Genomic DNA, 144,179 nt, shown 5'->3' with positions numbered 1-144,179 from the left:
CAAAATAGGTTATATTGTAAGCAAACAGCATTTCAAGAAAGGGCTAAACCAATTGTGGTTTTATATAATCCAACTCAGTACTTTTGCCTGGAAACCAAGGGTCAATAAAGAGGTGCGATATCCTCCATATTCTCCAAATCATCGCATACTTGATAATGGTACAGGACCTAACTCTGTATTGTATCTCATCTTCCGAGCAACAGGGAACTTCCAATAGGTTAGTAATATATGGAGGAGTCCAATGATGCTCTAACTACTTATGGTAACCTAACTGCAGATGTCTCTAAAACAACATTGTATCACAGCTCCTGAAGTGCTAAAGGAGATTTAGGGCCTCATGCAGTAAGCGACGATTATGTGAAATCGGCAAGCTTATCGATTAGTCATGTTATTGGCGTTTTTCCCTCTCCGTATGCAGTAAGTGCCGAATACATTCAAAATCAACCAGAAAACAAATCCGCCCACTCTCACGATGATGAGCCGATCACACACAGGTGTATCGGCGTGCGTGGCGGGGTGCTGTTAGGTTGCACAATCACAAATCTTGCTGAATCAGGCGAAACAGGCATGTTTTTGATTGCGCGCCATATTTAAAGGCAACGTGTACTGCTAATCATTCTCTGTGTTGTTGGGAGTGAGAGAGAGAGAGACGCACAGAGCTGGACGATTGAACATTTGCATATTGACTGAGAGACTTGTTGTGTATTGGGTGAGCTTTGTCCTTTGTTGTTTTGTTTACATCTTTGTCTTGTTTTATATGTGGAAGTGGGTCGTGTGATTGCCTGTACATTTCTTGTCTGTTTTTTGTGAGTGCTGGAAGTATGCCCGCAAAGCGTGGGAAGAGTGATGCTGGTGGGAGTGGGAGTGCTACTCGTGCGAGTACGCGTCGGAGTGAACGTTCTGTTCAGGGGAGTGATGTTGCTGGTGCACCGAGTGGTGTTGCTGGGAGTGGGAGTGCTGTTGTTGGGAGTGGGAGTGATGGTGCTGCGAGTGGTGTTGCTGGGAGTGGGAGTGCTGTTGCTGTGAGTGGGAGTGCTGTTGTTGGGAGTGGGAGTGCTGTTGCTGTGAGTGGGAGTGCTGGTGCTGTGAGTGGGAGTGCTGGTGCTGGGAGTGCTGGTGCTAGGAGTGTGAGTGCTGGTGCTAGGAGTGTGAGTGCTGGTGCTAGGAGTGGGAGTGCTGGTGCTAGGAGTGGGAGTGCTGGTGCTGGGAGTGCTGCTGGTGGCGCAGTTGCTGATGGGGTGTCTGGTGGTGGCGTGCTTGCTGGTGGCCAGCTTTTGGAGGCTCTTCCATTGGAAGAAGGAGAGTCCAGTCAGCACCAGCCAAGCTCTGACCCTAAACCTGCTCGGAAAAAACGTGTGGAGAAGCCACGTAATCCTCGCTTCAATGACCAGGAAAATAGGGCTCTTGTCACTGGCATTCTGGAGCACTATGACAGTCTCTATGGACATTTAGTAGGTAAGTGTAACTTTACATTTATTATTCAAATACATGTGATCCTAGGTCATCTGAGTTTTGTTCATATGCAAATATGGGTACACAATATCTTTCTATGTTCATTAGTGTGGAAACACAGCTTTTTATCATGCCTTACAAGGACAAATAAACACAGCCGGTCAATTTGCCAGAACTGCATACAATATGAATGCAACCTTGCTTACATGTATAGGTTTAGTAGTGAATGCTCATGTGCTGCACATATTACACATAAAACAGCATGTTTGATATCTCTTGGAACAGCTAGCAGTGTAGGAAACTGGTGCTTATATTATTATTCATTTACCTCATATCTTTTATATGTTTTTCAAGGGCGGACAAGTGCAGCAAGCAAAAAAGAAATGTGGGACACAATAGTCATTGGTGTCAATGCCTGTGGGAATAGTGTCAGGGACAAGTATCATTGTCGGAAAAGATTTGATGATATTAGGTCCAAATTGAAAAAGAAAATACAAGACCAACGCGTGCATGCTACTGGCACTGGAGGTGGGCCCACACCACAACGTCTCATATTGACTCCATTGGAGGAGCTGCTTCGGCCAAAATTACTTACCGTCGTCGTGGAAGGCTTGGCTGGTGACCGTGACATTGGAATTTATCCGTCACAATTTCCAGCAGGTGATAAATATTACTGTACTAGGCGTGTCGTTGCTTACAGTTATTTTGCATATTTACACTGCTTTTTATACTGTCTTCACAATATAAGCATACCTGCATCTATATATGTATATGTCTGATTCTGTATATATATATCTCAAAATAGACATATATGTAGTAGTCCTACTAAAAGCAGTAACTAATATAGCACGTGCCATTGCGTGCTCATTTACATGTGAATTCCCAAAATGCATAGCTGCAGTGGAAGCAATTGATGGTGGGCGAAGATGGGGAACAACAGGGTAGTACACATGTGTAACACATGTTCATGAGAAATTATTAGTAGCTACAGGTACAGAACAGAAATATGTATCATATTATTGTGTATTTTATTGATTTTACTCCGACAAACATGACATTACTGCCTATTTTAAGCATGCATCAAAGAAATTGCATGTAACGGCCTACAAACATCACTGGCACTAACACATCTATAGTTGCTTATGAAAAGGTCCATTTTTGCTTTATGTCATATACAGACAGCATAATGAGGCACACGTATCATATGTTATGTCATTGTTTTCATAACTTTAACACTGCAGATGACTACTTAGCTCATCTACCATTGTGTTAAAGCAGCTGCAATTAATATCTCATCACAGCATACACTTCAACAGAGGGGGTGGGGTTCAGCACACACACTAATTACAGCCTCATTTCACGGTCAACTTAGTTCACACCATTTGCACCTGTTTCAAGTCATTGAAAGGTGTGGCTGATTAGGCTTTTTGGGGAAGGGAATACCTTTCTTACAACCTGAATAGCACAACTGAAGTTAATCACACTCATTTGAAAGCTTAACTCTAGCTACTAAATGCCCCAACAACTCATTACTTATCAAAGCGTACGTCACACATTAGTTCACTCATATCTATAGTTGAACTACTATGAAAGACACATTATCACACACTGCATGTGTTGTCTTGTTGAGTCACAGCCACATTCAGGTGTGCCACATCTTCGATTAATGTACCACACATATCCTCTACCAAAAACAACACTTTTTGCAATATGACCACCTTCATGATAACCATTGTGAATGGTCATCTCATGATAGTTATGTACATTATGATACTGATATCACTACACAACATATGATTTTTATGTACTCATTTAATCTATTTATCCTCACGCATTACTGCAGAAACATAGTATGTTGTATGTTAGGGAACTCAAAAATTCTAAGTACACAGGCATGTACAGTGTTATTACAACTATTTATGTTCACTTTCACACACATTTTCGGTTAAGGAACTGATGTTGTTAGTTAATCATAAATACAGAACATACAATAAGTGTTTGTTCAATATTTACACATGTAAATGTAAAACTTATGTTATTGTTATATATAGTTGCCCCTGGAGGACATGTGTCACCTGAGATGGAACAAGTGTCTTCACCTGGGTCAGCCAGCTCAACACTACTAGAAGGTGAGTGTATCATTTGCTGGCCATATAATATGTGCTCTTCTATATGTTATGTTGTCATGTGCATTATTTGTTTTGCACATCTTCTTTAAATAGGATTACTTAGTGTCAGTGAAAATTAAGTGTAAGGCAACATGTATTGTGTTAGTGATGTTAATTATCATGTAGGACTTCTGAGTTTAGAGCAACTTTTCATTCATTCATATTTCATACTGAGTCCAAACATTATTCGTAAGTCAAGGTAGTTTTTAATGAGGTTATAAAACGTATGCTAACATGTTAGGTGTTACTTAGGACACAGTACAATTACATAGTAACACAGCATACATTAACATGCCATTTAATAATGTGTACATTTCTTTTTAGAACATCATGGTGATGAGGATGATGAGTATGATGAGGATGACGCCACAGAAGAGACTGAAATACAATCATGTGACCATGAAGAGGTGCCAATAGAAACTGTTGTACCGCCAAATCGTCCATCAACTTCCACATACGATGCAATTGTAGCTTCAGAGGGAAAAATAGTGGACGCAGAAAATCGTCGCCATTCAGACATGATGACAGTGCTGGAAAGGATGATTGGACTGCAGGAAGAAACAGTATCACAATTGGCACATCTCCACAGAGTCTTCATTGAAGTGCCTAAACAGTTGCAAAAAATCAACACCTCATTCGAAGCATTAGTTGTTCAGCAAACACAAGCTAATTACTGGAGAATGACTAATGTACCACAATTCAACACCTCCCAGCCAGGATCTGTTCATGCAGGTCAGTTTTCACCACATTCATCTGATATTCATTCACCAGGCCCAAATGTTACCGGTCAAGTAGCAGACATTGCTGTGCAGGTTCCTGATGACATCCTACCGCTGCCATCTGTACAAATTCAGCAGCAGACACCTACAAAGGAGGCGACAAAAACAAAACAAGACACACATGAAACAGACCAACCATCACTTGTGCAGTGTCTACCAACTTGCTCACATGTGTCACTGGGCACAAGCCCTGTCCGTGAACAGTCACTACCCAAAAGCCCTGTAGGTGAGTCGCTGCCCAAAAGCCCTGTAGGTGAATCGCTGCCCAAAAGCCCTGTAGGTGAATCGCTGCCCAAAAGCCCTGTAGGTGAATCACTGCCCACAAGCCCTGTAGGTGAGTCACTGGCCACAAGCCCTGTAGGTGAGTCACTGGCCACAAGCCCCGTAGGTGAACAGTCACTGGCCACAAGCCCTGCCCGTGAAGTGCCAGAGGCCACTCAAAGTGGCTCTGTTGTGCCTAAAGTTGGTGGCAAAAGAAAAAGGAAAATTCAAGAGACAACAAGCAGGCCTGTTACTCGCTCGCAAAAGGAACAAAAAAAATAAATGTTATAATTCAGAAAATATGTCTTTGGCCTTGTTTTGTTGACTTCAGATTATCTAATTACTATTGTATGTATGCTGAAGACTGTGTTGTTTCCAAACTTTCAACTATGTTCTTGTACACGTGAAGTTTTGGAAATGTTAACACTCATAATTAATTGTGTTATAAATATTTATGTTGTAATCGTCTGTTCAGTAATGGTCCACCAGGAGCCAGTTGCTAAGTTTAGAGAAGCTGCCATTGACTTTGCAGCAAAACATTGCATTTGGGTGTGTTAATTGATGTAAGAATTGCATATGCATATTAGTCACATGCAATTATTAAAACACCTAAGTAAGTGCAAACATCTTTCTTGTACGTGTACAGCAGGATTATGTGTAAATTATTACTTACCTTTGCCTTGCTTGGCCATTGTAATTTTGTCCTTTAATCAGTTGTGTGTTCGTTTCTATAACATCTCAGAATGTATAATAATATATATACACACACACACACACACACACACACACACTGAGTGAGTGTGAGTGTGAGTGTGTGAGTGTGTGTATATATATATATATATATGTATATATGTATATATATATGTGTATATATATGTGTATATATATGTGTATATATATGTGTATATATATGTATATATATATGTGTATATATATGTGTATATATATGTGTATATATATGTGTATATATATGTGTATATATATGTGTATATATGTGTGTATATATGTGTGTATATATGTGTGTATATATGTGTGTATATATATATATATATATATATATATATATATATATATATATATATATATATATAGTACTATATAAACTGGTATACACAAACTAATACACTTCATGCTTCCTTGTGAAAACACTATTTTAATAATACAGGTCTAATGTTTGAGAAATATCCTAAGTATGAGACTCTAACAGTATTGTGCTTAAACAAATGTTTATTACTTCATTCAATCATGTTTCTCACCATTTAAATAGGTTTCATACAAGGTATACTTAATGCCATCAATGTTGTGTGTACTCCTGCAATATAAAAAAAAAAAAAATATTATATATAAATATATATATATTTTTATAAGAGATATATTTATATATATATATATATATATATATATATATATATATATATATACACACGTATTTAAACTCATGCAGACAGGGAGTTAACCAGACTTTCACATACACACAGAAATGTAAGCGGGGAAAAAACATTTCTTTTTGCAGGTGTGTTTTTACTGATATGCCTGGCTAAGAAATATTTTCACACACTGGTCTTTGTTAGTTTTCAAAAAAACACTATGTGAACGCATTCACAGTCTAGGGATGTTTTTCACAAACGAGATAAAAGAAGGAGAAATGTTTCTCCCACAGTCCCATATCACGAACCACAACTGTTAACCCAATTAGACAAACAAATCCAATTGGCGTTTGAAATAAGGAGTCAAAGTAGTTACTTTTGTTGACCTTGACAAGGAAAAACAGGAGTTTGTTAGCCATTCAGCACATTCATTTTGATGAGCAAATAACACAGACCTGCACACAGCTTTTGTGCTACTCAGACATGGCTGATGAATTCGTTAACAATATTAATCCCCTTTTAGGGTATAAGTACATGATCTGTGAAGCCATCTTGAACAGTCGCGGACAGAAAGCAAGCACACGCCAAATCGATGATTTCATTCGAGCAAAATATCCTTATTACCAAGACCGTAAGCATGCACGGAATTTTAATTCCTCAATAAGATTCACTTTATCAAGTAATGACTTTTTTGAACGTGACCAGGATAAGCTACAACACACCTATGGTTTCTGGAAGATTGCCCCGGAAAAACAATTTATCCTGAAAGACGGCACTTATATTGTCGTGAAAGGCATATTTATTCCTAATGGCAATAGCAATGTATCCGCTACTACTGATCCGTTTGAATCGATACGTGCTGCAATATCTGCAGCCTCCATTCCTGAAACCCACATTGTACAAGAACAAAAGTACTATGATTATGTACCAAGCCTTTCAGCTGAAATTGCATTGGAATGGGAACCGGAAGAAATGAACCTACCTCCCGACCAATTATTTGAAGAAAGCAGTGGCGATTCCTATGAGCGCATCCTGGAGGAGATATGTGCCATACTGGATTCAGCGGTTGGGTTAAGCGTGGATGAAAATGGCTTGCATTTCTGGAGCGACCAGTTGCAGCCAGGCGAAGAGTTAATTCTAGAAGAATGGTAAATATAACAATCGTTATGCGTTGACTCTGCGTTTAAATTTTTTTTTTTTTTGTAACCACCATTTTCACTTTCAATGCGTGGATACAGCGTAACATTGCAGACTGCATAACATGTAGCGATCACAAACAAATTGTTTCCTAATACAATATAGTAGGACCTGAAAGAGTAGTACACATTGCTGACGGAATAAATATACGTACTTTCCTATCCCTTTAAACATATTAGCAACATTTTACCATTACTCTAACACATACCTGTTTTGTTATCATGCAACATCTACAACATTGAAAACCGGGTCCACCACGTATGACGTGGGACCCTTGTCATGGGCCAAGGCGTCCTTAAAAAGGATTAGTGATGTAAGTCCCGCCCCCAAGCGACGTGCGCGCCTCAAAGCCTATTGGCTGTCATGTTTTGTTATAGTAACGGTAACTGCAGTGTGTGATGCGTGCGGCTCAGTGTTTGTAGGCGTACCCTGGGCGTTAGCCGAATGTTAATTGAGTGGGAGGAGTGTTAGCGTGCGTTTCACGCTGGCTTAACATGACGTCACACGTATTGCATTTGCGCATTGTGTTATCGGCCGTGCTTTCTGTTCAAACACGTCTGTTTAAAAAGAATACAGATGTACTCGTTTAGAACGAATGTAGTTTCGTCTTCATTGTATTTGAAATAAAGATGTTATGTTTACTGGTATTTTCAACATGTATTGAACGCACAACGTACGCTTTGTTTTGCGCATGCGCTAACAGTTAGTGGAGCCAAGCGTGAAGTGCGTGCGCACACAAAGATGTGCGCGCACATCTTTCAGTATACAGGCAACGTTCACTTCTTATACATAGTTATGCCTGCTACAAATTTAAAGAAACATTACATACTGATGAACAGTTTTACTTCTAACATATAAGTGAGTGACGTGTGTATCTACACAATCATATAGAGCTGCGTAACGCGTTGTCACGGATGCATATCTAGTAAGGTGCCATCTTTGACCATCATGTGTTTGCTGTATTTCAGAGATGTCGGGGAAGATACAATCGGATCAATGTATGATTTCAGAAGAGTCTACCTTTATATGAGATGATTGTGAGGAGGAGCCACCGACTACTATACTACATATGGAACTAATTTTATATTGCTTGCAGCGCTTATTAACAAACAATTAAAAATGTGATACCCTTATGCCTATATTGCATAAGCACTTAATTAACATAATGATGTTGCAAAAGAGTGCCTCATGAATTTTTATTGAGTGTTCTTTAATGACTACTAACATTTTATGACATGGTGTGTTTTATATATAACAACCATTCCCACTCTGCTAACACATTTGTGTATTCTAATATGTAATGGAACGTATGACTGTCGAAACTATGTAACAATAATAATAATAATATGAGCATGTTCATGTATAGGGCTGCTAGTTGTACGCAGCGATTTACAGACACATGTTTCAGCCTGAGGTCCCTGGCCCGTGGAACGTACAAATGTTTTTTTGCCGCATGAGGCACAGGGAGATAAAGTGACTTGGCCAAGGTCACAAGGAGCCCACACCGGGAATTGAACCAGACTCCCCTGCTTCAAACTATCAGTGCCAGTGTGTGTCTTTACTCAGTGAGCCACTCCTTCTCCCAATGTAAAGGACACTTACAACCAAGTAGCCATTTATTTTTAAAATCTCTTGTTACATGGGTATGTAGATAAAATGGTTTGGGACTGTAGCAAATAATGTTAGTGGCCAGATGTTATGGTCCCCTCCAATGCATGATGTTCTGAATATGACATCACCATCATGTTATGAAGTACGTTTCTGTGTATATTTCATTAACCTAACTAACTATAGTTTACTGTGTTTATTAATCGTTTAGAAATACATAGTATAGTCAATATGATGATATAAGCTACCATAATAAAGCTGGTGTTATCATTTGTCGGTGTTATACATGGATCCTACACCAATTGATAGAGACACAAACAGTTGTCTTAAAAAGTGTGTCTATGCTAGTGATGAATGTGCTCCCGTAAGTAAACAAATAAGTACAGTTATCCCCTTTTCTCCAACCACCTCTATATTACATTAATGGAAATTATAAGGAAACCTACATAAAATGTGATGAAATGTGAGTAATCATTTTGTAATACAATGCACATGAAAGCTCAAGAGTAGCTAAATGCATATACATGATACAGAAAGTACATATATGTAACATTTGTGTTTAAACCAATATGTTGGGTTTTTAGTTCCAATAATTATAGGAAGATTGAGGTAGCCACATCTTATGAGAGATGTCAGCAAATATACATACCATGATCAGTCATACTGGAGATATACCTATAATGCAAAGGAACAATATATAAATTGCAAACATTGACATGCCATCTTCAGTACCGTAAACAACACAGCAAAGTGTGTATTTGGTGTTAAATGTACAACACCATGTATATTTCATGACATTCAAAATGTAAATCAGCCTGGTGTACACATCATATGGATGTACATGTTACACTGCACCAATAACATTGTATGTAAGCATACTAGAAGCATGAATGATTATGGGCATAATATGTGTTTTGTCTTAGCATAAGGAATAACACAATGCTAAAATATTATTGCTTTGTTACCCAAGTTGTATTCACATACACACAACTAAAGTACAATTGAAGAGGGATTATATAACCTGTGCAACAATAACATACCGGTGCCACATCCCTTTGTGCACACAGCAGAGAAAAGAAAGGTGTGCAACCCATATTCATCTGTGTCCTAACAGAAGGTTATATAAAGAAACATTATTGTTAATATAACATAATTAAACTATAAAAGTAGTACTAGGAACATATGAGTTTGTACTTACAAGAAAAAAATGAATTGATGAGATTCTGTCGTGTCTGGCCACCACTGGCTGTTTGTTCATTTTCAGCAGCTACATGGGTGGGATGCTCGTCTACCAAAGCCTCAGCTAGGTCTGACTGTACATTGTGCCTGAGTGCAACATTGTGCAAAATGCAACAGGCAAGGATAATATCAGACACTTTTTGAGGCTTGTATAGAAGAGCCCCACCAGTTCTGTCCAGACACCTAAACCTGGTCTTGAGTAGGCCAAATGTCCTCTCTATAACAGATCTTGTAGATATATGGGCTGCATTGTACCTCTCCTCTGCTTCAGTTTGAGGGTTTAGCACCGGAGTCAAGAGCCACGGCCTAATTCCGTATCCTGAGTCACCTATAATGAATGGAGCACACATAAGCTGACATTAGTGATCAAATTGTACAATGCCAACATTCCTAAATCAACATGTGTTTTGTGTTAGAACATGTAAATATGTACTCACCCAGCAGCCAACCAGGTTCAAAATGTCCCTCTTCGAACGCATGGAAGACTGAAGAGTTCCTCAGGATAGAGGAATCGTGACTGGAACCAGGGAACTTGGGTACCACATGCATTATCCTCATCGTGGCATCACATACCACCTGTACATTGAGTGAATGGTAGTGCTTCCGATTGCGGTACACATGCTCACTCTGACTAGGTGCAATCAAAGCAACATGTGTGCAATCGATTGCACCCAGCACACATGGTATCCCTGCTATATTATAAAAGCCAGTCCTGACTTCCAGCCACTCTGTCGCCTCTGTAGGAAAATGAATATAATTCCTAGCGCGTCTATTGAGTGCATAGAGAAACTGGGTCAAGGCCCGCGAGAATGTAGATTGCGAGACCCCGCCCACTATGCCCACAGTTGTCTGGTATGACGCGGAAGCAAGATAATGTAATGAGCACAGCATTTTAACAAGCCCAGGGACTGCACGACCTCTGGCTGTGAAAAAATCTAAATCTCCCCTTATCTCCTCATAAAGAGATAAGATTGCTGCTGAACTCAAACGATAGCGACTTACAATCTCCTCCTCACTCATCCCATCTAACAGGGTTCTCTCCCTGTACAGACGCGGACGAGGCACAAGTTGTCTCCTCTGTCTTCTCCTCTGATCTCCTGTCCCTCTACCTGTCCCTCGGCTGTCCCTCTCCCTGTCCCTGTCGTATCCGCGTCACTGTCACTGTCCCTCGGTGTGTCCCTCCCTTGCCCTATATGATTGTCTTCATCATCAAGCATGTCATAGAAAAGAATGTTCCTCCGTCTCCTAAACATTCGCAACATTTTGAAATGAGTAGCTGTGAATGAGCAGGTAATGTGCGTCCTTTAAATAGGTATGTGATGATGTCAGGTGACATAGTAAAATGCAAGGTGTTACATTAACATAATAAAGTACTTCTGTGGCAAGCTGTGTGCACTTGTTGTTCTAAGTATTTGTTGTGTGTATTCTGCAGGGAATGATGATATTTGGCAATGATGTGACGTGAAGCTTTGTACAAAGATTGCTTGCAAATAAATAGTTGCATGTGCAATGCATGTAACACTTGTGAACGCAAGAGTCAGTCATGTAATGAGACAAAAAGGCTGAGATTGACGTGGGAAAAGTTTTGTGTAACATGTGTAATTATCCATGTTATTGTGACATGTTGGCAACAATGAATAGTCGTGTGCATATGCATGCATTTGTGTAAGGAGGATAGTTGGTATAGAATGAGTTTACAAGGTGTCCCAATGATGAATTACTGTACATGTGTGTATAAGTTAGGTTGAAGTGCTTGTAATGCAACGGTTACAATGTAAACATGCAATGTGATTGAGCGTCCAATAAGTGACGTCATGAAAATAGGGAGGACCCAAAAGTATATGTAAACATGAGAAGACAGATGTACATGAACGTTTAAAGATGCGTGTCACATTACAAGCATTGTGTAATGTAAAGGAAGATGAATATACTGTGTATGTGTGACATGTGTGACATGTGTAACATCATGTAAATAATTGTCGCTGAGTTGAGTAAAATGTGTGATATGATGTGAGGTTCTCCTTTAAGAGTGTAGTATAGTATTTTCCCTTGCCACATCATCACATGATGAGTAATGTGACCCGCAAATGCTGCAAACATGTAAAAGTCGAATGTTATGCAAATAAGACACATCAGCTGTGACACAATGCAGGGAATGCCCCCACACTGTAATGCAAATCCCCCTTGTATTGTGAGCAATGAAACGTAAACAGTACTATACTGTTATACGTCCCCGCTCCATTGACTTCCATTGATGTACAGAAGTTTTTTTTTTTCTAAGTGCCGTTCCGGCAGCCTTAGCGATCGTTCTCCCGTCCAAAATGCCAACTTTAGTTGGCGGGAGAAATCGGCCATAACATCTCAATTTCGTAGTGCCGATCAGCCCCGATAAGCTGTTTTTTTTTGTTGAATCCAGCCGATTTAAAAAAGTGGCGATCAGTGTCGAAAACAGGCTTATCGGCAGGCGACTGGCCATAACCAAATTATCGGCTCCGAAACCTGGCGATATGAAGCACTTATCGGCGCTTACTGAATCTCAAACCCAATTTTGGCTATAACATGGCCATATTTCCCTTATCAACGCTTACTGCATGAGGCCCTTAACCTCTTTAAAATATTGCATGTGTTCCCTTGTCTGAAACGAAAGAAGCAGTAAGCCCATTGCAGTGAGCCCAATAGAAATAGTGCTTTTAATGCACTGTAATAATGGATTTTTTTCTTTTGAATAATAAGTTTATGACTCTGAAAAGTTTTTTTCATTGACATAACATTCCAGGACGAACGCAGGTACTGATCTCTCATCTCTGTTAGGAATTCCCACCTAGAAAAAAAAAAGACCCCATGCACAACCACACCTTTAAAGCTGCAGTTCAAGCAATATCCTGCATGGGTGGTTTTTTTTAATAAATCAGTTCTGTAGTAAGAAAAAATACTTTTAGCATTTTCTGTTTAAAAAAAAAACAAATTTGAAAGACCAATTTTCTTGTATTGTATTTTAACAAGCATGCCTGGTCCTATAGCAACCATTTACATTCCCCATATTTAAAGATGTCGCCAAACTTTGCCGATCAATAGACGGAGAAGGAATTGACCGGCAGCTATGCAGTTCTTTAGGTAATTAGAGATTGCCCACATGAAACTATTGGAAAAAAAACTAAAAAAAAAAAAAAACCGGGAGCTTGAACTGCATCTTTAAGTTATATCTATACGTGGCATTGTGTATGATGAACAAAAGACAAAGATACCCAATGTGCTACATCCAATGTGACAAAATACAGTTAAGTAGCAGGTTTTTCCATGTTCCTGTGCAGTACAGGTCTACTGTGGCCATTCTCAGACCACTGCAGAGGTACATGAACATTTCCACAGGTAGTGTTAGGACCCAGGGCCGTCTTAACGTATGGGAACGCTGGGCAGCTGCCCGGGGGCCCCACAGCATAGGGGGGCCCCACGCGCCCGGCCCATGTGTGCCCACCAATGCTCTCCCCCCGCCCGGCACCCCGGCTGGCTCTTAGCCAGGTGTCCGGTATTTGGTTCCCCTGTCCGGTAAAATATGAGAGATAATACCGCTCATGGGATAGAGCAGGGCTGCTGCTGCTAGGGGGCTGGGCAGCTTCTGATTGGTTGCTGCTGTGTAATTCAGCCAATCAGGAGGTGGCAGGAGCCTGGGGGGTGGGGCCAAACAGCAGAGGAAAAGCATGGGGCAGAGAGGTGAGGCTGTGTGTGTGTCTCAGTGTCCTGTCTGTGTGTGTGTCTCAGTGTCCTGCGTGTGTGTGTGTCTCAGTGTCCTGTCTGTGTGTGTGTCTCAGTGTCCTGTCTGTGTGTGTGTCTCAGTGTCCTGTCTGTGTGTGTGTGTCTCAGTGTCCTGTCTGTGTGTGTGTCTCAGTGTCCTGCCTGTGTGTGTGTCTCAGTGTCCTGCCTGTGTGTGTGTCTCAGTGTCCTGTCTGTGTGTGTGTCTCAGTGTCCTGCCTGTGTGTGTCTCAGTGTGTGTGTATCTCAGTGTGTGTCTGTCTATCTGTGTCCTGTCTGTATATGTGTCTGTCTGTGTGTGTCTGTCTGTCTATCTGTGTCCTGTGTGTGTGTCTCAGTGTGTGTGTCTCAGTGTGTGTGTGTGTCTCAGTGTAGAGGAACGTGGTGTATGTGGTGCTCAGAATTGAACCGGTAGCTTCATGCACATAATTGTAGATAAGACCATAAGCTTGGTGGTCTGACGATAAGGAGTGCCCCCTCAGTATTGTAATAACAACTAAAGGGTTGAGTGACAAGTGGAGTCAGTTGGGACAACCACCGTGCTGTACACATAGATTACCCTTAGGAGTTAAATGAAAAGGAGCTAAGTCCATTGAGCAGCAGGATTTTATAAGGCACTTTGGCACTTTACCTGCTCATCCAGGGGGCACTCTCCGAATCAGTAGCGTGCAATCCATCGATGAGAAGTCCAGGAGAGTAGATGGTGTGGATGGAGCACAGCTTCAGACGCCCTGCAATGTGAGGCAGGGAAAAACAAAACCAGGCCACTCCGTGTAGTATCAAAAAAGAAATGTATTAAGCCAGAAAACACATACAGGGACAAAAATAGGACAAGTGGAACGCACCTACGCGTTTCGTACAATAGTACTTTATCAATGTGAAGCAAGAGTGCAATAATAATCCATTTATACCCACCTTAGGCACTTCTAGTCCAATGGGCTGCGGCGTCATCCGTCGACAGCTGCAAGCAGTTGCGGCTGAGTGACGCACACTCCCAAGGAACAGAGTGCATCAGGTAGTACGCTGGGACTGCCACGTGACCTCCGTCGTGCCAAAAGGGTGACGTCATCAGCGTGCGGCACGTAGGCCAGACGCGCTGACGCAACGTCCATCTCAATTGGTTGCGATACGTCACGTGATCTCTGTAGTTTTTTTCACAATATACAACTTTATTAGTGACACATAAAATATCAACATAGAATATAAAAACGCCAAAGGAGGCATTACTAAACAATTCCATAAATCGGATCTAGGCAAGAAATTTGTTAAGTTAATAAATCATAGATTCCCAGTATAGGTATATATATCTATGTAAAGGAACATAGTATATATTCATATATACATACAATATGCAGTACATTATCAGGATTTATAATGAATCAAGATATTAAGGATTCATAATGAATCAAGATATAATCAGTATAATATAACCATACCTGGGACAAAAACAGAACCTTGCTAGTTCATGGAAGCTTGCAGAATAGATGTAAATATGATCATATAGTATAATGATCAAAACAATTCATAGAAATGGAAAACTTGAAGTACTATATGCATATATAATTAGTATTACATCTATGATAGGAGACATATGTTACCCGATATTAGATTCTATATCTTGATATAAGAAATGAACACAGATTGGGATTGCATAAATAACTCAATAATAAAAAAAGTCCCTATTCTAACTTTGAACAATAAGGATCTTCCTGTGACCAATTTATTTAAAATGATAATTAGTTGATCAATAATAATATTATTATTAGTTTAATTAGTTGATCAATAAGAGTATTTGATGATAACAGTAATCATAAAAAATGGCTTAGATCCCATTCTGTGTTCATCCCCAGGGGTATTCTGGTTTTTAAGGTAAAAATCCAATAGGATTCACGTCTATCTAGATATTTGATCCTGTCACCGCCTCTTGGAAGGACAGGTATTTGTTCAATTCCTTGAAATGAAAAAGAATTAACATTGCCTAGTGAACAATTATGAAAATGATTGGATACCGGGTGGTTCTGATCACCCATTCGTATGAGACGTAAATGCTCTAGAATTCTGATTTTCAAAGCTCTGGTTGTTCTCCCGACATATTGTCGGCCACATCCACACTGTAGAAGGTAAATAACAAATGTGGAGCTGCAGTTCAAAAAGGATTTAATGTTATAACTTAGACCAGAGTTAAATGAACAAAATTGTTTGCTTTTTTTCATTTTTGGGCATACTTTGCAACGTGTGCAAGTGTATGTACCCAAAGGTAAATTGAGTGCTGCTTTTTTTCCTTCATTAAATTCAAAGAGACTAGGAGAAAGGCTATTGGACAAAGTTTTTGCTCGTTTGTATACAACATTTGGACCCGAGATAATATATGGTTTCAATATTGGATCCAGGGTCAGCACATTCCAGTGTTTTTTTAGGATATTTTTAATTATTGGTGCTTGTTTACTGTATGGGGTAATGAATGAGGGGCTAATGTTATCCCTATTTGGTCTTTGTTCTTTCCTCAGTAATAAACTTCTGTCTAGATTTGACACTTCCTTGAGTGATCTGTCCAGATCTGCTTCTTTGTAACCCCGTTTAAGAAACCTAGAATATAGGTCCTTCACCTGAATGTTATAGTCAGACACTAGGAATTGCTCGAGTGAATCTGACTATAACATTCAGGTGAAGGACCTATATTCTAGGTTTCTTAAACGGGGTTACAAAGAAGCAGATCTGGACAGATCACTCAAGGAAGTGTCAAATCTAGACAGAAGTTTATTACTGAGGAAAGAACAAAGACCAAATAGGGATAACATTAGCCCCTCATTCATTACCCCATACAGTAAACAAGCACCAATAATTAAAAATATCCTAAAAAAACACTGGAATGTGCTGACCCTGGATCCAATATTGAAACCATATATTATCTCGGGTCCAAATGTTGTATACAAACGAGCAAAAACTTTGTCCAATAGCCTTTCTCCTAGTCTCTTTGAATTTAATGAAGGAAAAAAAGCAGCACTCAATTTACCTTTGGGTACATACACTTGCACACGTTGCAAAGTATGCCCAAAAATGAAAAAAAGCAAACAATTTTGTTCATTTAACTCTGGTCTAAGTTATAACATTAAATCCTTTTTGAACTGCAACTCCACATTTGTTATTTACCTCCTGCAGTGTGGATGTGGCCGACAATATGTCGGGAGAACAACCAGAGCTTTGAAAATCAGAATTCTAGAGCATTTACGTCTCATACGAATGGGTGATCAGAACCACCCGGTATCCAATCATTTTCATAATTGTTCACTAGGCAATGTTAATTCTTTTTCATTTCAAGGAATTGAACAAATACCTGTCCTTCCAAGAGGCGGTGACAGGATCAAATATCTAGATAGACGTGAATCCTATTGGATTTTTACCTTAAAAACCAGAATACCCCTGGGGATGAACACAGAATGGGATCTAAGCCATTTTTTATGATTACTGTTATCATCAAATACTCTTATTGATCAACTAATTAAACTAATAATAATATTATTATTGATCAACTAATTATCATTTTAAATAAATTGGTCACAGGAAGATCCTTATTGTTCAAAGTTAGAATAGGGACTTTTTTTATTATTGAGTTATTTATGCAATCCCAATCTGTGTTCATTTCTTATATCAAGATATAGAATCTAATATCGGGTAACATATGTCTCCTATCATAGATGTAATACTAATTATATATGCATATAGTACTTCAAGTTTTCCATTTCTATGAATTGTTTTGATCATTATACTATATGATCATATTTACATCTATTCTGCAAGCTTCCATGAACTAGCAAGGTTCTGTTTTTGTCCCAGGTATGGTTATATTATACTGATTATATCTTGATTCATTATGAATCCTTAATATCTTGATTCATTATAAATCCTGATAATGTACTGCATATTGTATGTATATATGAATATATACTATGTTCCTTTACATAGATATATATACCTATACTGGGAATCTATGATTTATTAACTTAACAAATTTCTTGCCTAGATCCGATTTATGGAATTGTTTAGTAATGCCTCCTTTGGCGTTTTTATATTCTATGTTGATATTTTATGTGTCACTAATAAAGTTGTATATTGTGAAAAAAACTACAGAGATCACGTGACGTATCGCAACCAATTGAGATGGACGTTGCGTCAGCGCGTCTGGCCTACGTGCCGCACGCTGATGACGTCACCCTTTTGGCACGACGGAGGTCACGTGGCAGTCCCAGCGTACTACCTGATGCACTCTGTTCCTTGGGAGTGTGCGTCACTCAGCCGCAACTGCTTGCAGCTGTCGACGGATGACGCCGCAGCCCATTGGACTAGAAGTGCCTAAGGTGGGTATAAATGGATTATTATTGCACTCTTGCTTCACCTTGATAAAGTACTATTGTACGAAACGCGTAGGTGCGTTCCACTTGTCCTATTTTTGTCCCTGTATGTGTTTTCTGGCTTAATACATTTCTTTTTTGATACTACACGGAGTGGCCTGGTTTTGTTTTTCCCTGCCTCACATTGCAGGGCGTCTGAAGCTGTGCTCCATCCACACCATCTACTCTCCTGTGTCTCAGTGTATCCTGTCTGTACAGTATATGTATGTGTCTTGTCTATGTGTGTGTGTGTGTGTGTGTGTGTGTGTGTGTGTGTGTGTGTGTGTGTGTGTGTGTGTGTGTGTGTGTGTGTGTGTGTGTGTGTGTGTCTCAGTGTGTCTGTCTTTCTGTGTCCTGTGTCCTGCCTGTATATGAGTGAGTGAGTGTGACAGACAGTACATACAGTACTGGCAACTTAGTTTAATTGCTCACTCACCCTTACTTTTATTTTACTATACTAACAGTCTTCCCATTTTCAAGATCTATTAAAAATAACCATCATTGTAAATTCTCAGAAAGGCTCCATAACTCAGCTCTCATCACAGCAGCATTGCAATCTCTGCAGCACTCTTCTTACTTACAAATCATCCCCAAGAAGGCTGAGCAGGTTACTTATTCAATGGCATGATTCAATATGCAATTTAAAGCTGGATTTTGACGTCTAAATTTGAAAGCTACTGTACTGATAATGACGGGGGGGGTGAGAGGATGAAGGGATGGGGGGTAACAGAGGATGAAGGGACGGGGTGAGAGGATGAAGGGATGGGGGGTAACAGAGGATGAAGGGAGGGGGTGAGAGGATGAAGGGAGGGGGATGAGAGAGGATAAGGGGGGGTGAGAGGACAAGGGGGGAGAGAGGATGAGGAGGGGGTGCAACAATCTTGGAATTTGTGGGAGGAGCAGTAAGATCAGTATTGCTCGCCATGTACAGTATGACTGCAGGTCAGTTATTTATAAATGATCTGACCATTACGTCATTTGTTCTAAATTTCACGCCAAGCATGCACCAATTTGCACTATTTCATATTCTATTTCCTAAAACAATCCTCGGAAGGGCGCTCCCTCCCAAGACTCCTCCCCAGATTTTTTACGAAATAGAATATAAATTGGTGCATATTGGTGAATACTTGGAGTGAAATTTAGAACAAATAACATGTCAGGTTATTTATAAATAACATTCTTCCCCACCAACGATTCTCGAGCACATCGCACCCTTCACCATTGTGTCCAGTATTTTTGGACAAGCCACCTGGCAACCCTACTTGCTCTTCCCCCCACCCGGCACCACGGCTCCGCTCGCTCTCCCCCCGCCCGGCACCCTGGCTCCGCTCGCTCTCCCCCCGCCCGGCTCCGCTCGCTCTCCGCCCGCCTGGCACCCCGGCTCCGCTCGCTCTCCCCCAGCCCGGCACCCCGGCTCCGCTCGCTCTCCCCCAGCCCGGCTCCGCTCGCTCTCCCCCAGCCCGGCACCCCGGCTCCGCTCGCTCTCCCCCAGCCCGGCACCCCGGCTCCGCTCGCTCTCCCCCCGCCCGGCACCCCGGCTCCGCTCGCTCTCCCCCAGCCCGGCACCCCGGCTCCGCTCGCTCTCCCCCCGCCCGGCTCCGCTCGCTCTCCGCCCGCCTGGCACCCGCTCGCGTCGCATCCGCTCGCAGCCTAGCAGTGCAGCACTTCCGGTGCCTGCTGCTGCTAGTGAGCGCGTGGGAGGCTGGGAGCGACAGTGTAGGCCGGGCCCTGTGCACTGCTTTGCCCGGGGGCCCCTAATGTTGTTAAGATGGCCCTGTTAGGACCTGCATACTGGCCATGCTGTGAAGTGGCTACAGGCTTATAACACTTTGGCCAAAGGGTTTAACTAAATGACCCTTATTCATGAGAATACTAACATTGAAGTATTTAACTATGTATTTTGTCACATTTGATGTAGCATTTGGTATCTTTGCCTTTTGTTGTATACATTTGGCCACGCTCAATAGCACTCCTTTTGACACAAATATAAATAATGTGGTGGGTTCTCGTGTTAGAGTTTGCTGGGATTGTGTGTTTATTAATTGTGTATGATGAAGTCTGAATATATTAACCCCTTAGCCATGGCTAGCTGGCCAGTAACGGCAACAAAGGAATTCATATATCCCTTCCAGGAGGCTAACTACTCCCTTTGCATATCAAAGATACATCACCCCCCAGGGTGCCTACAAGTAGGGTTGCCAGGTGTCCAGTATTGAACTGTATTTGGACACTGTCCAGTAAAAAATGAGAGGTAATACTGGGAATGTATGTAACCAGTATTACCTCTTAGGACATAGTGATCTCACCGGCTTGGGGAGCTGTGGGATTTGCATGAGCTGTGAGAGAACAGGGCTGTTGCTAGGGGGCAGGGCAGCTTCTTCCATCCTGATTGGCTACTGCTCGGTAATGCAACCAATCAGGAGGAGGTGTCAGGACCCTGAAGGTGGGCCTAAGGATAAGAGGAAACAGCATGGAGCGAGGAGAGAGAGGTGTGTGTGTGTCTTGAGCGTGTGTGTGTCTTGAGTCTGCCACACCTTTCACCATTGTATCCAGTATTTTTGGAGATGTCACCTGGCAACCCTACTAACCATCCTCCCTGGGGCACCTACTCCCTCCCAGACACACTGAACATCTCCCTATATGTATTTTTTGCAGACCTAAAATAACAGCATGCCATCCATGTAAAAATGTAATAAACATTTGCTTCCTCGTTAAATGAAGATTTATCTATGATAGTGGTGCTTATTACTGCCGACTTTAACAGTAGTTATAACTCCACCTGTCATACATGAGCTTCACTACAGGCAGCAATTATCAAATGTCTATTTTATTTTTATCTCAACCTGCATTAATTGGAAGCTTTTTTGCATTTGTGTTTTCTTGAAATTCAATTCCTGACGTTTTGCAGAGCTATTAAGGGCTAAAGGTTTCTCAGAAATCACACATTTCCACAATCAATTCTCTGATTCACCAATTCATCGCAGCTCATCACAATTCCTAAGTGATTGGACTTGGTGAAAATAAAGTCTGTCCTGTTTTAGGTGACATCACATTATTTTTTCTGATTTAATTAAACTTATTGAATCTAGGCCTAATTGAGAATGTATCATTGTGAGGGAGTGAAGAGGTTACCTACCTCACTATTCCAGGCATAGGAGACCACGCCTTAGCTCCAGGTCTGCTAGGGTGTTCCAATCAACTCCTGATAGGAAATGAAGTTTAAAACAGAGGCTGAGAACAGGTTCCCAGAGGGCTTGCCTGGGTTGTCTAGGACAACTCACCGCAGCCACACCGCCACTGCCATCTAGCCAACGCCGATCAGCTGCTGTAATATCAAGCCAGAGGTCGTTTCACCCCAAAGGTAAGCCCCTAACCTTATCCCTTACTCTAAAAGCCAGTGTCACAGGAGACCAGGACCTTTAACACTTTCATACCGGGCTCATTCAGTAGACAAAACAAGATAGTGGAATAAAATGCAGTTTATTCGGGTAAACCCGCGTACACACAATGAATATACAAAATACAGACGAAACACACTTACTGGGGGGTCCAGGGGACTACCGGTAACTTTGACCCCGACTCCTGCAAACAAAATAACTGCATTTCTACCGAAATATCCCACCCAAGACTTACACTCCTTTAGTTTCAGGACTCTGGGACAAAGGGGTCCTGAAAAGTGGAAAAGCAGCGGTCACTTTAACTTTTGCATGTTACATTAAATGGCCCCTGGCTTATGGTGCTATGTAGCTGCCAGGGTAGGGTGACCACATTTTCAAAACGAAAAACCGGGACACATTAAAAAATAATTTATAAAACAAATTACATCCCATGACGCACTCCGTTGCCATGACAACGAGACACTGACGTCAGGCGGTGGCATGTTGCCATGACAACGTGGCATCACGTGATGCCTCTGCGCCATAATGCGTCCCGTTGTCATGTCAACTTGATGCCGCGTGACGTCACGGAGCGGCTCGTTGTTATGGCAATGTGCATTACGTGACGTCGCGCTGCCATGTTGACGGAATTTGGAGGGGAGCATACAGCCAAAGGCAAGATAAATAAATATATAATAAAAAGATCTAAAAAATGTTATCTCCACACAGAGCCACTGACCCACACAGAGCCACTGACCCACACAGAGCCACTGACCCACACAGAGCCACTGGCCTACACATAGAGCCAATGGCCTACACATAGAGCCACTGATCCACACACACACACACACAGCCACTGATCCACACACAGAGACACTGACACACACAGAGCCACTGAGCCACTGACACACACAGCCACTGACACACACACACACACAGAGCCACAGACACACACACAGAGCCACTGGCCCACTGACACACACACACACAGAGCCACTGACACACACACAAAGCCACTGACCCACTGACACACACACAGCCAGTGACCCACACACACAGAGCCACTGACCCACACAGAGCCACTGACCCACACAGAGCCACTGACCTACACAGAGCCACTGATCCACACACCCACACACCGGGCCACTGACCCGCACACACACACAGAGAGCCACAGAGCCACTGACACACACACAGAGCCAGAGCCCCTGACACACACACAGAGCCACTGACCCACTGACACACACAGAGCCACTGACCCACACACACACAGCCACTGACTCCCCCCCCACACACACACACACAGCCACTGACCCACACACACACACAGCCACTGGCCCACACACACAGCCACGGACCCCCCCACACACACACACAGAGCTACTGACGCACACACAGAGCTACTGACCCACACCGCCACACACCCACACACAGAGCCACTGACGCACACACCCACACCGCCACATACACACACCCAGAGCCACTGACCCATACACACACCCAGAACCACTAACGCACACACCCACACACAGAGCCACTGAACCACACACAGAGCCACTGACCCACACAGAGAGCCACTGACCCACACACACAGCCACTGACCCACACACACACAGCCACTGACCCACACACACAGAGCCACTGACCCACACACACAGAACCACTGACCCACACACACAGAGCCACTGACCCACACACACAGAGCCACTGACCCACACATACAGAGCCACTGACCCACACACACAGAGCCACTGAGGCACACACACAGAGCCACTGACCCACACACCCACAGCGCCACTGACCCACACACACACACAGAGCTACTGACCCACACACAGAGTCACTGACCCACACACCCACACCGCCACTGACACCCAGAGCCACTGACCCATACACACACCCACTGACCCACACACACAGAACCAGTGACACACACACACACACAGAACCAGTGACATACACACACACACACAGAACCAGTGACACACACACAGAACCAGTGACATACACACACACACACAGAACCAGTGACACACACACACACACAGAACCAGTGACACACACACACACACACAGAACCAGTGACACACACACACACACACACAGAACCAGTGACACACACACACACACAGAACCAGTGACACACACACACACACACACACAGAACCAGTGACACACACACACAGAGAACCAGTGACACACACACACATATAGAACCAGTGATACACACACACACAACCAGTGACACACACACACACACAACCAGTGACACACACACACACAACCAGTGACACACACACACAACCAGTGACACACACACACAACCAGTGACACACACACAACCAGTGACACACACACACACACACAGAACCAGTGACACACACACACACACACACACAGAACCAGTGACACACACACACAAAACCAGTGACACACACACACACACTGAACCAGTGACACACAGACACACACACACACACTGAACCAGTGACACACACACACAAACACACACACTGAACCAGTGACACACACACACACACACACACTGAACCAGTGACACACACACACACACACACACACAGAACCAGTGATACACACACACACAGAACCAGACACAGACACACACACACACACACACCTACCTTTCACTCTGGAGCATGGGGGAAAGCCATCTTGACTGGCAGCAGTCACCTCACTTCCGGCTCTCACTGCTGAGGCTCCGCTGACACTAACCCCGCCCCCACCCTCTGCAGTCAGACCCCGCCTCCACCCTCTGCAGCTAACCCCGCCCCCTCCCTCTGCAGTCAGACCCCGCCTCCACCCTCTGCAGCTAACCCCGCCCCCTCCCTCTGCAGTCAGACCGGCCTCCTGCTCTCCTCTGCTTGCATTCTGTGCTCTCTGCTGCCCCCCCTGATCTCATGGCCAAATCCGGAACAGCACAAAAAACGGGACATTTGAAAGATTGCGGGGCAGCCGGGACAGGCATTAAAAAACCGGGACAGCCATTAAAAAAACGGGACTGTCCCAACTAAACTGGGACAGCTGGTCACCCTATGCCAGGGGCCCACGGTTTTCATGGGTAACCAGATGGGCTTAACCTTTATTGTATAGCGTGGCTACACCCTACCGTCACAGCCCCTAACCTTAACTCCTTACTGTGACGGTTGGGGCAATGCAGCTCAAATTAATAAATGTTAAATCTAGCCATTGCCCCTACCTGTCTGATGAATGTCTAGGATTATCCTACACATCAATCTGCCTGTGGCTCATTTGGCCTAAATCCTATATGTTGAAGCCTAATGTATAAAGAAACCTGCATTGTGTATTTCTTGTTCCCTTGGTGTGCTAGGCTGGAAATACACATACCCAGCGTGCACGCCAAGGGATACGGGTTTGGCTGGTTCCACTAGGTGGTTGAGGACAAGGGATAGTGGGGATGGTTGTCCAATAAGTGGGGCAATTGTCTGCCACAGTCAGCGATTCACCTATCTCATTAGGAGATACCAAACCAGCATTGAGAACAGGGGCTGGTAGGCGCTGTTCTCATTTGTCGGTCTGTAATTCCCATTCGCTTTGCCTCAGCCCCTCCGTCACATCCCCAGCCTGGATTGACCAATGCAGATGAGCCATTGTGCTGTGATTGGTTCAACACACAGCATCCACGCTGTGATTAGTTGCGACCCCGTTCTCCTTGCTTTCCTATGGAGATGGAGAAACTAGAAAAGAGGCAGCCGATCTGAGTTTCACAGCTCATTCTTGGACTGATGAGTAGAAATCCAGTGCTTCAGAATAAACCAGTCCCTTAAATATATATAAGGATCAGGGCTGGGACCACTCCAAATATGCTTGTATTAGTAACCCTAATAGGGACAGGGGACTAGTACCTAGTGCTGTTTAAGCACCAATGAACAGTACAAAATATGTCCCATACAGTGAAAAATGAGGGTATAAACCCATAGATACAACTCACCGTGTGTGTTACCTGCTGCTGCTGTGGGGGGCTATGTCTGATCCACTAATGCATTCAAATGCTTTTTATGCTACCGTGAGCCTCCTGCTTCTTAGGCTGTGCACTGCCTCTTCTCACCCATTCATTCTTGGACTGGCTTGCAGGTGGACTAAGTGGTGTGCTCCAAGGTTGTGCCGGAGACTCTCGAAACCAAGGCTGCATGCTGCTCTGAGTGGGAGTGTAACAGGGGACTTATCACTGTTCACAAATGTGCCTCTAATCCAGCAGTGTGGTGGTTAACTGCTGGTAGGCAAGAATGTGCACCGAGAGTGGTACACCAAAGAATCCCCTTTAAATAGGCGCACTGCAGACCTGAAAATATAGACGGTCAGGGGTGGGATGTGGTGTATAAAAATAAAAAACAACTTTAATAAATATTCATATAATGGTGTATATAAAACCGTATATAGTGCTGTGCTATACACTGAGTAGTAATAGACTACTGTTGGTCTGTATCAAACTCCGTTATGCGTCTCAACGCAAGACTAGACTGAGCTAGATACTGCAAATGCTACTATTTCCGCCATGGATAAAAAGCAGAGCCAATCTGATAAAATGGTGGCTACGCTAAAGCGGAAGTATGAGGAGGCCCTGAAGCAGATGACAGTCTTCCAGCAAGAGGTTCACACTCTTCGCATAGAGCTGAATGCCTCACAACAGGAGGTCAACAGTTTCCGGATAGAGGTGGACGTATCTCAGAAAGAGGTTCAGACACTCCGCAGAGCACTGGATGCCTCACATCATGAGACCAACTGTTGCCGCACAGACCTGGAAGTTTCCAGAAAGGAACTACACAGTCTCACTGAGGAGCTGGACATTTCTAAAGAAACGATTGTCAATCTTAATACAAATCTCCAAGTCTCCCAGAAGGAGCTTCAGACCCTCAACCTAGAGAAGGATGTCTGATGCCAGGAGACTGTCATTCTCAAAGCAGATGTGCGTAAATGGAAGGAGGACTGCAAAGAGGCCCTGAATAGTACAGCGACTGAAAAAGGAGAACATTTAAGATTACAAAGAAAAAACTTAAAACTCAAAGAAGAAAATTTTAATTTGACAAACGACGTCAAGGGAAAAAATGAAAAGCTGCACGAGCTTAAAGAAATAAATAGACTTTTGGAAGGTGAGAAGTTTGAAGCAGAGCACCAACTGCAGAACCAACTGCAAGTTCTGCGTACGCACCTCGAGAAGGCAGAGGAGAAGCAGCGAACTCTGCAGGAAGACAATCTGCAGGCTGTTAAAGAAATTCAAGTGCTGCAGTAACATCTTGATGACCCAGTATGTCCCCGCAAAGCAGCATGAGAAACTGAAGGCTACCCTGAGCGTCACCAAAGCATCGCAAGAGGCCAAGCTTAGAACGCAGGTGACCCGGCACAAAAGGGAGCACAAGAAGGTCCAGAAACTGAAACAAGTAACTGTGGCCCGAGCAAAGAAATTCATAGTGCTTCACAATGCAATAAAAATGTGGAAGCAAGCACAGAGAAAGCAAAGCGTGCAGATAAATTCCCTGAGAAGAGACTTGCGACTCAAAAAACAGGGATCTCTCGCGGATGAGATTACAGTCCTACAAGGACAAGTATTGACCCTGACTAAGCGTCAGTATCCCACAGCCTCAAAAACCCATGAAGACAAGGGTACAGTGAGAGCTGGGAATACCGCTCATCTGAAAGACAAGGTTGCAAAATTTGAACCACCTAAACAAGCACTAGCAAAACCTTCAGCCACCCAACAGGCAACAAAAGAAGGTACACATGCTGAATCAAAACCAGAAGAATCCTTAGCTGATGAAGCTGAAAAGATGGGACATTCTCTGGAAGTGGGTGTGGAATTGCAACTTAATCTCAAAGAGGCTGAACTAGCAACCCCATTGAGTGGGAAAAGGGCAGAGAGACAGCTTCAAGAACAGAAAACTCAAAGGGCTGTTTTTAAACGCTCTGCAACTGCTGCTATACAGTCTGCCTACAATAAGATGAGCACCCGACGCGAGGGAAATCTCATGACCACGCACGTAGCAAAAAGACTATATTTAGAAAAAGTCCTCCTCGAGCGACTGAGGGGTGCTGATCTCAAGCACCTTCGGGAGGAGACACGAATAAACTGGAGAAAGGGCTCCAATCCCAGCAGGACTGAGGGTTCTCTTCCTCCATCCACTCTCATTCAAGTCACAGAGATATCTAGAATGAGAGTGGAAGGATGAACTTTGGAGACAGAGCAGAGGTTCTTGAGTCTCCCAGGAGAGACTGACCAAGAGAACACAGATCTCTGGAGCTGACCATGTCTTGAGCTCTGCCAGAAGACACAGCAGAGCTGCTTCCATGACACAGGGGAAACTTCTAAACCTGAATGCTGACAAACCCTGAAGAAAAGGTAGCAACCAGGGACAGAGAAGATTTTCCCTCCAAACTACAAGGAACAGATAAGACTTTTATTACAAGACTTTTTATATCTGTTCATTTCATGCTATGTGTTTGGGGCTGGGAGACATGCTTAACTAAGGGAGTTGTGAATTGCATAGTATTTCACTAGAACCACTCCCAAGTGAATAGAAGCTGTGTTTCCCCCTTGTTTGGATGGTTTCCTGATGTTAAGGAAAAGGCACAATAAAGCCTCGTTATAATTTCACCTTATAAAGTCTCCAATTGTGTACCTCTGTGAACGTCCGTCTACAGGGAGATTTTAAATTGCTTGGCTTCAACTTGTATCCACAAATACCTGGAGGCTCCAGACCCCTATAGTAGTGAAAGCTACGCCATTTTAGGGGTGCAGGGCACCTAGAACTTCTGGGACACTCCATATTCCCCTGGTTGATTGAGTATAGCTCTTTTGATTGTTTTCTGTTGGGTTTGCTGGTTCTGGCCAGAATAAAGATTCTTTATTTGACCTCTTGACGTGTCTGGTGCTTGATACATGAAAGAGTTCTGATCTCCCGTGACACTTACCATAACCTGTTAACCATTTACCCTAAAACCCCTAACCCCTAATTCTCACGCTAATCTTTACCCTAAAATCCTTAACCCCTTACCCTAACTCTGTAATCGGATCACATACCCATAAAAGTTAAAAGTTTAATCCCATGGCCTAAAACCCCTAAAGTTAACCCCTTTTCACTTACCTTAGCAGCGAAACAGCCAGCGTGGCTAAATGGTTGTGGCAAGATGGCTGCGACAAGATGTCCTATTCCGTGCATGGGAGCAGTCGAGACTCACACCCAGCACCAAAACCAGAGCTCTAAGCCTGCAAGAAAGCAGGGCTTCACTACCTGCTAGTGAACGGATTCCCAGATGCTTACCTGCGAATAGCTGGGTATCTCACTCAGCACATACTACAAGCCTGCAAGGAAGCAGAGCTTCACTACCTGCAAGGAAGAAGGTTCCACAGCTGCAAGGTAGCAGATTCCCAGAGGGCTTGTCTGGGATTAACTGGAACTCTCAGCCAGTCTCAAGAGGAAGGAAATGTTGTGTTATTGCAGATCTATGATGTTTATGTTTGATCATTTGCACTGCTGAGCAAAGAATGTTATAACTTGTTTTTCCCAGTCCGGGTAATAAAGGAATCTTTATTTGAAGTTATGTGGTGTGTGGACCCTTTACTGACCCTATTTGAGATGGCCAGTCTGTCACTGGTATTTAGTGCTAGTTTCCATCCCGTATACACAACACACATTGCTATACTGTACCAGTCCTAACCGCAGGAACCCTGCTTTTCCTGTGTTCACACTTTAGCCAGACACTTCTCAACTATCTGATTCCACAGCACTGGAGGGAAAAAAATTATTTTAATTTTATAAAATAACATACAGACCTCGCATCTCTGCACTTGCCGTGATAGTAAAGAAAGAAAGAAAGTTGTACAACCAGTGAGATAAATATAACTCTATTCTGAATTATTAAACACTTTGCCGTTATGTATTTGTATTACAGTGAGAATCTGCAAACCCCCATCATGTGGCTCCCTCTGCTGGTGCTCCTGGCTCTGATTTTCCTGTACAGATGGCATAGGCAGAGACAGACACTGCAGAATCTCTCAGATAAATATGTGCTGATCACTGGATGTGACACTGGATTTGGGAACCTGCTGGCGAAGCAGCTGGACCGGCGTGGGCTGCGCGTGCTGGCAGCTTGTCTGACAGAGAGAGGGGCAGAGGACCTGAAGAAGGAGACATCCAGCAGACTGCAAACAGTAATCCTGGATGTTACCGACAGCCAGAGTGTGAGCTCTGCTGCCAAGTGGGTCACTAACACTGTAGGAGATGCAGGTGAGTGAAGCTTTATGTCAGGAGAAAATGTTATTTATTAATAGGGATAACTCCCACAGAATGGGGTATGTTTGTGTACTGTAGAGACCTACTTTACAGCATCAGTAGGGAAATGCTGAGCAAATGTCCTTTAAAAGCGACTTGTTCACTCGCAGATATAGGAGTCATTGATATCAAATACAATGAAGAGTAACACTGTCAATATGTTGTATTGTGTCACTATGCTTGTACGACAAATCGTGCAATGTACCTCCTGTAAACATGTATAGTATTTTCTTTGGACGCACCAAAAAAAGAAATTCAAGAAAGGAAAGTGACTTGTTCTCAGAAGGAAAATGTTTTTTTCATGTTCCTGTGCAGGACAGACCCACTGAGGCTATTCTCCCTCCAGCAAAGGTAAATGAGAATTTGCATAGGTAGTTAGGACCTGCTTACTGGTCATGCCTTGAGGTAACTTGCAGGCGTATAACGCTTTGGCCAAAGGTTTTAACTAAATTACTCTTATTCAAGAGAATATATAAGTATTTCACTGTGTATTTTTGTCATATTGGATGTAGCATTGGGCTTTTCTGTCTTTTGTTCTCAGAAGGAGCATTCTAATTATACTTGCTAATGTTCTGAATATGATTAAGGATCTCTCCTTTATTTGGCGTCAAAAGACAGAAAAATAATATTTTTTATTATTGATGTCCTTCTACCCTTGCTTCTTATTCCATATCTTGCAGGACTCTGGGGTTTAGTAAATAATGCTGGGTTTGGGATTGCCGTATGCCCCAATGAATGGCAAAAGAAGGAAGATTTTGTCAACGTGCTGAACGTCAACTTGCTGGGGATGATTGACGTGACCCTGAATCTGCTGCATCTCATCAGAAAAGCCCAGGGACGTATTGTCAATGTTTCTAGTGCTTTAGGGAGACTGTCTACTGCTGGTGGAGGGTACTCCATCTCAAAGTATGGCGTGGAAGCCTTCTCCGATGGTCTAAGGTGAGCAACATGAACAGGGAACATTACAGAGCTTGGCCATGAACTACGACAGTAGTTGGGTGGCCATCAGAGTATCTAACCCTTTATGACGTAATGACATGACAATATTTCCATGGATTACCCAACTCATTTATACTGTTTCTATTATCCCCAGATGGGACTTTACATGCTCAGTCATCAGATCATGTGCATGTCTTTCTTTTAAGAAGGATAACATACAGTAATAACAATTTAATCCCAGCGATGGAAGAAATAGAGACGTTTTCCATACAGTATCTTAATTGTCTTTACAAACCAGATTGTATCATATAAAACTAGTTTTCACTCATTGCTTTGGTGAATAAATTAGACCCAGATTAAATCTAGCTATTTAAATTATTATTATTATTATTAGCTAGTATTTTTTCAATCCAAAATCTAAAAGCTGGATAAAATTATGTGTTGACAAAACAATTGTTTTCTGTACATTTATTGAAAAAAGGCTGAATAGAATTTGACCAAAATCGGTTGATAAATAGAAATACAACAGGGCCCCGCTTCTCGGCGCTCCGCTTTTCGGTGATCCACCGATACGGCGGTGCCGAGAAGGGGGCCGCTATGTCGGTGAATGTGCAGAATGGGCCGTCCAGGGGTCGGGCATGTGCAGAACGGGCCGGCCAGGGGTCGCGCATGCGCGGAATGGAGGGGATTCCTTCTGTCGCGCATGTGCAGAACGGCGCATTGCCGGTCTGCGCATGCGCACCTAACGAAAATCGCCGGTTCCACTTTACGGCGATTTTCGCTTTACGGCGGGTCCTCAGAACGGAACCCGCCGTATTAGTGGGACCCTCCTGAACTAAAACCCTTGGATCATTATATGTGTAATGAAAAAGAAATGTGTAAGTCACATTCACGCTAATGGGATATAAAGTTTGCTAAAATTAAGCACTGTATAGTAACTTTTGGTATCAGTGTTACATGCTAATAATGCCTAGTGTTAATCTTGGCTTTCAAAAATCTGGATTGAAGTCATGATATCCTACATTGAACCAACATGATGGTACATGAGGTTTTTTCAACCACAAAAGTGCTTTAGACCGTATCAGTAAAGATAACTAATCAAACACACAGAATTCCTCCAAGCTTCAAACCCAACAACCACTATTTATATGTATATGTATGGAGTAGAGCATGAAAAAGAGATGACAACAGTACAGACCTCCACAACATGTTGCACCGTGCAAATATCGAATGTGTTTTTAATGCCAATAAACTGAGCAAGCAATGTTACGGCTATATGACGGTACACTATTATGAAGTTGACTAAGTACAGAACCAGTGAGCACTGTTAACCCATTACCTCTTTTTGGTATAAGCCCATTAATGTGCAAACTGCTGGTAATGGTTATATCTGTGCATATCAAAGAACCGAGTCATTTAGAGAAAACAACTCAACTTAAAGTCTTTGTTTAATCCCTTAGGAGACATAGTCCTGAGTTCATAGATTACTTTAGCTTCCAGCTGCAGTAGTAACTTATTTATTGTATTGTATGTCTTAATTTATATAGCGCCATTAATGTACATAGTGCTTCACAGTAGTAATACATGTGATAATCAAATAAATAACAGATAATATAAATAACAGGTAATGTAAATAAGTGCTTCAGACATAAAAGTAACATTAAGGAAGAGGAGTCCCTGCTCCGAGGAGCTTACAGTCTAATTGGTAGGTAGGGAGAACGTACAGAGACAGTAGGAGGGAATTCTGGTAAGTGTGTCTGCAGGGGGCCAAGCTTTATGTATTGACGTATAGTATTATCCACAGTGCTATTCATACGCTTCTTTAAGCAAGTGTGTCTTAAGGTGGGTCTTAAAGGTGGATAGAGAGGGTGCTAGTCGGGTACTGAGGGGAAGGGCATTCCAGAGGTGTGGGGCAGTCAGTGAAAAAGGTTTAAGGTGGGAGATGGCTTTAGATACAAAGGGGGTAGAACGAAGACATCCTTGAGAAGAACGCAAGAGTCTGGATGGTGCATAATGAGAAATTAGGGCTAAGATGTAAGGAAGGGCAGAAAAGTGTAAAGCTTTAAAAGTGAGGAGAAGAATGGAGTGTGAGATGCGGGATTTGATCAGAAGCCAGGAGAGGGATTTCATGAGGGGAGATGCTGAGACAGATCTAGGAAAGAGTTGAGTGATTCTGACAGCAGCGTTTAGGATAGATTGTAGGGGAGACAGGTGAGAGGCAGGAAGGCCGGACAGCAGGAGGTTACAGTAATCAAGAGGGGAGAGCATGAGGGCCTGAGTCAGAGTTTTAGCAGTCGAGCAACAGAGGAAAGGGCGTATTTATATCTCCCCCACCTGGGGAAGCATCTATTGATACCACAGATACCATCCTGGTTACCATGAACGTGACCAGTTTATGCACGAATACCCCACATGCGGATTGGATTGAAGCTATCCGTGACCACTTTAGCTACTTTACCGGACATTCGGGGCCGCCCCCAGAATTTCTATAACTGCTGATAGATGTGATACTCCATAAAAACTTCTTTAAATTCAAAAGCTTTTATCTTCAGCTGATGGGGCTGGCTATGGGTTCCAGAATGGCACCTTCATATGCTCATAAGCATATTCATATGCTTCATATGCAAGCTTATGGTCATGCCTTGATGTAGCTTGCAGGCTTAACACTTTGGCCAAAGGATTTAACTAAATAACCCTTTTTCAAGAGAATATATAGGAATTTAACTGTGTATTTTTGTCATATTCGATGTAGCATTGGGCATTTCTGTCTTTTTGTTGTATACATTTGGCCACGCTCAGTAGCTCTCCTTTTGACACTTATATACATGTATATATAATTTGGTATATTTTGGGATTTCTTGAGCTTGTTTGGATTCTGTGTGTTTAACTTTTTTCCGGCTGTCTCAGCTGTTTGGAGTTTAGAGGCCCCTCCCCCACAGGGTTTAAGCTCGCCCCTCCCCACTTTCCAAGTTAGCAGCTCTTTTTCATGTTACTGGGTTTGGACAGATCAAATGTGATCATTCTCCCTCCAAATATAGAGGTAAATTAGAATTTTAATCAGGTACAGATGCACCCACGAGTATTAGAACACTTGTACCTGGGAGATTCTGGGGCAGTCTCACAGTAAATGCCTTAACATTGCCTCAACATTTCTGTGAGATTCTTAATGGCCCATAGGATTAACACAGCGGTGGGTCCCTGCAGTCCCATTCAAACTGAGTTTGAATGGGACTGCAGGGACCCCTGCTGTGTTAATCCGAAGGGCCATTAAAAATCTCACAAACGTTGAGGCAATGTTGAGGCATTTACTGTGAGGCTGGCCCAGAATTTCCAAGGCAAGAGTTCTAATACTCGTGGCTGTATCTGTAGTGTTAGGACCTGCTAATGGTCATGCCTTGATGTGGCTTGCAGGCTTATAACACTTTGGCAAAAGGGTTTAACTAAATGACCCTTTTTCAAGAGAATATATAGGTATTTCGCTGTATATTTTTGTCATATTGGATGTAGCATTGGGCATTTCTGTCTTTTGTTGTATCTACAGTATTTGTTGCTGCATTGCTTTGTCAATTACAATCAGGATCCTCGTGACAAGTGTATAGATCCCATGTTTGCTAGTACCTGTTTCTGTGCTATCTAGTTTGAGAACAAATAAAACATCAGAGGTGTTGCATGGGTAAATACTTATAGCCACTCTAGGTACTTGATGGAAAAGTTACTTTCATAATGATAGTAAGAATGTATTTTTCTTATTTTGTTTCCCCAACTGCAGAAGGGAGCTCTGTGATTTTGGGGTAAAAGTGTCAATCATAGAGCCTGGCGCCTTCAGAACTCCAATGTCTGTCTCAGAATCTCATAAGAAGAACCTGAAGCGGCTGTGGGAGAATCTACCTGCAGAAGTCAAGAAGGACTACGGAGAGCTGTATTACCAGAACTGTGAGGCCCTCTGCTTGTCTGCCCGGAATTAAGGGTAGACGGGACTGTTTCCACTTGAAGGGAGATGTAGAAGGGGCAGCATGAGAACGGGCAGTGATCACATGACTTCTAATGTGAGCACTTCCAGGTTACATATTTACAGAAGTAATTTTTATTCCTTTTTTTTTGGAATATTGTGCAACTCACTGCACATCGGAGAATAGGAACACCTTAAATATCTGCCTATGAAGCTTACAATTAGTTTTGTTACCCCAGCAGCAATTATAAATACATTGTAAAGTAAGGTGATGCTGGACTTTATTAACAACCCTTGTAATGTATTTTATTTCTGTGTTTCATGTACACACAGGGGCCCAGAACCTGGACAAATTGATGGGACCTGCTAGCTCCAAGCTATACGAGGTCACAGACTGCATGGAACATGCCCTGATTGCGGTTTACCCCTGGACGAGATACTCCCCTGGCTGGGACAGCAAACTCTTCTACATTCCTGTTTCATACCTCCCTACAATTCTATCTGATTATGTGCTATGTCGCTCGGCACCCAAACCAGCTTAGAGAGCAGAGTAAAGGTATTCTGATTACTCACAATACGGTTTGTCCTTTCAATGCTATATAGGCCAATGAATAGAAACAATACGGGGTATGATACCTTTCATTGGACTAACACATGGTTTATACTGAAGTATAGAAGCTTTTGAAACTCAGAGTTCTACCTTCTCCCTAAAGATTCTCACAGGGTTCTACATGCTACCTGAGAGATGATATGTGTGAGGTTCAAAAGTCTTGTATAATGTAAATGATGTATTAGTCCAATTAAATGTACAGTATAATTGTGCCTATTTTTCCTTTAATTTAAGTTTCCTTTTTTTCCTCAGAAGGGACCAATTTGTTCACCATTCTTTCTTATTATAGAAACCTATAGACAACCAAACACTACTCTCTGCATCAAGTTCCCTTATACCATAAAAGAAAAAATATACCCAATGCTACATCCAATGTGACAAAATACAAAGTTAAATACTTCAATATTAGAATTCTCATGAGTAAGGATCATTTAATTAAACCCTTTGGCCAAAGTGTTATAAGCCTGCAAGCCACCTCAAGGCATGACCAGTAAGCAGGTTCTAACACTACCTATGCAAATTCTCATTTATCTCTACAGTGGAGGGAGAATGGTTTCAGTGGGCCTGTCCTGCACAGGAACATGGACAAACCTACTACTTAAAAAGTGTGGAGGGGTGAGCTTAAACCTAGCTAGTTAGGGCCACCAACCTCCAAACAGCTGATAACAGTTAAACTAGACAGATAGGTATGGGGAAATACTGTAGCTTGGGATCATGGAGGCAGAATAGTGGGAAGTGGGAGTTTGGAAAGCAGTGAGTCACCCATATTAAATACAGATAATACTAGACAACTTCTAAAGAGTGAATCCAATTGCAGTAGAAAGGCAGGACCAGATAAGATAACAGTAACACAAACTGGGAAAAAAATCTTAAATGCATGCTTGCTAATGCGAAAAGCCTTAGAGGTGAAGTGGAGCAAAGGTGCACTGGAACTGGAGAAGTACTTAGAAAAAATATTGTGCAAATTCCAAAATAAAATAGAGAATATTTAATAAGTAAACTCACAAATGGATGAGCATGACAAACGCACCAACGCGTTTCATCCCGCAGGACTTTACAAAGATACACCTTGATAATGTCCTGCGGGATGAAACGCGTTGGTGCGTTTGTCATGCTCACCCATTTGTGAGTTTACTTATTAAATACCCTCTATTTTATTTTGGAGTTTGCACAATATTTTTTTCTAAGTACTTCTCCAGTTGCAGTGCACCTTTGCTCCACTTCACCTCTATTGCTCTACACTCCAGGATTGCACGCAGAGGAACCACCATCCAGCTTCGGCGCTCCAGACTTCAGTATATCCCCAGGGCAGGTAATGGGCATTAGCCCTTTTCTTATTACCTGAGACCCCTATGGGGATGTTTATGCTTTAAGTGGGGTGTGCATTCTTGACCATCTTTGCGGTAGTCATGCAGACTGACCGCTAGGTCTTTATTTTTTTCCCCCTTATATGATTATGGTATATATGTGAGCTTATGGATTGAATACTGTGTTCCTACTTTTGGATTATTTCTCTCAACTATCAAGATGCCTGTGTGTACACACGGTTATTGAGCGTCGCTCTACAAACTTTCCTAATGCGAAAAGCCTGACAGATAAAATTGAGGAGCTTTAAATAATAGCAACAAGGGAGCCTTATGATATGCGTGTAACCCCTCTTTTTCTTTGCCCCAGACTGATACCTACTGCTGAGCAGAGGGCCCGAGTCCTTTATGACTAAATGATATGCCACACGTGGCTTGAAGTCAGAACATGGGAAACAATTACAATGGGTGTGATATAACCGACATGTATATGTATATACAAACAAAAGACTGCGCCTTTGGTATCTAAATAAAACTGCAAGTATGTAATGTATTGATGTGATAATATAAGCCCCTATGTATGGGCCACCAATATGAATAAATATACAAAAAATGATATAGCAACTATAACATAAATGATCAACAAATATAAATAAAATCCTAAATATAAATTACCAATATATTGCTAGTGACTAAAAATACAAATAATATTATAAAAAATGAATAAAAAATAATTAGCACTTAATTAAAAAAAAACAGTAAAAATGTCAATATAAAGTCCAATAAACAATGAGTGGATAATCCTTGTGTAATGAACTCAAATCGATGGTGGCACTCTATTCAGGATACTGGCAGCCTTCTACATGGAACCAACAACCTCCCAGTAGATCTATGAAAAACAAAAAAAGAAAGCGCCCGATCCTAGTGCAATATGTAAAAAAAAATACCATTTAAAATTCCCAATAAAAGGTCCAACAATTTAAAACAACAAACAAAATAGCATAAAGAGCATATTATGAGTAATGCTCATGCACCAAATGCTGGACTCCGCTGCTCTGCTCGCATGCCTCTCCCTCGTGTGTACTCCTGGCACCTCTGAGCCACCGTCCAGCAGGAACTCAGGGAGCCGATAACCTCTCTTGGTGTCCTCCGTAAACAAACCGCATACATATATGCAAGTCCATGCAATGCGGGCCTGCGTATGCGCGGGCACACACGCTCACTGGCGCTCTGCGCTTACATAAACAAATTTTTCATACTTACAAGCGCGCTCAGCTTCCCCTGCATTTTCCCCCCCACCCTAAACCCCCACCCCCCCTCTCCAAGCATGAGCACGCTCAGCGCCAGCGGGGACAAAGTCTAACTCTTGAAACTGGATATCTTCTTGCCTGTCATGTTCTAGCCTGCAGTGCCAATGCTTATCCACTGGGACTGCTGCTGCTCTGCTAGCTCTCTCAAGGAACATTCCAGACACTGTAACCTGATACCTCTGCACCTGTGGTCTACCTCTCCGCCGGCCTATATAAACTTCCCCTTCCTGTCTGTCAGTGCCTGTTTATACTCCAGCTTGTGCAAGGTTCCTGTGTTTGCTGCTACTATTGCTGTTGTCCTGTTTCTGTCTTCTCGCTGACGACCTCTGCTTGTGACTTCGATCACGCTATCTGCCGCCTGCCTCCGACCTCTGCTTCTGACCTCGACCACTGTGTCTGCTGCCTGCCTCCGACCTCTGCTTGTTACCCCGACCATGCTCCCCGCTGTTCCTGCCACTTGGATCCACTCCAGCCATTGCTCAACCCTTGACATTGCCGCACTGTTCTAAAAAGTCTGACACCAGACATTATAGTATAATAAAGTGGTTTATTTGCAGGTTGCAAACGCACAACATTTCGGGGATCTCCCTTCCTCAGGTACAATATTTTACACATTCTTAGAAGGGAATGGCTGTTCCTCTTATGACTTTTAAAAAGAAATCTAAGATACCTCAAGGTTGCCAACCGTACAGTTACTCAAATTGGGAGAACCTGGAAGAGGATTGGGGAACTTCCCGCACCGCAAAAAGCAGAAAAGGGAAGCCGTTCATTCCAAGCTCATTTGTCCAAGGGAGCAAACTTTTGAATCATGGACTTCAAGGTTCGGTTGAACCTCTCCACCAACCCATCCATTTGTAAATGGTACCCTGAAGTTCTTACCGACTACACAACCAATATCTTCTGGACATCCTGCATTAGTTTGGACATGAAGTTGGGTCCTAGATCTGTCACTTTGGGAAGCCCTATACTAGAGAAAAGCTCTATCAACTTATTGGCCACATTTTTGTCTGTAGCTATCCTCAAAGGATAGACCTCCAGATATTGGGTGGCATAAGCCACCACCACCAGGATAAAGCTATGTCCTTTCGCTGAGGGCTTTACAGGACCTACAAGATTCATTCCCACCCTACCAAATGGGACAACTCTCAATGGTAAGGGAATCAATGGGGATTCTGATTCTTGTGGCTGGTCACTCTGGGCAGCTCGCACTTAATTTAGTAATATCTGCTTGTACCCCTGGCCTGAAAATTCAGGACAGGATACGTTGTGCGGTTTTGTCCCAGCCCAAGTGTCCTTTAATGAACACTTTGGGGACCAGAATTTGTCAGAGGATTTCCCCTGTTTGTGTATCCTTGGTCACTCAGAACAATATATAATTCTTTAGCAAGAAATGAGGGAAAACCTTTTCCCCAACTATCACAGTGGACCAGTACTTATTAACACTTTTATATTTTTGGCATTCTCGATTGAGCATAACAAGGCGGGCAAAATTAATTGTCATTTATTTCCTTTATAGACAAACACACGACAACCTCAGAATACACTTAATAATCACTTACTGGAATGGGGAAACAAAATTAATTGTCCATTGAACGAAATATGAAGAAATAAAGTCTCTGTAATGCAATTCTTTTGGCTAGGTCGCAACTTGCCAACCTAATATTGCCGCCAAATGAAAGAAGTTCGTTCTAATTCGTTGGGATTCGTTCGGGAGTCCCCAGGGCTAACGAATTCCTGAAGTAGGGGTAAATCCTTGGTTACGATGTTTTTAACCCTTTGCGTTCTGGAGCCGCTGCTGCTGTACTTGAACGGAATCTTGAGCAAAGCTTGGATAAGTCATGAATCACACTGGGGATAGCTCGACAGGCATGGTTGTAGCGTTTACAGTCCTATCCCTAACATGCAAGCCCAATCCCCTACGTGGAAACATTTAACTCACCAATCCCCGTTCTGCCAGGAGTTTGTATAAAGGGCAAAAGTTGCTTCCTGGTCTGCTACGAGCATGTGCAACAGAAATGTCATCTCCCCCCACCTGGCCACTTGCTACTTAGCATACGCCACCCGCTTCCTTAATGAATGCCACTCAGTCTACCTCACTCCTGCCTGTGAACAAAAAGTTTAACACCTCTATTTCTTTGAAGCTCAGCGGTTTTCTGCTAAGCATTTCAAAGCCCAGGATTACACACCCGAAAGTGTCATCTCCTGGCTATAATGCTAATTTCCTTACTCTTAACATATATGCATTTTAATACATTCATTGCTGGGCACAGGAAAAGCTTCCTGCCGGTACCTTTTAAAACATAACTAAAATACCGTTTATCTATATGTATACTTTCTCTATGTGTGGGGGACACCAAACAATATGTATGGGCTTAGTACATCCTTAGCTAGCTCCCCCCCCCCGAAAATTAGAGTGCTAGCTTGCTCCTTGTGTCTGAAATACAATTGGCCCAATTTGTATACATTGCTATTACTGCAGCTATGGACTGCGCTGCAAAATGGGGACAATAAAGATGATGGAGGGGAAAATATGATATTGGGTGACAATAAACTTTAACCCTTCCATCCCAACAGGGATTAGGGTTAATAGCGATGGTGTAGGGGAAAACACATCAGGGTGATGCACATACATTTAACCCCTTCAGTCCCAATGCGATTTAGGGTTAATCACTGCTAAACAGGGACAATGCGTGTTGTAGGGGAAAATATGACATTTGTGGTGTACATAGAATTAACCACTTCTGTCCCAACATGATTTAGGGTTAATCAGCCGGGCATTCTGCCTTTATTATTGGCCTGATTAACCCCTGATCGTCCCACCAACCTGCTGATTTATTTGGTCATTCTATATTTCCACCTTTTCGAAACTTTTAGCCAGGACTGAGTGCTCCCTCTGTCTTGACCTGAAATCAGGGAGTAAAATTTCTGGCAGACTTATTACCATAGGCATCTCTTTTCCCGCCCTCTGCCCTTCCCCAACAAAGCAGGTAATGTCACATCACTTTTACCTCGAGTCCCAAGCCAGTCCCATTTCTTCCTTTTTTTCGGACACGTCCCAGGGGTTCTCGATTTCTGAGGACCTGACTCAGGAGAATTGGCAGATAAAAGGGAATGGTAATAGGGCCAGTCTCGGCTCAGTATAATAGGTGTGGGCAACCATGGAGCTACCCCCATCAAAAGGAAAGTGTAAGAGATGTGTGCAGAGGTATGCAATGGAGACCGTTTTTCAGGTGAAATTAAAATAAGGCTGTCCCCTTTAACGCAGCAAAACATATAAAAACAACAAACGCCTATACCTGTTTAAGGGCTAACTTACTTCCCCAGTCCCTTTCTCCAGGGCTGGAGGGATAATCCCATTACCACCTTATTCCCCAAAGTCTCAAGAGATACCTTAAAGCAGGTGGCCCTTCATGTCAGTCTCTGGTAGGTTCCTGGGTCCCCTGTGTCCAGGAATATAGATCTTTGGGTGTCTTGATCTCAGCAGAGCCTTTCTGCTCAAGACCTCTTTCCAGCACCCTTGTGTACTGAGGAAAAAATCTCCTTCCTGTTTCTGAGAACAGGCTTTTTCACAGAGCTGTGATTAGGCAGGTGGAGTGGTTGATTGCCAGTGTGCAATCAACCAGCACACTTCTTAGAGGTAAGCCTGTTAACAGGGATGAGACCCTGTTACATACCTCCCCTGTTTGTGGGAAGCTCTGGCTTACCATGGCGAAGCCCATCCTTCCACTCTAATTCGAGATATCTCTGTGAATGAGAGTGGATGGAGGAAGAGAACCCTCAGTCCCGCTGGGATTGGAGCCCTTTCTCCAGTTTATTCTTGTCTCCTCCCAAAGGTGTTTTGAGATCAGCACTCCTCAGTTGCTCAATTACACTGGCGACACACTTTATTGAAGTGTGGCCAGTTCCGCAAGCCGGGAGATTTCCCGGCTTGCAAGTGGCATCCCCTCGGCATGACGCGCGGTCACGCGTCATCGGGTGCCTGCGCCCCCTGCACGCGCATCCAGGGCTCCCCGAGGGAGCCCTGGTGTCCCGCGATGTGGGGGACGGCGCCAGGGGGTTCCGGGGGACCCGGCGGACCCGGAGAGGAGAGGTGGAAGCCGCGATCGGCGGGCCTCTCCTCCGCTGCTTCGGCGCGCGCCCGGCACCCTCCGGCACGCGCCAGGTAACTGCTGCGGCCGAGAACGGGCAAATGCTCGAATAAACTCGGCCGCAGCAGTAGAACTTTTTCCATGTCCAGTCTTTCTACTGACCACGTGGTCATGAGCTTACCCCTATGTCGGGCGCTCCTCTTTTTGTAGGCAGACTGTATGGCGACAGTCGCAGAGTGTTAATGCAAATCGCTTTCTCTCGCCATCTTTCCCATGTACTCCACTTTAGCACCAAATGTCCATTTCATGGTATCACAAGAGCGCCCAAGAACAGGCACCTGAGCCCTCAGTTCTTGAAGCTGTCTTCCTGCACTTTTCCCATTCAATGTAGTCGCCAGTTCAGCTTTGTTGGGATTGAGTTGCGATTCCAGCTCCATTTCCAGAGAATGTCCTATCTTTTCAGCTTCCTCAGCTAAGGATTCTTCTGACTTTGATTCTGCACTCCTACCTCTGTTTGTTGCCTGTTGGGCGGTTGCAAGTTTGACTAGTGCTTTCTTAGGTGGTTCAAACTTTGTAATCTTGTTTTGAAGGTGAGTGGTGTCCCCAGCTCTCACTGTACCCTTGTCCTCACGGGCCTTAGTTACTGTGGGATACCGATGCTTGGGCAGCGCCAATACCTTTTCCCGTATTGGAGGCATCTGTAAGTTACTGGTCTGCAGAGTCTCACTCTGTTTCTTGAGTGTTTTCTGCCATTCTCCTTTCAGGGTCTTTATTCCTTCCCTGTGCTTTCTCTGAGCTTGCTTCCACCTATCATTCATTATTTTGTGGAGCACAGTGAACTTCTTCGCTTGGGCCGCAGATATTCGTCTCAGTTTCTGGACCTTTTTGCGCTCCCTCTTGTACTGAGTCACCTGGCCTCTAAGCTTAGCCTCTAGCGATGCTTTGGTGATGGTCAGGGTAGCCTTCAGTTTATCATGCTGCTTTGCGAGGACACACTGGGTAATCAGACGTTCCTGCAGCACTTGTATTTCCTTAGCAGCCTGCAGATTTTCTTCCTGCAGAGTTCGCTGCTTCTCCTCGGCATTCTGGAGGTGTGTATGCAGACCTTGCAGTTGGTTCTGCAGTCGGTGCTCTGCTTCAAACTTTTCATCCTCCAAAAGTTTCTTTATTTTTTCAAGCTCGTGCAGCTTTTCATTCTTTTCATTGACGTGGTCTGTCAAATCAGAATTTTCTTCTTTTAGTCTTAAATTGTCTCTTTTTGCAGTCTCTGTAATATTCAGGGCCTCCTTGTAGTCCCACTTCCATTTACGCACTTCGGCTTTGAGGCTCCTGGTCTCCTGGCGTGAGACTTCTATCTCTAGGTTGAGGGTCTGAAGTTCCTTCTGAGAGACTTTAAGATCCGTATTAAGACTGAGGATAGTTTTTTGAGAGATGTCCAGTTTCTTAGTGAGACTGTGAAGTTCCTTTTTAGAGACTTCCAGTTCTGTGCGACAACTGCTGATCTCTTGGTGTGAGGCATCCAGTGCTGTGCGGAGAGTGTGAATCTTCTTCTGGGATACGTCCACCTCTGTCCGGACACTGTTGACCTTTTGTTTTGAGGCATTCAGTTCTAGGCGAAGACTGTGAACCTCTTACTGAAAGACTGTAATCTCCTTCAGTGCCAACTCCTACTTCTGCTTCAGATTAGCAATCATTCTATCGGATTGACTCTGCTTTTCATCCATGGCGGTAATAGTAGCGTTTGCAGTATCTAGCTCAGTCTTGAGATCGTCCAATTCTGTCCTGGCCAAAGAGTACATCGTGAGCACATTCTTCTGTAGCTCCACGTTATTTTTCAGTAGCTCTGCGTAATCATCTTTCTTCAGTTTCAATTGTTCCCGGAGCAGATCACAGTCACGCCTGGCAATTTCAGGGCATCTTCAGGGCTGGTCAAGGGATTGTCACCCATTGGTTCCGGCTCCGCTTCCCTGGTATGGTTGGTTGAGGATTTCACACTATTAGCACCGGACAGACACTTCTTTGGGGTACACGACATCTGCCTTCGGCCCTCTGGATATTTGGTCATCCGCGGGAAGAATTCTCCATTTTCTCTAGGCTGCAGGGCATTTCGGACCTCCTTTTCCTCCGCGGGATTTGCAGATGTGTCTGTTCCTTCCACGGTAAGTGAAGACCCTTTTTTCTTTTTTCGCCTTTTTGTTTTTGACGTCTCCGTCCCATCAGGGACACTGGGGTCTCTGTCTTTATTTGAAATTTCAGCAGCTTCACTGTATCCTCCATGTTTTCCTTGCAGTTGCGTTAGGTGGCGTAAATATTCAGCGATCTGCTGTTTCCGCTCTTCCTCCTGCCGATCACATTCGTCATCATAGAGAGCGGCCTTTTCGGTTCGTACCGAGTTCAGGCACCCCCACCATTCTTGGGGTGTTCTGTGGGTGTGATTCGGTTCGGGTTCCCCGTAAGAGATGCCTTCCTCCTTATCGGACCAGAAGGGCCACTCTTCCGTGGGATAGGGTTCATTACAGGAACGCCGCATCTTGTCCTCCATTTTGAGGCGACCAGGTGTATTTTTCTTCCTGACCTCAGGAGGCGCTATTGCAACTGTTATCACTGTATTTGCAGAACCCCAAATTGTGGTTGTCCTACAGGTGGGCCTATTTTGCTTGTAGAGGTCGCAGCTCTCACAGGCATCCCTGTAGACTTTTTCTTCCCTTGGGTAAGTTTTACAATATTAGCAGTGCTGTGCATACATTCACTCTCGTCATCTGAATAAGGCTTGACGAGACACTGCTCCGTGTGGTGGGATTCTTTACACCAGGAACACATTTTCTTCCCCATTTTTGCAGAGTCTGTATTTGACTTCAGCTGCGTGGCCATTTTAAATTCCCAGAATCAGTACCTTGCGTCGGTCACGTCTGTAAAAGTTTCAAAGCTTCAGCACAGTCTTGCATCAATTTTCACACTTTTCTGCATATACTCCATTCACAGCTGGTAGTCCTATGCGGTGTGGCAGCCTTTACTTCCAGAATCAGTACCGCTCGTAGGTCACTGTCTGTACTCACTGCTTCAGCGCAATTTATTTAATTTTTTTTAAAGAAAAAAATAAACAAAGCCTAGCTTCTCTGGATCGCTAACTCACGTCTTGAACCCTATCTACAGCTGGAAGGCAAAGCCCCTTTTCAACAACCATATTACACATTATTGTGATAGGCAAGTAAGGTTTACCTGCTTCAGCAGTGTCTCTGTCTCTCTCTCTCTCTCTCTCTATTTCTTTCTTTCCCTCTCCCCCCCTGTGGTTTTGTGGCTTTCTTCAGTGCAGTGTAGATTTCCTGCATGGATGTGTATCCCTTTAATTCTGGTCTCTGCTGCATGTGATTCTTTGCTTTGTTGCTCAGGCTGTTTGTAGGAACTATGCAGGCAAAAGCACAAACATTTTCACAGGCAGTCTCCTGGGCCCCTTTGAACTTCAAGGACCACCTCTCATCCCAACTTCTGACACCATATGTAAGAGATGTGTGCAGAGGTATGTCCCCTTTAATGCAGCAAAACATATGAAAACAACAAATGCCTATCCCTATTTAAGGGCTAACTTACTTCCCCAGTCCCTTTCTCCAGGGCTGGAGGGATAATCCCATTACCACCCTATTCAACAAAGTCTCAAGAGATACCTTAAAGCAGGTGGCCCTTCATGTAAATCTCTGGTAGGTTCCTGTGTCCAGGAATATAGGTCTTTGGGTGTCTTGATTTCAGCAGAGCCTTTCTCTTTCCAGCACCCTTGTGTACTGAGGAAAAAATCTCCTTCCTATTTCTAGGAACAGGCTTTTTCACAGAGCTGTGATTAGGCAGGTGGAGTGGTTGATTGCCGGTGTGCTTCCTGTTACAGGAAGCCTCTTTGTTCTGTAACTTCAAGGATACCTGAGCCATGAGGTAAAATCAGGTATCCATATTGCAATACAATATGTGGCTTCGTAGGAGACCTCCTCAGGGTCTACCTGATCTTTGAGCACCAGAGTCTTTGGAATTGAGAAGGCCTTGTAAAGTCCTGCCAGAAATCAGGACCTTCATGAGTATGGGATCGGATTCCTTTCTCAGGTAAGTGGGAGCCATTGTCTGGGTGAAGGAGCAATCCAACCTGGGACAGTCAGTGGGCTGATGACTTTATGCTCTGCAAGCTGTACAGCTGATCAGCTCAGGTTTGTAGACATCTGCCAATGTCACCAGAAGAGTTGTAGGCCTCTGGAACCAGGAACTGGGTGAACCTTTGAGCCAGTATCTCCTTCAAGCCTCCATGTCGCTGCTTTGGTTTCCCTGCATTGGAGCCTTCCAGCGCGGGGCCAGGCGGTTTCTTAAAGACTTTGTTGTGGGGTTCACATCGCCCTCACTGCGAGACAGTGTTGCCTGGGGTATGGAACAGTGCCACGGGAGACCAGGCAATTTACACCTTTATTTCGGGATCATATCAATGAGCAAAATCCAGACGTAAAACAAATTGTGATTTATTCCTTAGAAACAGACATACACACACTGGAATACAATGTACAGAGAAAAACACACTTACTGGGGGTCTGGGCTACAAAACTAACCTTTCCTAGTGAAATAGCACAGAAAATAGAGTCTTTACAAAGTCCTTTAGATAACAGGGACTAAGCCCGAAAAGTTCTGGAACTGAAATTGCCATGCAGTTCCTGACGCCACTGCTCTTTCCACTCTGGAGGTACTGAAATCCCTTGACAGAGAGCAAGTACCAAACGTCCTGGTACTCTTTTCGGCTTGTAGTTCCAACCTCGACCGCTACAAAGTATTCTGAGAAATTGGGACTTAGAAAAATTCTCACGAATTTTGCCACCAGCCTATCAGCGATTTGCCGTACCCTGAAGCTAGTCGGGCACGGATTTCAATTCTGCAAAGGGGCATGGGCCAACCTGGCGCCTCTGCCACTTAGCATATTGAGCCCATGCTGAGCCAGGCTCTACAGAATCTGGGGACAGGAAAATGGTCGCCCGATAGCTCTTTTTCATGCCAGGACATGGGTACTCAAGTATTACTCCGGTACTCCACCTGCCCTACACCTTGGCATCTCTGTGGATTTAAAGTCCGGGACCCGAGCAGACTTAGTGGCACCAACTTGGTAGCTAGCTGGTCTCTCGGAACCACAGACTTAGAAATCCTCAGCTCATATACAGTGCATAACACATATATACCCTTGTACACCACGTTAATAAAAATGTCACAAAATTCTTCTAAGTCCTTCGTCCCCTAGAATCTACTGAAAAGATCTGCACATTCATTTTCAGAGCTCCTAGACCTTCCTATAAGAAGTTAGCTAAAAAGTTGCTTCAAATAATGCTTAGGTTAAGTTTCAGAGTTGCTTGTAATGTACCGAAACTGGACTTAGAAATAAACTGAGAATTTCACTTTCACAACCTCAACGATGGTTGGAGAAACTCCGAACAGCTATACCGGGTCTGGGGTTCTAGGCATATACTGGGGGGGACTCCCACTAAACTAGGACCCCTGACTATACCGGGGATACGCATATTCCTATGCCCCCTTTTAACTTTCTGGTCTGTGCTGAAGCAGGGCATCCTGGCGGTGAGCCGCGTAACTGCTTTCCAAGGAGGACTTTGTCCATAGGTCTGTGTCTACATGTACCCGGGAATCTGACTCGGCTCCTGGATACATTTTTGGGGTGCCAGAAACTCTGGTCCCTGGCTATCTAGACACAATCCGAGAACACCTTTACTGCAAAGTCCACCCTGAAACTCATAGCCTGAAAATCTCCACTGGTTAGCACTCCTGGAAAGGCAATAGACACATCAATTCTTAATTGTCGCATATTTTCCATACAATACTGTACATGGCAGCACATATACAACAGTCAGGCCCAAGAGCCGAGACTCTGGGGCCCCAAAACATGGATCAGGGGCACCCAAATGGGCTTGACCTTTATAAGTGAGCCTGGTTACCCCCTCACCATCACAAACAGGTGTACCTGTTTTGGACTTAGCGCCTAGGAAGTTCTCGACTTATCGCACTGCCACAGAAAGAGTCCCTGCAGCGTGGTACTTTACCCAGTCAAGGACAGGAGCAGTCAAAATTTGGATGAACTGTTCCAAGATAACATGTTCCATGACTTCTTATTTTCTATGCTCCTCTGGTCAGACTCTTTGGGTACACAAATCTCAGCAGATAAACCAGGTAATCTTGCTAAACCCCTTCATTGCCTTAGCGGTTAGCCACTAATGTAATGAAGCTGCTTTTATTTTGATAACATACAGTAGTATTGTAGCAGGGGGTCTCCAGAGCTGAACCGCATTGAATTCAGGTCCGGGGGGGGACCCCTGCTTCCTGAGTTACAGGCCCCCGTTATGGTGCGCCGCTATCCGCTTGCGTTGGTTAAATCCCCGATCCCATGTGCCGTGACGCGGGAGAATTTGAACATGGCAACTAGACTACCAGCACCCCATCATGGGGCCTGTAACTCGGGGGTCCCCGGTCCTGAAATCAATGCGGTTCAGCTTTGGAGACCCCCTGCAACAATACTGTATTAGTAATATAAAATAAAAGGCCCTCGATCGCCTGTTAGCGGTGCGCAGGTAGAGTGACTCAGTCTATCTCTTACTGTGCGTCTATTACAGACAGGTTAAGACAGGCAGGATTCACACAGCGCGAGTCCCATTAAAACGGAGGGACCCCCGCTGTGTTAATCCGATGGGCCATTAAGTCTGGCCACTGGAATCTCGCGGCGCGGGAGAGGATGCCGTGCAGCACCACAAGGCAAGCGGAGCAGAACAGGCAGTTGCATCTATATATAGATAGGAGGGCAAACAATCTTCAGAGTGAGCACCTTCTCGCTACAGTTCAGAACAGCAACAACACTGCACTGCAGGCTTCCTGTTTTTTAAAGGCTTCAGCCCAGGTGGCTAATTAGTGCTGTTAGCTGCCAAAACAGCCCCAAGCTTATGCTAAGGCTTGGTCCCCAGTGGCCATGGCTGCGTGCGCGACAGCATGCGCACCGCACACAAGGCACAGCCCTCTTAGGGGCAGGCCCCAGTTGGTGTGTGCGCGTGTGTGCACAAGGCGCGATTGCCTTGACCAAAATACAAGATTTGGCGCGGCGGCCGAGCATTGGCCACGTCACAGGTTCAGTCAATGAGGGCGAATTTTCCAGTTGTGAGTATGTGTGTTGTCTGTTTATCTGTATAGTTGTGGATAGTTCTTTTTCCAATAAATTGATTTTACAAACTCTTGTGTTTCTGTCTGGCGAATTGATCCCTGGTGTGATAGTCCTGGTCTCCTGTGACAGTCATCATAACTCTATGCCCAGGACATACTTGAAAACGAGAGGTAACTCTCAATGTATTACTTCCTGGTAAAACATTTTATAAATAAATCATCTCTAATTCCTGAACCATTTATATTTCCTTTTTTTGCATTGACCTGTTACTTTTTGTACCGCACTTAACATCTGTATTTTACAGTATTTTCTTGAACTTCAGCAAGGAAAATTCACGGATCCTTCTCAATGTGACCTGGAATATTGTTATGACTAAAATATTGTATAAAATGCCAGAAGCAATGACAGTCTGTTCAACCTTCTAAGGCAAGTGGAGTATGACGTCCCTAGAAATATCCAGACATTTCAATCAACGTTTAACAGATTAGATGTGCGCTCAATGACACAATGAGTCAACTTCTGCGCCTTGCTGTACACTTGTCAGGATTGCCTAGACCTCCTGCCTAGCCATAGCTTCCTTGTCCACTTGGTGTGCTGCTGCCTTCTGTTGGCTCTGGGTTCCTCTGTCTGTCTGTCTTCTTGTTGCTCCTGTCTCTGTCCTTATAGCTTGCTTCCTGTCTGTTGGTTTTGCCTTTGCTTCAAGTCAGACTCCCATGCACATGCCTGTCTTTGATCCTGATCTGTTTATGTACCTGTACCATAGTCTGTTCACAGTAAAGGTCCTTGCTAGTAATCTGGCTTGTCCCTGGTTATTCCTGCTCCCCGGTCTCAGTCCCTGCTCCCTGTTCTCAGTCCCTGTCCCGCCCCGCCTGTCCTGTTCCAGTCTCCTCGTTGCCGACCTCTGCTTGTTACCTGACTTCGCTACCTGCCACCTGCCTCGGACCCCTGCTTGTTACCTGACTTCGCTACCTGCCGCCTGCCTCGGACCCCTGCTTGTGACCCCTACTACGCTTCCTGCTGTTCCGGCCACCGAGATCCTACCCGCCACAGGAGTCCCCCGTGACAGAAAGTAAAGGCCACTTCTGGATCTCGCTGGAACAGATTCTTCTTCTGCCTGCACCCTTTCCTGCCTGCTGCAGCAGACCACATGCGCATGGTTGAAGATAAGTACTTTCGTTTCTTTTTTGGAAATCCAAGTTGGGATTTTGAAAGGTTTTTTTTTGTTGTTGCTAAGTGTTCTGCAAGAATTATTGCGTTCATAACGAAAAAACATTTTTTTTCTGAGACTAGAACTGTTGCTGGTTTCTTGGGAAGTGTGGTTTAATTATGGCTCCCACTCAAACAGTCTTGAGCAGTAAATGTGAACACAGTACCACTGATTCTTCAGAACTTCTCAAAGCAAGGAAGAAGAAGAAAAAGAAGGGAGGCATTACTGTGGAAGTTGCAGAAGGAATTAAGAATGAAAATTTAACCTCAGATTCTGCATTTGATGAAAGAGATATGCTGCAGCTTAAGGCAACTCACAGACGTATCCCAAGAATAGTGGAAGAGAAGAAAGATGCTCCTACTCAGACGCTTCAAGCTGCACGAAAAGAGATTGATTGTCTTCATGGACGTTTAGATAAAGCGCAAGAAGCTAAGGCTGCACTACAGAGCGGTCTATCCTCAGCAATTGCTAAGTGTCTTCTCCAGGAAAAAGAAAAACACCAGTTGGAGAGTGACCTGGATGTCATGTCAGGTGAGCTGGAGAAGGCATATGCTGATGCTGCTGAGAATCGGCGCCACGCTTCTAAAAGTAACGAATTCCTGGAAATCTCTATGAAGGAAATTGGCAGGCTTAATACAGAGCTTAAAGTCTCCCATGAGGATATTTGCTACTTCAAGAAAGAGATGGAAGTCGATCGGGAGGAGAGATGCTACTTGACAACAGAGATACGTTCTATGAGAGAAATCTTCGAAGGGTTAAATATCAGTTTTGAAACTGTAACCCAAGAGTGCAAGAATCTCTATGTCCAAGTCAGTGAAGGAGATAAGAAACTCCATGAATTAGGAGAGGAGAAGAAACAGTTGGCCCAGGAAAAGTTAGACGTGCAGACAGCACTGCAGAATGCAGAGAGAGTGCTGCAAGAAGAACATGTCTCCCTGGAGCGGCGCACACAAGCAGAAAATATGCTGCAGAGTCAGCTGCGAGAACTGCGTACACATCTGCAGGACACCAAAGAGAAATGGGTAAATGCTGAAGAAAAGCAGCGAGTTCTGCAGGAAGAAAGTTTCCAGACTGCCTACAAAATAAGGATGCTGCAAGATTATTTGAGTACCCAGTGTGTCCCCAAAGAACAGCATGAGGAGCTGAAAGCCACACTGAGCATAACCAGAGCCTCGCTGGAGGAAGAGCTAAAGCTAGCAGCTGAACACACATCTCAGCAACCCACAGTGCTGCAGGCGCAGATCGCTGAGCTCAAGACACAGCTTGCCAAAAAGGAGGAGAGAGAGAAGGTTTCCGTCTGTCAAGTGGCTGGCCTGACACAGCGCTATGAGGTCAAAATGGCCGATGCCTGCAAATTATTGGACCACACAGCCCGTGATAAGGTCCGGCTGCAGCTGAAGCTGGACAATGCCCGGGAGGAGTACCGGCAGCTGCAGATCAGAAATGAAGAAGATGAAACATATTTAAGCTTTACTCTGAGTCAGCTGGGAGATATGGAGTCGCGACTCAACTCCAAAGAAGCCGAACTGAGAACTGCATTGAGTGGGAAAAGAAGTGCAGAAGGACAGCTTCAAGAGCTGAAAAATCAAATAGCTGGTCTTAATGAGACTTTAGGTGATACCACGAAACGGCAGTCACAAAAGGAGACCATGGAGCGTGAATTCTATGTTCCCACTTACACATGTGAAAAGTCTGCACCCGTCATTGATGCCCACATTCCTGATGTCCATGCCTCTGCAATGGAGTTGAACGTATCCATTGGGAAGTTCCAGATTCCAAAACTAAAAGAGATATATTGGTCACAAAAAGAGACCACGGAAAGTGAATATGTCCCCTCTGCCGCATGTGAAGAGCCTGATGTATCTGTTCCCGATGCCCCTGCTATGACGTTAGACGGATCCCTTGTGAAGTTCCTTGCTATGCCTAATATTCTTGATGCTGATGCCAACGCTCTTGCGATAAGGATAAATGCACCTCTCACAGATTTCCCATCAGCACTTGACGTACACATTAAGTTGGCCTTCCATCAAGATTTCCCTGAAGAGCCTGGAGGGTTGTCCGGAGTTGTTGCTGATCCCTATGTTCCTGCAAAACTTGGAGTGTTGTCCGAAGGCCATCGTGAGTCGGCCTTCCATCAGGGACACCTTGCTAAACCTGGAGGATTGTCAGGAGGATCTACTGGCTCCTCTGCTCCTGCTGTGAAGACAAGCGCACGTTCTTCCGTTTATCTACGAATATCTGATGCGTCCTCTGCTGAGCCTGTGACCTACTCTGCAAAGTCAAGCTTACTGCTCACAGATTCTCTGGCATTTGGGTTGATGCATCCTGACATTCAACTGTTCCGAGAGAGAATTGAATTCCTCTGTCGGCTTTCTGATGGACTTTTTCAGTCTGTACCTGTGGAGTACTCTCTGCCCGCTGACAAACCACCAGAGATGGGTCACCTTGAGTCCACTTTTCATCAAGGCCTCCGGGAAGAGCCTGGAGGATCGTCCGGAGAACGCTCTTGAGAGGGGGGAGTAATGTCAAGATTGCCTAGACCTCCTGCCTAGCCATAGCTTCCTTGTCCACTGGGTGTGCTGCTGCCTTCTGTTGGCTCTGGGTTCCTCTGTCTGTCTGTCTTCTTGTTGCTCCTGTCTCTGTCCTTATAGCTTGCTTCCTGTCTGTTGGTTTTGCCTTTGCTTCAAGTCAGACTCCCATGCACATGCCTGTCTTTGATCCTGATCTGTTTATGTACCTGTACCATAGTCTGTTCACAGTAAAGGTCCTTGCTAGTAATCTGGCTTGTCCCTGGTTATTCCTGCTCCCTGGTCTCAGTCCCTGCTCCCTGTTCTCAGTCCCTGTCCCGCCCCACCTGTCCTGTTCCAGTCTCCTCGTTGCCGACCTCTGCTTGTTACCCGACTTCGCTACCTGCCGCCTGCCTCGGACCCCTGCTTGTTACCTGACTTCGCTACCTGCCGCCTGCCTCGGACCCCTGCTTGTTTCCTGACTGCGCTACCTGCCGCCTGCCTCGGACCCCTGCTTGTGACCCCTACTACGCTTCCTGCTGTTCCGGCCACCGAGATCCTACCCGCCACAGGAGTCCCCCGTGACAACACTGCACCTGCGTTCTGATGGAGTTGTGAGATTAGCAAATGGAGTGAGGAGCCAAACGCCATTTCCAAATCCTGTGTACAGTGTGTCTCATACAGGTTTGAGGTGATATAACCTTTACATGTTTTGTACGTTTCTGTGTGAGTGTAGGTACTCTTTTATTCTCCTCTGCTGACATTTCTCTATAGCCCTTCTTCTGTAATAGCCCCAATCTATCGCACAGAAAGCCCCATAGATATTAATGGGACTCTCTGTGCTATATCTCTGAATCAGCGTTGTCGCAATATAAGAGCCCCTGTATTACAAATGTCTTTAGAAGACACTGAAAATATATGAGCTAGATAATGTAACATGTCCCTTCTCCACTCCTGTTACTCATCCTTCACTGACTGTCCTCTTTTTTACGTGTCATGGCAAAAACATCATGTATGCCTATAATTGCACACTGGGTTACTGCCATGTGGTCCTCTATTTCAGCGGTGTGCAAACTGGGGGCGTGAGACTTTTCTGGGGTTGGCGCGGCGTTTACAGAGGTCCCGCGCTGAGACCGCGAGGCCTCTGTAAGCTTGCTAAACTTACCCGGCTCCAGTCAAGCGTCTCTATGACAACGCGGAGTCAAATGACGCCCGTTGCCATGGAGGCATGACGTCAAATGACACCGCGGGTCACGTGACATCACATTATCCCGCAGCATCATTTGATGCAACATTAGAGGTGAGGGGGGGCGCGACGGAGGAGCAGAGCAGGTAGGGGGGTGCAGCACAGGTTGTTTGCACATCGCTGCTCTAACTCATAAAATATATGTAAGACCGTAGGAAGGCACTGCATGTCCCCTGCCTGTCAGGGGGATCCAGGTCTCCTCTTAATATAACTTAGGGGCTATTCCTCTTCAGCCTACATCTCAGTCGCCCCAAATGCGGACATCTAAAAAGGTTCCAAAAGAGCTACACGCCTCTACACAGAAACAGCATGCCAACGGTTAAAATCTGCAATTCCTTGCTGTGCTTGTCACAACGCCCTCCCCCCTTGCAATTTGTATTGCTCTGAACTACAGGACCTGCATTATACAGCTGAATTCAATCAGAACCTCTTCAGCCTAAATCTCTCTTGCCCCAAAGGCGGCGGGGAATGGGCTCTTGCGGATTTTTTTGCCGTTTGCGGTCTGCACTTCTCAACACCTCGCACTGGAAACACTACAACTTAATTTGAAGTAATTACCTCAGCCCTTTCTCAGCTTTGGACTACTGTTATTTTGCACTCCCTTACTTACCTCTGCTCTCTCACTTGCACTTTTTCCTCCACACTTTCTCCCCTAAACCCTCCTTTCCTAATGTCCCCTTCTCTTCTGAAATCTCCCTCATTTTGCATCCATCAACTCCATCTGCTTCTTTCATCATCCTTATCATCATCCCCATCACTCCAAAAAATCCAACAACTCTCTCCTACTCTCTTTTCCTCGCTTTACTATTACTCCAACTCTTTAGTGACATATCCCCTAATCCTGGACCTATCCACAAACCCATCTTTTCACATCCCACACCTTAGCCCAAAGTCTCGATCTGTCGGAAATATTGGGTCATAGTGAATTTGGATGTGCACTGATCTTGTGTTTACTTTTAGATTTTTTGTCTCATCCCAAACGCATTCCAGTAAAACAGAGGTCCCCAACTCCAGTCATCAAGGACCACTAACAGTGCAGGTTTTACGGATACCCCTGCTAGAGCACAGGTGGTTCAGTCAAAATGATTGGACCACCTGTGCTAATGAGAGGATATCCTTAAATCCTGCACTGTTAGCGGTCCTTGTATTGTATTGTATGTCTTTATTTATATAGCGCCAAAAGTGTACTCGGCGCTTCACAAAGAATACAGTACAAGGAATTATAATTATACAATAAGTGCAGCAAAATCAGACAATAGCAGCAAAATTAGGACTGGAGTTGGGACCTCTGCAGTAAAGTATAAAAACTAAAAGTGCAAGTACTATATGTGCTGGGTGATCTAACTATCATATAACACATGGAACTGCATTACTTTTTCCTCCCCCGTCTCTTATTGCTTCACTAATTTTTCCTCTCCCCTCTCTTATTCCCCCATCAGCTTCTTCTTTTTTTATTTCCTCCTCCCTGTTTCCCTCCAAATTATTTGAGCGAGCTGTGCAGCTTTGGCTGCATTAATAGTCAGTGTTATTAGGGCTGCATAGTTCACCTGAGCTCACCTGCAAGCAGCTGTTGATGCCTTAACTCTTGTGTGTCTGAAGATTAGCTCTTTTCAATGTTTTCCAAGCACTGCAGGGAGCTCCAGTATAAAATCATTTCATGTCCGGCTTTTTATGCCTTATATTTCTTCTTATTTTCCTTAGCAATATCGTATTTCTTGCTCATTTGAAATTAGGCAAATGTAAACATGAAACACATTCAGTGGTTTCAATCATTCAACACCGACTGGCACCGCATCCCCTGGCAATGCCCTGCACTCAGCTCCAGTCCAAAGGTGTTCAGGTGAAAGTTCTTGGCTCCTGATATTGCTTATTAGGCCATTCTCTTCATGCACTTACATTGTAAGTTGCCCTCACTTTAAATACACTACTCCTTTTTTTTCAATCAACTATAGTTTTTGTAATTATTAATTTGTATTTTAGAAAATACAGTAGGCTAAATGTAAAACTGAAGTCAGATCTGACTCAACTGCGCCTATTTGCTTTTTCCTCTAGTCTCTCGCCCCCCCTTCCTGCTGAATAAATATGCTGTGCCTTTAATTTGAGAGATAATCCCTCCTTCAGATATTATACAGTAGCAGCACAGTTCTGTGTGCATGTGCATGTTTGACTTGTTAGCTGGGAGCCACGTTACCACTGACCTACAGAGCTTGTTCAGATATTTGGCTTTGTAACCCTTTAAAGGTGAGTGCTTTTTATGCTTTTTTGAGTTTACAAAATAGGTTACAAATAGGAAAATAACAAGGCAGGACACCCGGCACTTATGCTTAGAGAGTTGGTGACATCACCGCTCCCAAGCATGAGCATGGTCAGCGCCAGCGGGGCCGCAGCCTAAGGCCTGGGACATAGTTGTTTGCCAAGTGCGGAGGCGCGCTGAGGCTCAGGGAAAGCGGTGCCTGGATCCAGAGTAGTTACAATGATTCAACACTGACTGGCACCATCTCCTGACAATGCCCTGCAGTCAGCTTCAATGTATAAAGGTGTTCAGGTGAAAGTTGATATTGCTTATTAGGGAACACAATAGACCAGTCTCTTCATTCACTTACACTGTAAATTGCCCTGTTTTTAAATCCACTACTCCTTTTTTTTTTAATTAGAACGACTATAGTTTTTGTAATTATTTCTTTGTATTTTAGAAAATAGGCTAAATGCAAAACTTAAGTCAGACCTGACCCAACTGAGCCTACAGTATTTGCTTTTTCCTCTAGTGTCTCTCTGTCTCCCTCCCTCGCCCCCCCCCCCCCTTCCTGCTGAATAAATATGCTGTGCCTTTTATTTGAGAGCTAATCCCTCCTTCAGATATTATACAGTAACAGCACAGTTCTGTGTGCATGTGCATGTTTGACTTGTTAGCTGGGAGCCACGTTACCACTGACCTACAGAGCTTGTTCAGATATTTGGCTTTGTAACCCTTTAAAGGTGAGTGCTTTTTATGCTTTTTTGAGTTTACAAAATAGGTTATACTGTAAGTAAACAGCATTTCCAGAAAGGGCTAAACCAATTGTGGTTTTATATAATCCAACTCAGTACTTTTGCCTGTAAACAAAGGGTCAATAAAGAGGTGCGATATCCTCCAAAATCATCACATACTTGATAATGCCCCCAGTATAGGATCTAACTCTGTATTGTATCTTATCTTCCAGGCAACAGGGAACTTCCAATAGGTTAGTAATACTGTACATTGAGGAGTCAAAGGATGCTCTAACAGTACAGGGGTGCGCAAACTGGGGGGCACGTGATTTTCAGGGGGGGGGGGGGGCGCTACACTTATAGAGGACCCGCGCCCTTCCCCAAAGCATTTAAATTAAATGCCGGGGAGCACACTTGAGGCCTCTGTAACTCACTAACCTGGTCAGAGACCAGTTAAATGACGTCGCTGGGTCACATGATGTTGTGGGGGGGGGAACGAGCATGGGAGGAGAGCAGGCAGGGGGGTGCAGACTAAAAAGTTTGCGCACCCCTGCTCTGATATATGCTAACCTAGCTCCAGGTGTCTCTAAAACAGATTTAACCTATTTGAAGTATTGCATGTGTGCCTGCCTGAAAGAAAAGAAGCAGTGAGCCCAATAGAAATAGTGCTTTTAACGCAGTGTAATAGATGATTTTTTATTTTGCAAAACAAGTTCATGATTCTGGAGAGTTGTTTTATTGACAAAACATTCCAGGAGCAACGCAGGCAACAGATGAGAGATCAGTTAGGCATTCCAGTGGCATTTCCTGAATAGCGATTCAAAATAGAAGAATGTACCGTAGAAAACTAATCAGTGATGGGGTTGTAATAACTAAGGGGAAGATACACTAAAATCTGTTACATTACTTAACGTTATATTAATCGTAGTACTGTATTAGTTGATTGTCACGGAAGATCAGGCATTTACACCTTTTTATACCGGGATCATAACACTGAGCAAAACAAGGTGGTAAAATAAATTGTCATTTATTCACTTAAAAATAGGCTAAGCACAAAAACACAAAGTATATGAGAAAACACACTTACTGGGGGTCTGGGATACAAAACTAGACTTTCCTAGGTGAAATAGAACATACAACAAAGTCTTTGGGTTGACCGGGACTTAGTCCCAAATGTCCTGGAACTGAAATCAGCATGAAGTTCCTGACGCCACCGCTCTCTTTCTTCCGGAGATACTGAAATCCCTTGACCGGGAGTTAGTTCCAATCGTCCTGGAATTGTTTTCGGCTTGCAATCCTACCCACGACTGCTACGGTCAATTCTCAGAACTTGGCCTCGAAAAATGGGCCTTGAAATTTCTGAAGCCGGCTCGGTGCTATTTCTCCAAGAGCATCTTTTGGTCGTTTTGAATTTGCCGCTGCTGTTCCGGTGCTTAGAATCCGCCGTCCGGATTGGCTGGGGGTTTCTTACAGTATTTCAGAGGTAAGTCATGACATGCTACAGCCAATCCGAGCGTGGGAAATATCCTACCAGCCAATTAGGGCGCTGCCTGTCTACCGAGTCTGGGCAGGTGTGGATTCAGAATCTAACAAGGGCATGCGCCAACTTGGCACCTCTGTCACTTGTCATGCAGAAGCCACCCACTGAGTTTCGCTCCTCAAAGTCTGGGTTAGGGCAAATGGTGGTCCAAGAACTTCCATTCACCCAAGGATGAAAAAAGTACTTGAGGCTAACTCAGGTACCCAAATGGCTTTCACACTTAGCAACCTCTAAGGCTTTCATGTCCGGGAATCGAGCAGACTTGATGATGCCAAACTTGGTAGCCACATAGTCTCGGACCACTGGAACTGTAAGCCCCAGCTCATATTACTGTGCACAAGCATATACACATTTTAAACATACTGTTTAATAAAATATATACTTTATACTTTTCTAAGTCTTATGGTTATGGAATAAGAAATTGCACTTTTATTCCTACTAGCCATATTCCCCAAACACTATACCGGACTTAGACTTTTCAAACTCTTTGCAACCTTATGTATGGTTTGGAGTACCCCAAGAACCCCTATACCGGATTCTGGGTAACATGGGCATCCCCTCTTATACTAGGGACCCCTTTACCGTTGTTAATGTATATTTTGGTAGGAGTCCTATGTTTATATGTTTAAGAATGTACGCTCCATTTTTGTCAAGCTCAGCTACAATGTGTAGAGACCAGAAGACACTTCAAATACAGTTGCTCCCTGCTGAGATCAAGCCCCAGATATACTGTTTGACCGGAATCCTAAAAATATTCAGACTGTCACGTCAGCAAAATAACTACTGTATAGCAACGACAGCTGGGCTGGGGGGGTAACTGAAAGGAATATGGCATTGTTACGGATAACTATAGCAACGACAGCTGGGCTGGGGGGTAACTGAAAGGAATATGGCATTGTTAAGGACAACTGGCTTTTGTTAAGTGTACATGGCAACTTGGCAACCTGAATGAATTACATATATGTGACAACGCCCCGAAAGGGCTATAAGAACTGATGCATATGCCCATTAAAGCAGACCAGTGAATGAGAACGATACTGTGTATGTCTAAATTATACAGTTGTCTCCGGACGTCTGCAGCTATCCTGTCCAGTACATTGAACTAGGAAGGGTCCTCCCGGGAGGCAGCCTTGAGTCCACGGGGTAGACCTGCTACCGTATGGTGGAAAGCAGACCATATTTTCAACCGTTCTAGGGATACCACACATCCCTATGCCGCATTTACCTTTCTAGTCTGTGCTGAAGCAGGGAATACTAGCGGTGAGTCTGTTTTTCTCCCGTAATGAGCATAGCATTAACTATAATGGATGTTGCTGATAATAAGTTCCGTTAAGACTAATGTGGAGAAATAATATTTGTTTATTTAAAGCAGCAGTTTTTCCCCTTTAAGATGTGCATCAATACAATCCACACAATAAGTAATTAGATAAGTTGCCGATTGATCCGTTTTCCTGTGATCGATTGGCGAAGATTTGGCTCAGGGGGCAGAGGACGACCAAAGATGCACAGTTCTATGGGGAACATCATGTGACCAGGCAGTCACTAGATACAATTGGTGCACTGCTGAGAGAGGGCAGGGCTCAAAAAGGGGTATGCCAGAGCCTGTTTCAGAAGAGGAAGGGGATGTGACTTTGTAAATGATTGCTATAGAAACAAAAAATTCTGGTTACTTTATACTGTAATACGTTAAAAATGTAATTGAGAATAGTTATTCTTTTGTTTTGTTTTTTTAAATGTGTAACCCTGTTTCCCCCCTCCTCTGGGAAATACACTGGCTACTGCTTCTGTGTGGTGCTGAAGCCTACCTGTGGTGTCAGGAGAAGCTGAGCTGCGCGATGGTATGGGCAATGGGACAAGATATACTGTATATATATATATATATATGTGTATATATATATATATATATATATATGTGTATATATATATATATATATATATATATATAATCTAAAAACAGAAAATAGAGAGAGCGCACGCCCCATAGCATAACACTGTATGTAATTTATTAAAAGGGGGAAGGAGGGTGGGGGGTAGGGGGATTGGAATCGCACTCACAAGATTAAAATATATAAAAGGCAGTTTGTGAATTCATATTACCACCATCCGGTTCTGTGTACAGGAAAACGTCTCTGTGGACTCCTCCAGGACTGCCAAACGTGATCACCATGAACCAGGTACCAAGGGCTCCGTTCGCTGTCTGTATGCCGTCCAGAATTCAGCTCTCACTTCCAATGGCCGCTGATAGTATTCCCGCGCTTGGTTTGGCCTCGTGCGTGTGCGCAGCGTCATCGTGACGTAATCGCGCTATCAGTTCCCTGACGCGTTTCGTCACCAACGGGCGACTTTCTCAAAGGGCTAATGATGTATGGAGTCAAGTCCCGCCCTCTTATAGCCAGTCCGTTGCCGGGCAACCCGTAGTGGGGTAATTATTTAACCTGTCTCATGCTTAAAAGCTGGTATTCATTAAGGCACCAAATATATACCAAACTAGCTATACAGAGGCTAAATAAGGGCTAATACACATAGGGAATGGACATGAATAGCAAGAAGAATCTCAAAGACAATATTATTAAGACAAGATGAACATGCTAATGCTTTTATTCAAAAAATTATGAGCAATCACTGGGGAGTTCTCAGATGTGATCCTCATTTGAAGGGCATTCTTCCGGATCGGGCATCAATTGTCTACAGAAAGGCCAGAAGTATGAAGAGTATCATAGCTCCAACTAAATTAAAATCAGTAAATATCTCTGATAAATTAGCTCCAAATGGCCTTAAAGGAAATCATAAATGTGGACGAGGTAGATGCATTACCTGTAGACATTTAAAGGTCCGGTCCGATTTCAGTTCTCCCAATAGAGATATTATCTATCAGGTTAGAAATTACATTAACTGTCTCAGTTCATTTGTGGTGTACTGCATTCAGTGTGGTTGCGGATTACGCTATATTGGACGCACCACCAGATCCCTCTGCACCCGTTTCCTAGAGCACAGAAGGAGTGTCATAAAGGGATTAATTGTCAATAGTATTTCCCGACACTATAAAACTATACATAATCAAGACCCAAAATGTATGACAATTATGGGCCTGGAATATATTTCACCCTGTACTCTGGGAGGCGATCGTTATAAGATCCTGTGCAGACAGGAGACTTATTGGATCCACCAGTTGGGGACCCTCACCCCTGGAGGACTCAATGAGTGTCTGGATGCCAGTACACTGGTCTGATCTCCTGACCTCTTGGATTCTCGTCGCTCTTATCAAGGGAACCCAGTCATCAGTTCTCTTCCTCAGTCCTCTTTTTCCTACACTCCCACATTCCAAGCAGTTTTCCTCATCCCCTCCCCCCTTCCTCCTATTCCCCTGCCCCCCCTCCCCTTCCCATCCTTTCCCCCTACCTTTCCTCCTTCCTCAATCCCCCCCTCCCCCCCCCCTATCCTTCCTTTCCCTTCCTTCCCCATCTTCCCATCCTATCCCCAGTGGTCTCACCATATTCATTTTCATTGAAGGAATACACAGTGCAACTAATTCAAAAAAGTATTCACAATAGGCTAATATTAGTCCTACTATATACATCCATATTTTGGAAGGAAATGACCACATTCATTTATTATTCATCAGAACCTTGAACTCGCTCTCTCTCTCCTTTTCCAGTACACATATGCACATGCATGTGTATACATATATGTATGATTATTAATTATTTTTATATATTCATAGCATATAATTATAATGATTACTTGTTCTTTATAGATAACTCTTAAACAATTCCTTTGTTATATTATTTTTCTTGTCCCTATAGAAATGAGTATAATCTGTTATTTAGTAATTACTTCATGTATAATATTTGAGATATGGTATGTGGCCTATTCAGGATATAACATCAGGGTAATATATCAAGCCCCCTAGCAATATGATGCAGCCTGAACATAATTGTAGTATCACTAGATATCAATACTTATATAGAAGTATATTAAATTGTCTTAGAATGTGAACCTATTATATTTGTACAACTTCCTGTTTCGGTTTAACTAAAGTTGAATCTTAAATAGCCTTCTGTATGTGGTCTAAATTTTTTTATATATATGGAATTAATATTGAATTAGGATGTATGGGTAATCTTGTTCTATTTACTATTGAGATCTATTATCTTATATCTGATTTCATTGTTTATTTTTATGTTTATTTTTATGTCTCTTTTTAATATGTATGTATATATCATGTAGTGCAATGTATGATATAATTATTGATATCAATTAAGAGTATATACATTTTTCATTTAATTTATTGTCTATGTTAGTCTTCCTAAAGGGAAATCAATGGTAATCAATTTAAAAGTTATACATTGCAATACAATGAATCACTAATATTAATGAAGTGTAGGTATGAATGTGTATTTGCGTTTTACTTTGAGCCTTTAGCATGTTCATCTTGTCTTACAGTAATAATATTGTCTTTGAGATTCTTCTTGCTATTCATGTCCATTCCCTATGTGTATTAGCCCTTATTTAGCCTCTGTATAGCTAGTTTGGTATATATTTGGTGCCTTAATGAATACCAGCTTTTAAGCATGAGACAGGTTAAATAATTACCCCACTACGGGTTGCCCGGCAACGGACTGGCTATAAGAGGGCGGGACTTGACTCCATACATCATTAGCCCTTTGAGAAAGTCGCCCGTTGGTGACGAAACGCGTCAGGGAACTGATAGCGCGATTACGTCACGATGACGCTGCGCACACGCACGAGGCCAAACCAAGCGCGGGAATACTATCAGCGGCCATTGGAAGTGAGAGCTGAATTCTGGACGGCATACAGACAGCGAACGGAGCCCTTGGTACCTGGTTCATGGTGATCACGTTTGGCAGTCCTGGAGGAGTCCACAGAGACGTTTTCCTGTACACAGAACCGGATGGTGGTAATATGAATTCACAAACTGCCTTTTATATATTTTAATCTTGTGAGTGCGATTCCAATCCCCCTACCCCCCACCCTCCTTCCCCCTTTTAATAAATTACATACAGTGTTATGCTATGGGGCGTGCGCTCTCTCTATTTTCTGTTTTTAGATATCTGTGGAGGTGGTTAACCCCGTGTGAGAGCAGCCAAAGACCCATTTATCTACATCAAATACCCACCACTATGGACTAATTATTGAAGGACTGGTTGGACTTTTTTATTTATTTTTCTTGTTCCTTTTTTTTTTTAGCACGTTTTTGCACTTTTAAGCTAATTGATATTGATTGTGTTTAAATAGAGTTTATTAGGTAGTATAGTTTATATTTATATGTTAATCTATATATTATTTATGCACTTTTCACAATCCATTTGATTGATGGAACTATAGTTCACTCATTACACAATATATCACGGTACTGTTTTTGGCGCTACAATCTTTTGCTTATATATATATATATATATATATATATATATATATATATATATATATATATATATATGTGGTTGACAAATCACAAAAAAATCTACTCGCCACCTAGTACCAAACGTGTGCTGCTTGGGCCAATATTTACTCGCCCGGGGCGAGCAAATGTATAGGTTTGTCGAACAGTGTGTGTGTGTGTGTGTGTGTGTGTGTGTGTGTGTGTGTGTGTGTGTGTGTGTGTGTGTGTGTGTGTGTGTGTGTGTGTGTGTGTGTGTGTGTGTGTGTGTGTGTGTGTGTGTGTGTGTGTGTGTGTGTGTGTGTGTGTGTGTGTGTGTGTGTATATATATATATGTATATATATATATATATGTGTATATATATATATATATATATATATATATATATATATATATATATATATATATATATATATATATATATATATATATATATATATATATTTTTACAGGTAAACCCCGTTATAACGCGGAGATGGGAGGGGGGATGTCCCTCAGGTCCCGGCTTCCCCCTGTCACCGCGGGACAGGAGATGGGAGGGGGTATGCCCCTCCGGTCCCGACACGGTCACCGCTTGCTCATCCTCCTCCTCCGCCGCCCGCTACAACCCACAACAACACCCACCGGCCGGTCTCCAATGCGGAAGCGCAACCTCTGTCCGCTCTCCCTCCTCTCCTCCGCTGCCGGGGAGCCGTTGACAGACGTAACTGCCCCTCTCAGTCACGCCTCCGTTCCCTCCTACTGTCGCGGCAACGTATTGCAGAGGTATGATGGGAGTTGTAGTCCTTAGGCACGGTGACACGATCTAGGGAGGGCAGCTGATGGACTACAAGTCCCTGGTTGCATGGCGGCGCAAACCCGGAAGCAGCGGTGAAGCCTTTTTAGCTCACAATGCCCTGCTAGGAGCTGTGTGTTGTGGTTCATTGGGAGGTGGATGGGAGGTGGATGGGCAGTTTGACAGCTGGAGGGAGGCGCCTGCGTGCTTCCTGTTTTCTTCTGTATTAGGCTGTGTCATCTACAGGTGCTTTATTAGGGAATGAAGGATCCTGTTATGCAGAGGATGGCTACTTCCAGTTTAACTTTATTATTTATAGAGAGGGGTAGAAGGGTGGGGAGCTGTATTGGTCGTTTTATTATTATTATTATCATTATTGACAGGAACCCCAGATAATATATATATATATATATATATTTTTTTTTTGATACATCAGGTTTTGCATTAGAGCAGGGGTAACGTGTTATTTCAGTGCCTATTGACCTGGCATAGATTAACCCTGCAGTGCATGTCTGCAACACAAGGGGTTATAGAAGAAACAAGCAGATGTCTAATATATATATATATATATATATATATATATATATATATATATATATATATATATATATATATATATATATATATATATATATATATATATATATATATATATATATATATATATATATATATATATATATATATATATATATATATATATATATATATATATATATATATATATATATATATACACATGCCCCAAACCAGACGTCAATACTTCCATACCCTATTTCCTGAGAAAAAGAGAATTAAACAGAAAACACGCACTATCCCTGTATGTAAAAATACTGTAGGCCTATGGCTTCTTATTAACAAATTATGAATTTAATCTGTAATTGGGTTTTTTGGCTTGTCACACTTTTTTTTTTTAACACAAGGAGTTTATAATAAAATAAAAACGGTGTGTGTGTGTGCAGTGTGCAGTGTGTGTCAGTGTGAGCAGTGTGTGTGGAGTGTGCAGTGTGAGCAATGAGCAGTGTGTCAGTGTGTGCAGTGTGAGCAATGAGCAGTGTGTCAGTGTGTGCAGTGTGTCAGTGTGAGCAGTGTGTGTGCAGTGTGCAGTGTGTGTCAGTGTGAGCAATGAACAGTGTGTGTGCAGTGTGAGCAGTGTGTGTGCAGTGTGCAGTGTGTGCAGTGTGAGCAATGAGCAGTGTGTCAGTGTGTGCAGTGTGAGCAATGAGCAATGAGCAGTGTGTGTGCAGTGTGAGCAGTGTGAGCAGTGTGATCAATGAGCAGTGTGTGTGCAGTGTGTGCAGTGTGTGCAGTGTGTGCAAGTGCCTGACTTTGGCTCCTCGTGACCGCAACCATAGGAGCATCTTCCTCTGCAAAGGAGCAGATGAGATGTCCTAGATCTCTCCGAGTAGCCCCTCAGTATCTAACCCTGGCAGTATACCTACGTCCCTCACTCCTCTACCGGCACCCCAGTCGAGAAAAACTGAGGTGACCTGGATTGACCTAGGCCCCCTGTCTGGCATGGTGACCTGCATCCCTGGGCCAGGGAGCAGATCCTCTGGGCTGACCATATCAGGTCGTACCAGAGTAACGGTGGCACCAGAGTCGATCTGGCCGACTGCCTGGCGATCTCCGATGGTCACTGGACACAAATGCTTCCTCCAGGTGTCATCCACTTGCAGACCAATGGCTGCAACTTGATGCCTGTCTGTCCTCACTGCCTTGTAGATGGGGTAGGGACTGCCACCTGGGTCCTCTGCTAGACCTGTTGGTGTCTGCACGCTGCTACTCGGTTGGTGCCAGTCCCATGGAGGCGACTGGTCTCGCCGCTGGAGTGCATGGCCCCGGATTGGTGTTGCTGGTCCGAGACAGGTTGGGGCAATCTGGCTTCATATGCCCGGTCCGGTTGCATTGATAGCACTGTGCTTCATGGGCAAATCCTGTGGGCTTGGCTGAACTCCCCCTGGTGGAAGACTTTGTCCTCCAGGTCAGAGTGGTAGGGGGAGCCTCTGCTGGTTTACCTACCCACTGGGAGGGGCCACCGTAGGTAGCGTCACCGCTTCCTATGCTGGGGTCGGGTGGTTACAAACTCATCTGCCAAGGTGGCTGCCTCCTCACAGTTTGTCAGCTTGTGGTCAATGACCCATTCCCGAACCTCTGGCAGACACCTGTGATAGAATTGCTCCCGAAAGATAAGGTCAAGCCATTCCTTGTGGGTATTGGCATTGCACCCCTCTACCCACCGGGTACCTCGTGGATTATCCGGGCCATGAAGTCCGTGTGGGTGTCTCGGGTGGTCTTGTACTCAGTCCTGAACTGCTCTCGATAGGTCTCGAGATTAACTCGGTACCGCCTCAGTAGGACCACTTTAACATACTCGTAGTTCTCACCCTCCTTGGACTGGATCTCCTCGAATGCTTCCTATGACCCTCCCTCAGCTGCGGGGACAGGTACTTTATCCAGTCACCTGGCAGGAGAGAGTACCATCGGCACAGTTTTTCAAAGCACCTCAGCAATCCATTGAGATCACTAGTACCGTCCACAAACTTTGCAAAGCTGTAGTGAGATACCTTGGGTGGATGGTACTGAGCGTTGCCCCCGCTGGGCATGGGAGATACCGAGGGGTGAGGGATGGTTTGCATCATATGTATTTTCTCCGCTGTAGTAGCTCCTGGACACAGGATTGCTATCATAGCCGCAAATTCCTCAAGAGAGTGAAACGAACTGGCATCAGCCCTCCAGTATTGCCTCCAGCTCAGCCTTGCTGTGACCCTCAGTCGGCAGACCAAGGGTCTCAAACTAGGTAGCCATGGCTGCACGGTCCCAGGACCTATACCATCCTGATCGGGAAGCCATCTTCGCCCTGTGGCACTAAACTAAGTGACACGGAAAGCTCACAATCTACGAGCTCGACTCTGTGCTATAGATCCCCAAAGGAACTTATAGCCCAAAGCCTACTGATCCCAACCCTGCCACCAGAAAAAAGCCTGCCCAGGACCGTTAACACTTTTATACCAGGCTCATTCAGTAGGCAAAACAAGCAAAATGCGTACACACAATGAATATACAAAATACACACTTACTCGGGGGGTCTAGGGGACTACCGGTAACTTTGACCCCGAACTCCTGCAAACAAAATAACTGCATTTCTACCCAAATATCCCACCCAAGACTTACACTCCTGAAGTTTCAGGACTCTGGGACAAAGGGGTCCTGAAAAGTGGAAAAGCAGGGGTCACTTTAACTTTTACATATTACATTACATGGCCCCTGGCTTATAGTGCTATGTAGCTGAAAGGGACCCACAGTTTTCAGGGGTAACCAGATGGGCTTAACCTTTATTGTATAGCATGGATACCCCCTACCGTCACAGCCCCTAACCTCAACTCCTTACTGTGACGGTTGGGCAATGCAACTCAAATTAATAAAGGTTAAATCCAGCCATTACCCCTACCTGTCTGATGGATGTCTAGGATTATCCTACACATCTATCTGCCTGTGGCTCATTTGGCCTAAATCCTTTACGTTGAAGCATTATGTATAATGAAACCTGTATTGTGTATTTCTTGTTCCCTTGGAGTACTAGGCTAGTAATACACTTACCCAGCCTGCATGCCAAGGGATATGGGTTTGGCCGGTTCCACAAGGTGGTTGAGGACAAGGGAGAGTGAGGTTGGGTGCTCCTGCTATCGGGAAGACGTTGGTCCGATAAGTGGAGGTGTTGTCTGCCCCAGACAGCGAGGTGCCTATCTCATTAGGAGATACCAACCAGCATTGAGAACAGAGGCAAATAGGCAGTATTCTCATTGGTTGGTTCGTAATTCCCACTCGCTTTGCTTCAGCCCCTCCGTTACACCCCCAGCCTGGATTGGCCAATACAGAAAGCCCTTGTTCTGTGATTGGTCCAACACACAGCATCTGCGCTGTGATTAGTCGCGACATCATTCTCCTTGCTTTCCTATGGAGATGGAGAAACTAGAAAAGAGGTGGCCGATCTGAGTTCCACAGCTCATTCTTGGACTGGCATGCAGGTGGACTAAGTGGTGTGCTCCAAGATTGTGCCGTAGACAGCTAGGTAAGCAATTTTGGTAGCACCGGGCACCTAGGACTTCTGAGATTTCCCCTATATTCCCCTGGTTGTATAACTATACCTGTGTTGAGTGATTTGTGTTGGGTTTGACGGTTCCGGACAGAATAAAGATTATTTATTTGATCTCTGTGTCTTGTCTGGTGATTGATACCGTGAAAGAGTTCTGGTCTCCCATGACACTTACCCTAACCAGTTAACCTCTCACCATAAAACCACTTACCTTAAAATCCTAATTCTAACCAAAATCTTTACCCTAAAACCCTTAACCCCTTACTCTAACTCTGTTATCGGACCCGTTACCGATAAAAGCTTAAGCTCTTAGCCTAAACCCCCTAAAATTAACTCCTTATAACTTACCATAGCAGCAAAACGGCCAGCGGAGGCTAAATAACTGCAGCGAGATGGCTGTGACAGGATGTCCTATTCCGTGCATAGGAGCAGCTGGGACTCACACCCAGCACCAAAACAAGACCTCTAAGCCTACAAGGAAGCATGGCTTCACTGCCTGCTAGTGAACGGATTCCCAGATGCTTGCCTGGAACAACTGAATATCTCACCCAGCACAAACTACAAGCAGCACAAGCCTGCAAGGAAGCAGGTTCACAGAGGTGCCAAAGCTGCAAGGTAGCATATTCCCAGAGGGATTGCTTGGGAATAGCTGGGACTCTCACCAAGTCTCAAAAAGAAGAACATGTTGTGTTGTTGCAGATCTATGATGTTTATGTTTGATCGTTTGCACTGCTGAGCAAAGTATGTAATACTGGAATCTTTATTTGAAGTTACGTGGTGTGTGGACCCCTTACTGACCCTACCTAGAAGGCCAATCCATCACTTCTATTTAGTGCTAGCTTCCATCCCGTATACATAACACACATTGCTATACCAGTCCTAACCGCAGGAACCCTGCTTTTACTGTGTTCACACTTTAGCCAGACACTTCTCAACTATCTCATTGGACAGCACTGGAGGAAAAAAATAATTTAAATGTAATTGAAATAACATAAAGACCTTGCAGCGCTGCCCTTACAGTGATAGTACAGAAAAATAACTCTAATGAATCATTCTTAAACACTTTGCCGTTATGTATCTGTATTACAGTGAGAAGCTGCTGCCCCCATCATGTGGCTCCCTCTGCTGGTGCTCTTAGCTCTGATTTTCCTGTACAGATGGCACAGGGGGAGACAGACACTGCAGAATCTCTCAGATAAATATGTGCTGATCACTGGATGTGACTCTGGATTTGGGAACCTGCTGGCGAAGCAGCTGGACCGGCTTGGGCTGCGCGTGCTGGCTACTTGTCTGACAGAGAGAGGGGCAGAGGACCTGAAGAAGGAGACATCCAGCAGACTACAAACAGTATTCCTGGATGTTAGTGACAGTCAGAGTGTGAGTTCTGCTGCCAAGTGGGTCACTAGCACTGTAGGAGATGCAGGTGAGTGAAGCTTTATGTCAGGAGAAAATGTTATTTAGTAATAGGGATAACTCCCACAGAAAGGGGTATGTTTGTGCAGTGTAGATACTTTGTTTACAGCATCAGTAGGGAAATGCTGAGCAAATGTCCTTAAAAGTGATATGTTCAGGGGCGCACATGACAACACGCGGATGCACGCAAGCTAAGGAAGCCTTGTGTACTCCGCCAACATAATTAGTTATAACTCCCAATCGCCGATCTGATCGGAGCCGCAGGACATTCCACAGGCCGGGGAGAACCAACGGGGATGGTTCATAAGAAAACCCCGAAGCCAGGGACCCCTGATCTCACCCACTTCAGCCACGGGCAGCCAACGATGGCTGAAAAGAAAAAAAACAAATATGGCACCACCGAGTTGAGCGCACGCTGTAGGACCTGATAGAAAAGCAACCCTTAGAAACTCTGCAAAGAGGGCCACAGCAGCGGAGGGGCCAGGGGAGAGATCTGCTTCCAACAGTGAGCTGGATATGGCTGAGGGTGACACAGTAATCACAAAGCAGGACCTCCAGAACATGCTTAGAGAAATGCAAGCGGGCTTTTAGTCAGTTCTGGATAGAGCTGTAAATGAATTTAAAGCGACGTTTCCTTACTGGCTAAAAGAACTACGGAGCTTGAAAATAAGCTGGATATTTCCCTACAAAATCAGGTAAATGCTGATGATGAGGTCTTGCATCTCAATGACGAGATAAGAGCTATATAGAAGAAAGAGGCGCTCCCCTAAAAATAGTACCAAATATAATCAAAAGGTAACAATAAAAACCAAGTAAGGGATAACAATAAAATACTAGCCCTTAGTATTGTCCTCTAGTTTGCAGCTCAACCCATAGAGGATCCTTCCTTGATCCCCTCAAATTCAGTCATAGTGGATGCGCTCACCATTATTCCACTACGAGATAAGAGCTATGAAAGACGGCATAGACGACCTGGAGTACAGGGAGCAGAGGCAGAATCTAAGAATCTGTCACGTCCATGAGTCAGTATCTTCAGAAGCCCTCCAGCCATAACTTAACAGACTATTTACGTCAATTGACCCGCAGCTAAAAGTTGGCGATCTTTTGATGGATAGAGCCCATCGAGCCTTAGGTCCAAGATTGATGACCCTAAAAGAAGCAGAGATGTGCTTCTAAGACTCCACCAATATGCAACCAAGGAAGGGATTATAAGAGGCTGCAGAAACAGAGACTCCATTGAATTTGAAAACTACTCCATACAGATTTTCCAGGATCTAGCCAGGGTGACAATCGAGAGGAGCAGAAGGCTGCGACCTGTAACGGCGGTTCTCCAGGAAAAGGGTATTCGTTACCGTTGGGCCTTTCCATTCTGCCTGGTGAAAAATCATGAAGGCAGACAGATCTCAATCTGTTACCCCGAGGAATTAGCATCTTTTCTGTCTGCGTGGGTCTGACCCCCAGGGATGGATCGGGCCAGCACCGAAGACCTCGAGAAGACAACACGGATGACGATCGATCGGCTGAGGGTGCAGTTGCCCGGAGATAAAAGATTTAAGACCGACTGTGATGTTGTGGGGCTCGTCGGGTTCGCAGCCACTGGCGATCCGGCAACCAACGGCAACCCAGGGAAAGATACCCTGGATGTGTAGTTATATTTGTTTTCTCTTTTCTTTCCGCTTTTCTCCCTGTCTCCCTCTATACTTTTTCCAATCTATTATAGGGTCTCTTTTACATACGTTTTGGAGACTTCTACCAGCCCCCTGGGTGCCGGTCTACTACAACTGTTCAGTGAATGAAACACATGGATCGAACGCCCCGGCGATGGGTGAGGGGGCCTTGGCCCAAAGACTTAGAAAGGCTGGGGGTCATTTGTTTTGAGACACAGGGGTCACCAAACCTCATGGAGAAGCCAAGAGCAATCAAATGTAATGTTACTAAACATTGAACACTTAGAGATAAAATAGGAAACCGGGTTTTTATATTTATATTCCTACCCGGGAAGCCTATCCCTATAAGTGCACGCTAACATGAAAAAGTTTTATATGTTTATCTGTCCCACGGTATGTTTTATAGGCCATTTTATATTCTAGATGGAGAAATGGCAAAAGCGCTCAAATGCCAGGCCAATGATGATATAATGCCAGAACCACAATCCAAAGGAAATCCGCAATCACAAATATAGAGTAGTGATAATGCAACAACAATAATGGGTACAGTCCTCCTGAAGACAGGTAGTGGATAGTATAAGCCCACTCACGATCAATCTCATTGGTAGGTTCCCCTAAGTTAGCAAAAGTACTCACGTCCCTTGGTGTGGCTGGCTGTGTAGCTTCCAATGCTGGTATGCAGGAGTAAAAAATTGGGAGGAGCGCACGAACCGAATGGAGCAGGAAAGGACCCAGAATCAAAATATATAAAAAGGGTACTTTATTGTGTCATGAGACCCATCCAACGCGTTTCGAACGTCACAGGGTTCTTTAGAACAATCACATTAAAAAAAATCCATTGAGGAAAATTAATAAAATCCTGACCCAGGCAAGAGAGGAACTTAAGAGGGTGCAATTAGAGGATGTAGAGAAAGCACTTAAGTGGACCAAGCAAACGTATTATGATAAGGGAGATAAGGAAGACCACAAAGTTTTAAATGCAAAAATAACCTGGTTAGAGTTAGTAAGGGCGGTTATCTCACTGAAGCCATCAAAGGCTCTGGGCCCAGATGGTTTCTCAAATTTGTACTACAAAAATGTTATAGGAATCCTAGGGCCATATTTACTAGATTTTTTCAAGGACTTTCTCAGCGGAAAACTAATCCCCCCACAGATGACAAAAGCCAATATAGTGGTGATCCCTAAAGAGGGTAAGGACCTTTATGTTGTGGTACTGTAGCTACAGACCAATCTCATCTCAATCTCATACGGATCTGAAAATTTATAGTAACATTTTGGCAAACAGGTTGAACCCAATGCTCCCAATACTCCCTAGATTAATCCATTATGACCAGGTAGGTTTTGTGAGCGAATGCCAGGCATCGGCTAACACAAGGAAAATTATTCATGTGATAGATCAGATACATAAATCTAAGATGAAAGCAATGTTGTTGAGCCTGGATGCAGAGAAGGCATTTGAGAGGATAAAATGGGATTATTTAGACAAGACATTGGAGGTATTTGAATTTTCAAAGTTTTTTTTTTACAAGGGGTTCGGGACCTCTACCAGACGCCGACAGCCACTTTGAAGATCCTGGGGGGGGGGAGAGAAATCTGATAACAATTAAGAATGGGACTAGACAGGGGTGCCCCCTCTCTCCTCTTCTTTGTCACACAGTGTCACGTTGCCATGATAACAGGCATCATGTGATGCCTTGGTGCCATAAGTTGTCCCGTTGTCATGGCAACTTGACACCGCATGGCGCCGTGATGTCACATTGTCATGGCAACATGCATAATTTGACATTGCGGAGCCATGCTGACTGGACCTTGCAGGGGAAGATGCAGGGAGATGCCGCTGCTTCAGCGCTGAAGGTACGAGAAATAAATATATAAATAAATGTAAAAAAATGTAATTGCAAAAAGTCTCCGGGTTAGCTTTCAACAGATGGTGGTAACCCTGTCTGTCACCTGTATAAATATCCGTAGCTCCAAACTGGGTGAACTAAGGCATGGTGCAATTTGCAGAAACCCAAAGTCATCATTCTCACAGAAATATGGCTAACTCCTAAAACCCTTGATGCAAAGATCACCCTTCAGGGATACTCCATTTCTAAGAGAGATAGGTCAAAGAGAGGAGGAGGAGGGGTGTTTCTTTATATTGATGACACCTTACAATTCACGCTGCTAATTTGTCCCCCAAGGCCACCCTCTTTTGAAATCCTATATGGAAAAATGTGCCTGTCCTTCTCTAAGCATATTTCTGGTATCTACTACCCCCCTAAAGCCCCGCTACAATTGCTAGCAGATATCACCCAGTTTCTTGGCTCAATTTCTTCTTTGAAAGGAAAATGTGAGCTGTTAGTTCTTAGCGATTTCAACCTAAATTGGCTGGACCTAAAAACAACAAAATCCAGGCACAACTCAAGCCACTTAACCTAACGCAACTCATTTCCCAACCCACACCGACAAACCTGAAAACTCACAACCCTTCCTTGCTAGACTGGATTCTCTCCTCAAATCCCAGCAGAATCCAATCCTCTGGCATCCTTCCTGACATTTTCAGTGACCATGCAATTGCATACTGTGTAAGGAAAAATAAACCACCCCAATCAAGCCCTAAAGTTCTCCTCACTAGAACATTTAGAAACTTTAACCCACAACAGTTTCTGGCTGATCTTACCTTACTGCCCTTGGTACAGAATCAACTTAATTCCCGACCCTGATTCTGCGCTCAACTATTTCCGATCAGAGTTCTTAAAACTCTGTGATACCCATGCTTCGCTACGCCGAATAAGAGTACGTTGTCTCCAACTATAGACCAATTTCTCTTCTTGCAATACTATCCAGTCAAGGAAAAATGTGTCCACTCCCAATTAAGCGATTACTATACCAAGACAAATTTCCTTAGCCAACTCCAATCTGGCTTTTCGCCCAAAACACTCCACAATAACCATCCTCCTAAAAGTTTGCAATGAGATCCAATGTGGAATGCAACTGGGACAATTTACTGGTGCAATATTCCTAGATTTTGCCAAGACTTTTGATACTGTTGATCACGTTAACTTGCTAAACAAACTGCAGTGCTGTGGAATAAGGGAACATGCATTAAACTGGTTTCACTTCTACCTATCAGGTAGATCACAACATGTGTCTATCTCGAGCTCTAACTCCAACCCCTTGGATATCCCCTGCGCTGTCCCGCAAGGCTCTGTTCTGGGACCCCTATTCTTTTCAGTCTTCATCAATGATCTCCCCACAGCTTGGAAGGGAGCTTCAATGCACATGTATGCGGATGAGACAATTTATAAGCACACAGGTCTAGGCACTCTGACCTTGGACACGTTCTTCAATCTGATTTTTTGAGACTTGAAAACTGGATATCCCAAAACAAACTGTTTTAAAATACCGACACAACTGTAACAATTGTATTTGGGACCAAGGCTAAATTTCTAAAGCTACCAGATCAGAACCAACTTTAATACCATCCTAGCCCCTGTCACAAGTTTTAAATATCTGGGCATATGGTTTGACTCCCATTTAACATTTGGGTTGCACATTGATACCTTGAAATCCAAAACTTACAGTATGCAAAACTATGTGTACTTTGCAGGAAGAAATCCTCCCTATGCCAGCTTGTCAGAAAGCACAACGCACAGCAGATGCTAATGCCAATTATAGACTATGGGGACATAGTATATGGTACAGCACCCCAAACTCACCTTAGCTAACTAGACACCCTCTACAACTCAATATGCTGCTTTGTCCTCCAATGTAACTACAACATACATCACTGCGAAATGCTCAAAGAACTTGATTGGTCATCACTTGAGTCTAGGCACAAAGTTCATTTTTCTAGTCTTGCCTTCAAATAATTTCTGGGCAAGATACACACCTATCTGAACAAGCTGCTCACCCCTACCACACGCAGCACTTATCACCTGAGATCTGATTCCAAAAGATTGTTGACAGTCCCATGGTTCAAAAAAGTATCTGGCCGCTCCTCCTTCTCTAACCTTGCACCTCACAACTGGAACAATCCACCTGAACCTCTCAAAGTCGGCCCCAGTCTAAGTTCTTTCAAAATTAAACCTATCTCACATTTTAATCTGGTCTGTAATGGTTACATACGCTATAACATATATTATCAATAACTGTTCATGCAATGTCTTTATATAATGCATAACCCAGTTCATTTAATGTAACTATGTATTTATCATAATAATTCTGTGCCTAGGACATATTTGAGAGGTAACTCTTAGTGTATTACTTCCCAGTAAAATTGTGAGAAAAAGGGTAAAAGACAGGCGCTACTAGATAGATGAAACCAATATAGAGTAAATGAAAAGTGATTCTAAGAAAATAGATGACCCAACCCCTTGCTCAAACCTCACTGGTGGGACCTGTGTCACGGGTTCCAAGGGTTAAGTATTGCTCAAAACATCCAGGGGGAGCATATGGGGAGATAAGAGAACAATATATACATATAAGTGCAGACGTTATGTGTTAAGTGAATTTATAAGCAATATCTTGGCTCGTATGGTTGATCTACTCACAGGAGCAAGGTAATTTTCAAAGCAGTTGGCAAATTGGGTTGCCACCCTTGAAGATATCTGTGAGCTGTACCCCCCTAGCAGTTCTCCATCGGCGGTATGTGTATAGAGACAGGAAGAGAACTACATAGTGCGATCAGTATGAAAATATTTATATAAGAAAAACACAATAAAAATGCGCACTTACAATTTGCACAAAGATAAAAAGAATGTATCACATAATGTGAATGGAGGATGTCCCGAAACAGCTCACCGCCTCCTTCAGGTCAGTCTGCTGGCTCCCGCGGCTCTGCGTCCTGGACCGGAGCTTCCTTCTGCGCGCCCGTCTGCAAGATGTGACGTCACTGCATTCAGAGCTGGTTCTACGGATCCTCTCCAAGACCAAAATTGGTCCGCAGGTAAACTCTACGCGTTTCGCCCAGTTACCAAACTGTTTCTCGGCTTCGTCAATTGCCCATTAAAAATTATGGGTTAAGCACCCTATATGTGTCCTGAAGTGTCCTTAAATTTTTGCTTTTAAAAATTTTTTTTGCCTTTTTTGATGAACCATGACACCGTTGGAAAAACCTCATTAGTCTCCTTTTGGCCTGTGACAAGACACTTATTCCAGATCAGATGGTATGCCACCACTCCTGTTAAACTACAAATGTGTTCCTGAATGTATTAACTTGCCAATAATTCCCTTTAAATAATAGGGTTAATATTAGCATCTATTGTAGTATATATCCTTATTTTCCCTCCCATTTGTATTATGGGTATACCCAATGTGTATTTGTTATACACTCCTTAACATCCACTGTTAAACATCAGAAGTATGAGCATTTGCCAGGTGACATGTCATAAAACCCATTAAGGGTTGAATTGTTGTTGATATCTATTATAATTTGTTAAATACAATACATGATATTAATAGAATGAAGTTCCCCATGTCCTAATGTTACTTATGTACCCAGGTTTATTGTATTCACATTGATTCCAATACTAAACTCCCCAGTGCAATCTAGGCTAATTGATTGATTGATTTTTTGAATAAATTGAGCCGTTTTTTAATTGAATAACATGTATAAATAGCCACCAATAGAACACCAATCATACTCCTGACGAAGCCGAGAAACAGTTTGGTAGCTGGGCGAAACGCGTAGAGTTTACCTGCGGACCAATTTTGGTCTTGGAGAGGATCCGTAGAACCAGCTCTGAATGCAGTGACGTCACATCTTGCAGACGGGCGCGCAGAAGGAAGCTCCGGTCCAGGACGCAGAGCCGCGGGAGCCAGCAGACTGACCTGAAGGAGGCGGTGAGCTGTTTCGGGACATCCTCCATTCACATTATGTGATACATTCTTTTTATCTTTGTGCAAATTGTAAGTGCGCATTTTTATTGTGTTTTTCTTATATAAATATTTTCATACTGATCGCACTATGTAGTTCTCTTCCTCTCTCTATACACATACCGCCGATGGAGAACTGCTAGGGGGGTACAGCTCACAGATATCTTCAAGGGTGGCAACCCAATTTGCCAACTGCTTTGAAAATTACCTTGCTCCTGTGAGTAGATCAACCATACGAGCCAAGATATTGCTTATAAATTCACTTAACACATAACGTCTGCACTTATATGTATATATTGTTCTCTTACTTCCCAGTAACACATTTTATAAATAAATAAAATGCTTGTACAACAAATCTTGCAATGTATCACATGTAAACATGTATGGCATTTTCTTTGGATGCACCAAATAAAGAAATTAAAGGGGGAAAAAAGTGACTTGGACGGAGCATTCCAATTAGACTTGCACGTTCTGAATGTGATTAAGAATCTCTCATTTATTTGGCTTCAAAACACAGGGGGGAAGCATTGTATTTCTTATTGATGATGTCCTTCTACCTTTCCCTCTTATTCCATATCTTTCAGGGCTCTGGGGTTTAGTAAATAATGCTGGATTTGTGATTGCCATAGCCCCCAATGAATGGCAAAAGAAGGATGATTTTGCCAAGGTGCTGAACGTCAACTTGCTGGGGATGATTGACGTGACCCTGAATCTGCTGCATCTCATCAGAAAAGCCCAGGGACGTATTGTCAATGTTTCTAGTGCTTTAGGGAGACTGTGTACTGTTGGCGGAGGATATTGCATCTCTAAGTTTGGTGTGGAAGCATTCTCAGATGGTCTAAGGTGAGCAGCATAAACAGGGAACATTACAGAGCTTGGCCATGATCTATGACAGTAGTTGGGTGGCCATAAGAGTATCTAACCCTTTTGGACGTAATTACATAATTCTTTTTATACTGTTTCTATTATCCCCAGATGGGACTTTACATGCTCAGTCATCAGATCATGTGCACGTCTTTTTTAAAGAAGGATTAATAAAGGGGGGGATACCCGCTAAGCCACAAATAAAGCAGCAAGATGCACTAGGTGAACTAGTGAACAAGAATAAACAACGGTATCAAGGTCCAAAGTGTCACTCGAGAGGTGGAGAGAGGACGATGAAAGAGCCCCCAATTAACACTGCACTCATTGCTAATGTATGGTAGTGAACGGAGTATGCTGGAAGTGAATGATTTGGTATAGTGTAGATACACAGAGGGGTCCCTGACAATGATGGTAAGTACCAGTGAATGTAGTGCTTAAAAATCCTTTAATAGGCTCCTATAGACTATATTAAAATACACGGGACAACGAATAGAAACATAGAGGAACAGACAGAACATAAAGCAGGATTGGCCTAGATTCAATAATAACTAAGCCTATCTGGTGGCTAAATGTGAGTATAAATAACCATGGGAGTTATTTCAGCCAATTTTTGTACCATCTGCCTTTGCATATTACACTATGGGTACTCTTCCCATATAGCACTGTAAGACTATATGGATAGTTAAACTCCTCTTCAACCTCATGCTTAAAGACTGTGTGATCTTCTGAGTTCCAAGCATTTATTACAACAGACTGCACAGTAGATGATCAGCACAATGTATGCATAAATTAAAGTAGGGGTATCTTATATGTCATAATTGAAGTAGACCAATGCTTCCTAGGCTATAAACACTTGCTGAAATGGATCAGACACAAGCAAGCTCACCCTGCTGCAGCTCCAGTAATAGAGAATACAAAGATGAACCTCACCAGATTGTTATCTGTAGACGTCTAAGCAGCAGAAGGCTGAGTCCCCTGTGCTGCTGACCGCGCTTGGCACTTAGCACGGTCAGCACAATGAATGGGAAGGTGTCGATACGCTCGCATGCTCAAGGCACTTGCCAAGAAAGATTCATCTGTCTTTCAGGCGCGCTGAGTGGTCACATGACCTCCTCAACCAATCAGTGCCAATGTCAGGACGAGCTCACCACAAACGAGGCGGGACCGCGGTGCTGAGGTGGTATAGGATATAACGCCACCCACAGCCACGAGGGCACGTCTTGAGAGTAGAGTGGTCTGGGAGTCCGAGTCGGGGCAGGAGAGGTACGGATGGTAGAGGGTGCTGTTCGCCAAGTCCAGGGTTAGAGAGAGGGACGTAATCGTTTACCGTTTGGCGGGTTCGGGGTGCCAGAAGTGCGGAGAGTCGTATTGCCGTATGCCAAGTTCGGGATGCCAGAGGTGCGGATAGTCGTAGAGGAAGCCGGTTCGGTACACGAGGAAGACTGCAAAACAAGACAGGACAAGACAGGACTAGGGAGGCAGAGAGTGATGAGAACAACTGGTTCTATGCTCAGCCGACGAGTTAATGAAGCTGCAGGGTATATATAGGCAAGAGGGTCCAATGGCAGAGTAGCAAGGTGGGGGGGTGTGAATGGGCCAGGCTGAGACAGGGATAGGTCCAGAGGAGCTCCTGGAGGAGGGACTAGAGGAAAGGGAACATTTGATTGCAGCATTAAAAAGAGGAGATGTGCCTTTAAGAGGCTGGAGCGCCTCCGTGTGGCCGCGCCTCCGTGTGGCTGCACCTGCGGGCGCGTGACCGGGCACACGCCCAGACCCGGCACCAAAAGGGGAGCGCTGACGTGCGCGCGCGCGCCTGGGCAAGATGGCGATCGGCGTCCTGAAGGAAGAATCACTGCGAGTCGCGGGAGAGCCCGGCGGAACCGCGGGTAAGTGGGGAGCACACCGAGGGCGGCGTGACTCCCCGGTCATTACAGCCAATCACTGCTCAGCCACGACGCGGCAATAGCCCCCCCGCTCGCGCGTAAAAAATATGCCGGACATCCCAGCGCTCATGTTCGGAGAGTTGGTGACGTCACCGCTATCAAGCATGAACTCTGGTCAATGGCACAGAGGACGCAGCCTAAATCATGCTGTATGTTTAGGCAGGTTGAAAACAGAAAAATAGATACTGTACTCTAAGTTAATACCTAAAAACAACCAATAGGTGGCATAACAACATTATAACAATGACTGTGAATACAGCACAGTCTGCCCTAAAAAAAAATATTGAAAAAATTTAGCCATGTTCAACTAGTTGCAATAGTGCAAAATATAGGAGTACTTCAGTATTCGGCGATACCTTATTATTTTGACGAACAATTGATATTTTAGGACAAACTTTCGAGAGTTCTACTCTTCCTCGGGTCTAGTATTACACTAATGAAATAATTGTGTCTGTCCCGCACAACAAAACACGGTGGAAAAAAAAGCATTCCCTTTAGGGAACTAAGGGCCTCATGCAGTAAGCGACGAATATGTGAAATCGGCAAGCTTACCGATTAGTCATGTTATTGGCGATTTTTCCTCTCCGTATGCAGTAAGTGCCGAATACATTCAAAATCAAGGCGAAAACAAATCCGCCCACTCTCACGATGATTAGCCGATCACACACAGGTGTATCGGCGTGCGTGGCGGGGTGCTGTTAGGTTGCCCAATCACAAATCTTGCTGAATCAGGCGAACCAAGCATGTATTGGATAGCGCGCCATATTTAAAGGCAACGTGTACTGTTAATCATTCTCTGTGTTGTTGGGAGTGAGAGAGAGAGAGACGCACAGAGCTTGGTGATTTAAGATTTGCATATTGACTGAGAGACTTGTTGTGTATTGGGAAAGCTTTGTCCTTTGTTGTTTTGTTTACATCTTTGTCTTGTTTTATATGTGGAAGTGTTTCGTGTGATTGGCTGTACATTTGTTGTCTGTTTTTTGTGAGTGCTGTAAGTATGCCCGCAAAGCGTGGGAAGAGTGATGCTGGTGGGAGTGGGAGTGCTACTCGTGCGAGTACGCGTCGGAGTGAACGTACTGTTCAGGGGAGTGATGTTGCTGGTGCTCCGTGTGGCTGCACCTGCGGGCGCGTGACCGGGCACACGCCCAGACCCGGCACCAAAAGGGGAGCGCTGACGTGCGCGCGCGCGCCTGGGCAAGATGGCGATCGGCGTCCTGAAGGAAGAATCACTGCGAGTCGCGGGAGAGCCCGGCGGAACCGCGGGTAAGTGGGGAGCACACCGAGGGCGGCGTGACTCCCCGGTCATTACAGCCAATCACTGCTCAGCCACGCACGCGGCAATAGCCCCCCCGTTCGCGCGTAAAAAATATGCCGGACATCCCAGCGCTCATGTTCGGAGAGTTGGTGACGTCACCGCTATCAAGCATGAACTCTGGTCAATGGCACAGAGGACGCCGCCTAAATCATGCTGTATGTTTAGGCAGGTTGAAAACAGAAAAATAGATACTGTACTCTAAGTTAATACCTAAAAACAACCAATAGGTGGCATAACAACATTATAACAATGACTGTGAATACAGCACAGTCTGCCCTAAAAAAAAATATTGAAAAAATTTAGCCATGTTCAACTAGTTGCAATAGTGCAAAATATAGGAGTACTTCAGTATTCGGCGATACCTTATTATTTTGACGAACAATTGATATTTTAGGACAAACTTTCGAGAGTTCTACTCTTCCTCGGGTCTAGTATTACACTAATGAAATAATTGTGTCTGTCCCGCACAACAAAACACGGTGGAAAAAAAAGCATTCCCTTTAGGGAACTAAGGGCCTCATGCAGTAAGCGACGAATATGTGAAATCGGCAAGCTTACCGATTAGTCATGTTATTGGCGATTTTTCCTCTCCGTATGCAGTAAGTGCCGAATACATTCAAAATCAAGGCGAAAACAAATCCGCCCACTCTCACGATGATTAGCCGATCACACACAGGTGTATCGGCGTGCGTGGCGGGGTGCTGTTAGGTTGCCCAATCACAAATCTTGCTGAATCAGGCGAACCAAGCATGTATTGGATAGCGCGCCATATTTAAAGGCAACGTGTACTGTTAATCATTCTCTGTGTTGTTGGGAGTGAGAGAGAGAGAGAGACGCACAGAGCTTGGTGATTTAAGATTTGCATATTGACTGAGAGACTTGTTGTGTATTGGGAAAGCTTTGTCCTTTGTTGTTTTGTTTACATCTTTGTCTTGTTTTATATGTGGAAGTGTTTCGTGTGATTGGCTGTACATTTGTTGTCTGTTTTTTGTGAGTGCTGTAAGTATGCCCGCAAAGAGTGGGAAGAGTGATGCTGGTGGGAGTGGGAGTGCTACTCGTGCGAGTACGCGTCGGAGTGAACGTACTGTTCAGGGGAGTGATGTTGCTGGTGCTGCGAGTGGTGTTGCTGGGAGTTGGAGTGCTGGTGCTGGGAGTGGGAGTGGTGTTGCTGGGAGTGTGAGTGCTGTTGCTGGGAGTGTGAGTGCTGTTGCTGGGAGTGTGAGTGCTGTTGCTGGTAGTGGGAGTGCTGGTGCTGGGAGTGGGAGTGCTGGTGCTAGGAGTGGGAGTGCTGGTGCTAGGAGTGGGAGTTCTGGTGCTGGGAGTGCTGCTGGTGGCGCAGTTGCTGATGGGGTGTCTGGTGGTGGCGTGCTTGCTGGTGGCCAGCTTTTGGAGTCTCTTCCATTGGAAGAAGGAGAGTCCAGTCAGCACCAGCCAAGCTCTGAGCCTAAACCTGCTCGGAAGAAACGTGTGGAGAAGCCACGTAATCCTCGCTTCAATGACCAGGAAAATACAGCTCTTGTCACTGGGATTCTGGAGCACTATGACAGTATCTATGGACATTTAGTAGGTAAGTGTACCTTTACATTTATTCTTCAAATACATGTGATCCTAGGTCATCTGAGTTTTGTTCATATGCAAATATGGGTACAGAATATCTTTCTATGTTAATTAGTGTGGAAACACAGCTTTTTATCATGCGTTACAAGGACAACTAAACACAGGCGTTCAATTTGCCATAACTGCATACAATATGAATGCAAGCTTGCTTACATGTATAGGTTTAGTAGTGAATGCTCATGTGCTTCACATATTACACCTAAAACAGCATGTTTGCTATCTCTTGGAACAGCTAGCAGTGTAGGAAACTGGTGCTTCTATTATTATTAATTTACCTCATATATTTTCTATGTTTTTCAAGGGCGGACAAGTTCATCAAGCAGAAAAGAAATGTGGGACACAATAGTCATTGGTGTCAATGCGTGTGGGAATAGTGTCAGGGACAAGTATCATTGTCGGAAAAGATTTGATGATATTAGGTCAAAATTGAAAAAGAAAATACAAGACCAACGCGTGCATGCTACTGGCACTGGAGGTGGGCCGACACCACCACGTCTGATATTAACTCCATTGGAGGAGCTGCTTCGGGCAAAATTACTTCCCGTCGTCGTGGAAGGCTTGGCTGGTGACCGTGATATTGGAATTTATCCCTCACAATTTCCACCAGGTGAGAAATATTACTGTACTAGGCGTGTCGTTGCTTACAGTTATTTTGCATATTTCCGCTGCTTTTTATACTGTCTTCACAATATAAGCATACCTGCATCTATTTATGTATATGTCTGATTCTGTATATATATATATCTCAAAATAGACATATATGTTGTAGTCCTACTAAAAGCAGTAACTAATATAGCACGTGCCATTGCGTGGTCATTTACATGTGAATTCCCAAAATGCATTGCTGCAGTGGAAGCAATTGATGGTGGGAGAAGATGGGGAACAACAGGGTAGTACACATGTGTAACACATGCTAATGAGAAATTATTACTAGCTACAGGTACAGAACATAAATATGTATAATATTATTCTGTATTTTATTTATTTTACTCCTACAAACACGACATTACTGCCTATTTGAAGCATGCATCAAATATATTGCATGCAACGGCCTACAAACATCACTTGCACTAACACATCTACAGTATAGTTGTTTATGAAAAGGTCCATTTTTGCTTTATGTCATATACAGACAGCATAATGAGGCACACGTAGCATATGTTATGTCATTGTGTTCATAACTTAAACACTGCAGACGACTATTTAGCTCCTCTAACATTGTGTTAAAGCAGCTGCAATGAATATCTCATCACAGCATACACGTCAACAGAGGGGGTGGGGTTCAGCACAAACACAAATTACAGGCTCATCTTAGGGTCAACTTAGTTCACACCATTTTCACCTGTTTGAAGTAATTGAAAGGTGTGGCTGATTAGCCTTTTTGGGGAAGGGAATACCGTTCTTACAACATGACTAGCACAACTGAAGTTAATCACACTCATTTGAAAGCGTAACTCTAGCTACTAAATGCCCCAACAACTCATTAGTTATCAAACCGTACGTCACATATTAGTTCACTCATATCTATAGTTGAACTACTATCAACGACACATTATCACACACTGCATGTCTTGTCTTGTTGAGTGACAGCCACATTCAGGTGTGCCACATCTTCTATTAATGTACCACACATATCCTGTCCCAAAAATAAAACTTTTTGCTATATGACCACCTTCATGATAACCATTGTGAATGTTCATCTCATGATACTTATGTACATTATGATACTGATATCACTACACAACATATGATTTTTATGTACAATTTTTATCTATTTATCCTCACGCATTACTGCAGAAACATAGTATGTTGTATGTTAGGGAACTCAAACGTTCTAAGTACACAGGCATGTACATTGTTATTACAACTATTTATGTTCACTTTCAGACACACATTTTCAGTTAAGGAAATGATGCTGTTAGGTACTCATAAATACTGAACATACAATAACTGTTTGTTCAATATTTACACATGTAAATGTAAAACTAATGTTATTGTTATATATAGTTGCCCCTGGAGGACATGTGTCACCTGAGAGGGAACAAGTGTCTTCACCTGGGTCATGCAGCTCAACACACCTAGAAGGTGAGTGTATGAGTTGGTGGCCATATAATATGTGCACTTCTATATGTTATGTTGTCATGTTCATTATTTGTTTTGCACATGTTCTTTAAATAGGATTACTTAGTGTCAGTGAAAATGAAGTGTAAGGCAACATGTATTGTGTTAGTGATGTTAACTATCATGTAGGAGTTGTGAGTTTACAGCAAGTTTTCATTCATTCATATTTCATACTGAGTCCAAACATTATTCGTAAGTCAAGGTAGTTTTTAATGTGAGGTTATAAAACGTATGGAAACATGTTAGTTGTTACTTATGACACAGTATAATTACATAGTAACACAGCAGAGATTAACATGCCATTTAATAATGTGTACATTTATTTTTAGAACATGATGATGAAGATGATGATGATGATGCCACCGCCATAGACACAGAAATACAATCAAGTGAGCATGAAGAGGTTCCAATTGAAACAGTTTTACCGCCAAATCGTCCATCAACTACCACATACGATGCAATTGTAGCTTCTGAGGGGAAAATTGTGGAAGCAGAAAATCGACGCCATTCTGATCTGATGACAGTGCTGGAAAGGATGATTGCACTGCAGGAAGAAACGATATCACAATTGGCACATCTCCACAGAGTCTTCATTGAAGTGCCTAAACAGTTGCAAAAAATCAACACCTCATTCGAAGCATTAGTTGTTCAGCAAACCCAAGAAAATTACTTGAGAATGACTACTGTACCACATTTCAACTTCAACACCTCACAGGCAGGATCTTTACATGCTGGTAATTTTTCACCACATGCATCTGAGCTTCATTCCCCAGGTCCGAATGTTACCGCTCAAGTAGCAGACATTGCTGTGCAGGTTCCTGACGACATCCTACCGCTGCCATCTGTACAAAATCAGGAGCTGACACCTACAAAGGAGGTGACAAAAACAAAACACCACAAGCAGTTACTACTGACCAGTTTTTGGGCACAAACAAAAAAAGACACACATGAAACAGACCAACCATCACTTGTGCAGTGTCTACCAACTTGCTCACATGTGTCAGTGGGCACAAGCCCTGTCGGTGAGTCACTGCCCAAAAGCCCTGTAGGTGAGTCACTGCCCAAAAGCCCTGTAGGTGAGTCACTGCCCAAAAGCCCTGTAGGTGAACAGTCACTGCCCAAAAGCCCTGTAAGTGAACAGTCACTGCCCAAAAGCCCTGTAGGTGAACAGTCACTGCCCAAAAGCCCTGTAGGTGAGTCACTGGCCACAAGCCCTGCCCGTGAAGTGCCAGAGGCCACTCAAAGTGGCTCTGTTGTGGCTAAAGTTGTTTCAAAACGAAAAAGGAAAATACAAGAGACAACAAGCAGGCCTGTTACTCGCTCTCAAAAGGAACAAAAAAAATAAATGTTATAATTCACTAAATATGTCTTTGGCCTTGTTTTGTTGACTTCAGATTATCTAATTAATATTGTATGTATGCTGAAGACTGTGTTGTTTCCAAACTTTCAAGTATGTTCTTGTACACGTGAACTTCTGGAAATTTTACCAGTCCTAATTAATTAATAGTGTTATTAATATTGATGTATGAATCCTGTATTCAGTAATGGTCCACCAGGAGCCAGTTGCTAAGTTTAGAGAAGCTGCCATTGACTTTGCAGCAAAACATTGCATTTGGGTGTGTTACTTGATGTAATCATTGCATGTGCATAATATTCACATGCAATTTAAAAAACACCTATTTAACTGCAAACATCTTTCTTGTACGTGTACAGTAGGATTTTGTGTTAAATATTACTTACCTTTGATGGCCATTGTAATGTTGTCCTTTAATCATTTATGTGTTCTTGTTTCAAGAACATCTCTGAATTTATACTAATATATATGTAGTATGTATGGATATATGCACACACACACACACACACACACACACAGTGTGTGTGTGTGTGTGTGTGTGTGTGTGTGTGTGTATGTATATATAGTACTATCTAAACTGGTATATATGTATTTACCAAAAACATACACTTCATGCTTCCTTGTGAAAACACACTATTTTAAGAATACAGGCCTAATGTTTGAGAACTATAGTAACTGTGAGCCTATAACAGTATTGGCCTAAAACAAATGTTTATTAGTTAATTCACTCATGTTTAACACCATTCGAATAGGTTGCATACAAGGCCTACTTACTGCCATCAATATGTTGTGTGTACTCCTGCATTATATATATATATATATATATATATATATATATATATATATATATATATATATATATATATATATATATATATATATATATAGCAACTGTAAATATTACTGTATGTTCATTTGCATGTCTTAGACAGGTCTGCAACCCTGTCTTTCCCCATTGTCACCCAGCATACAGCGCTTCCACTGCAGCAAGGGATTCTGGGAATTTATTTTTATATATATATATATATAAAAACAAAAAAGTATGGCGCCAAAAAATAATATAACTGTGATATAAAAAATTAGATGTAACTATAATTAATGAATAAAGAATTGTGTAAAGTGAATAATGTTAGAAAATATTAATATATCTCTTAAACTAATGTGACCTTAGTGCATACTATTATAACACAACCAGTAAAAGTAAACAAAACAGTGCATAAACGTGCTAGCAAAAAGAAAAAAAGAAAGACACAAAAATCAAAAAACTCCAACCAGTCCTTCCATAATTAGTCCATGATGATAAGGTTTCTGATGTTGAAAGGGGTCTTTAGGCTGCTCTCACACGGGGTAAACCAACTCCACAGATATCTATAGACAGAAAAAGAGAGAGAGCGCACGCCCCATAGCATAATACTGTATAAAATTTATTAAAACAAGGAAAGGGGATGGGAGGTGGGGGGGGGGGTAGGAATCGCACTCACAAGATGCAAGTAGTTAAAAGGCAATTTGTGATTATATCACCACCATCCGGTTCTGGATACTGGAACACGTCTCCGTGGACTCCTTCAGGGCTGCCAGACACGATCACCAGGGACCAGATGTTAAAAGCCTCCGTTCGCTGTCTGTATAGAGTCCAAAACTCCAGCTCGCACTTCCAATGGCCGCCAATCGTATTCCCGCGCTTGGTGTAGGCTGCTGCGCGTGCGCGGCGGCGTCGTGATGACGTAATCGCGCTCTCAGTACCCTGAGGAGAGTGCGATTCCTACCCCCCCCCCCACCTCCCATCCCCTTTCCTTGTTTTAATACATTTTATACAGTATTATGCTATGGGGCGTGCGCTCTCTCTCTTTTTCTGTCTATATATATATATATATATATATATATATATATATATATATATATATATATATATATATATATATATATATATATATATATATATATATTTATGAGAGAGATATATTTATAGATATATATACAGACGTACTTCAACTGATGCAGACAGGGAGTTAACCAGACTTTCAAATACACACAGAAATTTATGTGGAAAAAAAAACATTTCCTTTTGCAGGTGTCTGTGTATTTCATGATATGGCTGTGTAAGCACTATTTTCACACAGTGCTCTATTTTATTTTTCAAGAAACCACAATGTTACTTAATTAAAAGTCTCGGAATGTTATGAGAAACGAGATAAAAAAAAGATACATGTTTGTCAGACAAACGGCTATCAGAAACCACAAACGTTCAACCAATTAATTCAACATATCCAATTGGAGCTTCAAAAAAAGGAGTAACAGTTGATACTTTTTATGACCTTGAAAAGGAAACAGCAAATTGTTAGGCATTGACCACTTTCATTCTTATGAGCAAAGAACAGAGACCTGCACACATTTTTTGTGTTAATCTGCAATGGCTGATGAATTCGTAACGACTATGAATCCGCAAAGAGGGTATAAATTCATGATAGCAGAAGCGATTTTGTCCACTTGCGGACACAAAGCTAACACACGTCAAATCTATGATTTGATTAGAGCCAAATATCCTTATTACCAAGAACGTGGGCATGCGCGCAATTTTAATTCCTCAGTAAGATTCACTTTATCAACTAATGACTGTTTTGAACGTGTGCAGGATAAGCTAGAAGACAGGTATGGTTTCTGGAAGATTGCCAAGGATAAACATTTCACCGTGAAAGAGGGCACACATATTGTGCTTAATGGCATATTTATTCCTAATGCCAATAGCAATGGATCCGCTACTACTGTTCCGTGTGAATCGATACCTGCTGCAATATCTGCACCCTCCATTCCTGAAAGCCACATTGTACAAGAACAAAAGTACTATGCTTATGTACCAAGCCTTTCAGCTGAAAATGCATTGGAATGGGTACCCGAAGAAATGAACCTACCTCCGGACCAATTGTTTGAAGAAAGCAGTGGCGATTCCTATGAGCGCTTAATGGAGGAGATGTGTGTCATACTGGATTCAGCGTTTGGGTCAAGCGTGGATGAAAATGCCTTGCATTTCTGGAGCGAACAGTTGCAGGCAGACGAAGAGTTAATTCTAGAAGAATGGTAAATATAACAATCGTTATGCGTTGACTCTGCGTTTACATTTTTTTTTTTTTTGTAACCACCATTTTCACTTTCAATGCGTGGATACAGCGTAACATTGCACACTGCATAACATGTAGCGATCACAAACAAATTGTTTCCTAATATAATATAGTAGAACCTGAAAGAGTAGTACACATTGCTGACGGAATAAATATACGTACTTTCCTATCCCTTTAAACATATTAGCAACATTTTACCATAACTCTAACACATACCTGTTTGGTTATCATGCAACATCTACAAAATAAAAAACCGGGTCCACCACGTATGACGTGGGACCCTTGTCATGGGCCAAGGCGTCCTTAAAAAGGATTACGGATGTAAGTCCCGCCCCCAAGCGACGTGCGCGCCTCAAAGCCTATTGGCTGTCTTGTTTTGTTATAGTAACGGTAACTGCAGTGTGTCATACAGTGGGGGCGTACACTGGGCGTTAGCCGAATGTTAATTGAGTGGGAGGAGTGTTAGCGTGCGTTTCACGCTGGCTTAACATGACGTCACACGTATTGCATTTGCGCATTTTGTTATCGGCCGTGCTTTCTGTCCAAACACGTCTGTTTAAAAAGAATACAGATGTACTCGTTCAGAACGAATGTAGTTTCGTCTTCATTGTAGTTGAAATAAAGATTTTATGTTTACTGGTATTTTCAACATGTATTGAACGCACAACGTACGCATTGTTTTGCGCATGCACTAACAGTTAGTCGACCCAAGCGTGAAGTGCGTGCACACACTAAGATGTGCGCGCACATTTTAGTATACAGCCAACGTTCACTTCATATACATAGTTATGCCTTCTACAAATTTAAAGAAACATTACATACTGATGTACACTTGTACTTCTAACATATAAGTGAGTGACGTGTGTATGTACACAATCATATAGAGCTGTGTAACGCGTTGTCACGGATACATATATAGTAAGGTGCCATCTTTGACCATCATGTGTTTGCTGTATTTCAGAGATGTCGGGGAAGATACAATCGGATCAATGTATGATTTCAGAAGAGTCTACCTTTATATGAGATGATTGTGAGGAGGAGCCACCGACTACTATACTACATATGGAACTAATTTTATATTGCTTGCAGCGCTTATTAACAAACAATTAAAAATGTGATACCCTTATGCCTATATTGCATAAGCACTTAATTAACATAATGATGTTGCAAAAGAGTGCCTCATGAATTTTTATTGAGTGTTCTTTAATTACTACTAGCATTTTATGGCATGGTGTGTTTTATATATAACAACCATTCCCACTCTGCTAACACATTTGTGTATTCTATTGTGTAATGGAACGTATGACTGTCGAAACTATGTAACAATAATAATAATTATAATATGAGCATGTTCATGTATAGCGCTGCTAGTTGTACGCAGCGCTTTACAGACACATTTTTCAGGCTGAGGTCCCTGGCCTGTGGAACTTACAATTTATTTTTTGCCGCCTGAGGCACAGGGAGATAAAGTGACTTGCCCAAGGTCACAAGGAGCCAACACCGGGAATTGAACCAGACTCCCCTGCTTCAAACTCTCAGTGCCAGTGTGTGTCTTTACTCACTGAGCCACTCCTTCTCCCAATGTAAAGGACACTTACAACCAACTAGCCATTTATTGTTAAAAATCTCTTGTTACATGGGTATGTTGATAAAATGGTTTGGGACTGTAGCAAATAATGTTATTGCCCAGATGTTGTGGTCCCCTACAATGCATGATGTTCTGAATATGACATCAACATAATGTAATGAAGTACGTTTCTGTGTATATTTCATTAACCTAACTAACTATAGTTTACTGTGTTTATTAAACGTTCTAAAAATAAATAGTATAGTCAATATGATGATATAAGCTACCATAATAAAGCTGCTGTTATCATTTGTCGGTGTTATACATGGATCCTACACAAATTGATACAGACACAAACAGTTGTCTTAAAAAGTGTGTCTATGCTAATGTGCACGTGATTGACGTTACAATTGTGAGAATACTTGATAATTATCATCATGATAATGATGAAGTGACGTGATTGACATTCCAAAAATATTACCAACATTGTCATATTGGGAAATTATAAATGCTAAATGACAGTAACATTTGCGACAAAATTGTGTTTTCTGTTAACAGTTTTACACTTGGTACATGTAGGACACATCCACACACGTGTGACTTATACATACACATGTCACAAATTTCAATTAATGTTGACTATTAATTCCTAGCATTAATAAACACCTACATTGCTAAATATAAGATGTAGTACGCATTGTTGTGATTACAGGCATTCATGCATGGAGTGTTATGATCAGTCAATTTCATCCGTGATGAATGATCTCCCGTAAGTAAACAAATAAGTACAGTTATCCCCTTTTCTCCAAACACCTCTATATTACATTAATGGAATTTATAAGGAAACATACATAAAATGTGATGAAATGGGAGTAATCATTTTCTAATACAATGCACATGAAACCTCAAGAGTAGCTAAATGCATATACATGATACAGAAAGTACATGTATGTTACATTTGTGTTTAAACCAATATGTTGGGTTTTTACTTCAAATAATTATAGGAAGATTGAGGTAGGCACATCTTATGAGAGATGTCAGCAAATATACATACCATGATCAGTCATACTGGAGATATACCTATAATGCAAAGGAACAATATATAATTTGCAAACATTGACATGCCATCTTCAGTACCGTAAACAACACAGCAAAGTGTGTATTTGGTGTTAAATGTGCAACACCATGTATATTTAATCACATTCAAAATGTAAATCAGCCTGGTGTACACATCATATGGATGTACATGTTACACTGCACCAATAACATTGTATGTAAGCATACTAGAAGCATGAATGAGTATGGGCATAATATGTGTATTGTCTTAGCATAAGGAACAACACAATGCTACAATATTAGTGCTTTGTTACCCCAGTTGTATTCACATACACACAACTAAAGTACAATTGAAGAGGGATTATATAACCTGTGCAACAATAACATACCGGTGCCACATCTCTTTGTGCACACAGCAGAGAAAAGAAAGGTGTGCAACCCATATTCATCTGTGTCCTACCAGAAGGGTATATAAAAAAACATTATTGTTTAGATAACATAATTTAACTATAAAAGTAGAACTTGGAACATATATGTTTTTACTTACAAGAAAAAAATGAATTGATGAGATTCTGGCGTGTCTGGCCACCACTGGCTGTTTGTTCATTTTCAGCAGCTACATGGGTGGGATGCTCGTCTACCAAAGGCTCAGCTAGGTCTGATTGTACATTGTGCCTGAGTGCAACATTGTGCAAAATGCAAAAGGCAAGGATAATATCAGACACTTTTTGAGGCTTGTATAGAAGAGCCCCACCAGTTCTGTCCAGACACCTAAATCTGGTCTTGAGTAGGCCAAATGTCCTCTCTATAACAGATCTTGTAGATATATGGGCTGCATTGTACCTCTCCTCTGCTTCAGTTTGAGGGTTTAGCACCGGAGTCAAGAGCCACGGCCTAATTCCGTATCCTGAGTCACCTATAATGAATGGAGCACACATAAGCTGACATTAGTGATCAAATTGTATAATGCCAACATTCCTACATAAAAATGTGTTTTGTGTTAGAACATGTAAATCTGTACTCACCCAGCAGCCAACCATGTTCAAAATGTCCCTCTTCGAACGCATGGAAGACTGAAGAGTTCCTCAGGATAGAGGAATCGTGACTGGAACCAGGGAATTTGGGTACCACATGCATTATCCTCATCGTCGCATCACATACCACCTGTACATTGAGTGAATGGTAGTGCTTACGATTGCGGTACACATGCTCACTCTGACTAGGTGCAATCAAAGCAACATGTGTGCAATCGATTGCACCCAGCACACATGGTAAACCCTGCTATATTATAAAAGCCAGTCCTGACTTCCAGCCACTCTGTTGCCTCTGTAGGAAAATGAATATAATTCCTAGCGCGTCTATTGAGTGCCTAGAGAAACTGGGTAAAGGCCCGCGAGAATGTAGATTGCGAGACCCCGCCCACTATGCCCACAGTTGTCTGGTATGACGCGGAAGCAAGATAATGTAATGAGCACAGCATTTTAACAAGCCCAGGGACTGCACGACCTCTGGCTGTGAAAAAATCTAAATCTCCCCTTATCTCCTCATAAAGAGATAAGATTGCTGCTGAACTCAAACGATAGCGACTTACAATCTCCTCCTCACTCATCCCATCTAACAGGGTTCTCTCCCTGTACACACGCGGACGAGGCACAACTTGTCTCCTCTGTCTTCTCCTCTGATCTCCTGTCCCTCTACCTGTCCCTCGGCCTGTCCCTCTCCCTGTCCCTGTCGTATCCGCGTGACTGTCCCTGTCACTGTCCCTCGGTCTGTCCCTCCCTTGCCCTATATCATTCTCTTGATCATCAAGCATGTCATAGAAAAGAATGTTCCTCCGTCTCCTAAACAATCGCAACATTTTGAAATGAGTAGCTGTGAATGAGCAGGTAATGGGCGTCCTTTAAATAGGTATGTGATGAGGTCAGGTGACATAGTAAAATGCAAGGTGTTACATTAACATAATAAAGTACTTCTGTGGCAAGCTGTGTGCACTTGTTCTTAGAAGTATTTGTTGTGTGTATTCTGCAGGGAATGATGATATTTGCCAATGATGTGACGTGAAGCTTTGTACAAAGATTGCTTGAAAATAAATAGTGTAATGTGCAATGCATGTAACACTTGTGAACGCAACAGTCAGTCATGTAATTAGACAAAAAGGCTGAGATTGACGTGGGAAAAGTTTGGTGTAACATGTGTAATTAGCCATGTTATTGTCACATGTTGACAACAATGAATAGTCGTGTGCATATGCATGCATTTCTGTAATGAGGATAGTTGCTATAGAATGAGTTTACAAGGTGTCCCAATGATGAATTACTGTACATGTGTGTATAAGTTAGGTTGAAGTGCTTGTAATGCTACGGTTACAATGTAAATATGCAATGTGATTGAGCGTCCAATAAGTGACGTCATGAAAATAGGGAGGACCCAAAACTAGATGTAAACATGAGAAGACAGATGTACATGAACGTTTAAAGATGCGTGTCACATTACAAGCATTGTGTAATGTAAAGGAACATGAATATACGGTGTATGTGTGACATGTGTGACATGTGTAACATCATGTAAATAATTGTCGCTCAGTTCAATAAAATGTGTGATATGATGTGAGGTTCTCCTTTAAGAGTTGAGTATAGTATTTTCCCTTGACACATCATCACATGATGAGTAATGTGACCCGCAAATGCAGAAAACATGTAAAAGTACAATGTTATGCAAATAATACACGTCAGCTGTGACACAATGCAGGGAATGCCCCCACACTGTAATGCAAATGACGTTTGTATTGTGAGCAATGAAACGTAAACAGTACTATACTGTTATACGTCCCCGCTCCATTGACTCCATTGATGTACAGAAGATTTTTTTTTTCTAAGTGCCGTTCCGGCAGCCTTAGCGATCGTTCTCCCCTCCAACCTGCCAACTTTAGTTGGCGGGAGAAATTGGCCATAACATCTCAATTTCGTAGTGCCGATCAGCCCCGATAAGCTGATTTTTTTTATTGAATCCAGCCGATTTAAAAAAGTGGCGATCAGTGGCGAAAACAGGCTTATCGACAGCCGACTGGCCATAACAAAATTATCGGCTCCGAAACCTGCCGAAATCAAGCACTTATCGGCGCTTACTGAATCTCAAACCCAATTTTGGCTATAAAATGCCGAAAAATACCTTATCAACGCTTACTGCATGAGGCCCTAACACTCCAAAAATGCCATTATTGCAAATTATCCAATACAAATCTCCCTAAAAGATAGTCGCTATATAAATATATGGAAAAAGACTTCAGACCAACACTCAAAACAATTACTGTAAGCATTTGTTGCATAAACTTACTGACTCCTTGAGTTGTTGCCGAAAAAAGTTATTCCTTTAATGGTAACATACTGTATAAATATACAGTATGCATGATGGCATCAGTACCACGATTCCCGTTATCAGTGCTGTCCATACACAGACCAAAAACAAGATTATAAACTAAGACTAGTTTGACTTCATCTGTATCACATTTGTGAAATCCTTTTAGTTATCTTGTAAGGAAAAACATTAATGTAACATAATATTGGTAGGGCTCATTAAAGATGGCCACTATTATGTTTTATTTCAGAACCACTTTATAAATCTGCCCTATTTGTTGCAGCATTCCTTTGTCAATTACAACCTGGATCCTGGTGACATGTGTTGAGATTCCATGTTGGCTAGTACTAGTTACTGTGCCATCTAATTTGTGAATAAATAAAACATCAGAGGTGTTGCATGGGTAAATACTTTTGGAAACTCCATTATAGGTACTTGATGGAACAGTTGCTTTCATAATGGTAGTAAGGATGTATTTTTCTTATTTTTTCCCCCACTGCAGAAGGGAGCTCGGTGATTTTGGGGTAAAAGTGTCCATCATAGAGCCTGGCGCTTTCAGAACCGCAATGGCTGTCTCAGAACCTCGTAAGAAGAACCTGAAGCGGCTGTGGGAGAATCTACCTGCAGAAGTCAAGAAGGACTATGGAGAGCAGTATTACCAGAACTGTAAGACCCTCTGCTTGTCTGCTCGGAATTATGGATAGAAGGAAAATTTCCACTTGAAGAGAGATGTGGAAGGGGACAGCATGAGAATGGGCAGTGATCACATGACTTCTTAAGTGGACACTTCCAGGACACATATTTACAGGACTCATTTGTATTCCTCCTTTTGTAATATTGCGCCATGCGCTGCACATTGGAGAATAGGAACACAAGAGTCACATTAAATATCTGCTGGGCTTTATTAGCAACCGTAGTAATTTGTTTCGTTTCTGTGTTTCATGTGCACACAGGGGCTCAGAACATGGATAATATGACGGGATCTACTAGCTCCAAGCTGTACAAGGTCACAGACTGCATGGAGCATGCCCTGATTGCCGTTTACCCCTGGACGAGATACTCCCCTGGCTGGGACAGCAAGCTCTTCTACATTCCTGTTTCTTACCTCCCTACAATTCTATCTGATTATGTGCTATGTCGCTCTGCACCCAAACCAGCTCAGAGAGCAGAGTAACGGTATTTCTGATTACTCAACAATACATTATAGTTTGTCCATTCAATGTTATATACCGTAGGCTAATGAATTAAACAATAGGAAGTATGATACATTTTATTGGACTAACACGTGGTTTATATTATACAAGCTTTTGAAACTCCGAGTTCTACCTTCTACCTGAAAATTCTCACATGGTTCTACATGCTACCTGAGAGGTGATATGTGTGAGGTTCAAAACGCTTGTATACTGTGAATCGTGTAGTAGTCCAATAAAGTGTATCATTGTGCCTATATTTTTCTTTCTTTTGCATTTCCTTTTATTCACACAAGGGACCAATTACCATAATCAGATGCCAAAATGATGAAGCTGCATTGGAAAACATAACATTTTTTTAATGTAACATGAACATAAAGAGTATTTTCCCATGCAATATCAACTATAATGTTTTTTGACTACTGATGAAGTTTCTGCGTGACTTTATTTGCTAGTATACTGTAATTCACATGCAACTTTTGCCAGACTTCATTCAGTATGAATGATACTGTACCTGCACTAAGTGAAACTAAAATGTTTATTTATTAGATTTTAATTCAATGAAAGAGGGGGGGAGGGGGACAAGAAACAGATAATGAACTAGACAGAATATATAGGAATGGGGAAATAGCTATGGATCATGGAGACAGTCTGTAGACAGAACAGGCAAATACCACCGCTACGAAAGTCACTAAATCTTAATATGTTTTGACAGGCATTGAAAAGAAAATCCTTACAAAAGGCCTCTCATTTGCACCAGTATGTGGACCGAATAGCTTTAAGCTACTGTACAGACGTCCAAAAATATATCAGAAAAGTGTCTTTAAAAAAATATTTACGGAAAGATGCAGTGACAAGACAAATCAGTAGCCATATCACCCCAGTGGTGCAAACATCTGTGGCACAAAAGCCATTTAGAAAAAAGTCCAAAATGTTTCCAAAATATATATGTGGACCACTTATTAACACATTTGCAGAAATGGTTATAGATGAACTTGAGACATGTAGTCGTTCATTTAAAACCATGAATGACAATCTTAGCATAGAGGAGAAAAAAGTGTTGGCAGAATTAGAAGAAAACAATCACATTGTTATAAAACCAGCTGACAAGGGGGGGTTGGTAATTATGGACAAAAAATATTTTATATGTGTAACGGTATTTCTGGCCCGGCCTGACCCACCCAATCTCACATTGGCCCCTGTGGTCTAACCGGTCCCCATTACAGTGTGGTAGTGTCTGGTGGTGCACCTGTTGGCAACAGGACTCCTGAGTCTCCCGCATGATGGTGTGTGGGGAGAACCCGTCCAGACAGGCAGCTGAGGTAGTGTGCTGAGTCCTACCTAGTTCCAGTGCAGCGCCTCCACCTCATCAGGGTCCCTTCGGTCACTTGGGGATGGTCCTGGTGAGGAACTCCTCGGTGGTGCAGCCCCCTGTGCAATCACTTGACTCTTACATACGAGGGTTTCTGTGATCAGCTTCATCTTTATTGATACGGTGGGCTAGCTGCCCTCCACAATGGGGTGTTTCTAGCCCATCATAGTGCCCGTGCTTCCCTTTAAAAGGTATGTCACCTTGATCAGGGATTCCCTATCCCAGCCGGGATATCTTTATTCTGCGCCAGGTCCCTGGACACAGACTCCTACTGCAGCTATTAGAACATAACTGTCTTGACTACTTGAACATGAACTTGACAGAACTCCTTCCAGAACTAGACTCAGATAGAACTCTGGCAGAACTAACCAGAACTCCTCCTCCACTTAGCAGAACTAACTTTTAGACACAGTGCTGTGCCTTATGTACACTCTGGAAGCTGACACACCTCTGACATCACTAACCATGGAGTCAGAGCATGTGACCACTCCCATCCATACACAGGGCACCCCACCAGGGTGTGAGGGCAAACCTCCATAATTACTGCTGGCATGCCCACAACTTACCAGGCCTTACTGTCAGCAGGAGAGATGACTGTAGCCATTTTACATGACCGCTACATTCTCCCCCTGGTGAATCCCATCGTCCTCGCTGGGACCTAAATTTGTATACCCTTTTCCAGGAAGCACTGTAACACAAAACATAATTAGAACATCTTACAAATTTTCATAATGCACACAGAAAAAATGTCTACAGTACACTCCGCCAAGCCCGCCCCGACCAGCAGCCACGAACCCGCGTAATGCATAGTACCTCCTAAAAGTAGTGACTGGGGTCAGGTTTTCTTACCTCCCTACCACCCATATCCAGGACCGTAACATAGTAATGTCTCGGCAGTCCCCTCTCGGGCCTATAGGTCACCTTATGCTTGTAGATGTTCCTTCCTTTGCCCCATATGCGAATCAAATGTTCTATCCGATCCTCGGCCTTCTTTCCTATCACTGCACTTCCCCTACCGACCAAGTACATCTCAATGGTCTCCCTAAGCCACCTCCCTCTGTTCTCCTCTATTTCATCCATGAGAGGCTCAGGGACGTAAGGGTACTCCAACCCGTGGGATGATTTGTAACGAGCTATTATCGCCCGTTCCGCTCTGCTGATCCTGGTCAGTTCAGCTCTACCTGCCCTCCCAGGTAACACCCATGACAGGGGCTCGTCAGGATCCACAGGATCTGACAGTATGTCAGGACCCATGGGTTCTATCCCCCTATGCTCAATTTGAATCCACCTATCCTGCAGCTCTCTGTCCCTCTGTTCAGGAGTGAACTCTCCTACTGCCCACCAGTAGTCTACCACGTCCTCCCTCCGGATGAGAAACCGAGTACGGTCCATCCATGCAGAATACCCTTCAAAGAGTGGGGCCCACCAACGGTGCTCTTTGAACTTGTGTGACTCCCCTGAATCGCTTTCATCCCCCTGGGAAAATACCCCCGATGTCATTGCCGATCGCGGTACAGACCACCTTGATGATCCCGGGGCCTTTTTCACTGGGTCGGGAGCCACAGGGGGCAGCCACCGGCCTACCGCGGCCTTTCTCAACTCTCCCCCTCCCCGAGAAGTGCCTTCCGTAGCGCAACTGCGCTGTCTCTCCCCAGTCCGTTTCACCTCCTCTTCCGAGGGTATGTCCACCGATTCTAAGCTAGGCGGGGATCCCGTGGAACAGGTGACAGGGGCAGGGGTTTTATCTAGGGCGTGGGATGGGACATAAGGGCAAGCGATTGGACCCCACAGGGTTACGACCCGTTCTCGGCTGTCCGTAGACTGGTCCAATGAGGATATCTCACCCTCCTCAGTCCTCGGATCGCCCATCCAGCTCTTGGGCCCTTGAGGTGATCGGAGACCTTCCCCCGATCGCCGAAGCGTCGCTGCGTCTTTCCCAGCGGTTCCACCGTCATCTCCGGAAGTGATGTCCTCCCCGGAACCGGAAGCGTCGCCATCTTGGGTTGGACCCCCATGCCGGATCTCTTCCTTGATGACAACATCCGGAAGCTCCGCCGCCGCCTTTACCGGAAGTGATGCCGTCTCTCCATGTGCGCCTTGGGCCTGGCACGGCCCTTCCTCCGCTGCGCTGTCTGCCGGGACAAGGTAAGTGATGGGGCTGCTTCTCTTACCAATCCGCAGGGGCGTAGGCGTCTCTCTCCCGTCGCCGCCAGGTCCTGGGATGGCGGGACTCCGTCTCTCGGCTCGCCGATCTGCGGGGGACGCCCTGTTCTCCAGACTGCCACTCACCCCACGGGGTGTCGTCCGTCCTTGTTCCCTCTTTGGTCCCGATTTCGCCACCGCTAGCTCGCGGAGATCCTCGTCGGAGTAATCTCCCTTCCCTGATCTCGGGGTCACCGAGCATGGCGAAAGTCTTTTCTCTGTGCGGTCGGGGAGTGACCCGACCGTCTCGGTTGCTGCTGACCCAGCCAACTTGGTCGACTCCAGTCCCCTTTCTCCGGGACTCGCACGGCTGATCCACAGTGCGCCAGGGGACTCGGCGGAGCGCCTAGCCGTATCCCCCGGGGGGTCAGCAGGTTGAATGGGTATAAATGTGGGCATGGGCCACAGATATAATGTCCCGCAATGTGGGCAACGTGCCGCTGTGTTGACAGTGCCTCCGGGCAGCCCGCATTGTAGGAAGAGCCCGACCACCGTCTCGGTGTTTGCCACCCTTACTACCAGTAGCCCGCCGGGTACCGAGTAGGGCTGGGTGGAGACCATCGTGCCCACAGTGGAGGAGCAGGCCATTCTTTTCACAGGAGCCACTTCCTGTATAGGTCTCTTCAGGTCAGTGGTTCCTCGCAACTGACAGGTAGAAGTTGCTGGATCCGCCACTCCCTGCTTCGGCTCCTCCTTCCGCTGGCATAGCTGGAACCCGCCCCCAGGGGTTGCAATTATGGGCGGATCCCACAGGGGAATATCATGCCCCTTAATTAAGGCCGCGCCTTTCTCAGTCCTGGTGGGCGCGGTCTGCATTTTCGCGCCAATTTCCTCATCAGAGTGGGATTCTTGGGCCGCGGCTAGTTCCCGCCTTCTCCTAGCTGCTGCTTTTCGTGCAAAATATCCCTCCTTTTTGCACGTTACCTCCGCGGCCAGAACTACTTCTTGTAGTGGCGCCATCTGGATATCAGTCCCTGGGCCCAGTGGGTGCATTCCCACAGGCCATAATTGAAAGTCACTCCCCCTGGTGGAAATCAGGGGAGGGTCCCATAGACTAAGCGGTTGACTCAGCACAAGTGCCGAGTGAGTCACTGTCCATGAAGGCGCAGCCATAGCTTTCGCGCCATGCCCCCCATCAGGGCGGGGCTCTGCTGTTCGCGCCATTCCCGGCCAGCTCTTTGCAAGTTCTGCATCAGCCATTTTCTCTGCGACTGGCCCATGCGGTCTCCCTAGCAAGCGGGAACCGCCATTTTGGTTGGCTTTTAAGCCCGAAATGTCAGTTTGTTTGCTCTTCTCGCTAGGTTCCCCCCCAGTTATCACAATGTCCTCACACTCCTCAAGGGTGGCCCCTCGGTGTCCCAGACAGGACAAAAACGGGGCAGCCACAGCCTTCGCTCCACTCCAGAGCAGATTAGTTAAAGACAGCTCAGCGACAGTTTGCTCTTCAGTGGGGCGCACGCCACGGGTGCCTTCCCCCTCAGCCTCCAATCGCCATTTTGGATTCTCCACACCGCGCGGATAGTCCATTTCTTGGGTTGCTATGCTCTCGTACCAATTGTCGTACATGGGGCTCCACTCTGCGGGGCAGCCACCACACCAGTACAATAAAGATTTGCTTCAGATGCACCACCACATGTGTAACTGATCTAGGCTGGACTCATGTTGCACTACCTCAGGCTAGGCTCACTCTCTCAGTGTCTGCTGTAACTCCTTCCTCCCAGTCTGTGCTCCCTATGGTAAGTGTCTGGAATGGGCTAGAGTACTCTGGCTCTTCCATGCAGTACTTGGGGCGTCTACCTGTCTTGGTTAGCCTAGCGCAGACCCTCTCCAGGATTCCTGACCTCGTTAACAGGCTATCCCTTCTGGCATCCTACCAACTAGCACTACCTCAAGGTGACTCGGTCAGCTATAGCCCGGCTCCAAACCCCTCACTCCTTTCAGGCCCCTAGGTCGTCCCTGCGAACTGACAATACCCTGTCAGCCCCTGACCACCCCTAGGTCCGTCCCTACGCAGCACAGAGTGGCAGCAGACGCTCTCCCTGTTTCCCAGTGTGCCTAGCTAGAGCCTGTCCTGATGACAGATCTGATCTCAGCAGCTCGCCTCCAAATGTAACGGTATTTCTGGCCCGGCCTGACCCACCCAATCTCACATTGGCCCCTGTGGTCTAACCGGTCCCCATTACAGTGTGGTAGTGTCTGGTGGTGCACCTGTTGGCAACAGGACTCCTGAGTCTCCCCCGCATGATGGTGTGTGGGGAGAACCCGTCCAGACAGGCAGCTGAGGTAGTGTGCTGAGTCCTACCTAGTTCCAGTGCAGCGCCTCCACCTCATCAGGGTCCCTTCGGTCACTTGGGGATGGTCCTGGTGAGGAACTCCTCGGTGGTGCAGCCCCCTGTGCAATCACTTGACTCTTACACACGAGGGTTTCTGTGATCAGCTTCATCTTTATTGATACGGTGGGCTAGCTGCCCTCCACAATGGGGTGTTTCTAGCCCATCATAGTGCCCGTGCTTCCCTTTAAAAGGTATGTCACCTTGATCAGGGATTCCCTATCCCAGCCGGGATATCTTTATTCTGCGCCAGGTCCCTGGACACAGACTCCTACTGCAGCTATTAGAACATAACTGTCTTGACTACTTGAACGTGAACTTGACAGAACTCCTTCCAGAACTAGACTCAGATAGAACTCTGGCAGAACTAACCAGAACTCCTCCTCCACTTAGCAGAACTAACTTTTAGACACAGTGCTGTGCCTTATGTACACTCTGGAAGCTGACACACCTCTGACATCACTAACCATGGAGTCAGAGCATGTGACCACTCCCATCCATACACAGGGCACCCCACCAGGGTGTGAGGGCAAACCTCCATAATTACTGCTGGCATGCCCACAACTTACCAGGCCTTACTGTCAGCAGGAGAGATGACTGTAGCCATTTTACATGACCGCTACATATGTAACAGTGTTTCCCCCACCCTTTGGGAGATCCCCCTGTTACTAGGTGTATGGTGCATGCTACCTGTTGGCTCACAGAATGATTAGCTGTCCGCCAATGTTTGTGGGGACTACAGGACAGGCTTCTGTGGTATATACCCAACATTTACTCCATGGTACAGAGTGCCTCCATCTGCCGTAAGGTCCAGATGTATGGAGGATATCTCCTACGGTAGAAACGGTTACCTCTCCCGCCAGTAGGATCACACACAAGGCAGGAGGTATATTCAACTGGAACCGGCTTTATTCTTCTGTACATTCACAGTATCAAGGCAGTCCCTGCCCAATACAGTCACTGTCCTGGTCTCCAGACTTAAGATGATCCATGGACCAAGCAGCAGTCCCTGTTCTTCTCTAGCCCTCTAGCAGGACCAGCGGAAAAGGTGATCACTCACTCTCCCCCTTAGGGAAGAGGACCAGGCCCTGCCAGTGCACAGAAGTCCTGTGTGATACCTTGTCTCTCTCATAGTAGAGACAACTAAAGAATTTGGGGTTACAACTCCTTTAAGTACAGTAGGGGGAAGGCACTAGGTCTGAACCCAGGATTGGGCAGAACACAGACCTAGCCCCACCTCCTGTCACTCAAAGAAGGTGCCTGTGTGGGCAAACCCCATAATTGGTACTGGCACTGTCTTTTTCTTAAACACAAATGGCGAACAGAATCACCCAGGTCCCTATTGGCACGCACTCATGATGCACAGGTATAATTAACAAGGATACATATCCATTAATTTCAACCAAATTTCCCACTACCCCAATGAGGGTATATCAACAATAACAGACAGACAGTCTGTATAAAAACAGAAAATAACAAAACTTTAATGTTGACAGATAGTCACGCCGAAACAAGTGTAAGTATGTACAGGTGAGTTAAAAAAGGAATAAAAATGATCCCCTGAAGGGAGGTGTATAAGGTGGGATGCTGGTAGTGAAATCAATCGGCTTAGTAGCTATATTGCAATAATCTTAGCCTCAATACAAATCATTCCATATATAAGGTGGTGCAGTAATTACTAATATAACCCTGCTAAGGTATATACCCTACAAACTGAATACACATTTGGTACAGTATATCGTAAGCTGCAGCCGAGGTAAGTATAATAAAGAGTGTGGTGTATAACAACATACACGCTGTATGTGCAGGCAATAGAGATAGTGGTGCAGTGATAAACACCTATACGCCTAAGAATGCCTCTATCAGATAATGCCCCAACACTCAACCCCAAAACTGATCATATCAGAAGGCTGCAGCTGCAACACCACAATGTCAGCAGTGTCTGGTATACGACCGTATCTCCAAGCAGAGTGAGGAATTCTCCCGCCACCACTGTCCTGAACACCGTCCCTCTCGCAGGCGCCACAACCGTGACGTCACTGCAACCGACGCCGTTTCGTGTCCGTAGACACTTCTTCATGGGGGGAGCTACATACCAGTCGCATCATGCGGAAGATATACCCTACAGAGTGGGTGGGACAGATGTAACAGACCAATCACAATAATGGTCTGATACAATTGGTAACAGCTGTTTTAGTGACACAATCTATCCCTTAATAGGTAAGTAAACCAAAACAGATACAAACAGACAAAAACAAACTTAAAGAGGTATATATTGTGAAAAGTTGAGTCCCAGCCTTTTTATTTAAACAAGCAGCAGCATCAGACCCTGGGAAGAATGAAAGAGGCTTTTGCTGTTCTCTGAACCTTCTTTTTATTAGGTATTCCACATTCAGGTGTACAACAACCAGTGCCCCCAGCGTGGTGTCTCCAGCCACAGAGTAGCCAGCAATATCTGCATTAGAAAGTTTGCATCCTTTCACTGAAGTTCCACAGACCTCCTCATATCACAAAGCAGCAACAAGGAGTGCAGAAAGAGACAACCTCACATCAGATAGCAGCAACAAGGAGTGCAGCAGAACCCCCAGGGAAAGAAACTCCCTCCCTTTTATTACTGGTTAATTTGGACCAAACCAAATTAAGTATACCACATAGGGGAGTTGTCTCCCAAAACTAGCAAACATAATACACTTCACACAACATACAATTTTCTATAGCAAGCCCAAAATAAACAACAGAACCTTTCACAAACATCCCATGCATGTCTTTACTCTGCAAATAAATGACATTCGGTATCACTTACTTTAATTCCCCCCCCATACCATGGTATAATCTACCCTGAATGGTATCCAGGAAGGAAACGCCCTTTTCCTTTTTAACAGGGACTGCCCATGGCTGTGTAACATCAAACTGTATTTAACATTAACCATACCTGCATTATACTGACTGACCTCAGGACACCACATTAAAGGTTAGTAAAGTTTCAGATAAAGGAAACAAAAAAAGATCGCTGGGCCAAGCAAAACAGAAAAAGAAAGGTGGTGCACTTGATGCCAGAAAGCAAACATGCATTTAACTTACGCAATAGTACAGGCAGCCCTGTTACATATATGAAAAATAAACCTAACTAGCAGTATGATGTAACTCGGGTGTAAGGAGAGACAAGATTCCTAGTAATGATCTTATTTGGCATAACAGGGCAACACATCGTGATTATTGTAGGAATGTACTGCAATCCTTGGTGATCAAAGGATGGAGGGAATGTAGGTGGAAGTCGTAAATCAGTAACGTAGGAATGTACTGGCCTGCGCGACCCGCCAAAAAGGGGTCAAAACGGATCTCAAATAACACATTAATGATGTACAGTACAAGGTGAACATAGTACATCCTAGATGAATGATGAGTAAATGAAGCCCTCATTCAAGCCTGATGGTGCTTTCGTATTCAGTGTGTGTATCCACCTGCATTCATGTTGCAATAATTTACGATCCCAGTCACCCTTGTGGGGACCCCAGGGTACGTGTTCGATTCCAATAAATGATAAGACACCTATCTCGCCCCCATGTATATCATTTACATGACGCGCTACGGGTGTATCCCGTCCATTGCGGACCGAGCCAAGATGTTCCAAGACTCTAACTTTGAGGGGCCTGTGTGTCTCACCAACATACTGTTTCTTACACACACGTTATCAAGTAAATAACCCCACTTGGGAGACAGTTAATGAATGTTTTGATGGGAAGTTATACCTGGGTCCCCGCAAGGGTGACTGGGATCGTAAATTATTGAAACATGAATGTAGGTGGATACACACACTGAATACGAAAGCACCATCAGGCTTGAATGAGGGCTTCATTTACTCATAATTCATCTAGGATGTACTATGTTCACCTGTTCCATCATTAATGTGTTATTTGGGGTAGAGGGATGTGGGTAAACAGTTTAATTTAAACTTAGAGATCTGTTTTGACCCCTTTGGGGCGGGTCGCGCAGGCCAGTACAGTCCTACGTTACTGATTTACGACTTCCACCTACATTCCCTCCATCCTTTGATCACCAAGGATTGCAGTACATTCCTACAATAATCACGATGTGTTGCCCTGTTATGCCAAATAAGATCATTACTAGGAATCTTGTCTCTCCTTACACCCAAGTTACATCATACTGCTAGTTAGGTTTATTTTTCATATATACCTCTTTAAGTTTGTTTTTGTCTGTTTGTATCTGTTTTGGTTTACTTACCTATTAAGGGATAGATTGTGGCACTAAAACAGCTGTTACCAATTGTATCAGACCATTATTGTGATTGGTCTGTTACATCTGTCCCACCCACTCTGTAGGGTATATCTTCAGCATGATGCGACTGGTATGTAGCTCCTCCCCCTGAAGAAGAGTCTATGGACACGAAACGGCGTCGGGGTGCAGTGACGTCACGGTTGTGGCGCCTGCGAGCGGGACGGTGTTCAGGACAGTGGTGGCGGGAGAATTCCTCACTCTGCTTGGAGATACGGTCGTATACCAGACACTGCTGACATTGTGGTGTTGCAGCTGCAGCCTTCTGATATTATCAGTTTTGGGGTTGAGTGTTGAGGCATTATCTGACAGAGGCATTCTATGGCCTCGGACGCTGACCCGTGCTGCTGCTCGGCACTGAGTCCCTGCAGCCGCAATGAGAGCGGTTTTAGCAGGAGCTCGCGCACGCGTCCGCACGCTTGGGGAAGCGTGTGTCTGACGGAGGTTTGAGATTTTCCTGCTTGCCAGAGCGCAGGGCCTGTCACGTGAGCGGTTCGCCCAATGAGGGCGAACCAGCTCCGTGACGTCACTGGCCCGCCCCCGACCCGCCCCCGACCCGCCCCCGACCCGCCCCCGACCCGCCCCCTGACGGCGCGCTGTGTAAGGCCAGGGAAAGCACAGCTTTCCCTGAGCCTCAGTGCGCCTCAGCCCGGACAAACTCACTATGTCCCAGGCCTTAGGCGTATAGGTGTTTATCACTGCACCACTATCTATTGCGTGTATGTTGTTATACAGTACACCACACTCTTTATTATACTTAACTCTGCTGCGGCTGCAGCTAACGATATACCTCATGTGTATTCAGTTTGTAGGGTATATACCTTAGCAGGGTTATATTAGTAATTACCGCAACACCTTATATATGGAATGATTTGTATTGAAGCTAAGATTACAATATAGCTACTAAGCCGATTGATCTCACTACTAACTTTCCACCTGATTCACCTCCCCTCAGGGGATCATTTTTATTCCTTTTTTTTAACTCACCTGTACATACTTACACTTGTTTCGGCATGACTGTCAACATTAAAGTTTTGTTATTTTCTGTTTTTATGCAGACTGTCTGTCTGTTATTGTTGATATACCCTCATTGGGGTAGTGGGAAATTTGGTTGAAATTAATGGATATGTATCCTTGTTAATTATACTTGTGCATCATGAGTGCGTGCCAATAGGGACCTGGGTGATTCTGCTCGCCATTTGTGTTTTTGCTTTATCTCCTCCCTACGCACCTGGTGCCTTATACTTGATTGTGTTTGATACTGAGCGATAACTGTATCTTTGTGTGTTCACTGTCTTTTTCTTACCAGAACTTTCATGCCAGCGAGGGCAGACTAGTAGCCAAACCAGGTATGGCTACATATAGAAGAATCACAACGTATTCTTCAAGATAAGTCCACATACCAACCCCTCCCCTCGAATCTAATGGAGAAATATCAAGAGAAACTTATGACACTCCTCAATGAGGGCCTTGCTAACAACGTTCTGACTAAACAGGAACACAAATTTCTCTATAATAACCATCCTACCCATACCTGTATTTTACATAACCCCTAAGCAGCTGGCACTCCAAGCAAACACTGTATGTTAAGGTGCATGGTCCATAGATATCAATAGAGCAACCAATGCTTCCCAGGCGAGAAGACAAGAAACAGCACTCAAAGAATAAACCAAAATATTGTATTAGTAAAATACAAAAGCACACTTAAATCCAACGTTTCAGTCCAGGAAGGGGAGCAGCCCCCTGGGGAAGGTCCTTCCTGGACCCAAATGTTGCATTTAAGTGTGCTTTTGTATTTTACTAATACAATATTTTCTCTCTCTCTCTTCTCTCTTCTCTCTTCTCTCATCACTTGTGAGCACATTTGCATGTCTTAGAAAGGTCTGCAACCCTGCCTTTCACCATTATCACCCAGCACTTCCACTGCAGCAAGGGATTCTGGGAAATGACATGCAAATGGGCACACATGTCACAAATTAAAATCCATTTTTACAAGGAACCATAATAATCAAATGTTCTGCTGTTCACACAGCTTTTAAGCACAGCATGGGATTAGATGCAAAGCCAGTCAAACCACTCAGACAGCTGTTTCGACTTTGGGGTCTCATCAGTGTGAGGTTGGTTGTACTGGCTTTGCAATTTTCACGCTGTGCTTAAAAGCTGTGTGAACAGCAGATCATTTGCATATAAGGGTTCCATGTAAAAATGGGTTTCAGACAAAAGGCGACACACTGTGTGCCCATTTGCATGTCATTTCCCAGAATCACTTTCTGCAGTGGGAGCACTGTATGCTAGGTGATAATGGTGAAAGGCAGGGTTGCAGAGCTAAGACATGTGAATGTGCTCACAAGTGATATTCTTTATTGGCTACTGTATATGCTAAAGGTGGAGGTTTTTTGTTGCCTTTTTCACCCACCATAACTTAAATTTTATATATATATATATTCATGTGAAAAATTAAGTACACCCTCTTTGAATTCCATGGTTTTACATATCAGGACATAATAACAATCATCTGTTCCTTAGCAGGTCTTAAAATTAGGTAAATACAACCTCAGATGAACAACAACACATGACATATTACACCGTGTCATGGTTTATTTAACAAAAATAAAGCCAAAATGGAGAAGCCATGTGTGAAAAACTTTGTACACCCTTACTGCTTCCATAGGAATTAAGATGCTAAGTAGCAGACAGGTGCGGCTAATCAAATGCCCTTGATTAATTGATCATCAGCAAGTGTGACCACCTCTATAAAAGCCGAAGTATTAGCAGTTTGCTGGTCTGGAGCATTCAGGTGTGTGTACTCTATTCCAGTGAAAGTCAGGCCACTAGTTTATGTTTTGACACGTTATGGGTCAATAATTTTCTTTTAGTATTATCTACATGCTCCAGATATTAATCTACTACATCTAAATGTAACCTGTGTAGCCATGTCTGTTTTTGGCTACTAATCTGCCCTGCCTAGCATGTAAATCCTGGTATCAGTGCAGGCAGTGTTAGGCCCAATCCGGATTTTCTCCTGCAGTGAGCAGCTCCCTTGAGTGATAGGGGGGGGGGGGCGCGGCACAAGGCCTGTGTTCTGCCCAATCCTGAGCTCAGACCTTGGACCCTCCCCCAGGGTACTTAAGAGGCTGCACATGTAAATGTAGTTGTCTCTCTCCTGAGGAATTGTCCCAAGGAAGAGTGTGCGCAGGACTCTGGTCACCTTCCATCCCCTCCCTTGTGGGGAGTGGGAGTGAGGATTATACCTCCTACTCCACCAGGGAGTAGGGAAAGAGAATAGGACCGGCTCTGTAGGCCAGGGATCATCCTGAGGCTTGGAAGATAAGTGAATCAGTTAAGGACTGGATTCTGTATGCTGTATCCTGTGAGTTGCAGAATAAGGCTACGCTTATAGTGCCGGTGACGTCAGGCTACGGTCGCTGGAAAAATCTAATTGAGATGACTTCCAGCGATCGCGACCAATCTGTCGCTCCATCGCGTCACACTTACTATAAGCTCACGCGACGGCAATGCATTTGTTTTGCCTCGACATCTCGTCACTGTCGCCGGCACTATAAGCGCAGCCCAAAGCTGTTCTTGTGTTATAAATATAGCCATGCATAATAATGGTATACTACTTTCCTCTCTGTTGGCAGTAAGTCCTGATAAGTACAGGAATGCCAGCAGTAGTTATGGAGGTTTTCCCTCACACCCTAGTGAGGTGCCCTATGTATGGAGGGGAGTGGCTGTATGCTCTGAGTCCCTGGATAGTGACATCAGAGATGCGCCTGCCTCCTGAAGTATATAAGGCACAACACAGATAGTTATAGTGTGTTCCAGCAGCTATGCGAAGTAGCTGGTAACTTGTATTTTCCTGCATAAGGGATTGTAGGAACACTTTGTGACCCTAGTGCAGTAACTAGCGGTCCAGGTTGACCAATCAAGCCTGTCTAAGCCACTCTGTGTACAGGGACCTGGCACAGAGAGGATTTCCCTAGGAGAAGAGGGAACCCCACTTCAATTCGGGAGGGCGTACCTGGCAAAGGGACAGCACGAAGAGATGTGCGGCTAGAGCCGGCAGCTGCATGGGGCAGTCTGCTACATCCCAATCTACAATAAAGATGACCTTGTTAATGAAACCCCCACTGTGTGAGTGTGAGATTACTCAGCAGTGGCAGTCACCACCAAGAAGGAGTTCCTCACCAGGACCATCTCCCTGCGGAAGCATAGATCCTGATGAGGTGGAGGCGCTGCACATGATGTAAGTTGAATTCGCACCCACTACCTCAGCTACCTGTCCTGATGACATCCCCTAATACCATCAAGCGGGAGACTCAGGAGTCCTGTTGCCTACAGGTGCACCACCAAACACAAACACGTAATGGGGGTTGGTTAGACTACCTACCCAGGCCAATGTGAGATTGGGGGGGGGGAAACCCGTTACATAAAATATACTCCTGCCTGAGACTACAATCAGGGGGAGTATCAGAGGGTTCTCCTGCAGAGATTGTCTGCAGCATCCCTGGAGCCTGCGCGAGATGGAGGCGCTGAACCACCGAGAGAAGAACTAAACATCACCCCAAGAGCCTTTCCTGTCTTCCCCATACCACCAGCGGAAAGTTCAGCATCCTGTGAAAGAGCAGATATCCAGCACATAACACCCTGTAAAAGGCAGATCTCCCAGAGGGTGTGGGAAACACCGTTCAGCCTGTTCAACATGCCACCACTGGTTGACGTGGGTGCTAGGAGTGCCTGCCCCTTGGCAATTTCAATATGGTAATTGTGTGTCTCTATTCTCTGATTTTTCCCTTTAGGCCTCGTTCAGGGTGCTGGCTTCGGAGGGAGGGCGTGCTGCCGTGCGAGCTGCCGTGAGAAACAAAGTATTCAATTTGAATACTGGTTGTCAGGGTAGCAGCTGCCCTGTCTCCGAAGCCAGGAGTTGAAGCTGACTACAGTTTCAATAAACGAAAATTTCGTTTTTTGGAGCTGCAGCAGAGTCACAGGGACCTAGGCAGCCAATGAAATCATTCTTCAGAATGATTTCATGATTGCAACTTGGATACTTACCCTGCTGTGTGTAACCCCGCCCCCTCCCCAACGCTGAAAAGTCTGCTGGGGGATAAACACAGATCGCCCAGCAAACTGCAGCACTGCCTCCCTCCCGCCCTCCCTCCGAGTCCTGCAGCTGGCACCCTGAACGAGGCCTTAATCTTTGCATGTCCTCTCACTCTCTTTTCCTGTTTGTTTTGCCGTTTCAAATCTTATGTTGTCTCGGTTTTCTGCCACTTCCTCCTGTTCTCCAGCCTACCCTACATTTCTGTCATTTTATTTTTACTGCCTTCCATTCTTTCACTGTTGGTGTGTTCACTCCCCTCACTTCGCTGTTAATCTCCTGACTCTCTTCCCGTCCCTCCTCCAGCCAGTCTTGTAACTATTAAGGAGGGAACAAGTTACAGTATCTGCTCTGAATGGTTCCCCATTAGAACGCTTTGCACAGTACACACTTTCTACAGACAGAGAAATCTGATAATGATAACAACAGTTTGAAGTCCACGCCTAGCGAGGTCAGACTATGACATTTGTCCTATTCAACTGTGATACGTTTGCTGTTTGTGTAACTACAGTATATTCCTTTCTGTCCTAGTGCTGGCTAGTGAGAGGTAAGAACATGACAAACTCTGCCCACTCTTATTTCTTATGTATGTGTTAATCAGCTTTGTAATCAAATCAATGTGTATTCTTCTACCGTTGCTATTTCTGTTTATTCTAAACAGGTGGTTTGCAACCTTGGTTTGTTTGTTAAGGAAGCCTAGAATTATTTTGTGAAATTCTGGGGAACTCCAAACCTCTCTTCCCATATCTTTCACTCCCCACCCTGTTTGTGTCTCCCCTGTCTCTCTCCCCCCACCCCTTCGTTTCTCATCCCCTCTTACACCCCCCTCTCTTACCCTCTTACACCCACGTCTCTTCGCCTCGTATACCCCCCCTTTCGCTTCCCCTTTTACACCCTCCTCTCTGCTCCCCTCTTACACCCCCCTCTTCCCTTCTTGCTCCCCCTCACTCTCACCCTCTCTTCCTCTGTTACACTTTCCCTACTCTCTCTCTCTTCCCCTCTTATACTCCACCTCTAACACTTCCCCCTCTCTTCCTCTTTCCTTCTCACACTTCCTCTCTCTCTTTCCCTCTCACTCCCCTATCTCTTTCCTTTTCACCCCTCTCTCTTTTCCTTTCACACTCCTCTCTCTTCCTCTCTCACACTCGCCCCTCTCTCTCTTTCCCTCTCACACTCCCCTCTCTCTTCCCTTCTTTGGCTGCGTCTATAGAGGGGGGAGCCGCGCTCCTCCGCGCTGACGCTCGTCTGTGCAATCAGGAGCGATTGCATGAACTAGTAGACGAGCTAGCGTGCGCGATCGGGAGGCGGGGCACTGACGTCACTGGGCCAATAGCCCGTGAAGCGTTAACGTCACGGCGTAGTGACGTTGACGCTGCTTTGCTCTGATTGGAGGTTTTCAGCCGACAGCGCGCTCAGAAACAGGTTCTGCTGAAAATCCCAGCGCCTCAGCACGCCTGCGGACCCTCTCAAGACATCCTCATTGAGGATGACAGGGCTCATCGCAGAGCGTCCGCGCGGCTCAGCGCTGACTGTCCTATGGACTCAGCCTTAGGCTAAGTTCAGGGTGGATACTACGGCCACGAGCTCCCGTGTGCGCATCCGCCGCGCGCTCCTGCACCCCAGCGATCTGTGCCTTAGCTGCAGGAGTTGGGTCGCAAGGTTTGGGGGCGTGGCGGGGGAGGGAGGGCATGACGAACGTGTCACAGAGCTGGTTCGCTGAACCAGCTCACGTGACGCGACTGCAGCCCGAAAAATCAATTTCAGTTGTGTCGGCAAAATGCAGCAGCGTTAACGCTATATTTTGCCGCCACAAGAAGCTGCAATGTGACATGGCTCGTTAAAAAACATTGCAGTGTGCCGAACGTGCACGCGCACGACGCGTAGTATCCACCCTGAGCTCATTCCTTACTCTCTCAATCTTTCCCTTACACCCCCGTATCTCTTCCCCTCTTACACGCTCCCCTCTCTTCTTACACTCCCCCCTGTCTCTCTCTCTCTTCCCCCTCTCATAATCCCTCCTTTCTCTTTTCCCCTCTTACACTCCCCCCCACCCCCCAAGAGGGCAGTGGTCTCAGCTCTCTCTCCCATGTCGGCCGCAAAACCCTTGAGGGGGATACGCGGATCCCCGGTTAAAAATCCCTGTTCTTAACTCTTGAATAAAGAGAGGGGTTGCATTTCTCTTGTAATGGGACTGAGCAGAGTGTAGTTGTAGGCAGGACATTTGATTTAGAAACATGTTACCAGCAGACATTGGAGATGATACTGCATATCTCTTCCTTATCTGTCCTTCCCCTCCTGCTTTGTGTGCCACAGCAATATTAGTGGAGTAGAAATAGACAAACAAGTGACAGCTGCTTCTCTATAATTTTTACAATTACAATTGTTAACAAATGAATAAAATATCAGAATATAGTTATTGTTAGAGGCCCCTATGTAAAGAATTCTGTAGAAGCCCCAGCATGCACATACTGTAGTGCTGCGTTTAACAATGTTTTTTGAAGTGAAACTCAATGCTGGCAGTCAGGGCCGCAGATAGGTTTCCCAGGACTAGAGTTACGTCTGGGAACTCTTCCCCCCCCAGCGCACCCGCCCCCCTCATCTCACACCTCACGAGCAGCTTCTATTTATTTCCCACCCTCATCCCATGTATTTATCTCCCTCTTCCTCACTCAACCCCCATTCCCGCATGCACATCTCTCCCCTGCGTCTCACTCTTAGGCCGTGCTCAGGGTGCCGGCGTTGCGACGTGCGTGCGTGCGCACGTCAGGGACTCTTCCATGGTAGTCTGTGGAAGGTAGCGCGGTAGTTGCGGCACCTGGCGGCGCTGTAGCGCATCGACGCGGCTGCACTTTGGGGATAAGTGATTTTGAGATTAGAGGCTGCAGTCGCGTGACGTCAGCATCATGTGAGCTGGTTCAGCCAATGAGGGTGAACCAGCTCCGTGACGTGTTTGCCACGCCCCCGATCGCCTCCCTAATCTCTTGAAGCTCAGCCGAAGAGGGGGGGTGACTGCCGGGGGGGGGGGGTTACTGCTAAAGAGGGGGCTGCCGGAGGGGGGGGGGAGGAGGTGACTGCTGGGAAGAGGGCTGTGACTGCAGAGGAGGTGACAGCTGGGAAGGGGCTTGTCGGGGGGGGGGGGTGACAATTACTGCTGGGGGGCCCGGCTTCCAGACAAAACAGTTGCCGGCGGCCCTGGCTCTCCCCACCTGCAGGCCTCTTCCTCTATCTCTGTCCCACGCCGGACTCTGACTTCAGCGTGCGCCTGCCCACCCACTCATGGCGGCGCTCGCCAGAAGCTGGGCCAAGCTCACTTCCGGTTCACCAACGTCAGAGAGCGGTTTGCCCAGTGAGGGCGAACCAGCTCTGTGACGACACGGCCCCGCCCCGACACACCTCCCGGCACGTCTACCCAGGGCGCAGATTGCTGAAGGTAAAGGAGCGCGTGCGCGTGCTCTCACACCATGGACAAGTCCTTAGTACACTACACACAGAAGAAAGCACCCCACACAAAAAGATAGTGCCATAGAAAATGAAAAACAGGTTACTTACCAGAATGCTCCTATAGGTAGAGGCTAAAAAATAATGCTTAACATACAGCTTAAAAAAAGCAGAAATTACTACAGACACAACTTAGGCTGAGTTCAGAAAGGTTACTACACGTCCGCGCGCCAGCACATCCACGCCTCTGCCTCCGGGGCGATGTGTGCTCATGCCCAGCAGACAGAATGAACCAACTTGGAGGCGGGACTACTCAGGCATTGAATAAAAAAAATAGAAACAAAGTGTGTGTGTTTCTGATTGGCTGGCGAAGTGCACGTGACCCGGCTGCCGGTTGAAATCAAAACTTCAGTTGTCTCCTTCAAGTGCAGCGGCGACAACGCTGTACTTCGGAGCTGGGGGTCGTTTTCTGTTTGAAAACGCCCACACACCAAAGCGCAAGAGTGGCGAACGTGCTTGCGCACGCCGCGTCGCATTCTGTTTGAATGCAGCCTTACTGAATCGAACTCGGCATCAAAGCGTGACATTTTTTGAAGGAAGAATTCTGAACATGAAAGACACACCCACCTCAGAAGGTTTGGGTGCGAGGACAAAAGGAATTGCACTGTAGGGCTGAATAATACCATATGTGCGGTTGGGGACATTGAAGACCCCCTATTGAAAAATACATTTAAACAACATGTATTTTGCTGCTCACGTGATGTCATGGCACGCCTCCCCGTCGCATAATCCTACAGGCCACGGATTGCTTCTCGTACTGGGGCTAGTGACGTCATGCGCTCCGTCGCGCGTGCAAGCCTGTACTATATCCGAGGCCTAGTGAGTGTAGCACCCTTGAGGTATGCTAGACTTTTCTTAGAAAATCCTGGTCCCTACAGGGAGGTAAGGGGTTACATTCTCTCACAGACCTTAGTTAAGTAACCAATTCTCAGTAACTTTTTCCATGTTGCAAATCATCCAGATGGTGATTGGCTAGTTCATATTTTCTAGAAGGTAGTGGAAAGGTCAATCTTTTAGGGGATGACTTCGTAGTTAAGGCCTTCTCTTTTCCTGCCCAGCAATAGGGGTAGGGGAAAGGTTATAAATATTTGGAACCTGGATCTCTTCTACAGATCTTAGGTGGACCTGAGTTGAATCCAGGGCTCCTAGCCCTGTAATAAGGGTAAGCAAGATGTTCTTGTTTTCTAAGTTTAGGGCAAGTCTCCCAATATAGGGCCTGTAGAGACACTGCACTAGATCAGGATTCTGCCACAGTAGGAAGTGCCACAGCAGGGGGCTCATTGAGGAGACCTGGAAGAGCTGCTGAGCAATTACAGGGAAAGGGTTCCAGCTCTGTTTTTGGCAGCAGGGGAAAAGCTTGAAAAAGAACTACAGTACTCTACCTACAAAACTCATGGTTGAGGAAACCTGAGTGTATGTGTCTGCATGTAATAAGAAGAGATCTTTGTAACCTGAAAACCGATTCTGTTGCTATCCCAATTCGGACTGTTTAATACACGTTAAGAATGTTCCTGGCGCCCTTTTCCTTTTCTTACTCAACACCCCAAACTGCACGAGCTTCCAGCACCATGAGACACAGTACAAGGTATCCACTGAGCATCACCTGCACACACAAGAAACCTCACTTTAGGAGATAGTGAAAAACGTTGCTGGGGCCCCTCTTCTATTGGCTGAGGGTAGAGGTGTTACATGTCTTTTACTTCTACAACGATGATATGCAGGATTAGTATTTCTTATTTTGATAAAGGAGATAATACTGAGTTCCTTGGTGATATTGTGTATAAAAATGCAAGCCTTATATTCTGGTAGGGTTACCAACTTGCAAACAAGGTAAGTACTAAAACAAAGGCTTGTACATTCCAACGTGGCTAAATTCCAAGTAGTCCCACAGCCTTGAAGAAGCAGAAACCTTCTTTTACAATTTCTTATTTTAAATAGGCAGAAAACAGCTACAGACCCGAATTGCATGCACATTATACCTCAATCTAGAGGGGATTTTTTTCTGCTTTAAGTAAGCAGGGCTTATTTTAAAAAGGGGCTCTGTTTTATCAGCATACAAACTTTGGACTCAGGGGAGATTGTTATCTACAGTACTGTATGTCAACACATGTTTATCCCACATAGAGATGATTGCATCTGGAATTTTATGGTCATTCATCTCTTTAATGTTTTACAGCAATGCCATTAACCCATTCGCTACCTTTGACAGCAGAGGGGTTCATTTTGGCTCAAAACACTATCTGTCATTTATCAGTGTCCTTTATGCAATACATGGGCAATATTGGTGAATAAAGAGTACCAAGTTCATCAAATGAAAATAGCAATTGCCTCCTTTTATGCACCACAGTTTTTCAGTCAGGCGACTGATGATAAACCCCAATACATTATTGGATTATTATTTTTAGATTGGTAATACTTCGGCTCAGTCTCTTCATTTGATCCCTTCTTGCATTATCTCATCTTCCTTCTGCAATTTGATGCCTTTTTTTTACCTGCATCTCAATTACAGTGAGAAGCTGCTGCCCCCATCATGTGGCTCCCTCTGCTGGTGCTCTTGGCTCTGATTTTCCTGTACAGATGGCACAGGGGGAGACAGACACTGCAGAATCTCTCAGATAAATATGTGCTGATCACTGGATGTGACTCTGGCTTTGGAAACCTGCTGGCGAAGCAGCTGGACCGGCGTGGGCTGCACGTGCTGGCAGCTTGTCTGACAGAGAGAGGGGCAGAGGACCTGAAGAAGGAGACATCCAGCAGACTGCAAACAGTAATCCTGGATGTTACCGACAGCCAGAGTGTCAGCTCTGCTGCTGAATGGGTCAATCGTATTGTTGGTGTTAAAGGTTAGAGATTAACTGATTCCCTGCAAGCGCGCACACATATAATCCTTACTCTGAAACTCAATCATCTCAGCAGAAGCCTGCACTGACAAGTGCTCCATTCAATAAGTAAATAGAAATCTTTTCTGATGGGGACACACATTATTCATTATGCTGTGAAGCCATTCTCCAGACTCCATGGTGAACATCCTAGTGCTATTCCTTTCAATGGATCCGAACGCTTCTCAAGCACTTCACAACATATTGAATGCAGGGTCTAAGTGCTATAAAACATATAACAAGATTTGTAAGATCTATTCTTAAACTCATGTCACATTACATCTATCATCAACAGTCATTTTTATTCAATAAATGGGACTACCGCCTGTAAAACCATCTATACTCTTTAGGCTAAGTCCCCGCTGGCGCTGAGCGGGCGGTGCTTGGCGCGGTTTCTTGTGTATATATATATATATATATATATATATATATATATATATGTAACGGGTATTCCCTATGAATACCGACGCTACTACCTGCTGTGCAACCTGTGTGGCTCTCAGGAGCCTAAGCCTCCGCTTGGGGAACCTGGGGTACATACATATCATACATCGCTAGGTGCAACGCCTCCACCTGGGAGGGATCCCAACGGAGTGGGAGGAGGCCCTCACAGGAAATAACCACACAATGCGAACGAATATAAAACAGGACTGGCTTTACTGAATGGGAACACATATATCACGCGATAACATCATAACATCATAACATCATAACATCATCATGCGCCACGGCGGACGCTAACCACATTGGGTGTCACGGCGGACACTAACCACACTAGGCGTCACGGCGGACGCTACCACCTCTAGGCGTCACGGCGGACGCTACCACCCACAATGTGACCCCACCGTGAGTCCAGTAACCCCCACCCAAATGTCTCGTACTCCCAGAGTCAAATACCACTGTGCATATGTGTGTGTGACTGCGCAGCCACTATGTTTGGTGATAGGCCTGGTTGGTGCACGTGAGTTGCAGGTTACCTGCCCGGGCTCCAGCCACGGGTACCGCGATATCAATCCGCACGATCCGACGTTGTCCTCCACACCGCGTGGGTTGAAAGTCCAGCGCGAACAATGTCTCTCCTAGTCTTAGGGTCTTTGGTGGTGTTCTGAGCCCAGAATCCACCTCGCAGGGCCGCACGGCGTCAGCACTGTGTCCCTGACTACTTGACCAAATAATGGGGAAGTGTCCCTATCTAGGGCCTGTCCCTAAGCTCCACAAGCTATTAGGTGGCTCAGGACCTAACTGGGACCTTGGGGGCTGCTGGCCTATGCAGAGGGTCACTGACCCCTGCATCCACCTCTTACCCCTAGCTGGTCCGGATCCTGAGTGACTGCCTAGCTGCAAAACCCCGCGAAATGTATCTAACTGGGAGCAGGGGAATCCAGCCTTCCGATTGGCTCCCTGGCGTCACGTGTCTCTGCCCCTGTGCACCCTGGGGGCTGTCCTTCCCGCCTTGCGTGTGCGCGAGCTGTTTGGAGCCTCTCGCGCTAGCTGGCCTGCGCATGCGCGAGCTGACTTTCAATGGCGGCGCCCTGCTCCGCTAGCCGCCGGGACCCTAACGCCGCAATCGCGGCCTCGGCAACCGGCCCGCTCGCGTCCCCGGCAACCGGCCCGCTCGCGTCCCGGCAACCGGCCCGCTCGCGTCCCCGGCAACCGGCCCGCTCGCGTCCCCGGCAACCGCCCGCTCGCGTCCCCGGCAACCGGCCCGCTCGCGTCCCCGGCAACCGCCCGACCGCTTCCCTAGCAACCGGCCGCAATACAACCACGCGCGGCAACGGGGAAGGAGGGGGTGAGTGCGCGAGGGGGACCTGGCTACATCTATATATATATATATATATATATATATATATATATATATATATATATATATAAATGTAAAACTTTCCCGCTTGCTCAGATAGCCCGCAATTGCGCCTCCCCCTCCCCCCAGTGCGCAAGTTGCAGGACACCCGGTGTTCATGCTCTAAGCATGAGCACGCTCAGCACCAACGGTGACTCAGCCTTAGAATAGCATCCAGCAATTGTGAAGGATGATACAGTTCCTATTTTTCCGCAAGCCCAGTTATTCACAGGTCACATGGTTGAAAATAACAGCTACTGTATGTCCGTGTCTATCACACAGCAAAATGTGTGCAACAATATTTCTCTTATGGGTCTGAATTACAGTGTGCTTCTTCACTGATCAAGTGGCTGCAAGGCATGGATGCAGCAAGTAAGACCTCTGTACTGACCAGTCTTTTCACTGGCAATTGTGAGTTTCAGTGCAAAAAAACAACAACAACAACAAATTAGCTATTAGCTGTCTGAACAGCAATTAAATTAGCAGGAGCTTTCTGAACAGCAATTAAATTAGCAGGAGCAGATTTGTCCAAGGTCCACTCAAATGCCCTCCTGGTGCCTTGGTGTAGGTGTTTGTTTTACAGTATATTCTATAATATGACTCAAATTGTATTCTTCCACGCTGGTTTATAAGACCCGATTTAGAGTTTAGACATAATCCCCCAAAAAGTGGTGACATTAAAATGTTAGTGCTAGGCTATCTTTATTTCTCTAATTAGGAGCCAATTTAGAGTTAGGTGCTACAGAGTCATCCATGCATATTGATTAATTTGCACATAATTGCATCTGCACATTACCTTAAAAACACAATGGGGGGGCGGAGGGGGGCGGAGGGGGGCTGACCTCATTCCGGAACAACTGAACCCAACAGAAGGAAGCTTGTACCCTGTAGTTTGATCAGTGGAGGGATAACTGTTCTAATGTGTATTTTAGGCTATAGATGAACCTGAATAAGCTCTGAAATGTCAATGATGATGGGAGTGGTACCTCTGGAGTACCTGATCAGGATGCCAAATACACTAACTTTAGATTTCTAAATACTTTTTATTCTTTTCCGGGGTCTAGGTCTATTCCCAAGAATAGTAAGCATTACCAGCTAGTGTCTGTGTGTCATAGAGCAGCAATTGCGGCCATGACTCCAGAAAATGTATGTTACAAACACTTGGTAGTAGTGTTTAAGTAAAATGTATTGATTAATGATAACCCAACTCCATAACACTGGAAAAGCAGAGATTTGTATAGCCTATTTTTAGCATGCCTCTATCACTCTCAGCTTCTCATTCTCTCATCTGCAGGGCTCTGGGGCTTGGTGAATAATGCTGGCATTTCCATCCCAAGTACCCCTAATGAATGGCTGACTAAAAATGACTTTTTGCGGATGCTGAATGTGAACCTGCTGGGGGTTATTGATGTGACGCTCAACCTGTTGCCTCTTATACGGAGAGCCCGAGGACGCGTTGTCAATGTGGCCAGCATTGCAGGAAGAGTCACCTTATGCGGTGGAGGATATTGCATGTCCAAATATGGAGTGGAATCGTTCTCTGACAGCCTCCGGTGAGGAAGACGGATTGCCGGTCTAGATAGTGTCTCTGACTACTCCCGTCTTTATTTTTTTTCTTCAGTCTCTTCTTTGAACAATCTCATTTTTACACTATTCCTCTATATTTATCTTCAGCTTCTATGGTTCTTTTCTGCCCTTTCTTATTACATTTCAGTCCCATGGACCATCATAGCCCAGTTATCATCTTTCTCTTCTCCATATTCCTGTCTTTAATCACAACCCAACCGGCCCTCCCCACATTAAACTGGATTGAATTACCGATTTATGTTTTATATTGTGCTCCTGTATTTTTAAACTACGTAACCATTTCACATACAATGAATGCTCTACTACTATATTTGCATAAGCCAATAACCAACAATTGTGTTCTCATCCATGTTTTGAAGATCCCATCTTTTTGTACCTCTGTTTGCTTTATTTCTTTTCTTCCTCTCTCTATCCCTTCTTTCACACCTCTTCTCACTGTCTCTCTGTGTTCTCCTCTAAAACCCATGTAGACACTTCCTAGTCTCTTCCTTTTATCTGAATCTTACTCACTGGACGCTACTCTCAATCATTGCCAGTACCAGTGACTTTAATAAAATTCCACTCATACAGATCACATTATGGAGTAAAACATTGATTCTGACTCATTTATTTGGTTATCTGGACCTTGACACCTTTGATTTTCCCCCCTCTTTTCAATTTGTTTCCAACCTCTCTTTTTTTCTGTGCCCTTTTATTTCTATCTTGCACCTCTTAAGCCTTTTTCAGTAGACGAGTTGAACTCTGGTGTATTAACCTATGTCTTACAGCCGTGAGATGGCTGCATTTGGTGTGAAGGTCAGTATCGTGGAACCTGGCTTCTTTAAGACACTGGTCACAGACGCAGAGCTCCTCAAGGAAAGTACGAGTAAAATCTGGGCACGAGTTCCAGATGAAATCCGCAAGAGTTATGGGCAGCAATACTACGAAAAATGTAAGTGCTCTTCAAATACTTATCTACTAGTAAGTAGCCTCTTGTTTGTGACTTTTTGGATTATTTTCCAAATAATGTTGTTCTCTGCTTCCCTGACACTGCATATGACACTGCACAGCATATATTAGTACAGGGGTGCGCAAACTTCTTGAACTGCGCCCCCCTGCCCGGGAGCCGCAGCATTGGCGCCCACCCTCTCCAATGACTCGGCGTCAAATGACATCGCGGGTGATGTGACATCACATGACACCGCGGCGGCATTTACCACTGCGTTGCCATGGAGACGCGTCACCGAAGTCCCGGCTGGCAGCATGTAACTGAGTTACAGAGGCTCACACCTCCACCGGCATTTAAATCTGTAACCGCCCGCGCCCCCTAGAAATTCTCCCATCCCCTCACCCCCCTGGGGAGCACCCCACAGTTTGCGCACCGCTGTATTAGTACAGTATATGACATGAGTCTCAAATTACAATAGTTGTATTATTCTGGTTTATTGTTATTATTGATCACGCATGTTTGTGCTAGGTTCAAGTTGTTGCATTAACAAAGTGCTGCATTCAGAGTGAATTGTGCAATTTTAACATCTGCTGTACTTTTAAGAACTTAATAAATGATTGCCAACGTGTCTACACCTGCAGTCTTGTTGTCCTGCATGCACAATGTGTTACCAATTAGTTTTTAGAACACTAACTCTTGCAGGTGCCATAAGCGAGTTGACAATGGTGTTTGGGCTTACAATTTTCTGGCTTGTTATCACCTCATAACCTAGAAGGAGTGGCTCAGTGAGTAAAGATACTGACTGGCACTGAGTTGGAAGCAGGGGAAACTGGTTCAATTCCTGGTGTCGGCTCCTTGTGACCTTGGGCAAGTCACTTTATCTCCCTGTGCCTCAGGCACCAAAAACCATTGATTGTAAGCTCTGTGGGGCAGGGACCTGTGCCTGCAAAAATGTCTCTGTAAAGCGCTACATAAAACTAACAGCAAGAACAAACAATTATAATTATTATCTTGGGGTACTAGTAGGAGCTGCACTATAGATATTAGTTTACTGTTGCACATTTGCTCTGTCTGTTCAGTAAAGGTGGTTAAAAAAGGTCTGGCACCAGGCTTTTGATTGGTCCAATATTGAAAGTTATGAGTTCAAGAACCTGCTGAAAGTATAGGCATTGTTTGATATCTTGAGTAAGTAACTCTACTGCCCTTACTATACTGGGAAATAGTACAAATAAAGTATTACAGGGGGGGGAGGATATAGAAAATGTAGGAGGGGTTGCAGCTTCCCTCTCTGCTTGTAGCTCTGTGTATCTGTGAATCACGCACTTACTTCTCCAACCCTTGCCCCACAGGAACACCGTCAATTAGTGAGAGAAGGGGGCACGTGGCTTCACTCTTTCTCCTTCTGCTAAGCAGAGCAAGTGATGCAGTGCTGACTGACCAGTCCAGTCACTGCTGCACCCGATCATTCTTAGGCTGCGGCCATGCTAGCGCTGAGCGCGCAGCGCTTGCCGAGTTTAGTTTTTGCAATTTAAATTGTCCCGTCCCCATGCACGCTCGTGTGCGGGCACGCACGCTCTCCCAAGCTTGGCACTTGGGGAGACAAAAAAAAGAGAGTTTGAAGCGCGCTCAACATGCCCCCAATGCCGCCCACGCGCTTGCTTGCAAAATAGCCAGGACACCAAGCGCTCATGCTTGGAGAGCTGGTGACGTCACCGCTCTCAAGCATGAGCTCGCTCAGCGCTAGCATGGCCGCAGCCTTACTGCTTGCTCCTGCAAAGCATAATTGGTTGCACTGTTGCAGGTCACGGCAGTGACTGACGTTCCAGATGTCACATTTTTTTCAACCCTGCACTATAATTGCTTTTACGACTATACAATTGGAAAATATTAATAATACAGTCATAACATTGCTTCTTTCTGCATTTTCTTTGGAGGCTGTTTGTGCAATCATGAGCAATTAAAAAAGAGCTCAATATTTCTATGCCTTTGATGACGTGTGCAGTAATTGGAAATCATTTTGTGAATCAAATTATTGCTATTAATAAAATTCTGTTTTTACATATAGACTGCCAGACTGTTGATTTCACACAATTGCTGTGCAACACAAAGCTCTCTCTGGTCACAGACTGCATGGAGCATGCACTGACCGCTGTGTATCCCTGGACACGTTACTCCGCTGGCTGGAACGCCAAACTCCTCTTCCTACCTCTCTCTTACCTCCCTACAGCGCTGGTGGATTTTCTCTTTGGGATTGATCATCCTAAACCTGCACAGAGTGCCTAACTGGCATCCCTCTCGTGGAACTCAAACCTTCCGGCCTGAGGTGCTGTGCAATAAGTTGAAACAGTTTATGGAAGAATATTGTACATAGGCATTTGTGTTTAATAGCCAAATCCTGACAGTCAGACTCATTCTTGCTTTGTAGTAAATTAAAATGAGAACTTGTAATTTTGATAAGGATTATGCACTATTTTGTAAATATAGAACCCATATTAATATTGGTTAATATAATACATAATTGTATATATATATATTGCCTATATTTTCTATTATTGTGTCTGGTTTAGGAATTTGGTAAAGCCCATTTGGGTGAGTGGGAGTTTGCATGTCTTGGCATGAGTGTAGTATCAATTCAGATTCTGGTTTAATATTGCAAGATGTGTACAAGAATATTTAGTATGTAAACACCAACTTCTAGAACAGGGGTGTCAAATACTCTTCTTATTAGAGGCCCGATTAGATTCTATTGCCAAACTCTTACGTTCTGCTCAAGGATGTCTTCTGTCTACCCCTTTCGTATCTTAAGCTCTCTACCACCTGAAACCTTTCTCACTCACTGCCCACACCTCTGAAATGCCACTCCCCTCAATATCTAACTGGCACCCTTTATCTCCACCTTTAAGGCCATCTTATAACACACCTCTTTAACAAAGCATATGGGTAGCTCTGCTGGCTTATACTATACATCTCATATGCATCTCATCTCACCTTGACCCCTTCAGACGAACTTACCAGAACACCCTACTGTCTCTGTAAGTTCTCCCTACTTACCACTTTTATTGTAAGCTCTTTGGGGCAGAGACTCAGTTTCCTAATGTTACTTTCATGTCTGAAGTGCTTATTCTCACTTTGTTTTATATTATCTCTGGGACATAACACCTGAGTCGACCCAAAAAATCTCCCTAAGAAGAGATGCTCCCCAATATACGTTCACTGCCCTTATCCACCCAAGCCAGCATGGAAAGGGTTACTTCAGTTGGCCTGGAGTTATCAGCCCCTTCCCCCTGCATGTCTGATTGAGACCACAATACTTTTTACATTTCCACAAATAACCTCTGGGATATAACACCCAAGTCACCCCAAAGACGTAAGCCTTTGTTGGCTGTGACAGGTAGGCAAAGGGTGTTGACGTTTTCTTATGTTTAGTAATGTTACAGCTACTCTATTCCCTCTGAAACTCACCAACCCTCTCATCCCCTGTACTCAATGTCAACTTACCCTGCCTATAATTTGTAACTTCCTTGAGGCAGGGCCTCTGCTAATACATTGAAGGTCTATCCTACCTCTTCTAACACAATTTAAATCCTATCTGTAAATTGTCACTTCCCCTTGAGAAAGAGCCTAAGCGAAACGGCTGTTGGGGGCTGCTGCTAATTACCCCATGGGCATTCACGTGGAGCATTATATGGACTCCATTATGGATTGAGCTTACTGTATTCATATGTACACTGCATTCGGAGCATATGTAGGAGCGTCTTTGAGAGACCATTCGCAAACGCAAGTATTATACTTTGTTATTGCTAGTGTATGGGTCTCTTATCTCCTCACCATTCATGCAGGAGTATCACACTGGCACTCCAGTGTTTTGTTGTGTGTTTAGTGTTTATTGCTACTAAGCATAAACCTTTGCCCTACATACCCACCCACAATATGATAGTTGGCGGGCTTGTTGTGTATACAGTATCTAGAACGCATTGTGCATCCCATTGCAGTGACCCTATGAATATATGCATTTATCTTAACATACTTACCTGATTGGTCATTAATATAGATATCAATTGTAGAGTGGTCGTGGGAGGGGGGAGTTTACTTAGGAACTCTCTTCCTCCCAGTAGGCTCACAATCCTATTTTTGTTAGGCATCTCTGCCTTAGTCATTCCCCCTTTTTTAGGGCTTGACTACTCAAGCTTCATTTATTGTAGCTTGGCCCTTTGGGGTATTTTTAACACCATGTGTTTTATACATTTTGGTACTATTAAAGTGTTTTAATTATTATCATATCACCCCTTTCATTTGGATATCCTAGCTCTCATCTGTATTTATTTGCACACATCTCATGTGTCTGAGTTCTGTTTTATAGGGTTTCTCACTGATTCAACCGCCCCTCTGGGACGCTGTTCTGTCAGTATTTTTTGCATTACTCTCTATTCCCTACTGCACCTCTCACATTTTTAATTAGTTATTATTAGGAGGGCTGGGGTTTTGCTTATTTTGTTGTGTCTATCTGTAAATGTTACTTATGCCCATAATCATAGCTCTGACTGTCCATGAATTATCTGTAAACTGAATGTGTACAAACTTTGTTCATTTAGTGCAACCTTTTTTTATTATTATAACAATGACTTTTCTTGTCTGTCATTTACAGTTGTGTGAAAAAGAAAGTACACCCTATTTGAATTCTATGGTTTTACATATCAGGACATAATAACAATCATCTGTTCCTTAGCTGGTCTAAAAATTAGGTAAATACACCTCTATAAAAGCCGAAGTTTTAGCAGTTTGCAGGTCTGGAGCATTCAGGTGTGTGTTAACACAATGCCAAGGAGGAAAGACATCAGCAATGATCTTAGAGAAGCAATTGTTGCTGCCCATCAATCTGGGAAGGGTTATAAGGCCATTTCCAAACAATTTAAAGTCCATCATTCTACAGTGAGAAAGATTATTTAAAAGTGGAAAACATTCAAAACAGTTGCCAATCTTCCCAGGAGTGGACATCCCAGCAAATTCACCGCAAGGTCAGACCATGCAATGCTCAGAGTGTAACGGATGTGCTCGCCACACACCGGGACCGGACCGCGGGGCTGAGGTGGGGATGTGAATACACCGACCTTAGACCACGGAGCCGGTTCTGGATTGCGCAGTCCGTAGTTAATTGTAGCCGGTTCGGAGTTGGAGAAGGCAGGGTAATCCATGGACAATCCGGGGTCAGATTTGGGGACATAAGAGTAATCGATATCCAGGCTGGGGTTCGGCAACAGGTAGATTGGTGCGAAGTGCTTCAGCGTAGCAGCTGATGCACGGGAATGGCCTCTGCGCGAGGAGCAGGAGCGGCCCATGATAAAGGGGAGAATGCAGGCTGGCCTAGGAACACCACAGGGTAGCACTGGGAGACCAGCGCTTCAGCACAGGAAGCAGACCTCTGCCAGGAGGGAATGCAGCAGGTCTCAGAAACAGGAAGCAGGCCTCTGCATGGAGAGAGTGCAGCAGGTCACAGGAAGCAGACCTCTGCCAGGAGGGAATGCAGCAGGTCTCAGGAACAAGGCAAGACTTGCACTGGGGATCTAGCGCTTCAGCACAGGAATCAGGCCTCTGCAAGGAGGGAATGCAGCAGGCCACAGGAACAGACTGGCTAAGGCAAGGTAGCTTGTGGCAAACACAGTTACATCCAAGTCCAACTTGGTTTATGCTCAGCAATGAGGAACTGGGAGAACTCAGTACAAGAAGGGCAGGGAGCCAATCCAAAGACAGGGGTGTGCTGGAATTCCTCCAATGACAGAGCAGAGAGACAGAGCTGCAGTGATTGCACGCACAGGTGATAGTGCTTGCAGATCCAAGGAGAGGTCTGTCTGAGAGCTCACAAATTCTGCAAGAGTGAGCTCCAGCCAAACCCAGGAACGGATTCCTTACACAGAGACATTGCAAAAAAACCAAGAGTTACATCTCAGACTACAGGCCTCAGTTAGCATGTTAAATGTTAAAGTTCATGACAATACAATTAGAAAAAGACTGAAGAAGTATGGTTTGTTTGGAAGGGTTGCCAGGAGAAAGCCTCTTCTCTCTAAAAAGAACATGACAGCACGCCTTAGGTTTGCAAAGTTGCATCTGACCAAACCACAAGACTTCTGGAACAATGTCCTTTGGACAGAAGACACCAAAGTGGAGATGTTTGGCCATAATGCACAGCGCCACGTTTGGCGAAAACCAAACACAGCATATCAGCACAAACACCTCATACCAACTGTCAAGCACGGTGGTGGAAGGGTGATGATTTGGGCTTGTTTTGCAGCCACAAGACCTTGGAAACTTGCAGTCATTGAGTTGACCATGGACTCCTCTGTATACCAAAGTATTCTAGAGTCAAATGTGAGGCCATCTGTCCAACAGCTAAAGCTTGGCCGAAATTGGATCATGCAACAGGACAATGATCCCAAGCACACCAGCAAATCTACAACAGAATGGCTGAAAAAGAAAAGAATCAAGGTGTTGCAATGGCCAAGTCAAAGTCCAGACCTCAACCCGATTGAAATGCTGTGGTGGGACCTTAAGAGAGCTGTGCATAAACAAATGCCCGCAAACCTCAATGAACTGAAGCAACATTGTAAAGAAGTGGGCCAAAATTCCTCCACAACGATGTGAGAGACTGATAAAGTCATACAGAAAATGATTACTTCAAGTTATTGCTGCTAAATGTGGTTCTAGAAGCAATTGAATCATAAGGTATACAGGCATACCCCGCTTTAAGGACACTCACTTTAAGTACACTCGCGAGTAAGTACATGTCGCCCAATAGGCAAACGGCAGTTCACGCATGCGCCTGTCAGCACGTCCTGAACAGCAATACCGGCTCCCTACCTCTACCGAAGCTGTGCGCAAGCGGGGAGACTATAGAGCATGTTACAAATGTGTTATTTACATCAGTTATGCACGTATATGACGATTGCAGTACTGTACATGCATCGATAAGTGGAAAAAAGGTAGTGCTTCACTTTAAGTACATTTTCGCTTTACATACATACTCCGGTCCCATTGCGTATGTTAATGCGGAATATGCCTGTACTTAGTTTTTCACACATGGCTTCTCCATTTTGGCGTTGTTTTTGTTAAATAAATCATTACACGGTGTAATATGTCAGGGTGTTGTTCATCTGAGGTTGTATTTACCTAATTTTAAGACCTGCTAATGAACAGATGATTGTTATTATGTCCTGATATGTAAAACCATAGAATTCAAAGAGGGTGTACTTTCTTTTTCACACAACTGTACAGTATGTAGCAAAATAACTGCATGTTATTTTAGTTCTCAAACTGACTATAAAGCATTGCGATGCCCCTTTACGTGGAGGCCTGTATTTACTTAGAAAATAAATGATGATGATTATGATGTCACGTGTATTACTGCTGTGAAGCGCTATGTACCTGTATGCCGCTATATAAATAAAGATATACATACATACATTGTACTTCATTCGGGCATTACGTACTGTATCATACATTTTCAAAATAAACAAATAATACATGGTACCGTTGTATGCTAGATGTCAGCATTAAGAAATCATAAAGCGAAACAATAACATCACTAATACAACTAATAAGAAGAATAACCCTTGCTTAATAAATACACTGGTACTCACTTTATCTACTTTTACTGCTACGGCTGCTTCCTCATACCTTGCACTAGAGATGGGCAAATTGTTTTGCGGCTTTGGACCCGCAGCGGATTGGCCGGTTCCTTTGGTCCGCAGATTTCTGCAGATCAATCCCAAAAATGGCGATCTGCGTCTTGCGGATTTTGCCAGTACGCTCCACGGATTCCGCAATCCGTTAACCGATTTGTAGAATCTAAGCCACGGATTCAGCACTCCGTGGACTGGATTCTACAAAGACCGTCAATTGATTGTATCCAAAGGTGGATTTTGATGAATCCAGGCAGTTTAAAACGGACCAAATACGTTTTGCGGTGTAAAATCCGTGGACGGATATGGGGGTTAAATGCGAGAAAATCCGGAAAACTAATTTGGGTGGATTTGCCCATCTCTACCTGGCACCCCTAAGTTTGGACATCCTCTTCTCCTCTCCTGCTTCCCCCCACAAGCTCCCCTTCTCTCTAGCTTCTCCCCTACATGTTTTTCTCACCTGCTTCTCTACATGTTCAACCCCTCCCCTCTCTTATACCCCGCACTCTCTTATACCCCCACCCCTCTCTCTCTCTCTTTCTTACATCCCTCTACCCCCCTCTCTCTCCCTCTCCCTCTCCCTCTCCCTCTCTCTCTCTCTCTCTCTCTCTCTCTCTCTCTTACACCCTCTACCCCTCTCTCTCTCTTACACACACTCCCACTCCCCTTTCTCAGACCTCCCACCCCTCTTTTACACCCCACCCCTCTCTTGCACTCCACACTCCTCTCTCTTTTACCCCTCTCTCTGTCTCACACACCCAACCCCCTCTCTCATATCCCCAACCCCTCTCTCTCTTACACCCCCATCACTCTCTTTTACACCCCTCACCTCTCTTACTCCCCCTCATCTCTCTCTTACAGCCCCCCAACCCCTTCTTTCTCTCTTACTGAGTGTCTCCACTCCTCTCTCTCATACTGCCCCCCTCTCCCTCACACATACACCAACCCCCTCTCTCTCTCTTACACCCCCAACCCCCCTCTATCTTACTACCCCCACTCCTCTCTCTCATACTGCCCCCAGCCCTCTCTCACTGCCCCACCCTCTCTCACTGCCCCACCCTCTCTCACTGCCCCACCCTCTCTCTTTTACACCCCACCCCTCTCATAGTACCACACCCCTCTCTCATACTGACCCCTACCCTCTCTCTTTTACACACCTACGCCTCTCTCATAGTGCCCCACCCCTCCCTCATACTGACCACACCCCCTCTCTCTTACTGCCCCCCACCGTCCTCTCTCTTATAACCCCCCTATTTTTACCTCACCCCTCCATTTTTACCTTGCCCCTCTGTTTTTACCTCATTTTTACCCCCCAATTCACCTCCCTCTGTTTTTTACCCCTCCACCCCCCATTTTTACTCCTGCACCCTCTCCATTCTTACCACACATCACCTCAGTTTTTACTTTCCTCCCTTATATTTTACCTCCACCCTCCTCTGTTTTCACCCCCTCTCTGTTTTATCCCCCATTCTCTGTTTTTACCCTCCCCCTCCTCTGTTTTACCCTCCCCCTCCTCTGTTTTTCAACCCTCTCTTACCCTGAATAGCAGTGTCCAAACTGACTACAGTACTGAGGAGCAGGGAGAACACATGGTTGCTGCAGCAGCATCACCAGAAGGCGAGTCAGGCCTTAATATTGGCCCAGCAAGCTTCCTGATAGTTCCTGCTGCAGTTGGCTCTCCACAAAAAAAACTGCTGCCCCATGCAGGACCTACTCTGCAGGCCGAACACAGGAGCTCAGACAGCCCTGCTCTAGAATGCACAACATTGCTTTTAAGCCAGACACTGATTTCAATACAGAATTAGTTCTAAAATCACAAAATATTGCTGTGCATGTGTACAATAAAATCAAAATACTAACATCAAAGTACAACCAGGCGGTGCTCATGTGCGTGTGGAATAGTCGCTGTATCAGGCCTCCCAATCCTAGGTGATCAGACCGTGCTGTGTGATACAGGTATCTCGTTGGAGCTCATGTATTAAAATGTAAGTTGCAGGCCCGCACTTCACAAAGACCTGTAGTGGGGTAACACTTTCCTCTGACTCCGCATGGGATCCTGTCTAGGGATGTACCGAGTACCCGGCGTTACCCGGCACATTTCCAGCTACCCGTACATTACCCGGACCCGGCAACTGAGAAGTGGGCTTGGTGCCGGGTATGGCGTCGGGTAATGTCAGGGTAGCTGAAAATCTTACGTTTCAGCCGGCGTTGGAGGTGGAGCAGAGGAGGAGCGGGCGGGAACGGAGATGTTGCAGAGTTAGGGGGAGCAGAAGAGGTGCACTGCAGAGGTGGAGTGGAGGTGGAGTGGAGGTGGGGCGAGCGTAAGAGGGGAGGTCGGGAGGAAGCGGAGGAGGAGCGGACAGGAACGGAGGTGGAGCAGAGTTAGGGGGAGCAGAAGAGGTGCACTGCAGAGGTGGAGTGGAGGTGGAGTGGAGGTGGGGCGAGCGGAAGAGGAGGGGAGGTCGGGAGGAAGCGGAGGAGGAGCGTTCAGGAACGGAGGTGGAGCAGAGTTAGGGGGAGCGGAAGAGATGCACTGCAGAGGTGGAGTGGAGGAGGAGGAGGAGCGGAGGTGGGACGGGAGCGGAGGTGGGGCGAGCGGAAGAGGTGCAGAAGCGGGGATGTCGGGGTCACCGCTGGGATGTCGGGGTTACCGCGGGGATGTCGGGGTTACTGTGGGATTGTTGGGGTCACAGCGGGGATGTTGGGGTCACAGAGGGTATGTCAGGGTCACAGAGGGGATGTCAGGGTCACAGCATCGTCGGTTCACCAGGAGAGAGGTGAGAAATTCTGCCAGAGGTGGAGCGGAGGTGTTGCGAGTGGAGGTCGGGCGGGAGCGGAGGTGGGGCGAGCAGCAGAGGTGGAGCAGAGGTGAGGAGGAGTGGTGGTGGAGTGAGCGGAGGTCGGGAGGGAGCGGAGTTCGGGCGGAAGCGGAGGTTGGGCGGGAGCTGAGGCGGAGTGAGTGGAAGAGGTGCAGAGGAGGTGAGGAGGAGCGGAGGTGGGGCGAGCGGAAGAGGAGCAGAGGTTGGGAGGGAGCGGAGGTCGGGTGGGTGCGGAGTTGGGGTGGGTGCGGAGTTGGGGCGGGCGGGAGCAGAGGTGGAGCAGAGGAGGGTCGGGAGGGAGCAGAAGAGGAGTGGAGGTCGGGCGGAAGAGGAGCAGAGTTGCGGAGGTGGGGCGGGCAGGAGCGGAGGCTCACTATTGGGGCGGCCGCTGAAGACACCTCCAATGATGCCAGAGGACCGCTGCTGCTTGTCCTAGATGTCTCCGCCACCCTGTAGGTAAGTGTCAAACCGGGTAGCCGGGTACCCGGCAGGGTGAACCATTAATTCTGGCCAGGTACCCGTTACCCGTTTTTTTTTTTTTTTAATCACTACCCGGTACAACACTAATCCTGTCTGTCTCCTGCTCTGCTTCTCTGCAGCTGGGTTCACGCGCTGATCAGCTCTCCTGCCTTCTCCTGGAACACATGCAGGTCCCTCTTTGCAGGAGGCTCTGGACACAGCCTCACCCCCGCATAGTCCCTCCTTCTTAACCAGCCTTCTTACTGTCTTAGCATAGTCCATGGGCAGGACAACCTCACCCCTGCTAACACATTGATGTCCTCATCAACCATCATGAACACATCTTAATACATTTTTCTAAGCTAACAAATATCTCCTCTGTAAGCACATAACATCATGGGTACATTCCAACCAATACTTAGGCAGTTCCTTCATATTGTATACCACAAAACTGAATGCCACTCAGTCCAGAGTGAACTGGTGGTTCAGAACAAAGTCCCCAAATTACATGCACTCAACCATACCAATTTTTGTTCCCCTCATGCCATTGGTAAACCGGAGAGGGGAGAAGAGGAGGTGTCCCATTGGTAATTTTAGTATTATCATAATAAAACAATATTAAAAGTCACATAATTGTAGTAATCCTCTTGAACTCTTCCACCCTGGGCATTAATGGCCAGGTAATACCCGGTCCTGGGATTATTACTTAAATGAATGATGGTGCAATCAATACTGGGTCTGGAAGTTAACAGAACAGTGAAGGTCTCAAGAATAGGAATAAGGATGTGAATTTAGAACTGAGATAAGAATAAACATGAGAGAAAGTTATACGTCTGACAAAATATTTGCCATGCTAAAAGAAAGCAAGTGTTTACTCTGTCATGTGAGAGGGCCTGAGGGGGAAACATTAGCAACCCAGAACTCACCTGATATTACCTTAGCTGCCAAGACTAAAAAAACAGATGCAAATAAATCGACAATACTGTCACATGGGGGACTATGGAGATAATTGGGTCACCAGCTTATTCTCTCCTATCTGAAACCTTTTTCACTAATCTCTTCCTACCTACGGAACTCTTCCGCTCAAAATTCATCAAGCACCTTCACTTTCCACATTCAGAGCCCAGCTGAAAATTCACCTTTTAAAAGAAACATCTCATAAAATGTTCTACACCGTTACTATGAACTCCAGATGCACTTGATCTCCCTAACTGCACTTTTAATAATGCACTATCGAGGCCTGCAGTGTTTCTAAGCCTCCCAACATACCTCTTAGATTGTAAGCGCTTTGGAGCAGGGTCCTCCTTTGTCTTATGGTGTCATTTATCGGTTGCACTTATCCCCCTTATTTGTAATTTAATTTATCCTGTATTGTAATTTTATCAAGCGCTGCATATATTGTTAGCTTTATATCAATATTATTATATACATACATGTAAAAATGGATTTCAGGCAAAAGGTGATTTCAGACACATTGTGTGCCCATTCGCATGTCATTTCCCAGAATCCCTAGCTGCAGTGGAAGCACTGTATGCTAGGTGATAATGGTGAAAGGCAGGGTTGCAGACATGTCTAAGACATGTGAATGTGCTCACAAGTTATCTTTTTATTTGCTATATTATATACATACTTAGAAAGAAAATGTTCCAATTGCACAGACAATCAGTTCGAAGATAGTAATAGTTTTCAAATTATCCACTTCTTTGCTGCATGAGTCTACAGTGGGTGCTCCGTTCTCTCACTGAACAATCCAACAGTATCTTCGAGACAAGAACAGAAAAGACACATCGCACCAGAAGGGAATGGCAAATAGTGTAATATAAAAAACACACAAACATATAGCATAAACTTACAGTTAAAAAAGTTAAAGTAAGCTCCACGATATCCCAGTGAGAGCTGGAAAGTCCAAAGATTAAATTCAGCTGGGACACGGTGCACCAGGTCCCCAGACACACAGCTCTCAGCAGATAAGATCTGTGACAGCCACAACTAAGGAGCTCAACAGCTGATCCACTTGTTTGGCGACCCCACGCAGTGACGCGCAGACGCTCAGCTGACAACACTAGGGATCTGAGAAGCTGATCAGCTTAACAGCTGATCAATTGATTTGGCATCTCCACACGATGCACTCCGGAGTGATGACAAAATGGCAGAAGTGACGACCAACGCATTTCGCACAAACGTGCTTCATCAGGGGGTGACATTACTAGCGCCAGGGCTCATATATTTATACCGATCCAAGACCAGTGTATACAATTAAACAATTAATCAGAACTATAGCTGATACTGACACATCTTGTGACAATATAAAAACAATCAAAATAAAAGCTAAATAACTTATAACTGAGGAGAACAGAGACCCTCATCTGAGCCAGATTACTATTTATATGTGTGATTGTGTGCAAACTATCATAACATGAAGAAATCTTATATGTGTCTTAAGTTAAATGTTACTTGAAATAAATGTACTCAATTATGTGAAATGTATACAATATATCAGTGATAGCTAATTAATCCATATCACCTAAAATAAAATTATGCGATGAACCACCAAATGTGTTAATTAACCAATCATGAACTAATGTGAATAAGGGCTTAGATAAAAAAAGATATGTGATCTCCTAAACAATAAATTAACACATTATATGTGAAGGGAAAAAAAGCATATATGTGTAAACATATCCATACAAAAACAAAAATAAACTATATGCAATAATACTTAATGATGCATATACATAAATGTGTGTTCAACAATAAAAACACCATATACATATATATGTACATATAGACTAATATCAAATAATATAATCATTGCCAATATATATATATATATATATATATATATATATATATATATATATAATAGGAGTATAGACATGGAGTTGGAGCATGATCTAATTAGATTGTATTATGCACAGCTGTTTTGTCGCCCGATGATGATGCTTTTTGATGATGTGGAGATGTTTATGTCACTTGGGTGTTGGGGTATATAAGTCACTCACTGTCCTGTGTCTGTTGCACCACCCTGAGGAAGATCCCCCTGTGGGATCGAAAGTTGGAGTTATGTGCTGTATTTAATACATTCATTTTCATTCACCTGAGTGCTGTCTCCTTTTTGCTGCTATGCGGTAATGTATACTTTTATTATTTATATGGAACATGCACCTATTCATTATTGAATTTCTATTGGAGTGCTAGTGATTTTTTATCACATATTCTATTTATGCACTGTGCACCCATAGTGTGTACATTACGGCTTATCAGCTGCTTTTTCATTATTGGTTATATACCACTACTTTGAGACTCAGGACTGTTAGATATGGAAGAATTTGCTGACGCAGCTGAAATATTTGCTGATCTTTCTGAAACATTAGGCTACACCGATGCAGATGTAGCCAAAATACGCTATACAGAATCAGTTGATGTTGTTTTTGGACCGGAGAAACCCTCTGACGTTTATAATGATTTAATACGTTTAAAGAAGAGAGAAGTGGATTTCTACCTTCATGCTGTAACGCTATCTCATTACCACAAGGAGAAACTCCTTCCCCGTGGTTTTCGGATAAAAAACCAACCTACGATTGGACGCACGGATCCGGAATTCTGTAAGAAGTGGGTGGCCATTTTAAATAAATGCTCCTTTGACCTGACCCTGCTGGTTATTGAACAGTCCACGAAGGAAATAACGAAAATTAAACAGGACATTGCTGACATCAAGGACAAACACGGACACATTCTGGAATCAGACTCTTCAATTAATTGGACTGATAAACTCCAGACCGCAATTGACCTACACAGGGCCAACCTTATCAAATACAAACGGGATAAGTTAAAGCAGGTCAAATCTGATTATAAAGAACACAAAGTGTATAAATGGATTTTGGGGCTTAGTGAAAGCACTCAGGATAGACAAGGGCAAAGGAGATACTATTCCAAATCCAGAAAGGCAGCTTTTGGAGGGTCAAGATACAATACCAGTGACACGGACCTATCTGACACCCAGGACAACACCACTACTGAACCTTTTTTAGCAAAACTACCGAATCTCGGCAAGAAACCTCCATTACCAGATTCAGACGCCGGGGACCAATCCGGAGGGGCGGTTGGAAATCAAAGGTCTCTACCACGAGAGTCGATGACGAAAGGGGCGAGGGGAAGAACACAGAATCGGTAATCTTTAATTTATCGGACTATACCCTCACCCCGGCAGAGGTGGCGGTACTCCATAAAGGACTCTCTTTTGTTCCCACTAACGCACAACAGCCCTTTGACTGGGAAGTAGACCTATACAGGATGCACCGTCAGCTGAAATTGAAAGACTTTTTCTGCAAGAGAGATGAGTCTGCTACCACTGGCAGAGGATTGAGCGTCTATTCGGATACTAAGAAATTCAGACCCAGAAGTGTTTTTGATCCGCAGATTACCAATCATAGCATTTCCACCTTCATGGGACTGGTTGAATCAAATACTAAACCACGAGTTATGAACCGTCAGATTTAGCTATCACAATCTCACCAAGAGTGAGCGTCTGGCATTAAGATCCCTTAACAACAGAAGGGAAATTATCATCAAGCCTGCGGACAAAGGGGGAGGCATTGTAATAATGCCATACTCCTATTACCGCAATGAGATTCTGGGTCAACTCGCCCACCAGGACCATTATAAAAAGCTAACCGCAGATCCCACAGCGGTATATAAGCGTGAGGTGGATTCAATTATCCCAATGGGACTAAATAATGGCTGGATCTCAGAGGATTTGGCTAAATTCTTGACCACTGACTTTCCGATTATGCCCCTACTCTACACCTTGCCTAAGGTACATAAGTCTCTCATAGCCCCACCGGGTAGACCAATAATCTCAGCGCGATCATCACTATGCCACCCATTGTCACAGTTTGTTGATTTTCACCTACAGCCTATGGTCCTACAGATGTCATCATATATTAAAGATACTATGGACTTCATAACTAAACTGTCAGCACTATAATTGGATTTAGCAGATGTCTTGCTTGTGACACTTGACGTGTCAAGCTTGTACACTAACATCCCCCACCAGGAGGGGATGGAAGCTGTCAGGAGCCATCTACATTGTACCGGCCGAGGAGATGGTCCTCCATCAGAGTTCCTTATTACTCTGATAGATCTTATATTACATAAGAATTACTTCAGATTCGAACGGACGTACTATCTCCAACTCATGGGAACTGCTATGGGGTCCAATATGCCCCCATCTTATGCGAATATCTATATGGACACATATGAGCAGACACACCTTCTACATGATGCTCCACACGCTGAGTCTATTTTATATTATGCTAGTTTCATCGATGATGTGTTCCTCCTGTGGGGTGGGGGCGAACATGATCTGTTGGATTTTATTCATTATGTGAATCTCATACCATCAAACATACGCTTCACGTACCAGTACAGTGCCACTAATATAGTGTTCCTGGATACCGTGGTATACAGTATAAGGAAAATAATGTATTGCGTACTAGAATACATACCAAGGACACAGATAAGAATACTCTCTTAGACGCTCAGAGTCATCATCCTCCCCTCTCAAGAGGGGACTCCTCTTTTCACAAATGCTCCGGGTACGGAGAATTACAAGCGATCCTACGCATGTTGAAGCAGCTTTACAGAAAATGGCAGATCGCTTCAGAGAGAGGGGCTACAATCGGACAGAAATTGATCAAGCATTAGCCAAAGCACGTTTACCGGCAAGGGGTGATCTACTGAAACCTACGGTGACAACCAAGGAAAATGATCGGTTTCACATAGTAACAACATATAGTACTGCCTCAAGCCAGATACAACGCAGTATAAAGCAAAATTGGCACATTTTGGCGAATGATAAACGTATCGGAAAACATTTTGAGTCCACACCCCTCTTTTGCTATCGGCGGAGTCGGAATGTGGGGGATTACCTCATAAAGGCGGACCCAGTGGATAAATATGCATCGAAAATGACCTGGCTCACAAAGGCTCCGGGGGTGCACAAGTGCAGAGGTTGTGTAAATTGCCAGTATTTAATGCTGGGCAACACTTTTATGCATCCGCATAAAGGTTATCCAATTAAAATTGTGGATTTTCTCAATTGTGACTCGAAATTTGTAGTCTACATTATCAAATGGGCTTGTTTACGTGGGCAAGACATCGCGTATGCTTAAGGAACGAATAGCAATGCATCGTTCCACAATACGCAAGGCCCTTGCTGACCCCACCAATTCTGATGATCTTAAATTGTTACCAGTGGCAAGGCACTTTTAACTTAAACAGCACAGCTTGGCCACCTTTCGTTGTATGCCCGTTGTACAAGCCCATACTCCAGCCAGGGGAGGAAATAGACACAGGCTTTTACTCCAGCTTGAGGCGAGGATGATTCACAGACTGGATTCTATGGCCCCCAAAGGCCTGAATGAGGACATGAACTTGGGTTGTTTTTTGTAATTTTTTGTAATTATTACTGTTCAACATCAACTGTATGTATACATGGATCAGCATAGTTCAAAATGATTAGTTTAAAATGCATTTATTATAGAGTATATTTTATTACAGCTTGCATATTCTTGTCGTTCAGCTTCTTCCATTGATTTTATTTTCCCCTCCCGGTTCTCTTCACTTTACCCTCACTCTGTATTGGGTGTTCTTTATTCCACATTTTTGCAGGTCCATATATTGTATATTTATGTAGTCCTACAGATAGCATGTTCCTTTATTTGACTGCACTTTGTGCCTTCAGCAGTACTGGTACACTAGGGGTTAACTGGCAACCTTGTATATCCATGCCACATGTGACGCCGACAGGTGTATTAGGCGTTACCCGACTGGGATTACAGCGGGTTCCATCTGCCATAGGATTCTACAGATATACGCATGCCAGTATCTGTTATTCTTGGGTGCTGTTTAGGACTAAATTCATCACTGCTACAGCACATACACATTTGCAGTGGTGTATCTGTACACGTGCAGTACACATGACTACCACTGGTGTCTGCTGCCTTTAAAGAGTTGAGCACACATGTGGTTGCCTTGACAACCGGGCCTGCTGATGCAGCATCAGTTTGTTTACATGCAATCACATTGACAGCTTGGGTTTGATCAAGTGACTTGGATTCCCCAATAGGAGTATAGACATGGAGTTGGAGCATGATCTAATTAGATTGTATTATGCACAGCTGTTTTGTCGCCCGATGATGATGCTTTTTGATGATGTGGAGATGTTTATGTCACTTGGGTGTTGGGGTATATAAGTCACTCACTGTCCTGTGTCTGTTGCACCACCCTGAGGAAGATCCCCCTGTGGGTTCGAAACGTTGGAGTTATGTGCTGTATTTAATACATTAATTTTCATTCACCTGAGTGCTGTCTCCTTTTTGCTGCTATGCGGTAATGTATACTTTATATTTTCTGAACCAAGCACCCTATGGGCTTTAATGATGTATTAGACATAACACAATTTTTAAAGAAACAATTAGGGTACACATATTGTTGTCTGTCCACTATATCTTTGATCATCTTGTCATACTCTACAGTATGTAAAATCACATCAATTTGCTCATATTTTTCATTGTCGGTCATATATTCTGAATTCTATGGAATTGCCCTTCTAATAAATTTGTATCTATTTTTGTTTCTAGTTTCATTAAAGAATCAATATTGAGCCAGAGTGGATATATATTGATTCTTTAATAAAACTAGAAACAAAAATAGATACAAATTTATTAGAAGGGCAATTCCATAGAATTCAGAATATATGACCGACAATGAAAAATATGAGCAAATGTATGTGATGTTACATACTGTACAGTATGACAAGATGATCAAAGATATAGTGGACAGACAACAATATGTGTACCCTAATTGTTTCTTTAAAAATTGTGTTATGTCTAATACATCATTAAAGCCCATAGGGTGCTTGGTTCAGAAAATCCAACTGGGGTTTGGAAGTTGATGAAACAGTGCATGTCTCAATAATAGGAATAATGATGTGAATTTAGAACTAAGATGAGAACAAACATGAGTGAAAGAGTTATATGTCTGGCAAAATATTTGCCCTGCAAAAAGAAAGCAAGTATTTACTGTGTCGTGTGAGAGGGCCTGAGGGAGAAACATTAGCAATCCAGAGCTCACCTGATATTATCATAGCTAGGTAGCACATATACCCCCACCCTCTGGAAGATACTATTGCGGCTACAGGTGTCAGTGGAGCACATACCTGTGAGGGTCCAGGAGAGATGAGCTGTCTGCGATGGGATGGAGACCAGGACAGGCTTTTGGTGTCATCTGATGTTCGGTATCCAGTGTTCAGCGCATCCAGTTTCAGTAGGCTCCAAGAATCTTAGAGGCAGTCCCCTCTGAAGCAACTCTCATACACCCATGTGCACAGACTAGAATCCAGGCAGCTGTAAAAAGGAACAAGGGCTTTATTGGCAGTCACTGCAGTTCTTACTCATACAGCGGATGCAGGGTTCTTCAGAGAATCCCAGGTCTCTGGATGGTGCTGGCTCTTATAATGTGGAGCCTTAGAAGTTTCTGAGCCAGCCAGCCATGAGGGCCTGGCTGGCCTCTCTCTCCCACAGGGAGGAGAAAGGCCACACATATCCACTCTCTTGGAAGGGTGGGAGAGCACTCACTAACTTTGGTACTTCTCCTCTGAGGAACCAGAAAAGGAACGGCTCAAGGACTGCACCCTGATAGGCTGTACACAGACCCTGAGTCACCACCACACTTCAGTCACTCAGAGAGAAGCATGAGGGGAGGTCAATTGCCCACAGGACGGCCTGTCATAGCCTATACTGCTAAGGACTTATGTGACAGAAGGGAAAGAGAGGCAGGGTGGACTAACCATGTTACAGCTACTAAGACTAAAAAACACTAAATCGATAATACTGTTACATGGGGGACTCTGGAAGTAATTCAGTCACCGGCTTATTCTCTCTCTTTCACTAATTTCTTCCTACCTACGGAACACTCTTCCACTCAAAATTCAACAAACACTTTCACTTTAAACACAGAGCCCATCTGAAAATTCACCTTTTAAATGAAGCATCTCATAAAATGTAACCTCTACTATGAACTTCAGAACCTTTTTCACTAATCTCTTCCTACCTACGGAACACTCTTCCACTCAAAATTCGTCAAGTACCTTCACTTTCCACATTCAGAGCCCAGCTGAAAATTCACCTTTTAAAAGAAGCATCTCATAAAATGTTCTACACTGTTACTATGAACTTCAGATGCACTTGACCTCCCTAACTGCACTTTTAATAATGCCCTAGCAAGGCCTACAGTGTTTCTAAGCCTCCCAACATACCACTTAGATTGTAAGTATACTCTTTGGAGCAGGGTCCCTGTAACAGGGAGTTATTCCTGTTTAAATAAAGCAGCATCATATCTCTGAGAATCCAGCAGAGATAGTTGATTGCAGCCACTCAATTAACTAGTCTCCACCTGGACTAATGAGAGCTCTGTAAAAAGCCTCATGTGAGACACAGGAGAGAGATTCCTTAGCTCACATTTGGGCTGACCGAAGGAGAGCAGAGAAGCCTGCACACAGACACTGTCTTGAGCTCAAAGGCTGTGCTGAGATCAAGCCACCCAGACACCTATATTTCCTGGACACAGAGAACCCAGGAACTTGCCCGAGACTGACATGGAGGGCCACCTGCTTAAGTGTAACGCATAGCTCACCACAAATGAAGCGCAACCGCGGTGCTGAGGTAGAGAATTGGTTAACGCCGACCCACAGCCACGCGGGCG

General features: G+C 44.3%; 4 protein-coding genes across 8 annotated transcripts; all 4 read left to right on the top strand.

Moving 5' to 3' along the window:
- The first annotated feature begins 29,513 nt into the window (after nucleotides 1-29,513).
- Nucleotides 29,514-35,425, top strand: LOC142491102 (retinol dehydrogenase 7-like). Its single transcript, XM_075593406.1, has 4 exons — nucleotides 29,514-29,847; nucleotides 30,573-30,831; nucleotides 34,601-34,764; nucleotides 35,114-35,425. Exons 1-4 carry the CDS (start codon nucleotides 29,535-29,537, stop codon nucleotides 35,320-35,322), a joined length of 945 nt encoding a protein of 314 aa, XP_075449521.1. The 5' UTR covers nucleotides 29,514-29,534; the 3' UTR covers nucleotides 35,323-35,425.
- A 21,641-nt stretch (nucleotides 35,426-57,066) lies between these two features.
- On the top strand, nucleotides 57,067-97,862 carry LOC142489887 (retinol dehydrogenase 7-like). Its single transcript, XM_075591444.1, has 5 exons — nucleotides 57,067-57,199; nucleotides 70,090-70,423; nucleotides 78,524-78,782; nucleotides 96,749-96,912; nucleotides 97,200-97,862. Exons 2-5 carry the CDS (start codon nucleotides 70,111-70,113, stop codon nucleotides 97,418-97,420), a joined length of 957 nt encoding a protein of 318 aa, XP_075447559.1. The 5' UTR covers nucleotides 57,067-57,199; nucleotides 70,090-70,110; the 3' UTR covers nucleotides 97,421-97,862.
- On the top strand, nucleotides 57,097-130,916 carry LOC142489888 (retinol dehydrogenase 16-like). 5 transcript variants are annotated; one of them, XR_012799959.1, is made up of 6 exons: nucleotides 106,173-106,311; nucleotides 118,739-119,072; nucleotides 122,243-122,501; nucleotides 123,303-123,466; nucleotides 125,529-128,904; nucleotides 128,991-130,916. XR_012799959.1 is itself a non-coding variant. In XM_075591447.1 (5 exons), the coding sequence occupies exons 2-5, from the start codon at nucleotides 118,760-118,762 to the stop codon at nucleotides 125,744-125,746; spliced, it is 954 nt and encodes a 317-aa protein (XP_075447562.1). In that variant the 5' UTR covers nucleotides 57,097-57,199; nucleotides 118,739-118,759; the 3' UTR covers nucleotides 125,747-130,916. The 5 variants fall into 5 exon arrangements, 4 of the variants coding, with proteins under 4 accessions (XP_075447562.1, XP_075447560.1, XP_075447563.1 ...); XM_075591447.1 differs by lacking the exon at nucleotides 106,173-106,311 and adding an exon at nucleotides 57,097-57,199 and having other exon boundaries at nucleotides 125,529-130,916; XM_075591445.1 differs by having other exon boundaries at nucleotides 125,529-130,916.
- On the top strand, nucleotides 79,221-87,166 carry LOC142489885 (uncharacterized). Its single transcript, XM_075591441.1, has 4 exons — nucleotides 79,221-83,628; nucleotides 83,980-84,285; nucleotides 85,686-85,763; nucleotides 86,129-87,166. Exons 1-4 carry the CDS (start codon nucleotides 83,067-83,069, stop codon nucleotides 87,142-87,144), a joined length of 1,962 nt encoding a protein of 653 aa, XP_075447556.1. The 5' UTR covers nucleotides 79,221-83,066; the 3' UTR covers nucleotides 87,145-87,166.
- Nucleotides 130,917-144,179: the final 13,263 nt, after the last annotated feature.

The sequence above is a fragment of the Ascaphus truei genome, chromosome 3 (assembly GCF_040206685.1).
Source record: "Ascaphus truei isolate aAscTru1 chromosome 3, aAscTru1.hap1, whole genome shotgun sequence".
Classification (NCBI taxonomy): Eukaryota; Metazoa; Chordata; class Amphibia; order Anura; family Ascaphidae; genus Ascaphus; species Ascaphus truei.
This window is presented reverse-complemented; position numbering and strand designations above follow the sequence as displayed.

Coding starts and splice junctions, on each gene's coding strand:
- LOC142489887 (XM_075591444.1), top strand. CDS start 70,111: ATGTGGCTCCCTCTGCTGGTGCTCTTAGCTCTGATTTTCCTGTACAGA. Junction 70,424..78,523: donor TAGCACTGTAGGAGATGCAG/GTGAGTGAAGCT, acceptor CATATCTTTCAG/GGCTCTGGGGTTTAGTAAAT. Junction 78,783..96,748: donor GCATTCTCAGATGGTCTAAG/GTGAGCAGCATA, acceptor CCCCCACTGCAG/AAGGGAGCTCGGTGATTTTG.
- LOC142491102 (XM_075593406.1), top strand. CDS start 29,535: ATGTGGCTCCCTCTGCTGGTGCTCCTGGCTCTGATTTTCCTGTACAGA. Junction 30,832..34,600: donor GCCTTCTCCGATGGTCTAAG/GTGAGCAACATG, acceptor CCCCAACTGCAG/AAGGGAGCTCTGTGATTTTG. Junction 34,765..35,113: donor AGAGCTGTATTACCAGAACT/GTGAGGCCCTCT, acceptor ATGTACACACAG/GGGCCCAGAACCTGGACAAA.
- LOC142489888 (XM_075591447.1), top strand. CDS start 118,760: ATGTGGCTCCCTCTGCTGGTGCTCTTGGCTCTGATTTTCCTGTACAGA. Junction 122,502..123,302: donor TCGTTCTCTGACAGCCTCCG/GTGAGGAAGACG, acceptor TATGTCTTACAG/CCGTGAGATGGCTGCATTTG. Junction 123,467..125,528: donor GCAGCAATACTACGAAAAAT/GTAAGTGCTCTT, acceptor TTTTACATATAG/ACTGCCAGACTGTTGATTTC.
- LOC142489885 (XM_075591441.1), top strand. CDS start 83,067: ATGCCCGCAAAGAGTGGGAAGAGTGATGCTGGTGGGAGTGGGAGTGCT. Junction 84,286..85,685: donor TCCCTCACAATTTCCACCAG/GTGAGAAATATT, acceptor TGTTATATATAG/TTGCCCCTGGAGGACATGTG. Junction 85,764..86,128: donor CAGCTCAACACACCTAGAAG/GTGAGTGTATGA, acceptor ATTTATTTTTAG/AACATGATGATGAAGATGAT.